Source organism: Salvelinus namaycush, chromosome 21, assembly GCF_016432855.1.
Source record: "Salvelinus namaycush isolate Seneca chromosome 21, SaNama_1.0, whole genome shotgun sequence".
Lineage (NCBI taxonomy): Eukaryota > Metazoa > Chordata > Actinopteri > Salmoniformes > Salmonidae > Salvelinus > Salvelinus namaycush.
Genome location: NC_052327.1, coordinates 5658759 through 5788999, shown reverse-complemented (window position 1 = coordinate 5788999; position 130241 = coordinate 5658759). Strand labels below are relative to the sequence as shown.

Here is a 130241-nt window from a genome sequence, read left to right as displayed (position 1 = left end):
TGCAGCAAAGCACCCCCACAACATGATGCTGCCACCCCGTGCTTCACGGTTAGGATGTTGTTCTTCGGCTTGCAAGCCTCTGCCTTTTCCCTCCAAACATAATGATGGTCATTATGGCCAAACAGTTCTATTTTTGTTTCATCAGACCAGAGGACATTAATCCAAAAAGTACGATCTTTGTCCCCATGTGCATTTGCAAACCGTCGTCTGGCTTTTTTATGGCGATTTTGGAGCAGTGGCTTCTTCCTTGCTGAGCGGCCTTTCAGGTTATGTCGATATAAGACTCGTTTTACTGTGGATATAGATACTTTTGTACCTGTTTCCTCCAGCATCTTCACAAGGTTCTTTTGCAGGTGTTCTGGGATTGATTTGCACTTTTCGCACCAAAGTACGTTCATCTCTAGGAGACAGAAGGCGTCTCCTTCCTGAGCGATATGATGGCTGCGTGGTCCCATGGTGTTTATACTTGCGTACTATTGTTTGTACAGATGAACGTGATACCTTCAGGCGTTTGGAAATTGCTCCCAAGGATGAACCTGACTTGTGGAGGTCTACAATTTTTTTTCTGAGGTCTTGGCTGATTGCTTTTGATTTTCCCATGATGTCAAGCAAAGAGGCACTGAGTTTGAAGGTAGGCCTTGAAATACATCCACAGGTACACCTCCAATTGACTCAAATGACGTCAATTAGCCTATCAGAAGCTTCTAAAGCCATGACATAATTTTCTGGAATTTTCCAAGCTGTTTAAAGGCACAGTCAACTTAGTGTATGTAAACTTCTGACCCACTGGAATTGTGATACCGTGAATTATAAGTGAAATAATCTGTCTGTAAACAATTGTTGGAAAAATGACTTGTGCCATGCACAAAGTAGATGTCCTACGTGACTTGCCAAAACTATAGTTTGGTAACAAGAAATGTGTGGAGTGGTTGAAAAACGAGTTTTAATGACTCCAACCTCAGTGTATGTAAACTTCCGACTTCAACTGTACATCTGAGTGAGTGAACTGTAAGGATGAGAGATCAATGTTGGCCATTCCATTTAAAAACAGTGTAATACTGTTCAAGAGTCAGATTGTCTCAGCACGGTAGTGTACAGGAGGGTTAGAGAGATATGCCAACTTACAGTCATGGGTACAGGCGTTTCATCAAGGTGTTGTAGGAGGAAGTAGTGTAGGACCTTGAGAGCTTCTGGATAGGGCTGAGTGGCTGGACTGTGTGAATGGTACTTTGAATGAGAGAGTGATTGGGGGAATCAGTAGTCAAGTCATATCAGACTGCCTCTGTATCAATGATCATCAGCCCCCCTGACAGGTGTTAGGTATACATTCAGAAAATTGTCATGGTATTTCATTTAGTAGCCGCACACATTTTTACATCTTGTCATTTAGCAGACGCTCTTATCCAGAACAACTTACACTAGTGAGTGCATACATATGTGCTGGTCCCCCGTGGGAATCGAACCCACACCTCTGGCATTGCAAGCGCCATGCTCTACCAACTGAGCCACATAGAAAAGGCATATGTGTGCGGTCCTAATCATCTGCCTTTCAATAAGCAGTAAAATAAGGTTTGTGAAATATACCCACATTAATAGAAGGCTGATGCGGGCACATTCCGACCCCCCGGATGTGAAGCAGCTTGGATAGTTAACCATTTATAGTAACTGCAGTTCATTACTACTCAGTTAATAAGCATCAGCATCAGCCAGGCAGAAGATCTAGCTAAGCTAGCTACAGAAAGTAATGGAGAAATTAAAAAATGTATGCAGCAGGTACTTCTGGCCGGGCAGCTTCATCTTGTAGCAGTTTGAGGGACTTACTTCCACTAGCAGCTAGCATGTGTATAGCCAGTAGCCAGTTAGGTCTAGCTAGCCAGCTAGGTCTAGCTAGTCAGTTAGCCAGCAGTAATGTTAGACAGCTAACCAGGAAGTGCAAGCCAACTTCGTTTAGTTGTTGTTGAGTTTGTTCTATTGGCATGCTAACGGCATGATAAGTTAAGCATCTCAGCTAACATGACAATTTTTATCTTCCTGTCACACAAATATCTAATCCTTTCTCTGTGCTGCAGACACTGCAGCTCAACCCAGACTGTAAACAAACACCCGCTATGCACAGTGAATATTATATTAGGGGGCGTGTACTTCCAGGTATGAAGAAAATGAAAAAAATGGGATATAAATGTTATCATTTATTTTCTATTACTCAATGCCATTAACGAGAAAAACTAGTTGACATCTGATTTTCGTTCATAAAATGATGAAACCAAATCCAATAAAATGAGTCATTTCAGGTTTTTCCACAATTTGATTTGAATGAAAATCAAACTGCCAAAACATACACGGACCGATGAGTTATCCTGTTAGAGCTTTTGTGCTGAACCCACTTCTGTGTTTCTGATGCCATGTGTAAAGTCATGTAACAGGAGGGAGATTCCAAGATGTGGGAAGTGTGCAGGAGGGCACGGGACAGAGGATTGTGTAGTTTTGGTGGAAAAACATAGGGATTCCCATGTGCCTGGGTTCGGAAGTGTCTGGTGCGAGAGAGACATGTTGAGGTGGCCAGAGTAATGCAGAAGATGTCGTATACTGAGGCAGTGAAGATAGTAGGAGGAGGATGGGTCAAGGGTGAGGGATCCTGAGAGGATCCCTGTCAGTAGTAGATCTGTGCCAGCAAAGAGGGATAGGCCAATGAGTGATATATGCTTCAGTCAGTGGCGTGCCGTGGGCCTGGGGCCTGGGCCTTCAGTGAGGTACTACACAGTCCCACCCGAATTAATCCACCTCATTATGATGCCATGGCTCTAGACACTATACATTTAGACAGAAACGCAGTATAACCAGGCGTTGCGTCACCTTGAAATTGACAAATTGACATTTTTGGGTAAACAGTGTTTACCCAAAAACATGACACAATCAATGAGTCTTTTCAATATTTCCCTTCACCTTTTCATTGTGCAGCTCCGTTGCCCTGCGCGCTTGTTCTTTGAGCTGTAGATCCACTCCGGTGTCCCCAAAAGTTTTCAAAAGCACCATTGCTTGTTAGTGCCCAGCCGTACTTTGGTGTCTCGTTGCTGCCTTGGTTAGACAACTCAAGTTTGCAAAGCCAGTGTGGCTCCAAACACCAAATCGATCACTTGCAAATAATAGGCATTCCCAGCAGTACAGTTTGCAGTGCTTCTCGGAGCCAAGGAGCCTGTGAGCCATTGACAGCGCTCGTAGTTGAAACTTTGAAAGTGGCGAGCGAACGAAGCCCTTTCCCGCCTGTGACAGGCTTTGTGGCGTCGGGCGACCTCTCCTTACAATGTCTAACTTTTCTTGAAAAGTTCGTCTTGAGAATGGCGTTATAATTATATCCTCGACCAAATCGATATCTTCTCCTCCTTCCGCCATTGTGGGTTGAAAAAACAGCTTAGTAGTACGCGAATTAATTCGTTTATCAAATTCAGTTTCCTAGATCTCCATAGGACCTGCCTCTCAATATTGGTAATCCAATCAAAAGACGTGCACGCACTACGCCTGCTAGCTGGCTCCTGTGTAACACTGGAGCCAGCCAGCAGGCGTACAATAGCCAACTCTAAAGCTGATTGGTTGACACTAAATTTTCATTTCCATTCACTATAAGCTACAAGCGCCCGCACTGTTGATTCTGAAGGCCTGAGGGCAGATTTTAGACCCCTGGCAACACATGATGGCTGAATATGATTGGATAAAAGATCTAACATAAAGACCAGCCCTCCAAATCTCAACCTGGGGCTGGAAGCAGTGCAACCAAGAGGAAAGCTATGAAATTAAGAGTATAACTCTTACTCTGGGGAATAATTTAATAAATATTTGTGGGAAAATATATTTTAAAAAAAATTATATTCTGATGATGTTTAGGCCAGCAGAGAAGGCCTTGCAGGCCCTGACGGCCCACCACTGGCTTCAGTAAGGTTGGCTTCTTAGCTATGGTTATGAACTGTACCGCAGAAATGGAACAAAAATCACAGAAAATCGATATTGTTGTGGCAGCTGCAGAGAAGTACTTGGGTGTACAAGATTTGACTTCAGAAGTGTTACATGGTGTGTTGAGTGGTGATCTTCTGTCCTCCCAGGTCGTTGGTATGGTGTAGGAGCAGGTAGAGTCAAAGAAGTGGAATGGGGTAGTGGGTTTTTAATGAGTGTAGGGTGAAAACACAGATGGAAGGGTGTTTTTTTATGTACTTTGTAAAAAATAAAAAGTGTAATGATTTACACTCCAGTCCAGTTGGTGGGTGTAAAGCACCTTGGGATTGCCAACTGCCATTTAAAAACCAAGAAGAAAAATAAGAACCTGTACTCCCTGGTCTTTGTTGAGCACATGACTCGATGTTTTCAGATATTTCCACAAAGATTTTTATAACTAACCCAAGACAGACCAGAGCCTGTCGTTTCCAATGGTAGCACATGAATCATAATGGGCAGAACAAGCAAGGAGGTGGGCAGTGCCAATGACGAGCTAGTGAGATCCTATTTACGCGTTCTAGCATTTATTTGTATATTTCCGTAAGGGAATGCCTACTTAGTAAAATTCGCAATAACATAAACGCAAAAAAAAAAAAAAAAATCGGCAAAGGTTAAAGTCTACAAAATGCAGTCCACTCTTACATATTTTATTTTTGAAAACATAAAACTATACGAGATCAAATGTTTAATCGATGAGAACATTTGCAAAATGTCGGCCAAAATCCATCTTCTCCCACTGCTGGCCACTTGGCTTCCTCTCCTCAACATATTTGGTAGTAAGTGGAATCGCCAACCGGGTAGTTCACATTTATACATCCGGTGAAATATCTGGTACATTTTTCTAGCTGCGATTGCCATTTGTGTTTTCATTGCATCACGTTTCAAGATGGCTGCCATTTCAGATGAACATTTTTCTTCCTTGCAAATTCTTTTAAAGGTAAGCTATCTACTGTTTGTCGGCTTTGCTGTATTTATTAGTGTGATACTCTTTGTGTTATCGGTTTGTTATATCAGTCGATGTATCGGTCGCTTTTGTTCATTTCGTAACGTTAGCTAGTTACGTTAACTAGTTTGATTATTATGGCTGGCTTGCTGTATGGAATAGGCTCTGATAAGTCTACAGTACTATAGCGGTGCGTAAAATCACTCGGGAAGAGTGGCGTGTATTCATGGGTGCCAAGGGAAGACAGGCTAACCCCAAAAACTGGACCAAGAAAAAAAGTATTTCCTTCAATTCCCAATAAGTTGAATGCATATCACCGGGAAAGCATCCGAGCGAGCGAGACGGTGCCCCTCTGAAAGATTAGTGGAATCTGGGTGGGTAGCTTGACAGGTAGGATGACTGACAGTGGAGGTGAATAGGTGGTCACGGGTCAGGTGACAGGAATGGATGAGACTGAGGCAGGAATTCCTTTAACCATAAAGTGGTATATTTACTGGGTAGTCTGTGCTGCATAAAAGGAAACAGAACAACATGTATCCAATCAAATTCATAATCACAAAGATCAAATCACAAATCATTCTTATTAACATAATTAGGTAATTCAGTTCAATAAGAAGTCAATAGGTATCCTCATTGAGTCATTTAGGCTCGGAACTATTCATCATAATCATGAAGAATAATACAAATAATTCAATCAGTGATTAATCAGTGGTTATTCAGTCTATAATCTCCATCAGTTTCATATCAGAATTGATCAGTTCAGCAAACAATGACGTTTCATATTTCATCCTTTTCAGGTTTGTCTTCATATGTACTTGTCATTTCATTACATATTAACCATATCAATGGCATAATTGGCCTGTGATGATCTGTAGGGCTGTGATCATTGCCCATTTACATTACACAATAGGTCTGAAGCATGCACTCCAAGGTAATAACTATAAACAATAACTGATGTCCCGATCGCAACAGATTGTTACCTTTCATCTGAACTGATTCGGTGGACTTACGTGGATTCATGGACGCACAGAACGTCTGGATTAGACGGAGTTAAGGAAGAGAAAGCAGCGAGCTTGGGCGATGGCGATTTCCTCCTTTTAATGAGTTGATCTGTCAGACATTTCCACCTTAAAAAGAGTTGTTGCCGCCCATAGACCTTTGTGTTTGCAAACATTGCAGCACGAGGGGCAATGCGCACCAGTTGGTTGCAGAACAAGGGAGTTCTTATAGAACGCCATCAAAAAGAGCCTCTAAACATGTTGCTTATGAGTGCATTTTTGTCTTATAATTGGATGTTAAGGCTCGTATGAGTGTCCTGTTTAATGTTTGTGTCATTATCGTAAATCAACTGCGTTGTACTGTAACGTAGGGCTGTAACGTAACAAAATGTGGAAAAAGGCAAGGGGTCTTTGTGTTTGCGTGTCCAAATTGGAAGAAAAAAAACATGACTCACCCTACTTGTAGAGAAATGCCAAACTGCTCTTTCGTCTATGACTCTGTCATACAGTAGGCTACATGCTTTTACTTTTTGTTGTCCTAACTAAAATGCTTGTTCACTAGCCTTACAACGAGGAGCCAGCTAGTTAATATTAATATCTAGCTATATATTGAACTTGCATCCTCTCAGGCCTATTGCATTATGTATGAATTTATGGTTGGATCAGAATTGCCATTATAATCATTGGCCAGTATGGAGAATTAAGTAAAACCACAAGTCAAAATCCCTATCTCCATCCATGGCCAATTTTAGTTACAGTGCATTCAGAAAGTATTGAGACCTAACTTTTTCCACATTGTTACATTACAGCCTAAGTCTGAAATTGATTCGTTTTCCCCCTCAATCTACGCACAATACCAAAGAAAAAGCAGGCTCAGAAATGTTTGCAAATGTATAAAAAAAGAACTTACAGAAGTATTCCGAACTTTGTTGAAGCACCTTTGGCAGCAATTACAGCCGAGTCTTTCTGGGTATGACGCTACAAACTTGCCACACCTGTATTTGGGGAGTTTCTTCCATCCTTCTCTGTAGATCCTCTCAAGCGCTGTCAGGTTGGATGGGGAGCGTCACTGCACAGCTATTTTCAGGTCTCTCCCGAGTTGTTCGATCGGGTTCAAGTCCGGGCTCTTCCTGGGCCATTCAAGGACATTCATAGACTTGTCCCGAAGCCACTCCTGTGTTGTCTTGGCTGTGTACTTAGGGTCATTGTCCTGTTGGAAGGTAAACCTTCACCCCAGTTGGAGTTCCTGAGCGCTCTGGAGTAGGTCTTTGTCAAGGATCTCTCTGTACTTTGCTCCGTTCATCTTTCCCTCGATCCTCACTAGTCTCCCAGTCCCTGCGGCTGAAAAACGTCCCCACAGCATGATGCTGCCACCACCATGCTTCACCATAGGGAAGGTGCCAGGTTTCCTCCAGACGTGACGCTTGGCATTCAGGCCAAAAATGGTTCAATCTTGGTTTCCTCAGACCAGAGAACCTTGTTTCTCATGGTCTGAGAGTCCTTTAGCTGCCTTTTGGCAAACTCCAAGCAGGCTGTCATGTGCCCTTTACTGAGGAGTGGTTTCCTTCTGGAAGGTTCTCCCATCTCCAGAGGAACTCTGAAGCTATGTCAGAGTGACCATCGGATTCTTGGTAACTTCACTGACCAAGGCCATTTTCGCCCCAATTGCTCAGTTTGACATGGGCGGCATGTTCTAGGAAGAGTCTTGGTGCTTCCGAACTGCTTCCATTTGAGAATGAGTGAGACCACTGTGTTCTTGGGGAATATTCATGCTGCATACATTTTTTGGTACCCTTCCCAGATCTGTGCCTCAACACAATCCTGTCTTGGAGCTCTATGGACAATTCCTTCGACCTCATGGCTTGGTTTTTGCTCTGACATGCACTGTCAACTGTGGGACCTTTATATAGACAGGTGTGTGCCTTTCCAAATCATGTTCAATCAATTGAATTTTGAATTTACCACAGGTGAACTCCAATCAAGTTGTAGAAACTTCAAGGATGATCAATGGAAACAGGATGCACCTGAACTCAATTTCAAGTCTCATAGCATAGGATCTGAATACTTATGTAAATAAGGCCTTTATTTGTAATACATTTGCAAAAATGTCTAAAAACATGTTTTCGCTTTGTCATTATGGGGTATTGTGTGTAGATTGAGGGAAACAATTTATTTAATACATTCTAGAATAAGGCTGTAACTAGTGATGTACTGATATGACATTTTTGGCCGATACCTAATATTTTCCTTGCCAAAAAAAGCGATACCGATAACCGATATTTAAAAAATTAGCGGCCTTTTACGCATTCTAGTACAGTTAAATAGTTAATGGACGCAGCGGTCTCAGTGCAAGAGGCGTCACTACAGTCCCTGGTTTGAATCCAGGCTGTATCATATCCGGCCGTGATTGGGAGTCCCACAGGGCGGCGCACAATTGGCCCAGCGCCGTCCTTTTTTTGGCCGTCATTGTAAATAAGAATTTGTTCTTAACTGACTTGCCTAGTTAAAAGGTTACACACACACACCAATAAGTTATTTTGTTGGCATTTACCCATGTCCCCATTACCAGTAAAACATAATCAAAACCTATTTCTTTCACTTACTTGCTGTGCTGTGTTGGTGTTCAGTTGTTTCATTCTCAACCAGGATTTCTATGGAACGCCGTTTGGGTGTCAAAAGATTCACATCAAATAACAGTTTGACGTGTCAAATAAGCTTGTTGACCAATCAGGACTTGAATATGACTGCACGTCACAATTTAATGTAATAGTCCGGTGGCCATTTGATTAGCTGTTCAGGAGTCTTATGGCTTGGGGGTAGAAGCTGTTAAGGAGCCTTTTGGTGCTCCGCTACCGCTTGCCGTGCGGTAGCAGAGAGAACAGTCTATGACTAGGGTGACTGGAGTCTAACAATTTTATGGGCTTTCCTGACACCGCATATTATATAGGTCCTGGATTGCGGGAAGCTTGGCCCCAGTGATGTACTGGGCCGTACGCACTACCCTCTGTAGTGCCTTACGGTCAGATACCAGGCGGTGATGCAAACGGGCAGGATGCTCTCGATGGTGCAGCTGTAGAACTTTGAGGATCTGGGGACCCATGCCAAATCTTGTGGCAATTGTAACCTTCTGCATCACTTTCAGAGGTACTTTTATTCCGTAGGCAAACTGCAAATTCCACTATTGTCCCTAATCCTTATTGTGGCTAGCTTCTCAAAACACGTAACCCGGTTCGGTCGAGTCTCACTAGCCAGATGAAGCTAGCTGGCTGCTTATAACCTTAGCTTTGGGCAACAGGGTTAAGTAGCTAGCTAGCTATTTATTTTCATGAACATGAAGTTCAATTTCAATAGGCGATCAAGTGGCTACCTAGCTAATACTTACAAGGATTCCTAACTCATTGCTAAGAATAATGGAAAGGACTGCAGTTTCTACTGGTCATTGTTTTCAGGCTGGTTGTATTGGTGCCATCTAGGTACCAAGCTAAAGCTAGCTAGCTACCCCTGAAGTTGCGGTTGAACAAATAAGGCTTAATTACCAACGCGGTATTGTAAACACATTGTTTGTGGCCGGTGTTTGCTTGCTTGTAGACTTTTGTAAAGCTTTGACAGTGCTACTTATAGTGGTGGCGCTTGGCTTGCACATGCAATTTCACAACACACAACATTCTATAATATAACTGTTATTTGATGTAAAAGTGAAAGCTTATTTAACACGCAAAGCCCCAAACGGCGTTCCATAGTATGTCATGAAGCTAATAGCAGTGACGCTATTACTGTAACTCCGGTAGGGCAACATCTGAAAAATAGCACACTTGGTGGTGTGTACCGGTGCTCGACCAGTTGGCGAAAGCCAACATCACCCACAACAGAGAACAATTTGATTGGGCAATGAATTCCATTATCTTGGCGTTAAATGGATTTTGCCTTTGAGTTGTCTCGCTGAAATTTTCTTACTCTTTCAAATGACTGCTTAACTTGACTGCTCGATCCACACAGCAGACATTGTGGGCTAGGTTAGGAATGTTGTGGCGTTGTGGCGTCAGCTTTGACATCGGTTTTGCACATCAGTGTGTAACTGGACAGACATCGGGCGGATACCGATGTTGGCATTTTTAGTTAATGTCGTCCGATTCCAATATGTTCACCGATATATCATGCATCCCTAGCTGTAACATAACAAAATGTGGAAAAGGTCAGGGTTCTGAATATTTTCTGAATGCACTGTAGCTAGCCACTGGAGAACAATACAACAATTCAAATGTTTTCTGTCAACGACATCTGGCTTTTGTTGTGATTGGTGTGAAGCCAAATCCAAACTGGCTTCCCTTGACTTTTTTTGGTGTGGGCCAGGGCCATTTATAGTTGAGCTCGTTCAGTTAGCTCAATGCTGATTGGCTTATTTGATAAAAAGCTCAATGCTGATTGGCTTATTTGATAAAGCTCGCTGGCTTCCCTTGCATTCAATGATAGATGGGCTACACATACAGAGGGGCACTTATTCGCTTGCTCGGATGCTTTCTCCGGTAAAATACATTCAGCCTCTTGTGAATTGAAGGAAAATGATGGCTTCCCTTGGCACCCATGAATACACGCCACTGTAAGGCTAGTCTTACCTATCCCATAATGTGCCTCTGTAGTCTATAGATGTTCACTGTGAGATCATTCAGGGCTCTTCTGTCTCTAATCCCTTTCATGTCGACTCACTACCATGAATGGGAGAAGGCTCCATCGAAGGACGCAGTGCGGCAGCTGTGTGCTGACAGCTTCCCTTCTGGAGCCCCTGAGTCATGGCGACTCGCGGAAAGTACAGCAGGGACCCTGTCTGTATCTGCCATCGAGGCAAAGGAGGTGAGTGTGAGAAAGTGAAGTAATTGCAATATCAGTCATCAACCAAGGAGAGAAACAGGGTGCACTGCACACAGACGGCAGCTTTCTAATTCTAACTGCCATTCACTAATTCAACAGATTCCAAGAAGCGTTTACATGTCAGGGACATAGTAAAGCATGGCGACCCGGGTTCAAAATCTGCGAAGGGCATTGTGCTGTCGCCATTTCCTACAATATTACTACAGAATGCAGGCCTACTGTATAGAACCACCAACATGACTCTGTACACATATGCTCTAAACCAGTGTCTCTCAAACCACCAGTGTTTGTCAAACTGATCATCTGGGAGAGGACACCAATTGATCCAGTGCTCTTCTCTTCCAGCTTATTGCAGCCCTGCACACCCTTTCTCACCACATCCTATTCCATAACCTGACAGCGCCCGAGCAGATCCTTGTGCTATTCCCCAAGTCATTCCACCCCAGCCTCAAGAACCTCATTACCAAGATTATGCTTGAGCACAGGTCTGTAGCCATTCCTCCCATGCTTACCACGGACCACTTTCTCATGGTTCTACAACGTACATGTCCAATTTTGGGAACTGAAATGGTGTCAAATGTTTGAAATATGGTTACTGATTTTTCTTTTCTTTTTGTAGCCCCCCATGGAGAAATGAGGCTCTGTCTAATCAAAGTAAGCATGTTCTTTCATATTCCAGCCCTATTCTATGAACTATCAGTTACGGAATGAGTGAGTAGTACCAACCCTGACACTGCCCCAACTGTTGGTTGAATGTTCTCCAGTTTCGCTGCCCCATCTAGTGGAGATGGACTGGAGAGTCGACATGAAGACGGCATCTGACTCGGTCAGTCGCATGGCTGTGCCCACCTGCCTGGTGCACATGAAGGTATGCCAATGTGCGCCATGCACGGGTCTCCACAAACATGTGTTCTCCTCACCATAATATTACAATTTTCTGCACTTTGTCACATACATCCAGTGCTTGACATGGGCAGGAGCTCACCGGAGCAGAGTACCGCCACCTCAAATGTTCTACTGCTCGAGTTCCTGCACCTCAGAATATTAGCTAAAAAGTATTGTACTGGTACCCATTTCAGTCAGTCAAGCACTGCTTTACATCCATGCACCGTAACACCTTTAAGAGCAATAACATTTATAAATGCTTAGATGATACACCAAGGGCTGGTTGAATTAGGTCTGGGTATAAGTGACTGTCACTAACATTGTGTTGCCATTGCAGGTGGAGGACTCCAGCTGTCTAAGGGGCAGTGGCGCTCTGTCATCGGTCACGGTGGAGTTGAGCAAGGAGACTCTGGACACCATGCTGGACGGCCTGGGCCGGATCCGTGACCAATTGTCAGTGGTGGCCGGAAAATGAGACCCCCTCACCGGAATGGCCACACCAGAGGCCTTGGGTGCATCATTCTCCATACTCTAAAGTGACTTTTACTCCTCATCTCCTCTCATTTATCTGCACAAATCTGAAAACAGAGAAATCAATTATGGGTGCCCATTTTCTACTAATCGACATGTCTCCGATGTAAACACTTGATAAAGTGGCTCACGCGATGTCAGTGACACAATGCCAGGGTATCAGCCACAAAGGTTTTGCGTCAGTGCCGTTTTAAGGAAAGTGGGAAAGAAGAGGTATCAATTTTAGACATGGGCTAAATGATGGAAAAGGAGAAGAGACTCTTTACTCTAGTCCCGGGGGGGGGAAGAAACAAACAATCCCATCATTAGCACTGATCTGGAGTGCCAGAGGGTCTTTTGAATTCAATCTTTGTCAATAAATTAAGAGATTAATGCTGAAGTCTGTCTTTTTACTGCTCTAGTACTAGGACCATCAAATCAGTCAATACACAGGACCAAGATATTGCAGAGCTGGATTACATGTATCAAATGTATTTTAGTCTCAGACCGTAAACAGTTAGTTACGGTTTATCTTCATTCAAATACAAAATTGCTTAAAGTAGTATGTTAATGCCTCATTTCCCTTACAATTATATTGTACACTGCAAATACAAGGCAGGCTACAGTCTCTTATTACAGCCTTTTTGTTACCAGGAGGCCCCTACATTTAACATGCAACTTAACAAGCCAAATCTTTGGTGTTGGGATCATCTTTCAAAGATTTCTATGAACAAATATTCCCATATCAAAACACCATATTAAACATTTTGATCAAGTGTGTTGATCTTGTTGCGTGGGAAAGTAGCAGTTAGTAGTGTGACGAAACCCATAACTAGCCTGCAGATATTGTTGCACACGCTTTGTCTAGGGGTCCTGTAACACGAATGTGTGCATTTGTGAGTAATCAACGTATGTGCTTAGATGTTGCAAAGGGATACCGCAAACTTACCTTGGTCCAGGGCCGACTCTTGACCTCTTGGTTGGCCGTCCAAGCGGATTTTTATTTGTTCAGATGGTGACGAAACCACCAACAGGCATGTCCAAACGAAAGGCCTCATGGCTACCAAACGTACCAGCAGCCTCACAGCTTGCAAGCTGAGACGCTGACTGACGATCACCCTAATTGGCAGCACTAATCAAATGTATTTATATAGCCCTTACATCAGCTGATATCTCAAAGTGCTGTACAGAAACCCAGCCTAAAACCCCAAACAGGTGTGCTTATCAACCAAGCTCAGCACCTGGACCCGGTCGCTGCCATCTGGGGGATTGAGTGTGAAAGGGTATCCTGGACTGTGTCCATTAGTGGTAGAATTTTTTTATTTACCTAGGCAAGTCAGTTAAGAATTTGTTCTTACTAACAATGACGGCCAAACCAAGACGACTCTAGGCCAATTATGCGCTGCCCTATGGGACTCCCAATCACGGCCGGTTGCGATTCAGCCTGAAAGTATAAATCATTTCAAATTCACTACATTAAGCAGAGACGGCACCATTTTCTTTTTTTACAGATAGCCAGGTGCACACTCCAACACTAACACGGTTTAGTGAGTCCGCCAGATCGGAGGTAGGGATGACCAGGGATGTTCTCTTGATAAGTGTGTGAATTTGACCATTTTCCTGTCCTGCTAAGCATTCAAAATGTAATGAGTACTTTTGAGTGTCAGGGAAAATATAAGGAGTAAAAAGTACATAATTTTCTTTAGGAATATAGTGTAGTAAAAGTTGTCAAAAATGTAAATAGTAAAAGTACAGATACCCAAAAAACTACACCACTGTTACTGCATTCACACAGTATTTTGCCTGGTAAATTGTTTTCTCCCAATGTTTATATGACCCCCAAACAGGCCCATTCTTGCCCGCATACGCCTTTTATACCTCCCGTGTACATGCCGTGGACGAGTGGTTGTAGTGGTGTCCAGATGTGGGTGGTTGTCTATTTTCATAATTCCATTGAATATACACCATAACAAAAATCCATTATTAATTTGTTTAGGCAGATCCTAAGAAACATAAGACTAATAAAAAAGATTTTCAAAGGGATAGAGTTTAATTGTGTTACTGGTCTGTGCAGCCTCTATGGTTGTAGCATGCACATGAAATCAATATTTATTTTGTTTATTTAACAGAAAAAGACAGTCACACATTTTACAGTAGGCTCAGAATAAAATACAAAGAATATCCCACACAACTTGCAACATTAAAACAAATATTTAACAGAGCCCAAATTAAACCCGATTATACATTTTTTTAATCTCCGTGTCACCTCTTTCCAACCCTCACTCTGCGAGGCATGTCACTTCACCCATCTCTTCGCATAGCCCACCACATGCACTATTTTCTTAACCACAACTGTGGAAACAAATATCACTGAATGATGAAAATATTGGAATAAAGTAGGCTAATTCAATTGAAGGCATCAAATTATTGTTTACTTAAACTCGCAAAGTCATCCAATTGTTATAATAGGCCTACATTTGAGGTGAGTGCTGCTCATGATCGTCTTGTCTAGTTGGCTCATGTATTAGCACTGATCACACGCAGTAGGAACACGAGACTCCAATGCTTTTGAAAATATAGGTTGCTATTGTTTTCTATCGGTGTCATGAAGAAGACACTCAATATAAAATCCTACGCCTGCTCCCTAACAAAGCAAAGTTTCTAACTGCCAGGATGATAGTAGTAATGGCAGCTGTCTAGCAACCATCAAGAGCTTAAGAGCGTAGTGCGTGCCAATTCCGCCTCAGGATTTTATGGCTACATTTCCTACTAAGCCGTAGGCAGAACTTTACCGTAGGTCGGTTGGCGGAAATAAACATATAGGCTTTGTCGCAGGCAATACCTTTCTTATATAGAGAGAAGTCGGCATAAAGTTGGTGGAAAAATGTCTCGGTTTGAAAGGTGTATATGTCCCAGTGGAGGCTGCTGAGGAGAGAACGGCTCATAATAATGGCTGGAAGGGAGCAAATGGAATGGCATCAAGCACCTGGAAACCATGTGTCTGATGTATTTAATACCATTCATTCTGCTCCAGCCATTAGCACGAGCCCGTCCTCCACAATTATGGTGCCACCAACCTCCTGTGATATGTCCTAACAGTAACCGTCCCCCAATAGATCATGAAAGTAGTTAGAAATGTGTATAAAAATGGCTTAGGGTCCAGACGTCCATCTGTCTGTCTCAGGAAGACTTCAGCAGTGTGATGCCGTCCATGTCCAGCTCAACTAGATGGACACTGAAATCTCGGAGGCCCTGGGACACAAAAACAGTCAATGTCAGCTGAAACGCTGAGCATAGCTGAATTCTGCTTTTAAATGGTTTATTTTTAAATTCAAGTTTTAAACACATAGGACTGATATACCTTTGCCCTGTTCATTCCCTGCCATCTTCATTTGAACTATTCCAGATCCTTTCAGTATATCGCCATCTGTCTATATACTCACTTGTGTGTTGTTGAGGACCTGACGCACTGCCTCCCCCTGCTGCGGCTGGCGGGTCAGCAGGTAGAGGAAGCCCCCTCCGCCCGCCCCAGCCAGAGTCTGTCCCAGGGCCAGCGGGCGCAGGGCATCCATCATGGTCCGCACAGCTGCCGGCTCACACCCCGGAGCCATCACCTTCTTCTGGCACCAGTAACGCTCCAGACAAGCCCCCAGCCTGGGGAGAGAGCCTAAGGGGAGATGGAGGGGAGAGGGGTTAACTTATATCATTCATTGAAAAGACTGACTTAAGAAAAACTTTGTATTTTCAAAAAATAATTGTAACTTATAAAATCAGGCCTTTTAGTCTGTATTGAGTTTAAATGTCCACTGTAATAAATCCAACACGTTCTGACTGTGTGCTAGAACACCTTGTTAGTGCATTAGTCAAGTTTAGTGTTCAAAAGATAGTTTTAGGATTTAATGAGGTTCTGTAAAGTTCCTTTAATATATTTACAACAAGCAGACTAGGGCTGTGGCGGTCATGACATTTTGTCAGCAGGTGATTGTCAAGCAAATAACTGCCGGTCTCACGGTAATTGACCGTTAATTAACATAAACACATTAAGCATCTCCTGGCTTCCACGCATAGCCTACAAGCCACTGAATAATAATCCCTAAACTATGCCTCCTACAATAAAAACTATGCCTGTTACTATCACAATACATCCATTATGTATTTTAGACAGGTCTAAAGAAACATGATGAAGAAAATGTGTATTTCAGAAGAACAGAATAGCATACTCGGAGTTGTCCTTATGTTAGGCCCTGATCTGGCTATGCCAAATGGCTGTGGGCTACACTAGTTCATTTAGCAAACAAGATTTGTTTACAATTCCGTGGCATTATTTAATAGTATGTAGAATACAATTGAACAAAGCTGATTAAATTGAAAGTATATTTTCTCCAAACAAATTTGAGGGAGTGCGCACATGCGAATATTCTGTATTGAGCAGTTAACAAAGAAACAGGTACTCCTATACGCTTAATTTAGAGTTATTTATGTAACTTTAGTTGTGATACAAATGTTGGGCTATATGTTTTGATTTTAATATAGTCTAAGGATGTAGGATGCGAACAATGATGATTGGAAAAAAGTTACATGAAAGGCTTGAGCTCTGCTTTCTTTTTTGTGCAGGCTGTACACACTTAATCAGTCTCTCACTCACAATTTGACAAGCACTTGATAATGCCTTGAATTTCCAGGCTTCATCCCCTTTGTGTGGATGTAATGCACCCTAAAAAAAATCCATGCCTTTTCCAGATAGTGACCAGCTTGCCGAAGCACCCCTCATTCACATGGCTCCCCGTCAGGTGATCGGGTCTTTCTCACAGGCTACAAGTGAAGACAGACATCTGGGACACAACTGTGCACGTTTTTAACCAATTCCGAGGCGCATATTGAAGATATTGGAAGAACTGTCCACATTTACTTTTCGTCAGCCAACAAGATGAGTAGGCCTAACAAACAGCAAAAGCACTAGCCTATGTCAATCTACTATCCCGCATAGTACAAAAGTTGACCTACTCTATTCTGTGCGAGAAATATATATTCCATACATAGTCTGGGACAGTTGTGGGATGTGATAGATCCCAAATGAATACAACCTCTAGCATAAAAAAAAACTGTTTTAAGCAATGAGCCTGACGCAACAAATTAGAATGTTTAGCTTAAAATGTTGATAAACTATTAGGCAATTTCTTCACATTATAAGCCTAGCAATGTGCACACGACATTAGGCTAAAAGAGTGAATGTTCCATTAGCAGGAAAACACCATTCACAAAAAAGTGACAACAAATGTGATTATGCATGTATTGCTTTTATTATCAAGGTGCATTTTTATGGTGAAAATGATCTTCCCCCAAACTTGAAACACACACACTGCGTATGTATGCCATTTAGATTCTACACCTGTTGTAAAGCGGATGAATGTGCTTTATTTGGCCACTTTAGTTGTAATACAAACCTTATCAAAACATATAGGCCTATGGGCTAGGCTACATGAGGTGTGCGACTGAGTTAAAAATGTCACCAAAAAAAAGAATGCACTGTTTACCTTAAGCAGGGCGTCATTCACAAGTGATAGGCTAATATTGTCACCCATCACACTATCCTTGATTTAATCTTGTCTTTACATATACTAAATAATATATATGTGTGTGTGTGTGTGTGTGTGTGTGAAATTTGTTTTCATTTAGAAGGGACCATTATCATGTCTTGAAACAGGTGCAGCAAGAAAAAAAAATCTGCCAATTAAAATGTAGCCCCACTTAGGTATGAGTTTGAAAGACCATTCCTCTCCCTCTCACCTTCTGTACAGGCGCGGGCACACTCTTCTGCGTTGTCCACTAGCTGCCCGGCGTTCTCCACGATGGAGGGCACACGGCTGTACCAGCGCCGCACCGTGTCCTGCACAACAACATGGCAGCCATTTTAGAGACGAGACACCCAACATCCTTCAAACTGTACCAGGGGTACATCTCAGTAGTCTGAAGTTGCTTCCTCTCCTTGGCTATTCCTCTAAGTAGCTGTAGCAGTTGACGTACTGTTTTGATCATGGACTTTTGAAAGGTTTGTGCTAGTAAATACATGGTACATGTGAAATGATAAAATGCCTGCAGCACTGAGAGGAAGTGTTCTACCACAACTGTACACTGTAAACAGGAAGTGATCAGAAATATTTTTGTGGAAACAGGAAGTGTGGATGCTTGGTGCAAATATATTAAGAGGAACTTTACAGAACCTCATTAAATCCTAAAACGATATTTTGCACCCTAAACTTGAACCCTAAAAGCACTAACAAGGTGTTCTAGCACACAGAGTCACAAAGTGTTGGATTTATTACAGTGGAGATTTAAACTCAATACAGACTAAAAGGCCTGATTTATAAGTTACAATTATTTTTTGAAAGTACAAAAAGTCAGTCTTTTCAATGAATGGTATAAAGTTAAGGGGTTAACATTGTGACTTTGAATAAGTGGATGGTGGAAGGCTGGATGGCTAAGTGGAAAGCTGGATGGCTAACCTGCAGCAAGTTTCGCGCAAGCCGAGTCTTGCCGGTGTAGACCAGCAGGAGATGCTGTTGCAGTGAGAGCAGAAAGTCGTCGGAGAGAGGGAGACGTTCCACTTCCACCCGGAGGGGGAGACAGGCTTTGGAGCGCGCCACCTTTACTCCCCCCACCAAGCCTCCGACCTGGTCCTGCCAACCACCACCTCAGGAGGGAGACCGGGAGAGAGAAGGAAACAGAATGAGTGCATCATAACAAATAACATATCATATAATATTCTATTAATATAATGCCATTTAGCAGACGCTTTTATCCAAAGCGATTTAAAACCCTTTGACACGGGTGGTCCCTGCTGTGTACGCTCAAACCGGTGTGAATTAGAACACTTCATTAGAATGTCTAGTTACGATTGACGTGTTTGAGCTGGCCACACTGTTTTATCACAAAAAAAGTGCAATTATTATTGTGTTATATAGGCTACATTGGTCCTAGCACTAACTGAGAAAAAAGTGAGCTAACACAAGCTGTCATATTTAGCCAACTCTCGGCTGATAGAAACCATAATATGAATTAACAATTACTATTCACACTATCACATCATGGGTGAGCTCACCAGTGATCAAAAAAATTGAGTAAAACCCTTTCTAAAAGTCTAAAGTAGTCCGATGGTGGGTAGTTGTGCACGCCGCCATGGTTGTTTTTCTCCATCAACCAAAGATAAGAGGTAACAAGATGAGTTGGGTCTGTTTGCAGTATGCATGTTAAAGACGAAGGGGGGTGTGTCGTCTACCGTCATTCACTTCCAGAAGTTCGAGTGAACCATCCCTTCACCTTGCTATAACATCTTTTGTCTGACAGATGTTTTCGTGACTCAGAATGCATTGAATGATGTCAACAAACATGGCTCCACACATAGCCGGCAAACAGCTTAGCAAAATATATTTATAACTGACCCAAGCTGGTTTATCTGTGTCGTTTACAGTGGGAGTAAATGAAGCATAGTGGGCAGAACAAGGAAGAAGGTGAGCAAAGCCAAGCATGAGCTAGTGAGATCCTATTGGCGCATTGTAGCGTATATTTGCATTTTCAGTCAGGGAACGCCTCCTCTGTGAAGAGTGCGTGTGCACAAACTCAATTCGAACTTGCATTCTTAAACAACGCCATTTTTTTTTATACTTTGGAAAAGTGTAAAATCTATAAAACGTAGTGCACTGTGTTTGTAGCGGATTCTAGTTTTGGGAACAGAAAAATGTGTTGAGATCAGATCTTTCATAGATGAGAAAATGACCAGAATCTCAGCCCAGTTTCACTACTAACGACTGGACTTCCTCTCACTTCTATATTTGGTGGTGAGAAAACGTTCTAAACTGATGCTTCAGCTTTTTAGCCCCTGTGATGTGCCTGTGGCTTAGCATTAGCTCATCATAATCAGTACAACCTTCAAAAAGGTATTTTACACACGTGTCCATTACAATCTATGCAAGAATCCAAAGTTATTATAAGTAAGGAAAACAACAATGAAGGCAACACGGGCGCCAGGGTTACGGCTAGAAGGGATCCCAGCTTTTGTCAGATTTGACTTTTCATACCAGGTTAGGAAAATTAACGTAGCACGTTAAGAGAATTAGGTTAAGGTTAGGAAAAGGGTTAGGATTAGCTAAAATGGATCCCTTCTAGCCATGTCCGGACGCCAGTCGGAAAATGCGCCAGGGGGAAAAAAGTTAGTGCAGGTTCTGTTCTCATTGGAGATGCACAAATGTCTGCATACTTGATCCTAAGAAACACTGGGGAAGTGCTTGGGCACTCATCTAAGAGAGAAGTTTGAGGCATTACAATGAGCTGGACAAACGTACATTTTTGGGAAATGGGCTGCTTCTATGTGAATTATTGAGGAGGGCGAAACACCCCTCAATTCAAACTGTTAAATAAACCTTGTTTGAAAATAATTAGAGATTGACAAGTTGAAACATAACCTATAGATAATTAGCACGCATCACGCCATGGTTTAAGGGCAGAGTGGGTTAACTGTCCTGATGCGTAACAATCACATTTTGCCACAGTGAGGGCATTCTTCACAAGCATAAAAACATCTCATGCTTTGGGGACAGTTACAGATATTTGGAACTCACATGTGGGTGAATAGATTTTCGTATCGGTGGCCCCAGCGGTAATTGATCCCTCTATCCTAACGTTGCAAAGACCATGCCTTACCTGAGCCACACAGCACAGGATGTGAATGGTATCCTGTGTCCAGTGCATTCGGAAGGTATTCAGACCCCTTGTCTTTTTCCACATTTTGTTACGCTACAGCCCCATTATAAAATGTGTTTTTTTGGTCATCAATCTACACACAACACCCCATAATGACAAAGCAAAAACTGTTAATTTTTACATTTTTGCGAATGTATTAAAAAGAAATATATATATATATATATATATATATATATATATATATATATATTACATTTACACAAATATTCACACCCTTTACTCAATACTTTGATGAAGCACCTTTGGCAGCAATTACAGCCTTGATTCTTCTCGGGTATGACGCTACAAGTTTGGTGCACCTGTATTATATTCTCACGCTCTCTCAGGTTGGATGGGGAGCGTCGCTGCACAGCTATTTTCAGGTCTCTCCAGAGATGTTTGATCGGGTTCAAGTCCGGGCTCTGGCTGGGCCACTCAAGGACAGTCATAGACTTGTCACGAAGCCACTCCTGCGTTGTCTTGGCTGTGTGCTTAGGGCTGTTGCCCTGTTGGAAGGTTAACTTTAGCCCCAGTCTGAGGTCCTGAGCACTCTGGAGCATGTTTTCATCAAGGATCTCTCTGTACTTTGCTCCGTTCATCTTTCCCTCAATCCTGACTAGTCTCCCAGTCCCTCCTGCTGAAAAACATCCCCACATCATGATGCTGCCACCACCATGCTTCACCGTAGGGATGGTGCCAGGTTTCATTAAGACGTGAAGCTTTTGCATTCAAGCCAAAGAGTTCAATCTTGGTTTCATCAGTCCAGAGAATCTTGTTTTTCATGGTCTGAGAGTCTTTAGGTGCCTTTTGGCTCCCAACAGGCTGTCATGTGTCTTTTACTGAGGAAGGGCTTCCTTCTGGTCACTCTACCATAAAGGCCTGATTGGTGGAGTGCTACAGAGATGGTTGTCCTTATGGAAGGTTCTCCCATCAACACAGAGGAACTCTAGAGCTCTGTCAGAGTGACCATGGGGTTCTTGGTCACCTCCCTGACCAAGGCCTTTCTCCCCCGATTACTCAGTTTGGCTGGGCGGCCAGCTCTAGAAAGTGTTGGTGGTTCCAAACTTCTTCCATTTAAGAATGATGGAGGCCACTGTGTTCTTGGAGACCTTCAATACTGCAGAAATATTTTGGTACCCTTCCCCAGATCTGTGAATCGACACAATCCTGTCTCGGAGCTCTACGGACAATTCGTTCAACCTCAAGGCTTGGTTTTTGCTCTGACATGCACTGTCAACTGTGGGATCTTTCATAGACAGGTGTGTGCCTTCCCAAATCATGCCCAATCAATTGAATTTACCACAGGTGGACTCCAATCAAGTTGTAGAAACATCTCAAGGATGATCATTGGAAACAGGATGCACCTGAGCTCAATTTTGAGTCTCATATCAAAAGTTCTGAATACTTAAGTAAATAAGGTATCCGTTTTTTTATTTTGAATACATTTGCAAAAAATTCAAAAAATCTGTTTTCACTTTGTCATTATGGAGTATTGTGTGTAGATTGACGAGGATATGTATTTATTTAATCCCTTTTAGAATAAGGCTGTAACAAACTAAATGTGGAAGAAGTCAAGGGGTCTGAATGCACTGTATGTGTTTTTGTGAGCGAGTGAATGAGTGCGTGTTATCTCACCAGTGGTCAGCATCTGCTCCAGGTGGAGAACAGCGTGAATGAGGGAGTCTGTGTCGTAGGTTCGCCCCGTGCATCTGTAGACGGCTGCCAGCACCGCTCCCGCCAAGATACTACTGGTACCTGCAGGTGCAACAACACGCAGTGAGAGAGATAAACGGGGAGAAAGATGGAGAAAGAGTGAGAGGGGGGATGTGAGGGAAAGGGGAGAGAAGGATGAAGGAGTGAGTGGTCAATGTGTGCAGGACTAGCCCAATTCTTGTCATTGATGACCAAGTAGTGTTTTTTGCTTTTTCTGCAGCACCACAAGAGACAATGTGGTGGTTTATGTGTTATGAGATGCTGACAGTGCCCCGTGGTTATGTGCATTAGGCACCAAATGGAAGAAAACAGACTGAAACAGGGAGGGACTACTTAGACTCGCTAATAAAAACGACAATACATTTTCCATTGCAAAAACATTCTCCGTTTTGCAAGACCAATGTCTTGCTAAATGTTTTCTGTTACATGCCCTATTGAGCACAACACATTGCTCTTCTTACCCAGTCCTGAACCGTGCGGCAGGAGGGACCAGGTGTGGATCTCCACCCCTCCGCCCCAGCGCTGCAGGAGCTGCTCATCCAGGGACTGCCGAGAGGGATAGGTAACCAGGCCGCTGCATACACACACTGCCTTCAACAGGGCAGCTGGGACACACACACACGAGAGCAGATGACCAGATATGACCAACAGGGATGTAGTACAGCGTAAAAACACATCAAATCTGTTTATGCACCCTTTTAATTGGTGAGCATTTAGTGTTCACGGTGACAGCTGCCAGTTTTACCACAACATTATTGATCAAAGCATGACCTGGACTATGATCAAAGACAAAGTGATCAAACATGACAACTAGAAATGTGCCTTTATGAAAAACTGGATCACGCAATAGCAGTCAGACAGCACAAGGATATAGAATTATTATTAAGATCATTTCCCCCAAAAATACATGGAAATGCCACACAAGACTCCACACACACACACACTTACTGATCAGCACGGCCCACATACACTACCGTTCAAAAGTTTGGGGTCACTTAGAAATGTCCTTGTTTTCCATGAAAACATGCATGAAATGAGTTGCAAAATGAATAGGAAATATCGTCAAGACGTTAACGAGGTTATAAATAATGATTTTTAATTGAAATAGTAAATTGTGTCCTTCAAACATTGCTTTCGTCAAAGAATCCTCCATTTGCAGCAATTACAGCCTTGCAGACCTTTGGCATTCTAGTTATCAATTTGTTGAGGTAATCTGAAGAGATTTCAACCCATGCTTCCTGAAGAACCTCCCACAAGTTGGATTGGCTTGATGGGCACTTCTTACGTACATTACGATTCGTCTGTCCATAGCACTTTTTTCCAATCTTCCTCTGTCCAGTGTGTGTTATTTTTCCCACCTTAATCTTTTCTTTTTATTGGCCAGTCTAAGATATGGCTTTTTCTTTGCAACTCTGCCTAGAAGGCCAGCATCCCGGAGTCGCCTCTTCACTGTTGACGTTGAGACTGGTGTTTTGCAGGTACTATTTAATGAAGCTGCCATTTGAGGACTTCTGAGGAGTCTGTTTCTCAAACTAGACACTAATGTACTTGTCTTCTTGCTCAGTTGTGCACCGGGGCCTCCCACTCCTCTTTCTATTCTGGTTAGAGCTAGTTCTGTTCTGTGAAGGGAGTAGTACACAGTGTTCTACGAGATCTTCAGTTTCTTGGCTGTTTCTTGCATGGAATGGCCTTAATTTCTCAGAATAAGAATAAACTGACGAGTTTCAGAAGAAAGTTACTTGTTTCTGGCCATTTTGAGCCTGGAATGGAACCCACAAATACTGATGCTCCAGAATCTCAACTAGTCTAAAGGCCAGTTTTATTGCTTCTTTAAAATCAGGACAACAGTTTTCAGCTGTGCTAACAATTGCAAAAGGGTTTTCTAATGATCAATTAGCCTTTTAAAAATGATAAACTTAGATTAGCTAACAACGTGCCATTGGAACACAGGAGCGATGGTTGCTGATAATGAGCCTCTGTACGCCTATGTAGATATTCCATAGAAAAAAAAAATCTGCCGTTTCCAGCTACAATAGTCATTTACAACATCAATAATGTCTACACTGTATTTCTGATCAATTTGATGTTTTTTTAAATGGACAAAAAAATGTACATAAAAATGCCCATTTAAGTCTTACCAGGTGCATATGGCACACAGTGGTCTTTCAGATCCTCCAGCCTCTCGCAAACTGTCTCCATGGCGATAGCATCATCCTGTACTCCGCTGGAACTGACCAATAGCAGACGGGGCTCTTTGATGCGACGAGCTCGGGCACCAATGGGCCGTCTCCCGTCAACCTTCACCGCCACGTTGACCACTGCGCCGCCATGTTCAAAGGCAATGGGCGGAGTGTCGCTCCAGCCACCTGTGGGATAGAGCCTATAGTGAGAAGTACTCCTACGGGCGAGAACACAAACTGATATAGGACCAGGCTAATGACTTTCCATTCAATTATATGTTAAACTAAGCATCCCATAGCATTGTTGGGTTCCAGTTTGAAATACTTGCTATACTAGACGTTAATGGGTACATGTATGAGGAATGTATATGGTTGGGTCAATGGAGGTTGGATAAGAGCCAGGGGTTTGGCATATTACTAAGTAAGGGAAAGGCAATCACATGGTTGCGGTCACTAATAAGGGTGGGTAGCTGTGGATTAATGAGGAATGGGGGCTGAGGTCAGGTCACATGAAGGGAGAAGGAACAGTTTATTGCCCACATCACGTAACTTCCTGCCTAGCAACAAAGATGTAGTGTTTATAGAAAAGGAGGAGACTCCACCTAAAGGGGGGTTTAAATACTTGTGCTGGTGAAAACACGTCTTTGCAGCTGTTTGACACAGTGGGTGAATAAACTTGGTTTGAGCTTTGACTAGATGTCCGTTAGGTTCTAAATAAACAGAGTAAAAACTAACGGCATGTTTTTAGGGGTTTTGTCCCGGTTTAAAAGAGTAGGGATAACTCCTCAAAAGAGCTTTGCTATTAGAGTTTGGCTAAGGGAACGGTCTAGGGCAGAGTTTCCCAAACTCGGTCCTCGGGACCCCAAGGGCTACACATGTGGGTTTTTGCCCTAGCGCTACACAGCTTATTTAAATAATCAACTAATCATCAAGCTTTGATCATTTGAATCAGCTATGTAACATTAGGGGAAAAAACTAAAAGCGTACCCCTTCAGGTCCCGAAGACAGTTTTAGAAACGCTGTCCTAGGGGTGAAATAGAACAGGGCCGTTGACTCACCTGAGAGGTCCAGTCTGGCAGGACACTCCACATCTTGCCATTCCCCAAGGGGCGGGACCTCACCTTGACCAATGGAGATAAATCTCTGTGATAACATCACAGCCTGTCGTAGCAGCACCTGCCCGGCCGCCTCATAGTGCCGTGCAGCACGCACCAGCAAGTCTGGCCTGCAGGGGGCAGTCATATACTGTCACTTCTGACTTAATTGAAAGGTATTATAATAATTAATGGTTTCCTTTCCTCCTTGACCACAGATTTAAGGAATTGATTTGCAGAGAGCAAGCATTATGGTGCAAACATGCAGATGTTAGCAGTCCCTACTAATGGAGGGTTGGTAGTTAATAGTATCAGTATGGGTCTGACCTGCTGAGCCATTTGGCTCTCTCGGTGGCCAGGGCCTGGACTCCACCCAGCAGGTCTCCCTGCTCCAGGATGGAGAAGGCATGGCTCCAGGCGGGGTTAGCAGCCGGCCCGCTCCTCAGCCCCCCTCGGCCCTCCCCGGCCAGGCAGGCCAACACGTCAGCTATACAGGCCAGGCAGCGGGCCGCCACTCCCAGGTTCTCCCTGCTGCCCGCTGCAACTGGAGCACACAAGATTACTATTGTCATTGAGGGCGTGTCAGCACGTAGATAACAGTAGGTCTACTTGGTCTCCACCAGCCTTTTTTCCATTCTTATGGCTGTCTGACAGCAAGAGTGCAAAATGAGCCTTTATAATGCATTCAGGCACCTGCACCCCCAGGAATTCACACAGACACACATTTAGAGAACATAAACGTCAATTGTTGAAAAGGTGATAGAAATAAGATGGGGCCTGAGACACTAACTCCTCCGCACTGCAACTCCTTGTGTAAATGCCCATGTGTTCTCACGGTCAAATAAAGGGACATCAATACTCACTGGAGTCTAGTGTGCAGAGGAGCTCCTCATGCTGGCCTCCAAGCACGGCAGCCCTGAAGCTGGGCAACAACCCACGATCGCTCTGGCTCTTCAAGTTGTCCATCACTCTCCTCCTCCCCACCTGGAAGAACAGCGCCTCCCTCCAGCGCAGCTCCCCCTCCTGGTCAGTAAGGGAAAGGACCTCTCGGAGAGAGAGCCTCCACGCGGCCCTCCACTGCTCCAGTGCCCCCGGCCCACCCAACAGCCAGCACACCCCCAACTCCAGCCCCACCGCACCCCCCCGCGGCTGGAAGACTGGGAACAGGCGGGCCTCCATGAGGGACTGGGACCTCCCGGACCCCCACAGATCCTCAGGCCTAGGGAGAGAAAGAGCAGAGGGACCCCGCAAATAGAACATTCATCATGCCAAGGGTCCAAATCATGAGCAGAGTAGGTTAGCAGTCAAGCTAACATGCTTACTGTATTCCAGTGCGGCTGTAGAGGTCACTCCATCTGTGATTCAGAAAGGTGGCACCATCGTCATCGCAGGAAACCTATGGGAGGGCAAAGTCTGTAAGAGACCAACAGACATTCTAAACAGCCTCTGTCCACAGTCCTATCATTCAGATGGTGAAATCTCTAAAGAAGGTGGAAAGGAGGAGAGAGAAGACAGCGCCTTGCTACCTTAAGATCATCATAAGCCCCCAGCACTGTATAAACAGTAATCTTCATCTCTCCCAGTTGTATGTGGTGCCCTTGGATGATGTGGTCATTGGTTAAGGCCAGCTGCTGGATGTGCGAAGATGAGGTCACTTCCAGGCCTGATAGTAAACAACCTGAAAGCACCTCCACTGGTCCCTGGGAGAAGAGGTCAAAGGTCATACAACATCCCAGCATATGGGGACACGGTGAAATTAATGTTAAGTACACATTTCATTCTACGTTTGAGTTCCTCCAGACCTGAAGGTGGCAGTGCTGGATTACTGCTCCTGACGCAACACTGACGTCCCCCTCCAGAACACTGTTGATCACCCTGCCTCCAGCACTCACACACTGAGTATTCTGAGGACAACACAGACAGAAATACATGGACAGATATTAAGAACACACACATTGCTTGGTCCAGGGTTGGGTCCAGGGTTGTGACCAAGGTTGGGATCAATTCAATTTATTTTTCCTGACACGTTTATGGCAGCTTTATGTAGACCTTACGAGTGAAGGGTTACCTAGTACGTAGTGGAAGATCCTAAGAGGAGGACCATCCTCAGTGAATTTCATAAAAATTAAATAGTGAAACAATAAAACAGTGGTCCTTTTTAGTTAAAACTATTCTAAATATATTCACAAGTCACCAAATAATTGATTTTTAAAAAACACTATTTTGCAATGAAGGTCTACAGTAGCTTTAGCAGCACTCTGTAGGGTAGCACGTGGTGGAGCCGGAGGACAGCTAGCTTCTGTCCTCCTCTGGGTACATCGACTTCAATACAAAACCTAGGAGGCTCTTGGTTTTCACCCCCTTCCATAGACTTACACAGTAATTACTTCCGGGGGACGTCTTCCAACCTATCAGAGCTCTTGCAGCATGAACTGACATGTTGTCCACCAAATCAAAGGATCGGAGAATGAATCTAGTACTGAAAGTATACTAGTACTGAAAGCATAAGCTTCAGCTAGCTAGCACTGCAGCGCATAAAATGTGGTGAGTAGTTGACTCAAAGAGAGAGAAAGACAACAGTTGAACAGATGAACAAATTAATTTCTTCCAGAATAAAGGAGAAGCAAGAGAGAAAGAGCTAGCTGAATGCAACTAGCTAGTTTCGCCTACTCAAACAGAGAAGGATGCTACAGTATGTTAGCTAGCTGGCTATGGCTATCCAACACTGGAACTCTTCCAAGTCAAGGTAAGCTTTTATTAATTTATTGCCAAAGGGGCCCGCCGATGTAACTGCTAAGCTGCTTTGACTGTACTGCATGATTGTAGTGGGTTTACAAATGCATTAGTATAGTAGCTACATTATATGACCAAAAGTATGTGGATACCTGCTCGTTGAACATCTCATTCCAAAATCATGGATATTAATATGGAGTTGGTCCCCCCTTTGCTGCTATAACAGTCTCCACTCTTCTGGGAAGGCTTTTCACTCGATGTTGGAACATTTTTGTGGGAACTTGCTTCCATTCAGCCACAAGCGCAATTGTGAGGTCGGGCACTGATGTTGGGTGATTAGGCCTGGCTTGCAGTCGGCGTTCCAATTTCTCCCCAAGGCTTTCGATGGGGTTGAGGTCAGGGCTTTGTGCAGGCCAGTCAGGTTCTTCCACATCGATCTTAGGCTTGTGTGCAGCTGCCCTGCCATGGAAGCCCAGTTCATGAAGCTTCCGACAAACAGTTATTGTGCTGACATTGCTTCCAGAGGCAGTTTGGAACTCGGTAGTGAGTGTTGCAACCGAGAACAGACGATTTTTACACGCTTTTACACGTCCCGTCCCATGAACTTGTTACCTACCACTTTGCGGTTGAGCTGTTGTTGCTCCTAGACGTTTCCACTTCACAATAACAGCACTTACAGTTGACCAGGGAAGCTGTAGCAGGGCAGAAATCTGATGAACTGACTTGTTGAAAAGGTGGCATACTATGACAGTGCCACATTGAAAGTTACTGAGCTCTTCAGTAAGGCCATTCTACTGCCAATGTTTGTCTATGGAGATTGCATGGCTGTGTGCTCGATTTTATACACCCGTCAGCAACGGGTGTGGCTGAAATAGTCGAAATCCACAAATTTGAAGGGGTGTCCACATACTTCTGTATATATAGTGCATGTTGACTATAAGGTGACAACGATGTAGGCTGTGTGTAGTGGTTGGTAGTCATATGGCTTCTATTGGCTTGGAAAGCTTTTTTCGCCTGGTCACAGAAAGCTGAAGCCCACAAGCGAACGGAAAAGGTGTGAGAAGGAATATATATATATATATATATATATATATATATATATATATATACACACACACACACAAGGAGCAAAGTGATCTATGTGTGTGTGAGATCAGGGGCGTCTTCGTTCCGCCGATTCTGTTGAAAAACCTTTCTTAAAAACGGCAGCAAACGGAACATACCTGAATTTGTCCAATAGAAACTCTCATTTGCAACGGATGGACTAATGATTACATCCTAGATCAGTGTCACTGTCTGTCACCTTGATAACTTAAAATTGTCTCAACCTGTGCACCTACGTTGTAAACTTTCATTCATAGGCTAGGTTGTAGCAACCTCATGATGGGCACAGGGAAAATGAGTATCATGTAGTAGCTTAAACCTATCGATGTTACATTGAGCTGGGTGAATGGAATATGAATGAGTCATCCAATATGCTGTAATAGACATAAGGCCATGCTCATTAACAAGGAAAATACTCCATCTTAAAAATGGCACCGACCGCCACTGCCAGTACGGTACCTGTATGTGTGACAGAGTGTTCCTTTCTGTCCCCTTCTTTGTCAGGCGGCCAATGTGCTCTCTACCGGACAGAGTCAGGTAGTCGTAGCAACCGGCAGGAACGTAAACTGCAAGGAGAAAACCAAACACACTTATGAACCACTTGTAATAGGATGGCACATTTGGCATGTACAGAGAGGCATAGAAAGAGACGTACCCATATGGAGAGTGGTGCCTCTCAGTATCCTCCATAGCAAGGCCCGTGCGCTCCTCACTACTGCTCCCTGTTGACTGATGGGGGAACTGCAGCCCATCCTCTCCCCATTCACAAACTCTGACTCGCTCAGGTCTGAGCAAAGACACATCAACAAATCCAGGAAGAGGGAGATCTGCAGATAATAAATAACCATGGAAAGAAAGACAATATAGGGATGTAACAGAGGAGGCTGTATCAGAATAAAACCAGCTTTGTGTAAACCTAGAAAAAAACTGAACCGTGTTTGAGGGGGGAGGGTGCAAAGATATGGAAGAGTGAAATTGACACAGAAGATGAAATGGAGCGTGACAGGCACAAAGAGAGGTAAAGAAAATGAGAATTAGAAATGAGAGGTAAAGATGAAGACTGCATACCTGAAGGGGTGGTGCCCCAGAGTCCATACCCATGTACGTGCAGCCGTCAAGGGGAGGGGTAACATGGGCCTTCAGCAATCGCTCTAGTACCCTCCTGCAGAAGAACACAGGCCCTGACACCTGAATGGAGTTACCTCATTACATGTGCTGCAGGCTCATAAAAATAAAACAAGGTTGTTTTATCACATACAGTACACGCAATAGGTGCAGTGAAATTGGTTGTTTCACAGGGTCAGCCAGCGCCCCTGGAGCAAATTAGGGTTACCGTAATTGCTGGACTATTAAGCGCACCTGAATATAAGCCGTACCCACTGAATTTAAAAAAAATATGTATTTTGTACATAAATAAACCGCACACGTCTATAAGCCGCAAGTGCCTACCGGTACATTGAAACAAATTAACTTTACACAGCCTTTAAACGAAACACGGCTTGTAACAAAAATAAATAGGCTTTTAAACGAAACACGGCTTGTAACAAAAATAAATAGGCTTTAACGAAACACGGTTTGTAACAAAAATTTAAAAAAAAAAATAGCAGTAAACAGTAGCCTACCAAGAAAGTCAAACTTCATTGCGGTGGCGATTGTTTTGGCTTTCAGTCGGATCTGCACAGTTGAAACACCTCGGCCGTCTGCTCTCTGTGTGTTGACCCAGTCTTCAAGCTCATTTTCTAGTTCGGGCCATCTGCTTTTCTTCTCTGAAAGCTTTTGTTGTCAGCGTCAGTTCCTCACGCTGCTGTTTCCAACGTCTTATCATCGACTCATTAAGGCCAAGCTCCCGTGCAGCAGCTCTATTTCCTTTTCCAACAGCCAGATCGATCGCCTTCAACTTGAAAGCTGCATCATATGCATTTCTCCGTGTCTTTGCCATGATGAGGGTGACAAAATGACTACCGTAATCAGAATGATGGGAAGTTTGAGCGCGCTCGATTTACGTGACATTATGTGACGGTGCTCACTTTTTTGGCAGCGTGAATCTTGTGGAAAAAAAAAAAAAATCATAAATTAGCCGCGTCATTGTATAAACCGCGAGGTTCATAGCGTGGGAAAAAAGTAGCGGCTTATAGTCCGGAAATTACGGTAATTGCCTTGCTCAAGGGCATATCATTTTTCACCTTGTCATCTCGGGTATTTGAACCAGTAACCTTCGACTTACTGGCCCAACGCTCTAACCGCTAGCCTACCTGCCGTCTAGGTATTCCCATGACTCTTTTAATACGTTTCTGGATATTTTCCTATATTCACTATCTTTGACTTACCAGTGGCACCATCCCATCAGGCTGTGCGGCTCGGCGAATCCGCTCCTCTGACCCCTTGTAGATGATGTCACGTACTCTACCCTATGAGCAGAGAGAAATCACCATTTGGCACTACTTATGAATGATCACCTTCATGCAGCCATTGTTCATAAACTGTCAAAAGAATGTGGACAGGGCCTTCAGAAAGTATTCATATCCCTTGGCTTATTCCACTTTGTTGTGTTACAGCCTGAATTCAACATAGATTTTTTTTCTCACCCATCTACAAACAAGACCCAATAACAACAAAGTAAAAACATGTTTTTAGTAATGTTTCCAAATGTATTGAAAATTAAATACAGAAATCTCACTCACATAAGTATTCACTCCTGAGTCAATACTTTTGTAGAAGCACCTTTGACGGTGATTACAGCTGTGAGTCTTTCTGGGTAAGTCTCTAAGAGCTTTCTACACCTGGACTGTGCAACATTTGCCCATTATTCTTTTTAAAATTCTTCAAGCTCTGTCAAATTGGTTGTTGATCATTGCTAGACAACCATTTTAAGGTCTTGCCATGGATTTTCAAGTAGATTCATGAACATGAACACTCATGAACATTCACTGTCTTGGTATTGGTAAGCAACTCCAGTGTAGATTTGGCCTTGTGTTTAAGGTTATTGTCCTGCTGAAAGGTGAATTTATCTCCCAGTGTCTGGTGGAAAGCAGACTGAACCAGGTTATCATCTAGGATTTTCCCTGTGCTTAGCTCCATTACATTTATTTTTTATCCTGAAAAACTCCCCCGTCCTTAAAGATTACAAGCATACCCATAACATGATGCAGCCACCACTATGCTTGAAAATATGGAGTGGTACTCAGTAATGTGTGTATTGGATTTGCCACAAACATCTGAACACTTCGTATTCAGTACAACAAGTGAATTCTCTTCGCCACATTTTTTGCAGTATTGCTGTAGTGCCTTGTTGCACAGGCTTACTTATTTTCACTGCCAGTTAGGTTAGTATTGTGGAGTAACTACAATGTTGTTGACCAATCCTCAGTTTTCTCCTATCACAGCCATGAAACTAACTGTTTTAGTCAACATTGGCCTCATACTAATCTACCAATAGGTGCCCTTCTTTGCGAGGCACTGGAAATTCTCCCTGGTCTTTGTGGTTGAATGTGTGTATGAAATTCACTGCTCGACTGAAGGACTTTACTAGGGATTAACACAGGTAACCGGGATCACTCTTCACATTTCCCCAAAAAATAAAAACTACAAAACAGGGAAATTACAAAAATATTCCCTCAATGTCGCAATAATGCAATACCACAAAATACACAACATGTACAGCAGCAGATTGGATAATATGCCACTACATTTTTTTGCCAAACAGGTTGTTGGATAGAAGCCTTTAGCCTAGCGTATTTACTTCACACAAAGTCGCCATTAATTCAAAGCACACGCATAATTGACACTGCAAACAAGACCAGAAAGCAGTTTAGAGTGTTAGGTTCTAATTCTCAGAGTAAAACACTCAACAGACTTTATGAAAGCTTAACCAAGTTTATTCTTCCCAGAGGGTCAATATAACTGCATTCAGACAAAAACATTTTTCACACAAGCACTGATATTTCCTCATAGGCGGAGTCCCCTCCTACTCATCTGTACAAACGTCATTGTTTACTGCAAGGCAGGACACTAGTGATACAGACAATAAACTTCTATTTCTCCCTTAAGGTGACCTGACCTCAACCCCCTCCATCACTAATCCATGGCTCTCTCCCCTTATGAATGCCTGCCACATGTAATCACTTCCCTGCACTCAACACATTCCAAGCTTAGTTGCACACACTATATACCTTCCTCCTATAACCATTACCTTCTGGTGTAGACCCTCCACTATATACCTTCCTCCTATAACCCTAAACCTCTGGTGTAGACCCTCTAAACCTAAGCACTCCATCAGTGACATGAGTAAGTCTATTTCATATTCTCAGAACCCAACAAGAGTTTATCAGAGTGGGAAATTTAATCCAGGTCCGATCCAAGCCCGGTGAGTTGAAGCCCGAGCCCAGGTCTGGGCCGACGTCACAGAAATTAAATGAGCCCAAACCCCCCCAAAATGCCAGATTTCTAGAAAATAGTTGGCTATATTGACTTAAACTGGTGTTGAGAACAACGCGGTATAGGTGGGCGGCAGCAGAGTAAGGAGATGAGTAAACAGCCATTGGGCCTTGAAAAAGCACAGAGAGAGAAACTCACCTTAGTTATGATCACCTGAATGATGAAAATATTGGAATGAAGTAGGCTAATGCAATTGAAATCATGTATTAAATTCTTTCTTAAACTGAAACTCCCAAAGTCATATACAAACTGTTGTACTAATTTAAAGCAACAGTTGTGTGTTGTCACCAAGATGATAATTTCAGCACCTTTTTGATTGGGACAGCGCCATCGGGCTGATTTGAGACAAGTTTGGGGTACCCGTGTAGATAAATCCATCAATGTCAGATCTTTGTCTTCACTGAATCTCAGTTTGGATATTTGGTAACAATTAGGCTGGGAAATGTTAGCTAAGTTGAGGTGAGTGCTAATTATCACCTTAATTCTAGTTTAGTCATACATTATATTACCTGTTCAGGACATTTTGCTAGCATATAATACAAGTGGATTTTGCATTTCACTCAGCCAGTTCTACTCCCGACCAAAAGCCTGTGACTTGTCTGATAATCAAACAACAACAAAAAATTCTTACATTATCCTGTAATCCATAGACTGCATTATCAAAGCATGTCTCGCCTACGCATGTCAAAATACCACTAGAACATTTCCCCTGCTTCTCTGTGCTGTCTCATATCGCTGCCCATATGAGAGCGTCGTTTGAGAATGTGTGATCAACAAACGGTATGAGAGTAGATATGGATATTTTTTTAAACAGAATTGGTCCCCGTTAAGATACCTTAACATTTAAAACAACTTCCTCTCTTCATCTCCCACGTTATTCATGAGCTGATCTGCTATCTGTATAATCGTCAACTCGATTTTAACAAATAGGAGATATTCTGCCATTCATGGGAGGTTATCTAGCAAACTTAGCAACTTTGGTGATGTGACTTTTATTTAACTGGCATTGCAAAGTTTGTATGATTCGACAACGCTATGGCCTACTCGGGGTGCGCTCTGTGCGTCCTGAGCGCGCTCTGTGTCAAGATAGCCTAGGCCTACTGCTGAAATGCGCTGAAATAATTAAGGAACATGATAATGCTCTGAATTTATGAAAGGCCTGTTCACAATTAACACCAATGTCAGTGACAATCAAAGCTACTCCATCATTACGAAATATCAGTTTCACTTGCTGTGAAATCTTTACATAGTGGTACAGCTAAGGCAAAGTGGCGCAGCAACAATCTTATTTTGGGAGAACTCTGACCATATCTTGGTTTTAAACACTTTAAATTGGCACTTACAGTTTTTGTGGTATTTCCCGGGACTCTCGGGATGAATTATTCCCGGTATTGAAACTTGGTAGATTTCCGGAAAAATATTACAGATCCCTTACAGATAATTGTACGTGTGGAGTATATAGATGAAGCAGTCATTCAAAGATCCTGTCTATTATTGCACTTAAGCAACTTAATATGTGACTTGTTAAGCAAATGTTTACTCCTGAACCTATTTAGGCTTGCCATAACAAAGGGGTTGAATACTTATTGACTCAAGACATTTGTAAAAAAAAAAAAAAAAAAATGTTTTTACAAATTCCAATCCACTTTGACATTATCGGGTATTGTATGTAGGCCAGTGACAAAAAAAATCTTAATTTTATACATTTTAAATTCAGGCTGTAACACAACAATATGTGGGAAAAAGTCAATGGGTGTGAATCGTTTCTGAAGGCACTGTATCTAGAGTTTGTCCTTCCAGTAAGAGACATATCCTTAAAAGTTATGTACCTGCTCATCAGCAAAGTAGACTCCATGATTGGCGGCGTAAGAGACATCACCAGGTAGTGCCAACACACGGACCCCAGAAAAACCCTCCCATGACATTTCTGAAAGACAGAAGAGAAAGAATATTAAGGGACAGTGGGGGAGACAGGTTTAAGAAAATATATATGGTTCAAATATCATCTGAATGGAATTGTAGAGAAGATCTAACTGAAGGTAGTCGGCATGGTCAGGATCATGTCAGTGCTGCACACCCAAACGCCCGGAGGAGAACCAGGGCACACCTACAGATGGATCAAACAAGGCAGAGACAAAAAAATACTGTGTGAAGCAGACACAACACAAGTGAGTGAGTTCAGCCATTGACCCCCCAAAAATGGAGGTAGGTAGTTTGTTCTTGACCTGGGCCCAGATTCACAAAACACTTCTTATGCAAAAACTTCAGAAGTTCATAAGTTAAATTCCTCAACAATATCTTAAGATTTAACAATGTTCTTATGAACTTCTCAAATATATTCTTGTTGCTAGGCAACCGTTTTAGCTAGCTATCTGGCAATCATGTTAGCATATTTCTTACTGAGATTACTGTTCTTAAACATGTTCTTGGGTTTAAAATAATCAATACTGAAACTTTCAGATGAAGTTTGTGAGTGAATTAAACATGTTCAATAGCTTTCATGAGTTTCCAAGAACTTTATTTTCAATCATTTTCTTCCTTTTTGCTTAAGAGAAACATAAGAAATAGCACGAGAACATTTCCAACAACATTTTTAGGAATAGCAACTTTGCTTAACGTTCTTCTTAAGTCTATGTCAGTTAAAAATACATTTCTTAAGAAGGTTTTGTGAATCTGGGCCCTGGTTACATTACATGTATTCAAAAAGCACTGACCCCAAACATAGAGCCTTGTGGCCCACCATATTCAAAGCAATTTATTAATCAGTTTATTATGTACATTATTTTAAAATCAGAAGTACTACCCAAATTGGGGCTAATAGAGAATGGTATAGTCAATGTTGTAACCAGTTTATCATACCCAAAATCGCAGCTAATACAGACAAAATTCCATGGACATGACACACAAATCAAACAACAAATGAACTATTTATCAATAAAAGACCATAGCCCTACTAAAAACACAAACAATTCACTATGGGCTAATGAATTGTTTTAAGAAAAAACAGAAAGCATTTGGTTTCAAGATTCAGAACCTGCTATTACTGTAATTACATTGGTAGCAATTATTTATTTCAGGAAGCACCGCCCCAACGCATTATATTTCACAGCGAAGGTTGCAGCAGAAGTTAACTCCTTGGTCGGAGACTCTTTCATCCGCACCCGCGTGTGCATGATTGGCTGGGGAACGATGTGGTAATCTCGTTTAAACCGGTCTGAAGGCTCTCATATTGGGTCCCTAATGCCCTAAAATACATTGTTCATATGGGAAGAATATTGTATACACATTTGTTGATATGGGCAGAATATTGTTTAAAATAAATAAATATGTGCTGCATTTGTTGTCTTCCTTTTCAGATGGAATAAATACAACAGGGTTGGGCAAATAACTTCAAATGTCATCCATAAGCCTACTAATTAATTAAAAACATGCACATAAAGGCCTCCCGATTGGCGCAGCGGTCTAAGACACTACATCGCAGTGCTTAAGGCGTCACTACAGACCCGGGTTCGATCCCGGGCTGTGCCGGAGACGGGCCTAGCGTCATCCGGGTTAGGGGAGGGTTTGGCCGGCATGTCCTTGTCCCATCGCGCTCTAGCAACTCAGTGTGGTGAGCCGGCTGTGAGCAGTGTGTCAAGAAGCAGTGCGGCTTGGTCATGTTTCGGGAAACTCATGACCTTCGCCTCTCCCGAGTCCGTCCGGGAGTTGCAGCGATGGGACAAGCCTGTAACTACCAATTGGAAATCACGAAATTGGGAAGTAAAAAGTACCCCAAAAAATTCATAAAATACATTTCAACCTTGTAATAATTAATTTTCTTTCAATTTGCTCTATAGAATCTAATTATCAATGTAACAAAACCAGGCCTATGATATTTCCTTCTGACCCCGTATGGGCCATCAGCGGGGCAAAAGTCTTGCTGCGTCTATGAGATAGTTCCCTATTAATGGCAGCACCGCTTTATCAAATGTTCATATTGATATTTTAGGCTACGCCGTGAAACCAGTTTTCATGGGCACACAAATCCAAAATGATGCATGCAACTGCTAAATCAAATGCTTCTAGACCGAAAGTCACCTAACCTGCGTGGTTCTTCTATAGGCTATGCGTAGGCTAATAAACCTACTTGTTGAATGCGCATTTGGTATCCAGCTGTTTAGTTCACATCACCGGCAACAACGTCCCCTATGGGCACAAACCCACCGTCGCTGGACCAGACAGGACTGGCAAAAAGTGCTCTTCACTGACAAGTCGCGGTTTTGTCTCGCCAGGGATGAAGGTCGGATTTGCGTTTATCGTCGAAGAAATGAGCGTTACACCGAGGCCTGTATTCTGGAGCGGGATTGATTTGGAGGTGGAGGGTCCGTCATGGTCTGGGGCGGTGTGTCACAGCATCATCGGACTGAGCTTGTTGTCCTTGCAGGCAATCTCAACGCTGTGTGCATTACAGGGAAGACATCCTCCTCCCTCATGTGGTACCCTTCCTGCAGGCTCATCCTGACATGACCCTCCAGCATGACAATGCCACCAGTCATACTGCTCGTTATGCCAACAAAGGGTATATAACAAAGTATTGAGATAAACTTTTGTTATTGACCAAATATTTATTTTCCACCATAATTTGCAAATAAATTCATTAAAAATCCTACAATGTGATTTTCTGGATTTTTTTTTTTTTCATTTTGTCTGTCATAGTTGAAGTGTACTTATGATGAAAATTACAGGCCTCTCTCATATTTTTAAGTGGGAGAACTTGCACAATTGGTGGCTGACTTGAAAACCTGAGAAAATATTACAGAGCAGCTTGTATTAATGGATGACACCAAGCCACTTGTACCAACCGCCCCATTAATGGAGAAGTAATCCCACTCCAGGACCAGAATAGGAGACCCTTAGTCTAGATGGTGTCTCCGACAAACAGGATTATGGCTAACCTGATTAGAAAGGCAGTCAAGCAGCATATCCAGGCAGCAAACAGGTCCCTGCACAGTCTGAGCTGGCTTTTCCACAGGCAGCCAGCAGAAGGCCCTGCCACAGCTATCCCAGGGAAAGTCACGTCCCTGCAGAAAGACAGGAGAGTTGGGGAGAGAGAAAAATACAGAAAAAAAAGAGAGATTACTCCCATGTCCGTGTGAATAGTAATAAATCAAATCTCACAATTTAAAAGCTCATCCATGATCCATTCGGTCTCTCTGCCCCACTCTCTCCTTCTCCCCGTCCTCTGCTACCCATCCAGTCTTACCGTGTGCAAGATCAGGATACGGGCATCATCAAGGACATCCGTGGTAACAACCTGATAACAACATCGGATTAAGTGCATTGTTCTGCTCCACAATTAATATACCCCCAAACAAGAGGTTTACACCACAATACAGTAACAGTCCAGACAGTAATATTTGTATATTTCAGTTACAGGAATATATTCCATCTGTAAAGTCTACAAAAATGTAATCAATACACAAAGACTTTATGGTCTGATAAACTAAAATGCACAAACTGACTCACAATACTTACAGTCATTTGTCTCTAACGTCTCTCTTTATGATATTTTATGGACATATTGTGTGGAGTCACTTACAGTGTATCCAGCTCTGGCACTCAGGTGCTCGGCTGCCACCAGCAGTGCATTGAGAGTGGCTCCCCCACTGCCCAGTCCAGGCTCCTGGGGGTCTGACACAGTGAGCAGTAACGTCCCCTGTAAGAGATCTCCACGCTGCTGCCGGACCTCCAGCTCTGAGACACAAACACACAAAAACACCCTTTCTTTAGACAGTGAAGCTAAAACTTTTAATTTGGCTCTATAGTTCAGCATTTTGGATTTGAGATCAAATGTTTCAAATGAGGAGACAGTACTGAATGTAACCTTTTATTTGAGGATCTTTTCATATAAACAGTGCCTTTGGAAAGTATTCAGACCCCTTTACTTTTTCCACAGTTACATTTCAGGTGCATCTTGTTTCCATTGATCATTTTTGAGAAATTTCTACAACTGTGGTAAACTATATTGATTGAACATGATTTGGAAAGGCACACACCTGTCTACATAAGGTCCCACAGTTGACAGTGCATGTCAGAGCAAAAACCAAGCCATGAGGTAGAAGTAATTCTCCAGGGTACAACAGGGTTGGGCAAATACAACAGGGTTGGGCAAATAACTTAAAATGTCATCCATAAGCCTACTAATTAATTAAAAACATGCACATAAAGAAAAGCAATTTCAGGCCTCCGAGACAGGATTGTGTCGAGCACAGATCTGGGGAAGGGTACCAAAACATTTCTGCAGCATTGAAGATCCCCAAGAACACAGTTGCCTCCATCATTCTTAAATGGAAGACGTTTGGAATCACCAATCAGGACTTTATGGTAGAGTGGCCAGACGGAAGTCACTCCTCAGTAAAAAGGCATATGACAGCCCGCTTGGAGTTTGCCAAAAGGCACCTAAAGGACTCTCAGACCATGAGAAACAAGGTTCTCTGGTCTGAGGAAACCAAGATTGAACTCTTTGGCCTGAATGCTAAGCGTCACGTCTGGAGGAAACCTGGCACCATCCCTACGGTGATACATGGTGATGGCAGCATCATGCTGTGGGGATGTTTTTCAGCGCCAGGGACTGGGAAACTAGTCAGGATGGAGGGAAAGATGAACGGAGCAAAGTAGAAAGAGATCCTTGATGAAAACCCTGCTCCATAGCACTCAGGACCTCAGACTGGCGCAAAGGTTCACCTTCCAAAAGGACAACGACACTAAGACAATGCAAGAGTGGCTTCAGGACAAGCCTCAATGTCCTTGAGTGGCCCAGCCAGAGCCCAGACTTGAACCCGATCGAACACCTCTGGAGAGACCTGAAAATAGTTGTGCAGGGACGCTCCCCATCCAACCTGATAGAGCTTGAGAGGATCTGCAGAGAAGAATGGGAGAAACTCCCCAAATACAGATGTGCCAAGCTTGTAGCATCATACCCAAGAAGACTCGATGCTGTAATCGCTGCCAAAGGTGCTTCAAAAAGTACTGAGTAAAGGGTCTGAATACTTATGTAAATGTAAGATCAGTTTATTTTTAATAAATGTGCAAAAAAAATCTAAAAAGCTGGTTTTGCTTTGTCATTATGGGGTATGGTGTGTAGATTGATGAGGGGGAAAAAACTATTTAATACATTTTAGAATAAGGCTGTAACGTAACAGGCTGATCACTGCTCGCGTCGCGTTTATAGAAGCAGGTATCCATGTGCTATCTCCTCATTGGTTATACCCACGTGGGTGACTGAAAGACGAATGAGGTCAGTGGCAGTAATGCACCTAATTTATGACAGTTGCCAATCGCAATATAAAGTCAAGAGAAAAAAAAGCCTAGAAGGAGGAGAGATGACTAGAAACGATTCGGTTGACCGTTTTATGTGTGGATTAATATAAGTAGAGGACCTTGTGCATTTCAGGTAAAATAACAACTCAATGTTTATATCCCAGGACAAGTTAGCTAGCAACAGCAAGCTAGCTAGCTAAATTGCCATAAATGTTTAAAGCTTTTCGACCTGTCCCCAAATTAATATAATTGGTTCAGAGTTTGTTTTGATATTTTAACCTGCGTGTCGTGATCGCATTTGGTGTGGGGGGACAAAATACATTTATACACAATGGTGCGCGGCCGGTTTGGGTTCCGTGTAACATTTCTTTTTGAAAAAGTCAAGGGACTGAATACTTTCCTAAGGCACTGTACACTACATTACCAAAGTATGTGGACACCTGCTCGAATGTCTCATTCCAAAACGGGCAATAATATGGAGTTGGTCCCCCTTTTGCTGCTATAACAGCCTCCACTCTTCTGGGTGGAGGCTGTTATAGCAGCAAAAGGGGGACCAACTGGAACATTGCTGCAGGGAATGGCTTCCATTCAGCCACAAGAGCATTAGTGAAGTTGGCACTGATGATGGGCGATTAGGCCTGGTTCGTAGTCGGCGTTCCAATTCATCAATGGTGTTCGATAGGGTTGAGGTTAGGGCTCTGTGCAATCAAGTTCTTACACACCAATCTCGACAAACCATTTCTGTATGGACCTCGCTTTGTGCACGGGGGCACTGTCATGCTGAAACAGGAAAGGGCCTTCCCCAAACTGTTGCCACAAAGTTGGAACCACAGAATCGTCTAGAATATAATTGTATGCTGTAGAGATAAGATTTCCCTTCACTGGAACTAAGGGGTCGGAACCATGAAAAACAGCCCCAGAGCAATACTCCTACTGCACCAAACTGTACAGTTGGCACTATGCATTGGGGCAGGTAGCATTCTCCTTGCATACACCAAACCCAGATTTGTCTGTCGGACTGTCAGATGCTGAAGTGTGATTCATCTAGGGTTGCAAAAGGGTCGGACATTTTCCATGAGAAGTTAAGCCCGGGAATTTAGGTAATTATGCTTAAATTCATCAAAAAAAATGTGCCTATATCAGTGAACCATTTTTGTGGGATACACATAAGGCAATTCTAGGTCTTGTGGCATATTTTGGTTAAACTATCCCCAATTCAATGGAATTGCAACCATCTGCATGCACAGTGCATTCTTCCATCACATGTACCGCTGATTCTCAAGATCTAGCACACTAATGAGATGCTATTGAGCCCACACTACTTCACTGTCTGAGCCAAGGACTACATGCTTTCTGGTAAGTTTTGATTACAATACTGGGTGGGGTGAATATATTTTATATGACATACATTATTTTTGTTAACTAGTAAACAGTAGCCTACAGAAAAGTGTGTTTAAATCATTTCTAACTTGTTAACAATTTCTGCTAGTTAGTTTTTGCTACCATGTGGGTTTTAGCTTGCTTGAGCCTAACTGAGGAGTCTTAATTCACCTGTTTCCATACAGGTTTCATTTTAAAACAGTTATCTTACAAAGGAGGTGTATAATCTAACTGCTTAATTATTTATCTGTACATGGAATTGTATTTAATTTTTTTTACACATATTTTCTCATCTTTACAGGAAAATGTCACGGGCACCATCTGATGTGTGGAGACATTTCACTGCAGCTAATGTTGAAGGAAAAGCTGTGTACATTTGCAAATACTGTGCCAAATCATATGTGAAGATTGCAACAATGATGCAGAATCATCTGACCAAGTGCATAAATGGTTAGGTATGTGAAGGGTCATAGCAGCAATCTACTTCACCAAGCAAAGTGAGAAGAACAAGACCACCACATTGAAGCTGCCCAGCAACACCCGTTGGAGTGGTGTTGTCATCATGTTTGACAGTCTCCTGGAGGGGAAGGAGTCTCTCCAAGAAATGGCCATATCACAGTCTGCCGATATGGACAGCCCCATCAAGAGGATCCTCCTGGATATTTTGGGAGAGTGGTAAGCAGCCTGAAACTCCTGAAACCTATAGCAGTAGCCATTGCACGGATTGAGGGAGACAATGCCATCCTGTCTGATGTTCAGACTCTGCTTGCAGATTTAAGAACATCTGTACTGCCCTGCCCACTTCACTGCTGCTCCAATCAGAGGAAACTGCAGTTCTGAAATACATCAAAAAGCATGAAGACTTCTGCCTGAAGCCCATACACGCTGCAGCGTACATGTTGGACCCCAAGTATGCTGGCAAGAGCATCCTGTCTGGTGCAGAGATCAACAAGGCCTATGGTGTCATCACTACCATGTCTCGCCACCTTGGCCTGGATGAGGGAAAGGTTCTTGGCAGTCTGGCGAAGTACACTTCCAAGCAAGGGCTTTGGGATGGAGTTGCAATATGGCAGTTATGCCAACACATCTCATCAACCACCTGGTGGAAGGGACTTTGTGGATCTGAAGCTCTTTCCCCTGTTGCCTCAATCATCCTACAAATCCCACCAACATCAGCCACCTCAGAGCGCAACTGGTCCTTGTTTAGGAACACACACACACCAAAGAACACAACAGGCTGACCAATACAAGGGTTGAAAAATTGGTGGCCATCCGGGCAAATTTGAGGCTTTTTGAGCCTGACAATGAGCCATCCTCAACAAGGTTGGAAAGTGACAGTGAAGCTGAGGCCTCAGAGTCTGATGTTCAAGAGGTGGACCAGGGAGAAGACATGGAAGCCTAAGAGGAAGACAACCAAAGCTTTCGTTTCTAGATTATCATTTTACAAATGAATGTTGAAAATGTTTTTGGGAGATGCGATGGATCATTGGGGATCATTCAATATTCCCTTTTTTTGTTGTTCAGTGAAATCATGTGAAGTCAACTCATTTAAAAGTTCAACTCGTAACTAAAATGTTTTTATTTCTATTTGAAGGATTTAAATAATTTGCAATGTCTACTTCTGATAAAGGTAAAAGGTTTATGTTTCTGTCTCCATATGATATGGTAAATATATCCAATGCAAAAAACATCAACATTTAAATGGTATTCATATTATTTGCATATTTCTGTTAATTCCCATATATTCCCACGTTAAGTTTCCACCTCTGAATATTCCCCAAAATGTGCAACCTTAGATTCATCACTCCAGAGAAAGCGTTTCCTCTGCTCCAGAGTCCAATAGCGACAAGCTTTACACCACTCCAGCCGACGCTTGGCATTGTGATTTTAGGCTTGTGTGCAACTGTTTGGCCATGGACAACCATTTCATGAAGCTCCCGACGAACAGTTATTGTGCCGACGTTGCTTCCAGAGGCAGTTTGGAACTCGGTAGTGAGTGTTGCAACTGAGAACAGACGATTTTTACGCTCAACGCTCTACAGCACTCTGCGGTCCCATTCTGTGAGCTTATGTGGCCTACCACTTTGCGGCTGAGCCGTTGTTGCTCCTAGACGCTTCCACTTCACAATAACAGCACTTATAGTTAACTGGGGCAGCTCTAGCAGGGCAGAAATTTGACTAACTGATTTGTTGGAAAGGTAGCAAAGACAAATAAAGACAAATACACAACGCAGAGAACTAAAGATCAACGGAACTAGTCGTTTTTCTGTAATGTGGAACTGAAGATTAATTGGTCAATGGAACGGGTTGTTTTTCAGTTCATCATCTGTGTAGGGGTTCCAGTCCGGGACTCATAGCTACATGTGGCAAGTTCTCATTGGTTCAAATTGTCTATACATTGAGCCTGAATCGGGATACTTGCTAGCTGGCCACCGGCCAAATTTCATTGCAAGGAATTCTAATTGGTCAACCATAGACTATGTTTTGGTATAAACTACATCCTGTCTCTTTCTTCAGTGGAGAAAACAACGAGAACAGGGAAGAATGAACATCTACCATCCACTTTACAGCATAACTATGATCTGTTCTCTTGGAAAAAATGTATTTTCTCTCCCTGATTTGCTTCGGAGTCTGTGTAATTGAAAAATAACATCAACTGCTAACATGTATGAAAATACCCTCAAATAAAAAGGTGACATTCTGTACTGTCACCTCATAAGACAAATTAAAACTTATCTTTATTGTCCAAGTAAATAGGTAGTGAAGTGTATATGTTTTCTAATGAAAAATAACTACATTTAAAGTAATTTGACAAAGTCACTAGTACAGGGTTAACATAAAGAATAATTCTGACAGCTCATTCAATGTGTCCATAGTAGACTGTGTGAAGTTAGCCACAATAAGAATTAGCCACAATACTGGAATTTGCGGTTCAAAATCTAAATGTATTAGTTGAGTACACATATTTTGCATTTGTTATTGCGGGTGTAGCAAAAATGCTATGTTCCTAGCTCAAACAGTGCAGTAATATCTAACAACAAAAAAACATTACACGCAAATCCCCAAAATTAAAAAAAAGTATTTAACAAATGTAGAAATATTAGAACGAGCAATGTCAGAGTCTGGAATATAAATATATGATTGTCCATAATGTCAGTACAAACAGTATATGAATAGAAAAGGTATACATAGGATGAGCCTTGACCAGAATATAAATATATGATTGTCCATAATGTCAGTACAAACAGTATATGAATAGAAAAGGTGTACATAGGATGAGCCTTGACCAGAATACGTTATCAGTCAAAAGTTTGGACACACCTACACATTCAAGGGTTTTTCTTTATTTTTACTATTTTCTACATCGTAGAATAATAATTAAGACATCAAAACTACGAAAAAAACAGATATGGAATCATGTAGTAACCAGCAAAAAAAAAAAGTGTTAAACAGATTCTTCATATTAACCACCCTTTGCCTTGATGACAGCTTTGCACACTCTTGGCATTCTCTCAACCAGCTTCATGTGGTAGTCACCTGGAATGCATTTCAGTTAACAGGTGTGCCTTGTTAAAAGTTAAGTTGTGGAATTTCTTTCCTTCTTAATGCGTTTGAGCCAATCAGTTGTGTTGTGACAAGGTAGGGGTGGTATACAGAAGATAGCCCTATTTGGTAAAAGTCCAAGTCCATATTATGGCAAGAACAACTCAAATAAGCAAAGAGAAACGACAGTCCATCATTACTTTAAGACATCAAGGTCAGTCAATACGGAACATTAAGAACTTTGAAAGTTTCTTCAAGTGCAGTCACAAAAACCATCAAGCGCTATGATGATACTGGCTCTCATGAGGACCGCCACAGGAAAGGAAGACCCAGTGTTACCTCTGCTCCAGAGGATAAGTTCATTAGAGTTAGCAGCCTGATAAATTGCAGCCCAAATAAATGCGTCAGAGTTCAAGTAACAGACATCTCAACATCAACTGTTCAGAGGAAACTGCGTGAATCATGCCCTCATGGTCAAATTGCTGTAAAGAAACCACTACTAAAAGGACAACAATAAGAAGAAATAACTTCCTTGGCCCAAGAAACACGAGCAATGAACATTAGACCGGTGGAAATCTGTCCTTTGGTCTGATGAGTCTAAATTTTAGATTTTTGGTTCCAACTGTTAAGTCTTTGTGAGATGCAGGGTAGGTGAACGGATGATCTCTCCATGTGTGGTTCCCACCGTGAAGCATGGAGGAGGTCTGATGGTGCTTTGCTGGTGACACTGATTTATTTAGAATTCAAGGCACCCTTAACCAGCAGGGCTACCACAGCATTCTGCAGCGATATTCCATCCCATCTGGTTTGTGCTTAGTGGGACTATCATTTGTTTTTCAACAGGACAATGACCCAACACACCTCCAGGCTGTGTAAGGGTTATTTGACCAAGAAGGAGAGTGATGGAGTGCTGCATCAGATGACCTGAGTTGGACCGCAGCGTGAAGGAAAAGCAGCCAACAAGTGCTCAGCATATGTGGGAACTCCTTCAAGACTGTTGGAAAAGCATTCCAGGTGAAGCTGGTTGAGAGAATGCCAAGAGTGTGCAAAGCTGTCAAGGCAAAAGGTGGCTACTTTGAAGAATATAAAATATTTGAATTTGTTTAACACTTTTTTGGTTACTACATGATTCCATGTGTGTTGTTTTGTAGTTGAGGCGGTCAGTCACATTTGGTGATGTTTTTTTCTCCCCTGTTCAGAGAAATTAGTAATTGAATTTGTTAGCTTTATGTCCCATCCTACATCCTGATATTACCAAGTTCTGACCACTAGGTGGTGTTGTTGCTACTATGAAGTGATTATTTGTTTTTAAAGAATCACCCCATATTAAAGGGATAGTTCACCCAAATGACATATTGGTTTCCTTACTATGTAAGCAGTATATGGAGAAGGTATGACAACAACCCATTTTGTTTACCTGGCCACTGTTTAAAAATGATAACTTTGCAAGACAATGGTACCTATATTAGCATGTCTGGGCTTCATACCCAAATCTATAAGTAACATCATTGAGTTACACAATCAATTGTAATATACTTCCAGGTGATTTGGACATGAAGCATGAAAATGCTAATATACTGTAGGTACCATTGATTTGAGCCACAAATACTAAATAGTTCGAATTTGAAACAGTGGACAACAAAACAAAATGGTTAACATGTAATTTGGGTGAATTATCCCTTAAACATGGGGGAGGGGTTTATCAGCTTCTTTTCAGAAATAATAAGGAATAACTAAACTGAAACTGGATCAGTCAAATGATTTGCGCACAGGAGCAAGCACCAACAAGCTTCACATGTGCATTGAACGTGGGAAATGCGCTTTACAAATTAATTATTATACCAATGCAATTATGCAGACTAATAGATCCACAGTGGGATTTTAAATGTTTTTTAACTATTCTGTTTTATCAAATGAATAAAGAATTTATTTTTAAGTTATATAACATGGCAAAATTGTTTAGCATTATCTAGTCCAAATATGGTATTATTCCACTATTTGTATTTGTTTGGATCTGTTTCAAATAGAGGACTTTTATTTTAATAGGGGACTTTTAGGGGACTTTTATTTTGACAGCTCATTCACAATCCTGCTTCAATAGTTTCAGATTGGTAAACACGAGAGTAAAATTAAGTTTAGTAATTTATTCTTCAGTAAACTTAGTAGACTTAGGCCTACAGAAGGCGAAACATGCATCTGGTCTATGCCTCATCTTTTGCATTATTAGACTACACTGGGCAACTGTACATTACTGTAAACAAGAAAAGGAATACGAGACTCACCTCTTTGAAAGGCGTAAACGCTATCTTTATGTTGACAGGTCAAGACTACTACAGTCCAGCTGAACACCTGCTCGCTTGACATGTTGACGTATTTATGAAAACAATATATCTTCCAATTGAGCCACGAAAGTTGTCTGCTGTCTTCATACACGGAACATTTAGCCTAATTTTACCAATATAAACTAAAAAGCCATTGGCGGATAGTAACAGGAAGCAAACATTACGTCCAAGCAAACAATGCTAAAACCGTTCAACCAAGGATATAGCTAAAGAGACTATACTGTGCTGTGCTATTCTTGCAACAATGTAGCTCCCGAATGAGTGGAGACTGCAAAATCAATAGTTTGCTCGACCAGTTATTCTTCTTTGATGGGGTTTAAAGGCGGTTGGCATCTAATAAATGTTGAATACCGCCATCTACTAGACTGGAGTATAACTCCCTTATACTTTGCATATTTTTTCCCCCGCTCCCCCAAAAATAAATAAATAATAATATTAATAAAACAAATACCCTACCATCTAACACTACACTCACAAATAATAATAATAAATACCATACTCCACTATTTAAATATATTTAGTCCAAATTAAGGCCAACAGCATGAGAGGATGGGACACCACCACTCAACACACACTGTAACTCTTCTGATGTCAAGTCTCGCACACCCAAACACCTCTCTGCAGTTTCCACCACAACCTCTATTTTCAGCAACTTACATTCCATCCCTGCAGTACAGTTGATGACCATTACCATAAATGCCAAAAATCAAATCTTACTGAAACATACACCACCAGTCAAAAGTTTGGACACATCTACTCATTCAAGGGTTTTTCTTTATTTTGACTATTTTATACATTGTAGAATAATAGTGAAGACATCAAAACTATGAAATTGCAAAGTTCCCAAATGTAAGAGGGCTCCTGTGGTATTTGGCTACATATTTGCAGAAATCCATTCAAGTGTATTTTGTTTTTATTAGGTTTTATTTAATTCAGTGCCTATTAATTGTCCAAACTCACGGCCGCTTTCCCACTCTATATTGTTCTAGAAATGTCACAAATGCTATAGTAAATGTAATTCCCAAACAGTCTAAGAATTGATGAAAACACGAGCAATGAGCAATGATGAGTCCAAATTTGAGATTTTTGGTTCCAACCGCCATGTCTTTGTGAGACGCAGAGTAGATGAACGGATGATCTCCGCAAAAAAAATTTTGCTATCATATAAAACAACAAATGATCTGGACGAGACTGCCGAATCGAAGCAAAGGTAAGACTCTGGATATATCGCAAAAAGTCACCTTGTCCAAGAGAGATTTACATGGTTATCGAAACGTCACACCAGGGTAAGCTTACACAAAACATGGCCCTTATTTTGTTTTTATTTTAAATCCCCTATGGGAAAAATGAATGGGTAAAAAATTATTGGAACCATTTCCCTGTTTGACAGCTAGGTTTTATGGGTATTATGACACCTCCACTGTGGGGCTCGATTAGGCTCTTAGAATTAAGAGTAGGAAAGTGATCTTATCAGGTGAAAATTATATCAAACGTTTTACCATTGCAACATTTGATGCAGTACATAATTGGCGATCACTATTGCTTATTCCCATCATCTGGTATTTCCTTTGCGGTACCTCAAACTTTCAAGATTACCAGCTGAGATGAACTTCTATGAGTTGATTTTACACCCAGAGTTGATTTTACTCCTAAAAGTACTCCTTTATGGGTTGATTTTACACCCAGTTGATTTTACGCCCAGGGCCCGTATCCCCAAAGCGTCTCAGAAAAGATCATAAACATTTTTTAAGACTAAAAACTTCCAGCTCAGAGTAGGCTTTAGGCTGATGTTTAGACACTGCTGAGACAAACTCTGAGCCAGGAGTAAAATCAACTCATAAAAATGTATCTCAGCTGGTAATCACGACAGTTTGAGGTACCGCAAGGGAAAAATAGTAATGACGACCATTGACATTGTTGCAAATTATGGGGAATAACCAATTGAGATGAGGCATCACCGGCTGTGGACGCTTCAGTCAATCAAGGTGAATGTGACTTTCAAATGTTGCAGTGGTAAAACATTTAATAGAATTTTCACCTGCCACAATCAATTTGCCAACTTTAACCAATACTGATGGATGTAAAAAAAAATATATATATATATTATAGTACCATTATATAAAAATACTCGTCTATGGAAGCATTTAGCTGCCAAAACTCAATTGGAAACGCAAATGGAAATATTATAAATCAATTTCATTTTTGCAATTTCTTTTCCTAAATGGGTTTGCACTTTTTGTGACAAAATTCAAATTGAAATGCAAAACAAAATATTACATTATAATTTTCATGATTGAGTATGCATAATGAAGGCCAATTGGAAAAAGAAATAGCAAAAAGGGTGTTTAATATTTCATTTCCATGGTACTAACCAGTACAACACTGACACATTTAAAAACTACATTTAAATGATTAAATGACAAATAATGTCTCACGTTTGCCATGTTATTTCCTAGTGACAGCATGAATTGTGACAAAAATAATTGCAACTGATAATTATTTTCCATACTGAGTGGTTTATTAATGGTTATGGGCTTAAAAAAAGAACACCTATACCAAAGATTTTTATAACTAACCCAAGACAGACCACTGGGAGCAAATTAATCATAGTGGGCAGAACAAGCAAGGAGGCGTGCAGAGCAAAGCATGAGCTAACGAGAGTCTATTGGTGCGTTCTAGGATGTATTTGCATATTTCCTTTAGGGAACGCCTACTTTGTGAAGTGCGCGTTTGCAATAACTCAATTCGTCCTTGCACACATTCTAAACAACACCATTTTTTTTACTTAGGCAAAAAGTAAAGTCGACAAAACTAAGATTTGAAAACAGAAAACTGTATTCATCTTTGAGAAAATTTGCAGAACGTCCATCTCGTTTCATCTTCTCATGCTGCCGGCCAATGGGCTTTTCTTACTACCATATTTGATAGTGGGAGGTAACGCCAACCGGATGCTTCACATTTATACATCCGGTGAAAGATCTTTCTTATTCTTCTATCTGTGCCGGTACCATGTCAGATATAGAGTTGAAATGTATTCAGTTTAGAGTTTGCATCCCAATATTACACTTTATACAGTGCAGTCGGCAAGTATTCAGACCCCTTAACTTTGTCCAAACAATTCCCTCATCATTTTACACACAATACCCCATAATGACAAAGTGAAAACATTCTTAAATTTTTTTTGCAAATGTATTAAAAATAAAAAACAGAAATACCTTATTTACATAAGTATTCAGACCCTTTGCTATGAGACTTGACATTGACCTCAGGTGCATCCTGTTTCCATCATCCTTGAGATGTTTCTGCAACTTGATTGGAGTCCACCTGTGGTAAATTCCATTGATTGGACATGATTTGGAAAGGCATACACCTGTCTATATAAGGTCCCACAGTTGACAGTGCATATCAGAGCAGAATATCAAGACATGCAGTCAAAGAAATTGTCCGTAGAGCTCAGAGACTGGCTTGTGTTGATGCACAGATCTGGGGAAGGGTACCAACAAATGTCTGCAGCTTTGAAGGTCCCCAAGAACACAGTGGCCTCCATTATTCTTAAATGGAAGAAGTTTGGAACCACCAAGACTCTTCCTAGAGCTGTCAGGATCAGGATCAAGGCAAAGATGAACTGTGCAAAGTACAGAGAGATCCTTGATGAAAACCTGCTCCAGAGCACTCAGGACCTTTCAACAGGACAACGGCCATAAACACAAAAGCCAAGATAATGAAGGAGTGGCTTCGGGACAAGTCTATGAATGTCCTTGAGCCCGGACTTGAACCCGATCGAACACCTCTGGAGAGACATGAAAATAGCTCTCCATCTAACCTGGCAGACTTTGAGAGGATTTGCAGAGAAGAATGGGAGAAACTCCCCAAATACAGGTGTTCCAAGCTTGTAGCGTCATACCCAAGAAGACTCAAGGCTGTAATCGCTGCCAAAGGTGCTTCAACAAAGTACTGAGTTAAGGGTCTGAATACTTACTGTACGTAACTGTTTTATTTTTTTTACATTTGCAAAAATTCCCAAAAACTGTTTTTGCTTTGTCATTATGGGATATTGTGTGTAGAGTGACGAGGGGAGAGTAAAAAAAAACAATTTAATCAATTTTAGAAAAAGGCTGTAACGTAACAAATGTGGAAAAAGCAAGGGGTCTGAATACTTTACGAATGTACTCTATGTGAACATGCTTGTCAACAACTTTGCAGTAGTTTTTTTAGTAGATACGGGTGCTGAAGTCACTGCATTGCCCACTTCTTATGCAAAACATATATTTACTGAGTACACTGGCAAGAAGATGAGAGCAACGGGGGTGGGGGGCTGGGGGAGACAGATTTGAAACAGACCAAACCATTATCAATTTCTATTGATCCAATTAAGATTGATGCAGGGGTGTGAATAGGCTCCTTTGAACAACCTATTTTAGGCCTTGATGTTATTATGCAACTTTACTCTACACATCTCTGAAGGAAAGGTGACGTGGCGAATTAGATAACTGCAGGGCTCTACAGTTCAGAACCATCCTATTTGGACTACAGAGAAAAAGGAGTGTGGAACTTTGGATACGGAACCAGGGCGCTTCACAGGTGTTGCCCCACCGTGCACAAAACAGTATCCCATCATCAAGGAAGCTATGGCCGCTACTAAAGAAGTGATTCGAGATCTATGGGACATGGGTATTGTTGAAAAGACACATTCTGCCTCTAATAGTCCGGTATGGCCAGTGAGGAAATCAAATGGTGACTGGCAGGTGACAGTGGACTACAGGAATGCAAATGAATCTCCACGTTCACTCCAATGGTGGCTAACCCCTCAACCATTTTTTTCCTCTTTGTCACCTGGTCACTCTGTGTTCTCGATCATTGATATGGCTTTCTTTTTCTGTGGATAGTCAACAGTACCAGTGGACTAGGACTCCTATGGGCCTTCATAATAGTCCTTCGGTTTACCATCAAGCATTGCATCGACATCTCCAAGATCTCCCTCCGATGTCATCTGTTTTCATACTATAGGCTGATGATATATTGTCGGCGTCACAAGATGAGGCAACACATGCCAAGGACCTAAAATCACTGTTTGACCACTTGCATGCCAAAGGCGATAAAGCTAGCCCTGAAAAAGCCCAACTCATGCAATCACAGGTTATCTACCTCGGTCAACTGGTCTCGCAGGGAAAAAGATAGCTGACACAAAGTCGTACTGCCGCCATACAAGCCGCCAAGGAACCCACTACTATTAAAGAACTCAGCTCCTTCATGGGCTTGTGCAACTACAACAAATGCTGCATGGACTCCTTTTCCGAAATTGCACAACCCCTTAACGACCTCCTCGAGGGAGACCCCGATTCAAAAGACCTTGTAGTCTTCACGGAAGAACAGGAAGAGGGTTTTGGCAAGCTTAAACTAGCTCTGTCATCAGTTCCGGCTTTAGGAATTCCGGACTCAGGCCAACCGTTCACCCTCTTTGTGGCTGAAAAAGATGGCACATGACCTCAGTGCTGACACAACACAATGGTGATTGTCAGAAACCTGTAGGCTACTATTAGAAGAAACTAGATGATGTGGCGATGGGATGGGCCCTAAGGCACTACATCTCAGTTCAAGAGGCGTCCCTGGTTAGAATCCAGGCTGTGTCACATCCGGCCGTGATTGGGAGTCCCATAGGGCGGCGCACAATTGGCACAGCCGGGTTTGGCCGGGGTAGGCTAAATGGGAAGGTCCTTATCAAATTTGACTCATACTGTAATGAGGTCAGCAGTGAAAGTCCTGGGCAAATCATGATGGATATATGTCATTCATTGCAAGGTTGTCAGGTTTTTTCCCCCCTTTTTCTCCCCAATTTCTTGGTATCCAATTGTTAGTAGTTACTGTCTTGTCTCATCGCTACAACTCCCGTACGGGCTCGGGAGAGACGAAGGTCGAGAGCAATGCGTCCTCCGAAACCCAATCAAACCGCACTGCTTCTTAACACAGCGCACATCCAACCCAGAAGCCAGCCACACCAATGTGTCGGAGGAAACACCGTACACCTAGCGACCTGGTCAGCACGCACTGCACCCGGCCCGCCACAGGAGTCGCTAGTGCACGATGAGACAAGGATATCCCTACCGGCCAAACCCTCACTAACCCGGACGACGCTAGGCCAATTGTGCGTCGCCCCATGGACCTCCCGGTCGCGGCCGGCTGCGACAGAGCCTGGACTCGAACCAGGAGTCTCTGGTGGCACAGCTAGCACTGCGATACAGTGCCTTAGACCCCTGCGCCACCCGGGAGGTGCAAGGTTTTCAATTTTGACGACAAAGCGGAGCCTGGAGAATAAAGAACTGATTAATTAGCAATCGGGGGCCGATCTCGGATGAAAAAGCATAGTAAGTCAATCAGAACCTGCTAAGCTTCTATGTTGTACACCGCAGTTATCAAATTAGGGATATCTAGGTGAAATGTCAACTTTTTCCTGAAAATCGGGAGAATTAGGGAGGTGTAAGTGAAATAACCATTTCTCCTGAAACCAGGACGTTTACTTATCAATTAGCTAATTCTAATATCAGAATTGGGCTGCCTGTGTTAACGCAGCCAGTGTGGCTCAGCATAAGCCCATGTAAAAGACACAGGAGGCTGCTGAGAGGAGGGCGGCACATAATAATGGCCGGAACGGAGCGAATGGAACGGCATCAAACACATGGAAACCATGTGTTTGATGTATTTAATACCGTTAGACTAATTCCGCTCCAGTCGTTACCACGAGCCCGTCCTCCCCAATTAGCTGCCACCAACTTTCTGTGGTAGAACAGGGGCCTCCAATCCTGTTCCTGGATATTTTTCCTCTAGGTTTTTGTTCCAACTCCAATTGTAACTAACCTGATTCAGCTTATCAACCAGATAATTAAAATTAGGTGTGCTAGATTAGGGTTAGAGCGAAAACCTACATGACTGTTGCTCTCCAGGATCAGGGTTGGAGAGCCATGACATAGAACCGCCATAAAATAAATATGCAACTTTTCTATCAATCTTTGAAATGTGTATTCCCTATTTATTTAAGCTGTACGGGGCTCGGTAGCATCAAACAGATGCTAGACATTCAGATATCCAAGGTTGGTCGAAAACTCTCAGTTCTACACCAAACAGTACTTATCCTATAACTCCCAGTAATGGATACCAGAAATCTTTGGCTAAATCCCATTATCTGGTGTAACAATCCGTAGCTAAGAGAACTGGTGATCAGCAGATGAGAGGTGGTCATGATGAAATTCCCATTCCAAAGAAACATATGGTAAGTTCAGGGAATACTTGTAAAGGTGTGGGAGGAGTGTTGTCATGATCAAACTGCCATTCAGCTCCTCATGAGAAATGTTTCCACACATATTTTTTGACACTGAGCAAATTTCAGGTCTGCTGAGTGCAAACTTCTAGTTTGTAAAAATTCTGTGCAACTTCCAACATCTGTTTACTATGAACACTGATGTTTACCCACTTTATGTTAGTTTCAGACAGTGGTTAAGTAGGCTACTTAATCAGAATTTAGGCATGCCAGAGCGGCCTACCATCACAAACAATGGAGAAAATACATCCCATAACATTTTAACATGGAAATAGCTGTTCTATAATTCAGCCTACTGTAGCAGCCAAAGTGTGGTGTTCAATGTTGGCCTACATTCCATGAGCCTTTGAAAAAAACAAACATACAGGGCTTGACATTAACCTGTTTATCCACTTCAGACAAGGATGTGACTGAAAATGTTGTTGTGTTTGATGCAAGAAACCATTTACAAAATAAAAGGCATTATTATTCCCATACCATTATTACAGAGAATCAGACAATGCCACCCTCTGCCTATTGGCTATTTAGCATATTCAAGCCTTTCTCAAAATACAACACTGCCCCTTTAAGACAAAAACAGTGGTTTACCTGACTGGCTTTTAAAAAATGTCTAGCAATGCTAACATTTTGTGCTGTTGTAGGAAGCAATCACTCCCCCATTGCTGACTACAAATTATTTTTAGATTGGCTAATAACTCATCAACTAGCAAATATGAACAAATGTGCACATGTGGCTATACGCAGCTCGTTTACTCGCGTAAACAGTCCAGTTCAAAGTGAATGGCACAGATCCATATATGGCAATGGTCTAATTGCTTATAGGCCTACTGAAGCGCTGATTGGATACGCCACACTGGTTGAATGGTGCTTGTCAATGCATTAGAATCATCATCCAATGCGTTATGCCTACTACAAAATCTCTTGCATAGTTAGTTTTGCATACTAAGTCTTGGATAGTTTGTTTAGGTATGTTACATTGAAAGTTGCTAATATTGTGTTGATTCATCACAATCCCCACAGTAAAGGTTAATGTTTTTTAACACGTTTTAGTGTTAATAACTAAGAGGGAAAACTCTAGAAAGTTGAGTGATGTTCTATCTTGTGGTTCTCTGCGTGGTTTCTTCTGTGTGGCAGTCGCGGGGAACTGCGCCTGCAGTTTAGAGTGAACATTGGTGAGGGAAGGGAAGTGGTGTCTATGGCTCTATTTCAACTTCTAAGAGGAACAGGAATAATGAAGCTAATTGAATGGCGGTGTATGCACTTTAAAAGTTGGATGCGATCCGCCATCCCAAAGAAGAAGAAGCAAGAGCAGCACGGACCCTGAGGTAAGATGGCAAGATAGATAGCGAAAGTGGATGTTGGGTTCGAATCAAACAGCACGTTGAGCAAAGTTGAAGACAAATGTTCTGAATGGACAACAGGAGTATCAAAAACTGGAACAAAAAGGGAATTGTATAAAAATGGAGTGCAGGATAATGAATCGCTTCTTGTTGGGATGCGTTTGCTGAGTAAGGACGCATATGTGGGAGACCCGTTTCAGGTGTTGAAAATGAAGTATGCACTGGGATAAGTCTTTCAGTGACCAGGAGCGGTCTTATTTAGATTAATTGTATTTCTGAAGAACAGAAGATTGCAGTGAGCCTCAAAAGAATACGAGCAACAGAAGTTTTGTGTTTTGAACTTCGGAGTAGAGCACCCATCAGAGTCATCTCAGGGGTGACGACGGATGTTCAGGTTGAATACCTGAAGAGAATTCCGGTGTAGTGGTGCCTGGCATCTGACCCTCTGGGTGAATGGAGGAAAAATAAGAAAGTCTGTCGGTCCTGTCGTTTTTTGATAAAGCGCAAATACCAACGCATGTGAAACTTGGTTATGTAAGATACGCTGTAAGAGCTTTCGTCCCAAAACCATTGCAGTGCAAGAACTGTAAAGAATTTGGCCTTGTTTCAAGTATGTGCAGACGGACAGAGTATACTGAAGAACTGTGTGTAGAATGATGACGGTGTTGCAATTGTGGTGGGGATCATGATCCTGAGTTCCTGGAGTGCCCGGTAAGGGTGAAGGAGATTGAGGTGGCAAAAGTTAGAGCGGTCAATCGAATCTCCTATGCGGAGGTGATTAAAATAATCGAGAAAACAAGTGATGCTAATGAAGATATGGTTGTGGACGCACCACAGGCTGTAGTAAAGGTTTGCTGCCAGTCAAAAGATACCCTTGTGTGTTAAAAATGTGGATTTTGTGGCGTTCATTGCCACAGTTATAAACTGTATAGCACGAGTCTCAGAGAAGTCTAAGAAACTGGACATTATTGTGGCTGTGGCAGAAAATCTTTTGGGACTTAATTAAGGATTTTACATTTGAAGACTTGCGAGGAGTACTGGCGCCAGAAGACCTGCCCTCCCAGGTTCCCCTTGAACCTATGTAGGGATCAGATCTGATTTAGTTCATTTATTTTTTTGTAGTTTGGTAGTTTTTTGTTAGTTTGTTTAGTTTTTTTGTGAATCTTGTTTCCATCCTGCACAGTAGGTGGCAGGATGCACATTAACTTGTGCGATCGCCAATTTACCGAAGAAGACCTTGCTGGGCTAAAGATCAACCATCTCTCTTTGCACGTTCAGCTGAAGGCAACATTGAAGTTCTCAGAATCCCAAATGCACGTCCAGAGTGATTGAGGAGAAAGGATTAGCCAGGGGAAAAGGACTGCCCTCGAGAGGTCAAGAACAAGATGTACAGTATGTCAGAAGTGCAGTATTATCATATTGAGACCTATACTTGAATATGGTGGAGGAATGGAGGGAAAACTAGAGGCAGAGGAGGTCGAAGAAAGATAGTGAGCTTGAATCGGTTAAATATGGAGGAAAAAAGGGATATGTTTTGTTAAAGAAGAATGGTAGAAAGTGTAAGCAGAGTGAGCTGGATTGAAGACAGCAGGAGAAATGGAAGTGAATGAGGGCGAAGTATCGGAGGTGGTAGATGTGAAGTTCTCGAAGCCCGAGGTTTGCACCGAGAGTCAGGATAAAGACGAGTCTGTGACAGTAGGAGTGCATTTTTTGGAAAAAGTGAGCCCTTGCCTTTTGGCTGATCCATTTGTAGTTTCAGGGTTGGTGAAAACAGAGTTGGGTGCTGTGGAATCGGTGAAGGTATCCAGAAGTGGTCTTATGATAATTGTTTGTGATTTTGCTGGTCAGAGGGAGCAGGCACTCTGCGTTAAATAAATGGGGACAAGAGGTGTAAAGGGCGCCATTGAAAGGAGTGATTACTGGGGTAACAGTAGGTGTGAAAGTTGACCAAGGGGAGGGAGGATTCAGTGTTTGTGATGCTTGTTGTTTGGTGCAACGCAGACAAGGTGACGTGATTGGTGAAACAGAAGAGTCGTTGTCTGTTCTTTTGAGTTTTGATGTTGAGTCTGTTCCTGACAGTTATGTTAGGGTATATAACGTATACTGTTCAAGCTTTTGTGCTGAATACATTACGTTCTTACAGGTGTCAAGCTTATGGGCATGTGGCAGCAGTGTGTAGGAGGGAGGTTCCTAGGTGTGAAAAATGTGCAGAAGGGCATGAGACGAAGGAATGTGTGGCATTGGGTTAAGTAGTGGTATGTGTTAATTGTAGGGGTGCCCATGGGGCTGAGGATCAGAAATGTCCGGTGAGAGAGAGACAGTTTGAGGTTTCCAGGGTTAGAGTAGTGCAGAAGTTGTCGTATGCAGAGGCAGTGAATAGAGTAGAGGAAGATGGGGGAGAGATACTGAGAGAAGTGATGTGAGTAGTCAGTTCAGAAGGATAGACCAACAACTGATATATGCTTCAGTAAGATTGGATTTTTTTGCGTTTATAGCAATGGTTATCAACTGTACTGCAGGGATAGAACATAAGTCGTAGAAAATGGAGGTTGTGGTGACCGCTGCAGAGAGGTATTTGAATGTGTGAGACTTGACATCAGAAGAGTTACAGGTTGAGTGGTGGTGTTGGCCTCCAGTAGAACTTGATATATTTTAATAGTGGAGTGAAGTGGTGGGTTTTTAGTGAGTGTTTAGATGGTAGGGTATTTGTTGATTTTATTTGCATAAAAAAAATACATAGCTTTTTTTAAAGCAATGTATAAGGGAGTTGTACTCCAGTCTAGTAGGTGGCAGAAATGCAACATTTATTGGATGCCAACTGCCGTTAAACCTCATCGAAGAAGAAGAGTTGGGGGGGTTTTGGGGAAAATGGAGGAAGCGAATATTCTGTTTGAATCGGATGCAGTGTCGAGTGGAGAGGAGAGTAATAAGAATTGGATTACAGTGGCGAATGCAAAAGGAAATAAGAGAAGTAAAGTGGTAGTGGAAACTAATAAATCCAATAGTCTTGTTTTGGTTGGAATAAGGGTGTGGGGTCAGTAGTGTTACCTGGGAGATTCGTTTGAAGTCTCTGTTAAAATGATGGATGCGTTGGATGAGGTGGTGTCGATGAGAATAACGAGAAGTGGGCTTATTTTGTTTTTTGTGTTTCTATGGAAAAGAAGGAGCGTGCTTTGCGCCTCGAAGTTGTCCGGTTGGAATGTGTGTGGATCTTCAAAGCAGGGCGCTTATCAAGGGTGTTATCTCTGGGGTGGTGCTAGAAGTAAATGCAAAGGATATACATGAAGATTTTGATCAAGTGGTTGGTGCAAAACGACTGACCCGCATAGTAGATGGCGTGCGGAAGCCCACTCCATCCATTCTATTGTTTCCTGAAGAAGAGTCTCTCCCTTCTCACATGTATTTTGGTTAAATGAGATTCCCTGTGATTGCCTTCATGCCCAAACCAATGCAGTGTGATAAATGTCAATTATTACGTAATGTGTCAAGTGTATGTAGATGAGAGGAGTATTATATGCCAGCTGAGCCTAAAAGCTTCAATTGTGGTGCACCTGAATTTCTGAAGTGTCCTGTTAGGGTGAAGGAGACTGATGTGGCAAGAATAAGTGCTGTCCAGAATGTCTCCTATCCGGAGGCAATGAGAAGAGTGGAATAAAGGTGTTACGTTGAATAAGTAATGGTAGTAGGAGTAGAGACACAAGTTGATGTTCCTTGTCAAGGCAGCGGCATTGCAAGGAATCTTGTTGAGGAATGCTCCACCCTCACAGGCACCTGAGCCTGTGTAGGGATGTGACCGAAGGAGTTGGTTGTTTTTGACTTATTTTTGTATTATCTCACCAGCAGCATATCCCACTGCTGGCTTGCTTCTGAAGCTAAGCAGTGTTGGTCCCTGGATGTGAGACCAGATGCTGCTGGAAGTGGTGTTGAAGGGCCAGTAGGAGGCACCCTTTCCTCTGGTCTAAAAAAATAAATATCCCAATACCCCAGGGCAGTGATTGGGGACATTGCCTTGTGTAGGGTGCCTCTCACTTGTCGTAAGAGTAGGGGTGTTAACCCCAGTGTCCTGGCTAAATTCCCAATCTGGCCCCCATACCATCATGGTCATCTATTCACCCCCCCTCCTCTCCCCTGTAACTATTCCCCAGGTCGTTGCTGTAAATGAGAATGCGTTCTCAGTCAACTTACCTGGTAAAATAAGGGTAAAAAAAAATCTCGGGTCCCCCTTCCCGCAATGGAATATATTATTTTTGTTTTGTTTCAATACCCTGTACAGTAGGTGGCGGCAATACGTCAATAGATGTAGTCTGCCATAAAACTTTCAAGAAGAAGAAGACCCTGAGGTAAGGGAGCAGAATTCGCCAGATAGCTACGTAGCTATTCTCATTGGATTTTGTTGTTTGTGTTTCAACAGGAGGTATTGAACAGTGAACTGGTAGAAACTGTCAGAGGCGTGTTGCTAGTGTTAGAAGTTACTGTTTGTGACATTTGATTGTTAGCAACAAATGCCTGGCTAGTTAGCGAGATTCCCACATGTCATGTTGGTCGTTGAGTGGGGGCATTTGACTAAAGGAGAAACACGCTTATATGAACAGGTTTTTTCCGTCGTGGATGACCATTAATATTCGTCGTTTGGTAGTGTTTTCTGTGTGTGACGTTAGCTGACTAACTACTTGCTGTCGTGTTACCTGGTTTTTGTTGGCCATAAAATCGGTTTCTGAGGGGCAGCATGCGAACATGCTATCAGCTAGCACGCTAACGTTACTGCTAGCTAACGTTTACTGTCAAATAATTGTGGCACCGCCCAGAGTTATTTGTGTGGATGATAGAATTGTCTAGCTACGCTAACAGGTAGGCAACTAATGCGTACAGACAGAAAATGTAAATTTCGTTGTTTTGAGGAACTGGTAATACGACATTTCTCTGCTTAAGTCGGACCGTGTCGCGAATAATCTTAGCTAACTATTGTAGGTACGCTAGCAACGTAGTATGTCAATCTCTCATTCTTGCCAAAGGCAAGCATAATGCGTGATCTAACTGCGCTCTTGAGGCTTGTTGTGTTCTGGTTACTGTAGCAAGCTAGTTCATTTTGATTTCACAATACCCATTAAGGCTGTCACTAACTTTACATATTCGATATCCAGCGAAACAGCAAATCTTAGATAAGTTAGCTAGTCAACTGACAGGCTTGTTTGTTTACTGACAATAGGCTTGCCAGGAACCCTTGGTAGTTACGTTAGCTACGTTAATTTAACATAATGCTAGCAAAGTTACCTAACCATTACTGTTGCACTGCCTATGAACTTAGTATTAACTACCTATCATTCCAGTTATGTTGCACACAAGCATGCCTCGTTTATTAAGAGCATAAGTCACTTAATTCCCAGATTGACCCCTGTATCTATTTTGCTACAGAGCAGAAGGAGCTGTTACGATGGAGGCCAACAAAGCTGAAGGCAGAGGTATGTTCTGTGTGATCTAATGTGGTGAAGGAATATGGCAAGTATCTGCTCTGCCCGTGTAAGACCAATTATATTACTCATAATCAGTTTCCATCAAGCGTCTCAAATCAGACGACACTTGCATTTTCAATTGTATGAAAGACAGCTATTTCTTAGTGAGGATTTGAGGATACAACATCTGATTTTAAAATATAAAATGATGAAATGAAGATGTAGGAATTAAACTTATTTCATAAGAATGCAGCCAGCCATCCGGCTGAGTTAGTTGAACCTCTCATCTTGACTTTGATGGCTGGTGATGGAACAATCATGTCTCAATTTGCCATCTGTTTTATCTGACAGCCTCTGATCTAGGCTGTCATAGGGTCTTTGATTTTCCTGCACTGTACCGTGCCAACCGTACCTCTGCACCGTGCCTATTGTCTGTCACCTCTGGAAGACAAATACATTTTAAAAGCATCATTCAATTTAATATCTGCATAACATGCCTCTTAGTTGGATGCTGTGGAAATACTTTGTATTTTTCTTCCTTTTGATAATAGCTTTTCAGATCCCCTAGGATGTGAACATTGCCACAAGTGTTACTTTGAGATTGCTTTGTACACTCAACCCTTTTTCAGGAACATAAGACTCGCTCTTTGTCAGAGTTAACAGGAACTTGGTGCCCTGTGTTTATTTGTATGCATGTGTGTGTGCTTTGCAAATAAGTTCACAACACAAACTGAGCTATTGGTTTAACCCAAGTGCCTCCTTGCCCCACCATTAGATCACTCCTTCTAAGCCTCAGCTCATTATTTCACAACAGACTATTTTGCTTGTAGCATCTCACTGTTTTATACAGAAGTCATGGGCCATGTAATATTTAGTCACGAGCAGGGCTATGATAAGATTGAAAGAGGTATGAACAATCATTCTCTGCATCTTTGCTATCATAAAGAGGGCATTTATTAATATAAATGGGAAGCAAAAGCATGTTGGATCAGCACAAACTGCCAGTCATTCGTCTTAGGCAGCGGACAGAAGAAAACGGAATGAAACAGGGAGGGACTGCCTAGACCTGTCGGATTTGAAACACACATTTTCTTTTTCCATCGCCAAAATATTTACAAATGTTTTTCCATTGTGGGACATGATGAACACGATCCTGGTCACAGAGCTGCTGACATGTTCTTATCTTGATAGCTAGCATCTAGAGATCTGACTAATGGAACATTTGTAAAGGTCCATTTTATCATAACATCAAATCATTTCTGGGTAACAATTAAGTACCGTATTGTGATTGTTTTCAATTCAAATGGCCAAAAAGAGATGTAGTATCTTAGAAAATAGCAATTTCTTGAGTAAGAATTTGGCTAGTACTGTCTGGGAGGGGAAAACTGAGAACTAGCTGTTATTGGCAGAGGTTTGGAACTCTTTCTTATTGGTCTATTAACCATCCCACCTAAACAGGCTGAAATTCCAGGCGGTCTTTTCAAACAGCTCTTACACTAAAAGCGTTACCTGCCGCCCTAAAAGGGGCTGCAGGTAGCCAAGAGGTTAGAGCAAATCCCCGAGCTGACAAGGTAAAAATCTGTTGTTCTACCCCTGAACAAGGCAGTTAACCCACTGTTCCTAGGCTGTCATTGTAAATAAGACCATGTTCTGAAATGACTTGCCTAGTTAAAAAAAGGTTAAATGACATTAAAAAAATTTAATAGTCACTTTCACAGTATTATTCCAACCTCAGTGTGAAAACGTACGCGATATATATATATATCTCAGAAAAATAAGAAACGTCCTCTCACTGTCAACTGTGTTTATTATCAGCATACTTAACTTAAAAATGTGTATGAACATAAGATTAAACAACTGAGACATAAACTGAACAAGTTCCACAGGCATGTGACTAACAGAAATGGAATAATGTGTCCCTGAACAAAAGGGGGGGGGTCAAAATCAAAAGTAACAGTCAGTGTCTGGTGTGGCCTCGTCATGGACGGTACCAGATTTGCCAGTTCTTGCTGTGAGATGTTACCCCACTCTTCCACCAAGGCACCTGCAGTTCCCGGACATTTTTTAGGGGAATGGCCCTAGCCCTCACCCTCCGATCCAACAGCTCCCAGACGTGCTCAATAGGATTGAGATCCGGGCTCTTCGCTAGCCTTGGCAGAACACTGACATTCCTGTCTTGTCATGCTGGAGGGTTATATCAGGATGAACCTGCAGGAAGGGTACCACATGAGGGAGGAGGATGTCTTCCCTGTAACGCACAGCGTTGAGATTGCCTGCAATGACAACAAGCTCAGTCCAATGATGCTGTGACACACCGCCCCAGACCATGACGGACCCTCCACCTCCAAATCGATCCCGCTCCAGAGTACAGGCCTCGGTGTAACGCTCATTCCTTCAACGATAAACGCGAATCCGACCATCACCCCTGGTGAGACAAAACTGCGACTTGTCAGTGAAGAGCACTTTCTGCCAGTCCTGTCTGGTCCAGCGACGGTGGGTTTGTGCCCATAGGCGATATTGTTGATGGTGATGTCTGGTGAGGACCTGCCTTTCAACAGGCCTACAAGCCCTCAGTCCAGCCTCTCTCAGCCTATTGCGGATAGTCTGAGCACTGATGGAGGGATTGTGCATTCCTGGTGTAACTCGGCAGTTGTTGCCATCCTGTACCTGTCCCGTAGGTGTGATGTTTGGATGTACCGATCCTGTGCAGGTGTTGTCCTCGCAGTGGCAGACCACGTGTAACAATCAGCTGTCCATCCTGTCTCCCTGTAGCGCTGTCTTAGGCGTCTCACAGTACGGACATGGCAATTTGAAAGTAGGCCTTGAAATACATCCACAGGTACACCTCCAATTGATGTCAATTAGCCTATCAGAAGCTTCTAAAGCCATGACATTATTTTCTGGAATTTTCCAAGCTGTTTAAAGGCACAGGCAACTTAGTGTATGTAAACTTCTGACCCACTGGAATTGTGATACAGTGAAATAATCTTTAAACAATTGTTGGAAAAATTACATGTCATGCACAAAGTAGATGTCCTACCTGACTTGCCATAACTATAGTTTGTTAACAAGACATTTGTGGAGTGGTTGAAAAACTAGTTTTAATGACTCCAACCTACATGTATGTAAACTTCCGACTTCAACTTTGTATGTATGTGGACATCCCTTGAAATTAGTGGATTTGGCTATTTCAGCCACACCTGTTGCTGACAAGTGTATAAAATCGAGCACAAAGCCATGCAATATCTATAGACAAACATTGGCAGTAGACTGGCCTTGTTGGAGAGCTCTGTGATTTTCAACGTGGCACCGTCATAGGATGCTACCTTTCCATCAAGTCAGTTAGTCAACTTTCTGCCCTGCTAGAGTTGCCCTGGTCAACTGTAAGTGCTGTTATTATGAAGTGGAAACATCTAGGAGCAACAACGTCTCAGCTGCGAAGTGGTAGGCCACACAACCTCACAGAACTGGACCGCCGAGTGCTGAAGAGTGTTTCAATTATCTGTCCTCAGTTGCAACACTCACTACCGAGTTCCAAACTGCCTCTGGAAGCAACGTCGGCACTAACTGTTCGATGGGAGCTTCATGAAATGGGTTTCCATTGCAGAGCAGCTGCAGCTGCAGACTAGCATAAGATTGCCATGTGCAATGCCAAGCATTGACTGGACTTGTGTAAAGCTCGCCCCATTGAACTCTGGAGCAGTGGAAACACTTTCTATGGACTAATCTGTGTTTGGTGGATGCCAGGCCCTTTAATTCCAGTGAAGGCAAATCTAAAAGCTGCAACATACAATTACATTCTAGATGATTCTGTGCTTCCAACTTTGACAACAGTTTGGGGAAGGCCTTTTCCTGTTTCAGCATGACAAAGCCCCTGTGCACAAAGCAAGGTCCATAAAGAAATAGTTTGTTGAGATTTGGAAGAAATTGACTAGCTTGCACAGAGCCCTGACCTCAACCCCATCAAACACCTTTGGGATGAAATGGAACGCTGACTGCGAGCCAAGCCTAATTGCCCAACATCTGTGCTTGACCTCACGAATGGTCTTGTGGCTGATTGGAAACAAGTCCCCGTTCCAACATCTAGTGGAAAGCCTTCCCAGAAGAGTGGAGGCAGTTAAAGCTGCAAAGTGTGGACCAACTCCATATTAATTCCCATGATTTTGGAAATAAATGTTAATGAGCAGGTGTCCACATACGTTTGATCATGTAGTGTATGTGTATATATAAAACATAAGTAAATCACGTTTTAGACTGCGCTAGGGCCTTTTAGTACCTTAGTTTAAGAGGTTGGGGGAGGGTGTGCTAAGCTGACATATGGAATTGTTTTAAGATGGTCATACTGTAGATTTTAGCTCTTTGATTTGGAATTTTAGTATGCCTTTAGGTATCCCCCAAAAATATTAAATTATTTGATAAAATATTGATTTTGGCCTTTACTACTAAAGCCCATAAACACATTGAATAACATCTTTGTTAATGGCAAAATGGACAATCAAGGAATACATGTTTTGAAGTCTGTCCTAGATCTAGGAGATATAAAAAAAAACACCTCAGTGGATATACATTTCTTTTACACACATTTAAGCCCTTTTTTGGGGTAGTCCCAAAACTTTCTTCATTCTTACATTTTGTTTTTTAAAAACCGGTTACCTTCAGACCAGTCACATGACACTTGTGGGGGTTGTAGTGCATAATGAAGACCACCTTCGTGGGGTCCCATTAATTTGTAGCCCGAACGGTTTGGACGCTACCAAAAAAGTTGGCATCTCAGTGGTACCGACTTCAGACGAGTCTCCTGACACTTGTGGGTGTCGTAGAACAAAAGGGAGAACACCATAGTGTTCTTGAGTGTCATCTTTCAATAGAGGGATCATAGTCAAACAATTTGGGCGATACAAACGTCTTTGAGAAGACAGATTTTCATGGTCGGACAAACACGGCTTTAGCTTTGCCATCTTTCACTGCAGATGCGGAAGTGAAACATTGGCGGATGCAGTGGATTGAGACTCATCCAATGCTAAAAAATCCATGATTGGGAGTCCCATAGGGTGGCGCACAATTGGCCCAGCATCGTCTGGGTTTGGCTAGGGTAGGCTGTCATTGTAAATTAGAAGTTGTTCTTAACTGACTTGCCTAGTTAAATATTTCTCTAGTTTAAGCTGACAGATTTTTTGTTATGTAATTTAGATTCCCAGTGTGTCAATCGACTCTAGGGGGTTAAACGGTTGCAAAATAAATGTACACAATCAAGTGTTATTCAATCGTTTCATCCAAACAGCTCGTGCACGTCAACAGGGTTCTCCGTTTAACACGCTGCAAGTCCCGGCTCTCCCATCTACTCATTGGTTTTAACAAGAATACTAATTGAATGAGGTCCCCAGTTGGTGGTGGTAATGCACCTTAAAGTTGGTTGCCAACTGCCAAATAAAATCCACAGAAGATGAATGAAGAGAGAAAACAAAACTAAAATCGTACTAGGTTTCCCCTTTTATCTCTGGATTAATTGTTATATTAGAGAAAATACGATTTTGTATGACTCAAAATTCTACAAAGATCCAGCAAAAAAATGAACCGTATGCATTTCAGGTAAATTTACCCAATGTTTCTCAAATTATGAATTAGCTAGCAACAGCAAGCTAGCTAAATGTCCATGAATGCTTTTTTTTGTCTCAATATAGTTGGTTTTTTGCATTTTAACCTGCGTGTCATGAATGCGTCTGGTGGGTATAGACAAAATACGCACGTGCGGCTCCGGTTTGGTCGAGGTCTAAGAAAAACATCTTTAAAAAACGTGAAAAAATTAGTGTTTATAGAAATGCCTATCTGTTTGCAGTAAAACCGTGCTACCTTCACTGTTACCTGGTGAAATAAACTACAGCATCTGATGTGCTCTCCGTGGCATATCTAGGTACTCATTGGCTGAGTGCAGAATTGTTCAGTGGTGTCTTCCGTGCATTCTACACATGGTATACAGTGCATTCAGACCCCATTACTTTTCCCACATTTTGTTACGTTACAGCCTTATTCTAAAATTGATTTTTTATTTATTTAAATAATACTCAGCAAACTACACACACTACCTCAATGACAAAGCGAAAATAGTTTTTTAGAACATTTTTGTGAATAAATAACAAACATAAAAAATATCTTAATTATTTAGACCCTTTGCAATGAGACTCAAAATTAAGCTCAGGTGCATCCTGTTTCCATTGATCATCCTTGATGTTTCTGCAACTTGATTGGAGTCCACCTGTGGTAAGTTCAATTGATTGGACATGATTTGGAAAGGCGCACACCTGTTTATATAAGGTCCCACAATTGACCGTGCATGTCAGAGCAAAAACCAAGGCATGAGGTCGAAGGAATTGTCCTTAGAGCTCTGAGACAGGGTTGTGTCAATGCACAGATCTGGGGAAGGGTACCAAAAAAATGTCTGCAGCATTGAAGGTCCCCAAGGACACAGTGGCCTCCATCATTCTCAAATGGAAGAAGTTTGGAACCACCAAGACTCTTCCTAGAGCTGGCCGCCCGGCCAAACTGAGTAATCGGGGGAGAAGGGCTTTGGTCAGGGAAGTGACCAAGAATCCAATGGTCACTCTGACAGAGCTCTGGAGTTCCTCTGTGGAGATGGGAGAACCTTCCAGAAGGACAACCATCTCTGCAGCACTCTAACAAACAGGCCTTTATGGTAGAGTGGCCAAACCTTACCTATTCCTCAGTAAAATCTACATGACAGCCCACTTGAAGTTTGCCAAAAGAACCTGATAAAACCGAGATTGAACATGTATCACGTCTGGAGGAAACCTGCTTTGGGGATGTTTTTCAGAGGCAGGGACTGGGAGACGTGTCAGGATTGAGGCAAAGATGGAGTAAAGTACAGGGAGGGCCTTGATGAAAACCTGCTCCAGAGCTCTCAGGACCTCAGACTGGGGCGAAGGTTCACCTTCCAACAGGACAAAGACCCTAAGCACACAGCCAAGACAATGCAGGACTGGCTTAAGTCTCTGAATGTCCTTGAGTGGCCCAGCCAGAGCCCAGACTTGAACCCGATCGAACACCTCTGGAGAGACCTGAAAATAGCTGTGCAACAATGCTCCCCATCCAACCTCACATAGCTTGAGAGGATCTGCAGAGAAGAATGTATGGTAAAATCTGGAAACTATCATTTCGAAAACAAAATGATTTCAGTGAAATACGGAACCGTTCCGTATTTTATCTAACGGGTGGCATCCTTAAGTCTAAATATTGCTGTTACATTGCACAACTTTCAATTATGTCATAATTATGTAAAATTCTGGCAATTTAGTTCGCAACGAGCCAGGTGGCCCAAATTGTTGCATATACCCTGACTCTGCGTGCAATGAACGCAAGAGAAGTGACGCAATTTGCCTAGTAAATATGCAGGCTAAAAAAATATATACTTCTGTGTGTTGATTTTAAGGCATTGATGTTTATGGTTAGGTACATTCGTGCAATGATAGTGCTTTTTTCGCAAATGTGCTTTTGTTAAATCATCCTCCATTTGGCGAAGGTGGCTGTCTTTGTTACGAAGAAATGGTCTTCACACAGTTCGCAACGAGCCAGGCGGCCCAAACTGCTGCATATACCCTGACTCCTCTGTTGCACAGAACGCAAGAGAAGTGACACAATTTCCCTAGTTAAAATAAATTCATGTTAGCAGGCAATATTAACTAAATATGCAGGTTTAAAAATATATATTTGTGTATTGATTTTAAGAAAGGCGTTGATGGTTAGGTACACATTGGTGTACCGACAGGGCTTTTTTTTGCGCGAATGCGCTTGTTAAATCACCCTTTTGGCGAAATAGGCTGTGATTCAATGATACATTAACAGGCACTGCATCGATTATATGCAATGCAGGACAATCTAGATGAACTAGTAATATCATCAACCATGTGTAGTTAACTAGTGATTGTTAAGATTGATTGTTTTTATGAGAAGTTTAATGCTAGCTAGAACCTTAGCTTGGCTCCTTGCTGCACTCGCATAACAGGTAGTCAGTCTCCTCGTGGAGTGCAATGTAATCGGCCATAATCGGTGTCCAAAAATGCAGATTATCGATTGTTATAAAAACTTAAAATCGGCACTAATTAATCGGGCAACCTCTAATTGTGACTATCCATCGCACGTCTGTGAAACATTGCTGTCAATGTGTTGGGCTTTCTCTCTAATGTTCTCCCATGTACTGTCCCACATTGCTTATCTCTGTCTTGGGACCGTCTCCTACTTTTGTCTGTCAGATTAGCCGTTCTCTCAGCCTCTTTCTGCAGGAACCTCATGATCTTTCTTCACTGAGAACATTGTCATAATCTTGTGAATGAGTGAACTCTAACCTGATCTCTTCTGTGATCATTGTTCTTCGTATTTGGCATTGTAAGTTACTTTAAGTGGTCTCGTCAACTCCCATTGAGTCTAGACTATGGACTTTGATTTCAAATTAAATCAAATTTTATTTGACACATGCGCCGAATACAACCGGTTTAGATTTTACCGTGAAATTCTTACTTACAAGCCCTTAAAGAACGATGCAGTTAAGAATATAGAGTTAGGAAAATATTTACTGAAGTCAAAAATAAACAAAGTAACACAATAAAATAACAATGATGAGGCTATATAAAGGGGGTACCGGTGCTTAGTCAATGTGTGGGGATACAGGTTAGTCTAGGTAATTTGTACATGTAGGTAGGGGTAAAGTGACCTTGCATAGATGAACAGTGAGTAGCAGCAGTGTAAAAACAAGGGTGGGGGCGTGTCAATGCAGATAGTCCGGGTGGCCATTTAATTAACTGTTCAGCAGTCTTGTGGCTTTGGTGTAGAAGCTGTTAAGGAGCCTTTTGGACCTAGACTTGGCGTGCCGGTAGCGCATGCCGTGCTGTAGCAGAGAGTACAGTCTATGACTTGGGTGGCCGTCCTTGTCGTTCCCCGAATCCGTATTTCATCGTGCAAGTTGCTCGGCCATGGTTTCTGAACTCCACGTTTTCAATATAATCTTCAATATCCCGTGTCATTTTTCCATTGAGGAATCCCTCCCTCCTGGGTTTCGGCAGTAATTTGTGGCGTATAATCAGGAGGCCCAACACAGTACTTGCGGTTGAAATTAAATCGGGTTTTATTTCCTATTGTTTTACAAATCTAAACTTTGGGGGAAGGGGATTAATAATAATACAGATCAAATCAAATTTATAAAGCCCTTCTTACATCAGCTGATCTCAAAGTGCTGTACAGAAACCCAGCCTAAAACCCCAAACGGCAAGCAATGCAGGTGTAGAAGCACGGTGGCTAGGAAAAACTCCCTAGAAAGGCCAAAACCTAGGAAGAAACCTAGAGAGGAACCAGGCTATGAGGGGTGGCCAGTCCTCTTCTGGCTGTGCCGGGTGGTGATTATAACAGAACATGGCCAAGATGTTCATAGGTGACCAGCAGGGTCAAATAATAATAATCACAGTAGTTGTCGAGGGTGCAACAACTATGCACCTCAGGAGTAAATGTCAGTTGGCTTTTCATAGCTGATCATTAAGAGTATCTCTACCGCTCCTGCTGTCTCTAGAGAGTTGAAAACGGCAGGTCTTGGACAGGTAGCACGTCCGGTGAACAGGTCAGGGTTCCATAGCCGCAGGCAGAACAGTTGAAACTGGAGCAGCAGCACGGCCAGGTGGACTGGGGACAGCAAGGAGTTTTCATGCCAGGTAGTCCTGAGGCATGGTCCTAGGGCTCAGGTCCTCCGAGAGAAAGAAAGAGAATTAGAGAGAGCATACTTATATTCACACAGGACAAGACAGGAGAAGTACTCCAGATATGACTGACCCTAGCCCCCCGACACATAAACTACTGCGGCATAAATACTGGAGGCTGAGACAGGAGGTGTTAGGAGACACTGTGGCCCCATCCGATGATACCCCCGGACAGGGCCAAACGGGCAGGATATAACCCCACCCACTTTGCCAAAGCACAGCCCCCACACCACTAGAGGGATATCTTCAACCACCAAGTATAGCCCACAAAGATCTCTGCCACAGCACACCCCAAGGGGGGGGCGCCAACCCAGACAGGAAGATCACGTCAGTGACTCAACCCACTCAAGTGACGCACCCCTCCTAGGGACGGCATGGAAGAGCGCCAGTGACTCAGCCCCTGTAATAGGGTTAGAGGCAGAGAATCCCAGTGGAGAGAGGGGAACCGGCCAGGCAGAGACAGCAAGGGTGGTTCGTTCCTCCAGAGCCTTTCCGTTCACCTTCTCACCCCTGGGCCAGACTACACTCAATCATATGACCTACTGAAGAGATGAGTCTTCAGTAAAGACTTAAAGGTTGAGACCGAGTCTGCGTCTCTCACATGGGTAGGTAGACCATTCCATAAAAATGGAGCTCTATAGGAGAAAGCCCTGCCTCCAGCTGTTTGCTTAGAAATTCTAGGGACAATTAGGAGGCCTGCGTCTTGTGACAGATCAATGTAGTGTTTGCCAAGGTAGGAGAATAAACAATTATCTGTAGAATCTGCTCATTAAGAACTCTGGTGGGGGGGTTGGGCGCAGCCCAGTGGCGCTCTCCACAGCCATGTTGCTAAAGACAGTGGTTTCTCTTGCGCTTGGTTGCGATCACTCGCTGTGGTCCTGAAAATATTCTCTGGCTCACAGGTTATGATTACATTTCTTCATATAGTTGCAGCACCCCTGACCTCCTTGCCTCCTTCTCAAAGCACATTGGAGGAGGAGATGGGACATGAGGAATCATGGAAATACAATTTAGATTCAGTGTAAATTTGCAGATTGGAACGTGGCCAGCATGATTCACACAATGAATTGGTGAGTAGTAGTGCTCAAGTGTGAGTCGGTGTGTGTGCTCTGGTTTGATTGACAGGTAAGGGAGACCATGGCATGCAGATCCCAGGAGGACCGTTGGACAGACAGGACAGCCTCCACAACATGGAGAGGTGAGCACTGGTCACAGATCTTTTATGGGCGATTCCAGCACTATGGATGTTACGTTTTCACGCAAAATAAATGTTTTCATGTCTTGCGTAATGGACTAACCAAATATATAAACTAACCTTTTGATGTGTGTGTCTATAGTAGGGGTGTGACTAGGGCTGTGGAGGTCATGAAATCTTGTCAGCCAGTGTCACTAATTGACCGTTAATTAACATAAAGGTGTTTATCACTGCGCTTTTACGCGTACAAGCTGCTGCTGCGCGGCTTTGGAACTTCTACATTTTAGGAAATTGAATAAATCCATTTAATATAGCCTACACCATCACAATAAAATCCATGATTTATTTTGATGTGATAGGCCTATAAACCTGAGAATGTCTTAGAAATCAAAACATAAGGGCACTATATTGATGATCTGGAAAAGTTTGCCAAAAAAAAGGCATGCTTTCTGATCCTTTCAATGTGCTCGCTGTGGAGAGGCAGTTGCAATTGGTGCTCCGCTGGACGGAAAGCAAGTTAAGAGATCTAATCGATGGAAGATGGAATTAAAATGACATAATTAAAGGTGAAGTTAGAGGCTACAACTAGGGTTGCAAAAATTCTGGAAACTTTCAACAAATTCCCTGGTTTTCCATAAATCCTGTTTGGCGAATTATGGATTTTCTGATTCTGGGGAAAACCTCCAACCGGGATTTTGGGAAACCCGGGAAGTTTATTGAAAGTTTCCAGAATTGTGCAACCCTAGGACATTTGCTCGTTGAACATCCCATTCCAAAACCATGGGCATTAATATGGCGTTGGTCCCACCTTTGCTTCTTTAACAGCCTACACGCTTCTGGGAAGACTTTCCACTAGATGTTGGAACATTGCCGGGGACTTGCTTCCATTCAGCCACGAGCATTAGTGCGGTCGGGCACTGATATTGGCCTTGCTCGTAGTCGGCGTTCCAATTCGTCAATGGTGTTCGATGGGGTTGAGTTCAGGGCTTTGCAGGCCAGTCAAGTTCTTCCACACCGATCTTGTCTGCTCCGCCCATAACCGTAAACCATTTCTGTTTGTACCTCGCTTTGTGCACGGGAGCATTGCTGAAACGGGACCTTCCTCACACTGTTGTCACGAAGTTGGAAGCACAGAATCGTTTAGAATGTATGCTGTAGTGTTAAGATTTCCCTTCACTGGAACTTTACACTCCTCCACCAAACTTTACAGTTGGCACTATGCATTGGGGCAGGTTGCGCTCTCCTGGCCTCCAAATCCAGATTTGTCCGTTGGACTGCTAGATGGTGAAGCATGATTCATCACTCCAGAGAACGTGTTTCCACTGCTCCGTAGTCCAATGGCGGCGAACTTTACACCACACCAGCCAACGCTTTGAATTGTGCATGGTAATCTTGGGCTTGTGTGTGGCTGCTCGGCTATCGGAACCCATTTCATGAAGCTCCCGACGAAAACTTCTTGTGCTGACGTTGCTTCCAGAGGCAGTTTGGAACTCTAGTGATTGTTGCGGTCCCGTTCTGTGAACTTGTGTGGCTTACCACTTTGCAGCTGAGCCGTTGTTGCTGCTAGACGTTTCCACTTCGTAGCAGGGCAGAATTTTGACGAACTGAATTGTTGGAAAGGTGGCATCCTATGATGGTTCCATGTTGAAAGTCACTGAGCTCTTCAGTGAGGACATTCTACTGCCAATGTTTGTCTATGGAGATTACATGGCTGTGTGCTCGATTGTTTACGCTGGTCAGCAACCGGTGTGGCTGAAATGGCCAAATCCACTAATTTCAAAGGGTGTCAACATACTATTTTGTATAGTGTATGGTCATTATTTGAACTGACTAGCCAGCTAATGTAACGTTTAATTGACCAGACATTATAGAAATTTACTGGTGCCGTATGCATTGGGTATGTAACCTGTTTAGGGCGTCCACCCACAGTGCTCAGAATGACAGAAATCACATTTTGAATATGGTCATTCATATTAACAGAACATGCAAGTCGAGATTACAATGATGTGCAGTCCTTACCGAATTCTGATGTGCACTTTGAACATTGTAGAATAATTGTCCACATTTACTTTTCCTCAGCCAACAAGACGAATAGTAGAAAAGTTTACAAGTTCTATTTGTCAGCTTGTCGAGAAAGAAATGACCTATTCCAAACACTCTGGGACAGTTGCGGGACGATAGATCCCAGATTTATACAACCAGTAGGCCTAGGCTACAAACTAAAAAAGTACATTTAAAAAGCAATGAGTTTGATGCAGCAGATGAGAACGTTTAGCTTAACGTTGACAAACCATTATTTCTATACATTATACGCGCAGCAATGTGCACAAGGCAGTAGGCTACTTGCGAATCTTCGCTCCATAATGCTATTAGCGGGAAACCACCATTGTCAAAATATCACTGCACATGTGAGCAGTTTCATGTGATAGATGAAAATGTCCATTAGAAGTTTAGAAGAGTGATCTAATAGGCTGCTTGGAAGCAAGGTAAGACATGCCTCGTATTAAAACGTTCAGGTTTCAAACAATGCGGTATATGTTTTGGTAAATGCATACTGCCTCCATCTCATTGTAAAGTGTTGTGTGACGCGCTGATGACGCCTGCCTTCCGTTGCCGTTTGACGCCGTGTTGAAAACAACTGAACTGGCAACTCTGAAATCTCAGACTTGTGAGTTCAAGACAACTGGGTACTCGGGGGGGAAAGAAGAGCTCCGACTGGTGAAAAATAGTTTTGAATGGCAGTCCAACTCGGAATTCCAACTCGGGACCTCGGGCCTCTTTCTAGAGCTCCGACTTATCAACCTGGAATACGTAATGATTTTACCTCCGTATTTTTCAGAGTCCCCAGTTGTCTTGCTCCAGCAGCAGCTCTTGTGCTGTGTGACAGATTTTCCACTCAAAGGCTCTATCTGTATGCTGTACGGATGTGAGAAGATGTATAACAAATATCCTGTACACTCCAAATTTAACTGCACTTAATTATGCAAATATCAGACAAAAGGCGGCTATTACCGGCTAATGGGCTTCTGAGTGGTGCAGCGGGCCAAGGCACCATCTCAATGCAAGAGGCGTTACTACAGTCCCTGGTTCGAATCGAGGCTGTATCACAACAGGCCGCGATTGGGAGTCCCATAGGGTGGCGCACAATTGGCCCAGCGTCGTCCGGGTTTGGCCGGGGAGGCCGTCATTGTAAATAAGAATTTGTTCTTAACTGACTTGCCTACTTAAATAAATGTAACGTTTAACTGGTTAGGACAGCTCATGAGGTCTTCTAAATATCTGACTAGGTAGGAATCTTATGACTAAAGAGGCTTCATGCATAGCTTTTGATTTGTACCGCCAGGTCAAATGTATATTCTGAGCACTTACAACCAATTTTCTTCTCTGAGAGACTTTGTTGCCACAGCCCCATTTGCAAATGACAAACTTTATTTTCCATGCTCCGATTGACTTTCCCACAGAATTGCCCTCATAGATATATGCTACTATACTTTATTTTAGACATGCATGGCTCTGGGTTCTGGGATGTTGTATATTCACTCAATCTGTCCTTTCTCCTTATGTGTGCACTTTGCTACATGGATTTACCATTTTGTGAGGAGTGTGCATGATTATGCCTCTCCCGCTCTTCCCCAGCCTGCTCCCCAAGGCTGTGAAGAGGCGAGTCTACGCCCTGAAGAAGCTACAGGTGCAATGTGCCAACATAGAAGCAAAGTTCTATGAGGAAGTCCATGAGCTGGAGAGGAAGTACGCTGGCCTCTACCAACCCCTCTTCGACAAGGTACAGTCACACCCCACTACTACAGGTGCTACCTTTGTGGCTTCCTCTTGTGTCCTTTCCTCTCCTGGGCACTGAGCTAATAACAGGATTACTGAAAGCAAATGACGGACATATACTAGAAATTTCTTAACAATTTGTACAGACTAAGGACAGGAAACCACTTTTAGATAATGACGCCCCACAGGAAGGGAAAGAGGTGGAATACTTCCAACAGTGACTCACTACTCGATGCAAAAAAGAGGGAGCGCTACTTTGGCATCAAGTATGAAGACAGGTGCTCATCGGACAACAGGTTATAATTTATAGCGACCAAATGAAGTTGAAGCTACCATTTACGTATAATGCCTTCTGAAAGTATTCAGAGCCCTTGACTCTGTCCACATTTTGTTACGTTACATCCTTATATTAAAATTGGAAAAATATATATATAGAAATAAACTCAGTAATCTACACAATACCCCATAATGACAAAGCAATTATTTTTTTTTTACACTTTTGCAAATTTATTACTAATAAAAAAACAGACCTTTTTAATCTGACCCTTTGCAATGAGACTTGAAATTGAGCTCAAGTGCATCATGTTTCCATTGATCATCCTTGAGATGTTTCTAAAACTTGATTGGAGGCCACCTGTGGTAAATTCAATTCATTGGACTTGATTTGGAAAGGCACACACCTGTCTATATAAGGTCCCACAGTTGACAGTGCATGTCAGAGCAAAAACCAAGCCATGAGGTAGAAGGAATTGTCTGTAGAGCTCCAAGACAGGATTGGGTCGAGGCACAGATCTGGGGAAGGGTACCAACATATTTCTGCAGCATTGAAGGTCCTCAAGAACACAGTGGCCTCCATCATTTTCAAATGGAAGACGTTTGGAACCACCAAGACTCTTCCTAGAGCTGGCTGCTCCGCCAAACTGAGCAATCGGGGGAGAAGGGCCTTGGTCAGGGAGGTGACCAAGAACCCGATGGTTACTCTGTCAGAGTTCCTCTGTGTTGATGGGAGAACCTTCCATAAGGACATTCATCTCTGCAGCACTCCACCAATCAAGCCTTTATGGTGGTGGCCAGATGGAAGCCACTCCTCAGTAAAAGGCACATGACATCCCGCTTGGAGTTTACAAAAGGCACCAAAGTACTCTGACCATGACCACTTTAAACAATGCCACTTAATAAAATGTTTACATACCCTACATTAGTCATCTCATATGTACAGTGGGGAGAACAAGTATTTGATACACTGCCGATTTTGCAGGTTTTCCTATTTACAAAGCATGTAGAGGTCTAATTTCTATCATAGGTACACTTCAACTGTGAGAGACTGAATCTAAAACAAAAATACAGAAAATCACATTGTATGATTTTTAAGTAATTCATTTGTGTATTAAAAGTTCAGGTTTGAAAATGCCAACAGCTAATTGCAAAGTGTTGTGTGACGCGCTGATGAATTCTGCTTTCTGTTTGAGCTGCTGCTGCATCTGAATCTGTATGCTGGTACGGGTGTGATAAATAAGATGAATATACTGTAGCTTACTCACGTGCCAATTTAATTTCACAAAATTAGGCAAAATAACCTGTAGACTAAGCATGACCAGTCAAATGTATTTATATTGACTGGTATTTCCATCAATGAATAGGCTAATATTCATTATTTCTCAATTACTTTTTTTTCTTCTCCCGGACAATTGACCACCACCATTTTTTATTTATCGGCTTTTCAATTTAGTGGCTTGTGGAAACACTGCCTGGGGGCGTATTCATTATGCTGATTCTGTTACAAAATGTTTGTTAAACGGAAGCAAACAATGAAATGGGGAGGGTCCTACCGGATTTTGTCCAATAGAAACTCGTTTTTAGTTTCTGTTTTGCAAATGTTTGGCCTAATGATTACACACCCCTGCTCTTTCTCAGTCTTTGATCTATTGCGTGTAGACTGTCCTAGCCTATTTATTGATTGGCCCTGCTTTGCTGAAGTTGCGAGACATTGCAAGATACAGCTTTCCATTGCGAGATACGGCTTTTGATTGCCGATAGATAGGCAGAGTGCACGGTTCTGACTGTATGCCTGGTGGCCGACCTGCCTATACTGTGCCCCTCCCCTCTCTCTGTCCCTCACTAGCTCGCTATGAAAGATGCAAGTGTTTGTTCTAGGTAGTACGGCAACTAATCATTCTCCTCGGTTCCAAAAATACTTAAACTTAAGAGTTGGTTCCTAGCGCAATCTAATCTTGACACACAGAAATGGGAGTCAACACCGGGAGTCGGCGAGCAAGGAGTCGAGGAATAAATTATTTTGTAGTCGACTCCGCCACGAAGTCATTGTCTTTACCAATTGGGAAAATGGCAGAGAAATATCTGTAAGGCAATACTTTTGAGAAGTTAAATGAGAAGGAAATGCCAACTTTGCGAGGTGGAATGGAGTTACAGTAATGGTAGAACAGGTGCAATGTTTAACCATCTGAAAGGGATGCACCATGAGACCTAAACAATTACTGGCACCAGTGCCGCTACGTTGTGAATTCACCTTGATTTTATTACATTTCTTATTTTAATGGAAAACCGATCAATTGTCACTGTCACATCCCTAGTAGTTAGTGGTTGGCTCTTTTTTTTTTTTTTAAGTTGGTGCATGCTGTGTCTTGCCAGTCACTGATTTTTTTATATGCGCGTGTTCTACCCACAGAGACGAGACGTGGTGACAGCCACAGTGGAACCCACAGACGAAGACTGTGAGTGGCACAACGACAGAGAGGAGGAGGAAGAGCTAGCGGTTAGTGAACTGATTGGCTCATGTATCATGCCCCTCAAACACCTTGTAGCCAGTCACAGCTCTGTTTAGATGGAACCTTCAAACTAGGAACCAGAGTATACATTTTTGTTGCAAATGAGAACGCTAACTCTACTTCCTCGTTAGTCCCATTTCAAATTATACATGGTGCTTGGAGATGGAACCTTCAAACTAGGAACCAGAGTATACATTTTTGTTGTTGCAAATGAGAACGCTAACTCTACTTCCTCGTTAGTCCCATTTCAAATTATACATGGTGCTTGGTCACCTCACCAAATGTTGGTGTATTGTGTTACCTGTGTTAGATCTAGTTTAAATCATTAAACATTGAATATAAATTACAGAAGACATGAGAAGTAAATCGGATAAAGTTTGTTCTAGTCCAGCTCTTTCAAAGTAATCTATATTTCTGTATCGTACAGGTTATAGTAACTAAACTGTAGAGGTTTTTATTGGCTTAGTTTGACAAAGTGCATTCAATTACAAGTGTTTCCTGTCACCTGGTGCCTTATGGGAGAGTAAGATGGCTGCCTGTCTCTGCAGGGGTTAGTTGGTGTTTGGAGTCCTGGGGCTAGTCAGACTGATCTTCAATCTTTATATTTATTATTTACTTTGAGCCTGGTCCAGCATCTTGTTGGATGATTTGTATATACCTGCTCCAAGAGCCTTAAAATTAAAAATCTTGCACTGGATCTTCTGCTTCCTGCCTCTGCTTGCTCACCGGCACCAGCCAGACAGCTCGAACCATCCAGGACAAGTAACGGGCCTACCATCCACCCTTAAAATGTGCTGCACTTGAACAAAAGGATAGCTCTCCAGGACAACTGTTGGTAACTGACAACTGCATAGTACATGCACAGATGGGGAATACATGAGAAATCAAAGTGTAGTAACAATTGTCTGCCTGTAGGAGGAGCTGAAGAAGAAGGCTGCTGTTGAGGAGAAGGAAGAGGATGCCGCCCCAGAGGAAGACCCCAAAGGCATACCCGAGTTCTGGCTCACCATCTTCAAGAGCGTGGACATGCTTAGTGACATGCTGCAGGTAAGACTGTCTTACTTTCATGTGGAGCCTAGTCAGTGTGTGATTTCTCCTAACTAGCGCGCACACAGTGGAGTGGTGAGTGATATGCTACATCTGAGTGATATGCTACAATGTAAACACATTGGAGTGGAGTACTGCATTGAAGCGGTTTCTGTCCCATCAGGAACACGATGAGCCTATCCTGAAGCACCTTCAGGACATCCAAGTCAAGTTCTCTGAGCCTGGAGAACCTATGGTAGGTATTACAATCCAACTGAGTCTGGGATCCATCTTTTTTTCCCAGGATCATTGAATCCTTCATCTGTGTCTGAATGTCGAAAGTTGAAATTGATAATTGAGATCCTCTTCTGACTTGTTTTTTTCAGATCGCATCCCTTTATTCATAGAATGAATACATTTTGTACAATAAACTGATCACATAGCTGATCGAATAATCTCTGTATGTGCGAGACAGTGGTTTTTGTGAAGGTATTTTCTGTGTAATTTGTCTCTCTATTGTTTCCCCTTGGCAGAGTTTCACACTGGAGTTCCACTTTGAGCCAAATGGTTTCTTCAACAACGCTGTGCTCTCTAAAGTTTACAAGATGAAGTCGGAGCCTGATGACGATGATCCCTTCTCATTTGAGGGCCCGGAAATTTTCGCCTGTGAAGGGTGAGGTTCAACGACATTAGGGAGATTATCACGATTCTCGATCTCAATACTCATAGCAAGGAAACAAAAAACATTTCCTTAGTAAAGTGGTCCTAATGTTGTAAACAAATAATGTTTCCACCAAGAGTCAAATGTCTTTATTTTCTAAGCTATTGCACATGTTTTACATATTCACGAAGTGAATGGCAATATCGGGTCAATTTCTGCAAAAACTAATTGAAATGCTAGGCTTCACTTCCCAGCTGTTTCCAGACCCGCAGCTATCAAGTTGTAGCTGTTTAACTTCTCTAGGGTATGTGGGACGGTAGCGTCCCACCTCGTCAACAGCCAGTGAAACTGCAGGGCGCCAAATTCAAAACAGAAATCCCATAATTTAAATTCCTCAAACATACAAGTATTTTACACCATTTTAAAGCTACACTTGTTGTAAATCCAGCCGCTGTGTCCGATTTCAAAAAGGTTTTACGACGAAAGCACACCAAACGATTGTTAGGTATGAGCCAAGTCACAGAAAAAGAAAGCCATTTTTCCAGCCAAAGAGAGCAGTAACAAAAAGCAGAAATAAAGATAAAATGAATCACTAACCTTTGATGATCTTCATCAGATGACACTCATAGGACTTCATGTTACACAATACATGTATGTTTTGTTCGGTAAAGTTCATATTTATATCCAAGTTTAGGCGGGACGCTACTATCTCACTTGGCAAAAAGCCTGAGAAAATTCAGAGCGCCATATTCAAATTAATTACTAAGAAAATTACTATTAAATAAAACTTTAATTAAATCACACATGAAAGATACCAAATTAAAGCTACACTGGTTGTGACTCCAGCCAACATGTCAAAATTCAAATAGGCTTTTCGGCGAAAGCATACGATGCTATTTTCTGAGGATAGCGCCATTGTAAACAGAGAGATAAGCATATTCCAACCTTGCAGGCACGACACAAAACGCAGAAATAAAAAATATAATTCATGCCTTTGACGAGCTTCTGTTGTTGGCACGCCAATATGTCCCATAAACATCACAAATGGTCCTTTTGTTCGATTTAATTCTGTCGATTATATATCCAAAATGTCAATTTATTTGGCGCGTTTGATCCAGAAAAACACAGGTTCCAACTTGCTCAAACGTGACGACAAAATATTTCAAAGGTTACCTGTAAACTTTGTCAAAAAATTTCAAACTACTTTTGTAATACAACTTTTGGTATTTTTTTAACGCTAATAATCGTTAAAATTGAAGACGGGATGATCTGTGTTCAATACAGGATTAAAACCAACCGTTGCATGCTTTCTGGTCATGCGCTTCTAATCTAACAGGACACCTAGAGTGACTCGACTTCAAGATGGCCGTATTTCTTCATTACACAAAGGAATAACCTCAACCAATTTCTCTAGACTGTTGACATTCAGTGGAAGCTGTAGGAACTGCAAGCAGGTCAATTAGAAATCTTGATTCCCAATGAAAACCCATTGAAAAGAGTGACCTAAAAAAAAAAAATCTTGTTTGTCCTCGGGGTTTCGCCTGCTAAATAAGTTCTGTTATACTCAGACATGATTCAAACAGTTTTATAAACTTCAGAGTGTTTTCTATCCAAATCTACTAATAAATATGCATATCTTATCTTCTGTGGATGAGTAGCTGGCAGTTTAATTTGGGTATGCTTTTCATCCAAACATGAAAATGCTGCCCCCTACCCTAGAGAAGTTAATGCGCATCTACTCTGAGTGCATTGTAACGCATTGCTCATCTGTTACATGTCATATCGCTGAGTATCTGTTTAATAGACCATAGAGTTCAGTGTTTTTCTTTTTTGCCATGGAAAATTGTGTATCATGGTGTTGTGACAATAATAAACCAAAACCTCAAGGGATGTTTTCCAGCACGTAGATTAACCCATAAGTCTAAGCCTGTGGAGGTGGGGTTCTACTAAACTATATGTAATTGTTTTAGGGTCATACCAAGGATCATTTAGCTATTTGATTTTGAATTTTAAGACCCCTTGAAGTGTCAAAAGATATAAAAAAATATATATTTGATAAAATAATTTTCGGGCCTTGTTTTAGCCCATACAAACGCATAAAAAAAAGATTCACTACGGGAAACCTCTTTTTGTTGGGGACTATCTCTAGCTTAAACTGACAGGTTTTTATGGGGTGCGGACATCGACTAGGGGTTTAAGGTCAGTCCTGGACTGAAACGCTATTTCAATGGAGATTCTCCATTGACAATGCTTTTTAGTCCAGGACTTTGCAGAAACCGGCCCTCACAGTTTTACTCGTCATGTCAGTCAGCACATAAAACAAAGTCCATTCAATTGTAATTTCTCCTTTCTCTCCCTGCCCTCCACGCTAGTTGTCAGATAGACTGGCATAAGGGGAAGGATGTGACGGTGAAGACCATTAAGAAGAAGCAGAAGCACAAAGGCCGTGGCACTGTCCGCACAGTCTCCAAGCAGGTGCCCAACGACTCCTTCTTCAACTTCTTCAACCCCATTAAAGGTGAGAACACACCACAAACTAGTCTATACACCCTTTGCACATTTTGCTCCCTTCTATTTAAATCTAAATGTGGATTAAATTGGGATCCCCCCCCCCCCCCCCCACTGATCTACATGACCTACTCCACACGTTCAAAGTGGAAGAAAAAATGTATAGACGTTTTTGAAAATGAAGATGCATAGGTCTTCACACCCCTTTGAAGAAGCACCTTTGACAGCAATTACAAATCATTTTGAATACATTTCCTCCAACTTTGCAAAACTCATGGGGCCCCATCTATCTAATTGTTCTTGGCAAAATTGCTCAAGCTCATTCAAGTTGGTTGAAGATCATTGATGGCAGACATGGGAACAAGTCACAATTTTGCTCTCGCATTAAATCCGAAGTAATAATAGGCAAGTCTCAAGTTCGAGAGCTCAGGTCAAGTCTCAAGTCCCTAATTTGGGGTTTTTGAGTCAATGGGTAAGTGTTTTATACCAATTTCAATGCCATTTTTAAGAAAGGTAAGTAATATTTTCTCTTTTCCTTATTCTAGCCTACTAGTACAATACATAGACTTATGTAAAACTTCACAGATCATGAAATAATAAATGTTTCCTTGAATCATCATTACTAATAGAAAGCCCATCCAAATGATTTACAGCTAGTGTTGATGGTACAGTGGCTTGCAAAGGTATTCACCCCCCTTGGCATTTTCCTATTTTGTTGCCTTACAACCTGGAATTAAAATAGATTTTTTGGGGGGGGGGGGTGTTTGTATCATTTGATTTACACATGCCTACCACTTTGAAGATGCAAAATATTTTTTATTGTGGAACAAACAAACAAGAAATAAGACAAAAAAACGGAACTTGAGCGTGCATAACTATTCACCCCCCAAAGCCAATACTCCAGCTCTTTCAAGTTGGATGGGTTCTGCTGGTTTACAGCAATCTTAAAGTCACAACACAGATTCTCAATTGGAATGAGGTCTGGGCTTTGATTAGGCCATTCCAAGACATTTAAATGTTTCCCCTTAATGACCTCCTTGCCTGGTCTGTGAGTTTTGGTGGGTGGCCCTCTCACGGCAGGTTTGTTGTGGTGCTATATTCTTAGATTTTTTTTGAATGCCTTTAATGGTGCTCCGTGGGATGTTCAAAGTTTGTGATATTTTTTTATAATCTAACTCTGATCTGTGCTTCTCCACAACTTTGTGCCTGACCTGTTTGAGCTCCTTGGTCTTCATGGTCCCGCTTGCTTGGTGGTGCACCTTGCTTTGTGGTGTTGCAGACTCTGGGGCCTTTCAGAACAGGTGTGTGTATATATGCTGAGATTGTGACACTTAGATTGCACACAGGTGGACTTTATTTAACAAATTATGTGACTTCTGAAGGTAATTGGTTGCACCAGATCTTATTTAGAGGCTTTTTTGAAACAAGTAATTTTTCGCTTCACCAATTTGGACTATTTTGTGTATGTCCATTACATGAAATCCAAATAAAAATCAATTTAAATTACAGGTTGTAATGCAACAAAACAGGAAAACTGCCAAGGGGGATGAATACTTTTGCGGGCACTGTATAGCTACATTTTGGCTGACATTATGAAATCTCCAATTGGAACGAAGTGTTCTTATTTACCCCCTGGCCACTACATGCGCGTTGAGGTCTGTGGTTGGCTGAGATTAAACATTCACGGAGACTCTTGCTCAGAGAGCATATTTTCAAGCGACAAGTGTTGAAAATATAGGATAGTGTTCTATTTTTCCCCTTGCCTTTCTGCACCTTCTGGCGCAGTGGCACTAGGCAGAGCCAAATGTAATGGTCATTTCCCATGTGATTCTCCGTTTTGAACAACGGAATTGCATGTTCACTGTAATGACAGAATTTAACAGGAGAGGAAGGTGGTGCTGCTCTTTTGGGAAATCCAAGTCTCTCGACTTACAGCTCAAGTTAAGTCCAGAGTTATTGACGCTGAATTCGAGTGTCAAGTGTTTATTCTTTTTGCCAAGTCGAGTAGTACTCAAGTCCAAGTCACGTGACTCGAGTCCACAGCTCAGATTGATGAACCGCAATGTTTGAGTATTGTCTCTGGTTTTCACGTAGATTTAAGTCAGGGCTGAGACCAGGGCAGTGGCGTTAACTGTCATGCAAATAACTGTAGTTAACCGTTAATTAACATATACACTTTTAGCATCTCCTGGCTTCCACGCATAGGTTACATGCTACTGATGCAGACCTTTGGAACATCCGTTTTAAAACGTCTAATAAATCCATGTAATATAGCCTACACCATCACAATATCCGTGATTTTAGGCAAGTCTAAATAAACATTATGATATGAAGTAAATGTAGCCTATTTCGGAAGAACAGAATAGCATATTCTGAGTCTTAGGCCCCGATTTGGCTATGCGATATGGCTGTGGGTTACAGTAGTTCATTTAGCAGATAAGATTTGCTTATAATTCCCGTGGCATTATTTTATAGTCAAAAATACAATTGGTCAGAGCTGAATAAAATGGCAAGGACATTTTCCACAAACGATTTCAGAGGGAGTGCACACATGCAGATATTCTATGTTGATCGGTTAACAAAGTGATCATTTGAAAAAGGTCCTCCTAAATGCTTAATTTTGTTACTTATACAACTTTAGTTGTGATACAAACTGTAGTCTATACCTTTTGATTTCTAATACATTCTAAGGCTGCATGATGCAACTAATGATTTGAAAAATGTCACAATTTGACCAGCACTTGATAACATTCTCACATCTGACTGTTCTCAATTTAATCGGGTCTATACATATAGCCTACTAATGTCATTTTTTAATTCAGAATGTCCCACAAAAAAAACACCTGTAGCCTGCAAATCCACAGGTACACCTCCAATTGACTCAAATGATGTCAATTAGCCTATCAGAAGCTTCTAAAGCCATGACATAGCTTGGAAAATTCCAGAAAATTGTGTCATGCACAAAGTAGATGTCCTAACCGACTTGCCAAAACTATAGTTTGTTACCAAGAAATTTGAGGAGTGGTTGAAAAAATAGTTTTAATGACTCCAACCTAAGTGTATGTAAACTTCCGACTTCAACTGTAGATCCTCTAGATACACTTTACAGGAACATTATATATATATATATATATATCACTGTACAGGAACATGATCACTATATACAGGAATCAAGTAATATTTCAACCAAGAACACATGAACTGCTACATGATCCCATCTGCACACACACACACTTCACATGGAGACACGGCCCTACTGATTGCACTGAGGACGTTTTTTTTGTGACCAACTTTTTATTTCATTTTGTCTTTTTTTGAGGTTCAAAAAAACATTCAAAGAAATGCATACAAAGATAACCCAAGCCATTCCACCCCTCAGTCCCCATCTACTTGCCCACATCTTCCCTCCCCAACCAGAAACATCCCACCCCGCCTAGCATCAGGTATATTTCCGACTTCAACTGTATCAAGGAGTATCAGAAATTGCTGTCTGTCTAGACAGAAACTTTGAAGTCAGATTTTGCAGTAAAAATTATTCCGTAGTTGGTGTTTAGCCTTTGTAGAGCAGAATAGAAAGCTGGTGGGCTATCAAAACTCTGTTTTCTCACACAATTCCATAGCCTATAATACATGTTGCGCAACATGGGCTTTTAGGAACACTTATTTCATTCCATGCATAAACCAGCTGCACATCAAACTCAATGTTAGGGCTATCATGAAGTGTTTGATGTGATTATCCATTGCATTTGCATTGATGTCAGAGTGATTAGAGGGACATTAGGACCTGATGGAGGGGCAATAGAGCCCTGAGTACCAGGCCATTAGGACCTGATGGAGGGACAATAGAGCCCTAAGTACCAGGCCATTAGGACCTGATGGAGGGACAATAGAGCCCTGAGTACCAGGCCATTAGTACCTGATGGAGGGACAATAGAGCCCTGAGTACCAGGCCATTAGCGACTGGCCGTTAGCAAGTTTGGAAGGCTACTAATGACCATCAGCGGCATCAGAGCGCAGATTTGGAGAAGCATAGTTACCGTGACTCAAAGATCACGTGGAACTTGACGGTCGTGACTCGTGACTGCCGACAACGTAACAGCCCTAGCTGAGATTGGACCAATAAACACTCATCACTTTGGAAACTCTTTCTGGTGTGTCTTTGGCCTTATAATTTGGGTAAATGTTACCCTGAAAAATAAAACTCAAACCAATTGTAAAGTCTTTAAAAGACAGAGGTAGGTTTTCTTTTAAGGCAGGGATTGGCAACTATGATTGGGGTGGGGGGCAACAAACAAATCTCAACTAGTCGAGGGACTGCAGTTGCACCGCCGCCACCAATAATACATATTTTGCCATGCGGTGTAGAGAATGTTTGTTTTAAAGCAAGTTTGCTGCCACTCTACACATTTTGCCATGGAGTGGAGAGATTTTGGAATTGTATGTCGTGTCTTTGGCTATGCATGATTAAGTGATATGACATGCTATTCTATAAAATCATTTCTCTGTAATTAATATTGCTTGATGTAATTAATATTACCTGATTTAAGCTAATCAGTTAAATGTAATTAACCAGAAAGTCGGGCCACCACGAAATAATGTTTATAGAGCTGTTATCTTCCGAATAAACTCTTAAAGACCTAGTAATATTTAACCTCAATAGCAGTCAATATTTAATCGTCACCTTAGTCTCATCTGAAAGTTGTAAATTCTTGGTTATCTTCTCGAACCCTGGCTAACAAGTTGAATCAGCAATACAAAATTTGGTTTAATTATTTATTTACTAAATACCTAAATAATCACACTGGATCATACATTGATTACAAATTATGTCAAAGGAAAACGGCCCTAGCGGATGGAACAGATATGACGGCTGGTTACACAAAGAAAGGGGGTTGGGTTTTGAATGAAAGAGCGGGAAGACTGAGACGGGCCGTAGGCAGCCATGCTTTCGTAAATACAGTATCTTATGCATTCTAAATAACCGCCCGTTTGGAAAAGGAGAATGCAATAAATATTTACCCTGAGCTGCGCTTCGATTGGTTGGTCGGAGGCCGGGTTGTCCTTTGAAGTATGTCTGTTGGTAGAATGGATACTTGGTAGTACATTCGTCGTGTGGTAGAACAAATACTCTGTCCATCCTCTCCTAGCCCAAGTCTTCAGTTGCTGCGCTAACGCAACGGCTAGGCGGTATCACTTCTTTAGTGAATAAGAGTTCAAAGTTCATACCAAGTTGCCATACTTTAAGCTCATGCTATATTCTGTCTGGTATAGTCGAAATTCATCCTTCCGGCGTGTAGGTCGTCACCTTCACGTTGAAATTCGATGCTAATTTTGTTAGGTTCTTGCTGAGGTTGGCTTAGTTCTGTAGGTGGTCTTTGTCCTTTCTACGTGGGGATGGTAAGTCCTCACGTCCTTGGAACAGGAAGTTCAATTTTCGTAAAGTGGCTTATATTGGGTTGGGAGAGGGCCGTGTTTCATAGTTTACAACCAGTGTCTGTTCACATGGGCGGGGCCACTGAGTTGAGCATATTTCACTCATGAAAAACAATTCTCTCATTTAGAAGCTAAAATTACATTTAATCTTTTCACAAATAGTTTCATATTTAAATTGCACAATTCCATGTGAATCTGATAACTAGAATGTGTAGACTTTCCCAATATACAGTTTGTCGTCCTAGTAATAATGTCTCAGACGCCAACTGATCTGACATCATATTCATTAAGTACCATATTTTCAACTGGTTGGATTACCGAAATATGGTTCAGTTTCCCACCTTTTGATGTTACCAGACTCTCCATGTTAACAAAAAGATGTTCAATAGTCACATTGGTAGAGTAGAGAGAGGAAAAAGGGGAAAGGTATTTATGGGGGTCATAAACCTCCCCCAACAGGCCAACGTCATGACATGTATAAGTAATTTAATGCAATTCTACAAATTTCTCCATGGTGCGGAGACGGATGTTTGCGGTTTTAAATATGACATCGGAGTGAGAATGACTAGCGAAATCAGTGGGTGCCCCCCGGGCGGTAATTTCTGGCCGCTAGATAAACTTCTATTCTAACTCGCAAAAGTGAGTTGAGACCCCGACTGAGTAAAAAATATGCTTAACAAAAATCTAAACGCAACAATTTCTAGTATTTTATTGAGTTACAGTTCATATACCATTACACATTCCTTACGCCCTAATCTATGTGGGAATACAGATGCCTTAAAAAAAAAAGTAGGGGTGTGGATCAGAAAACCAGTCAGTATCTGGTGTGGCCACCATCATGCAGCGCAACATCTCCTTCGCATAGAGTTGATCAGGCTGTTGATTGTGGCCTGTAGAATGTTGTCCCACTCTTCAATGGCTGGATATTGGTGGGAACTGGAACACGCTGTTGTACACGTCGGTCCAGACCATCCCAAACATGTTCATCGGGTGACATGTCTGAGTTTTCAGGCCGCGGAAGAATTGGGACATTTTCAGCTTCCACGAATTGTGTACAGATCCTTGCGACATGGGGCCGTGCATTATCATGCTGAAACATGAGGTGATGGCGGCAGATGTATAGCACAACAATTGGCCACAGGATCTCCTTTACGGTAGCTCTGCATTCAAATTGCCATCGATAAGAAGCAATTGTGTTCGTTGTCTGTAGCTTATTCCCGCCCATACCAAAATCCCCCCCGCCACCGTGGGGCACTTGATTCACATTGTTGACGTCAGCAAACCGCTCGCCCTCAGGACGCTATACATGTGATCTGAAACACCCCAAATACAGGTGTGCCAAACTTGTAGCGTCATGCCCAAGAAGACTTGAGGCTTTAAACGCTGACAAAGTTGCTTCAACAAAGTGCTGAGTAAAGAGTCTGTATGTAAATGTTTCATTTTTTTATACAGTTGCTACAATTTCTAAAAAACAGTTTTTGTTTGTTATTGTGTGTAGATTGAGGGGGGGAAACTATTTAATCCATTTTAGAATAAGGCATTAATGTAACAAAATGTGGAAAAAGTCAAGGTCTGAATACTTTCCAAATGCACTATGTACAGTACCAGTCAAGTTTGGACACGTACTCATTCAAGGGTTTTTATTTTTTGCTTTTTTCTACATTGTAGAATAGTGAAGACATCAAAACTATGAAATTACACATGGAATCATGTAATGTCCAAAAAAGTGTTTAACAAATCAAAATATATTTGAGATTCTTCAAAGTAGCCACCCTTTTCCTTGATGATAGCTTTGCACACTCTTGGCATTCTCTCAACCAGCTTCACCTGGAATGCTTTTCCAACAGTCTTGAAGTCGATCCCACATGCTGAGCACTTGTTGGCTGATTTTCCTTCACTCTGTGGTCCAACTCACCCGAAACCATCTCAATTGGGTTGAGGTCGGGTGATTGTGGAGGCCAGGTCATCTGATGCAGCACTCCATCACTCTCCTTCTTGGTCAAATAACCCTTACACAGCCTGGAGGTGTGTTGGGTCATTGTCCTGTTGAAAAACAAATGATAGTCCCACTAAGCGCAAACCAGATGGGATGGCGTATCGCTGCAGAATGCTGTGGTAGCCATGCTGGTTAAATGTGCCTTGAATTCTAAATAAATAAGTGTCACCAGCAAAGTACAATCACACCACGTCCTCCATGATTCACTGTGCAAACCACACATGCAGATCATCCATTCACAAAGACATGGCCGTTGGATTTTAATTTTTTTTATTTGGATTCTTCAGACCAAAGGACAGATTTCCACCAGTCCGATGTCCGCTGCTTGTGTTTCTTGGCCCAAGCAAGTCTCTTCTTATTATTGGTGTCCTTTAGTAGTGGTTTCTTTGTAGCAATTCGGCCATGAAGGCCTGATTTCATGCAGTCTCTGAATTGTTGATTTTTAGATGTCTGTTACTTGAGCTTTGAAGCGTTCATTTGGGCTGCAATTTCTAGCTCTAATGAACTTATCCTCTGCAGCAGAGAACTCGATCTTCCTTTCCTGTGGCGGTCCTCATGAGAGCCAGTTTCATCATGGCGCTTGATGGTTTTAGCGACTGCATTTGAGGAAACTTTCAAAGTTCTTAATGTTCACTTGACTGACCTTAATGTCTTAAAGTAATGATGGACTGTTGTTGCTCTTTGCTCAAGCTGTTCTTGCCATAATATGGACTTGGTCTTTTACCAAATAGCCCTATCTTCTGTATACCACCACTAGCTTGTTACAACACAACTGATTGGCTCAAATGCATTAACATCTTGACCACATGTCTGTGTACATGCAAATTAAATGTACACACATGTTATTCAATCATTGCACCCACACTGCTCTCGTGCCTCAACGAGCATCTGCGTGGCCAGGCGCTCAAATTGAAAAGGTTATATTTGTGACGCTCAGTTGTGCTGCAAGTCCGGCCTCTCCCATCTCCTCACTGGTGTTTAGGAGCATGTACACTCGTGTGTGTGATTGAAAGATGAACTGACCCAGTCGGTTGTAGTAATGCACCGTAAAGTTTTTTGCCAACCGCCATATAAAGTTCAAATAAGTAAATTAGAAGCCTGAGGAAGGAGGAGAGGTGACAAAAAGGTAAACCAAATTCCTTTCTCTTCTGTGGATTGGATCAGTATTTCAGGTAAAATAACAACCCAATGTTTATCGCAGGACATATTAGCTAACAGCAAGCTAGCTAAATTGCCATAAAACATTAAACATTTTCGACCAGTCCCCAAATTAATATAATTGGTTCAGAGTTTTGATATTTCAACCTGCGAACACGTGTGTCTAGTTTGGTCAGCATGTTAGACGGAAAGAAATTCCACTTTTATTAAAGCACACCTGTTAATTGAAATGCATTCCAGGTGACTATCTCATGAAGCTTGTTGAGCGAATGCCAAGAGTGTGCAAAGCTGTCAAGGCAGTATAACATTTACTTTTATTAAACTTTTTTTCTATAGGTGTTAATTCATAGTTTTGATGTCTTCACTATTATTCTACAATGTAGAAAATAGTAAAAAATACAGACCCTGGAATGAGTAGGTGCCCAAACTTTTGACTGGTACAGTCATACATAGTCGTGGCCAAAAGTTTTGAGAATGACAAATATTCATTTTCACCAAGTCTGCTGCCTCAGTTTGTATGATGGCAATTTGCATATACTCCAGAATGTTATGAAGAGTGATCAGATGAATTGCAATTAATTGCAAAGTCCCTCTTTGCCATGCAAATTAACTGAATCCCCCAAAAACATTTCCACTGCATTTCAGCCCTGCCACAAAAGGACCAGCTGACATCATGTCAGTGATTCTCTCGTTAACACAGGTGTGAGTGTTGACGAGGACAGTGCTGGAGATCACTCTGTCATGCTGATTGAGTTTGAATAACAGACTGGAAGCTTCAAAAGGAGGGTGGTGCTTGGAATCATTGTTCTTCCTCTGTCAATCATGGTTACCTGCAAGGAAACACGTGCTGTCATCATTGCTTTGCACAAAAAGGGCTTCACAGGCAAGGATATTGCTGCCAGTAAGATTGCTCCTAAATCAACCATTTATCGGATCATCAAGAACTTCAAGGAGAGCGGTTCAATTGTTGTGTAGAAGGCTTCAGGGCGGCCAAGAAAGTCCAGCAAGCGCCTGGACCGACTCCTAAAGTTGATTCAGCTGCGGGATCGGAGCACCACCAGTACAGAGCTTGCTCAGGAATGGCAGCAGGCAGGTGAGAGTCCATCTGCACGCACAGTGAGGCGAAGACTTTTGGAGGATGGCCTGGTGTCAAGAAGGGCAGCAAAGAAGCCACTTCTCTCCAGGAAAAACATCAGGGACAGACTGATATTCTGCAAAAGGTACAGGGATTGGACTGCTGAGGACTGGGGTAAAGTCATTTTCTCTGAATCCCCTTTCCGATTGTTTGGGGCAACCGGAAAAAAGCTTTTCCGGAGAAGACAAGGTGAGCGCTACCATCAGTCCTGTGTCATGCCAACAGTAAAGCATCCTGAGACCATTTCATGTGTGGCGTTGCTTCTCAGCCAAGGGAGTGGGCTCACTCACAATTTTGCCTAAGAACACAGCCATGAATAAAGAATGGTACCAACACATCCTCCGAGAGCAACTTCTCCCAACCATCCAGGAACAGTTTGGTGACGAACAATGCCTTTTCCAGCATGATGGAGCACCTTGCCATAAGGCTAAGTGGCTCTGGAAACAAATCATTGATATTTTGGGTCCTTGGCAAGGAGACTCCCCAGACCTTAATCCCATTGAGAACTTGTGGTCAATCCTCAAGAGGCGGGTGGACAAACAAACTCACAAATTCTGACAAACTCCAAGCATTGATTATGCAAGAATGGGCTGCCATCAGTCAGGATGTGGCCCAGAAGTTAATTGACAGCATGCCAGGGCGGATTGCAGAGGTCTTGAAAAAGAAGGGTCAACACTGCAAATTATGACTCTTTGCATCAACTTTATGTAATTGTCAATAAAAGCCTTTGACACTTATGAAATGCTTGTAATTATACTTCAGTATTCCATAGTAACATCTGACAAAAATATCTAAAGACACTGAAGAAGCAAACTTTGTGTAAATTAATATTTGTGTCATTCTCAACTTTTGGCCACGACTGTACATACAAACACACAAGTATGTTGACATCCCTTCAAATTAGTGGATTCCGCTGTTTCAGCCACACCCGTTTCTGACAGGTGTGTAAAATCAAGCACACAGCCATGCAATCTCCTCAGACAAACATTGTCAGTAGAATGGTCTTACTGAAGAGCTCAGTGACTTTCAACGTTGCGCCGTCATAGGATGCCACCTTTTCAACAAGTCAGTTCGACAAATTTCTTCCCTGCTAGAGCTTCCCTGGTCACCTTTTTAAGTGCTGTTATTGTGAAGTAGAAATGTCTATATTAGCAACAACGGCTATGTGGCGAAGTGCTAGGTTACACAACTCACAGAACAGGACCCCCGATTGCTGTAACGTGTAAAAATGGTCTGTCCTCGGTTGCAACACACTACCGAGTTCCAAACTGCCTCTGGAAGCATCCTCAGCACAATAATTGTTCGTCGAGAGCTTCATGAATTGGGTTTCCATGGCCAAGCACCTGCACACAAGCCTAAGATCACCATGCCAAATGTTGGCTGGAGTGGTGTAAAGCTCGCTGCCATTGGGCTCTGGAGCAGTGGAAACTACTCTCTGTAGTGAGGAATCACGCTTCACCATCTGGCAGTCTGACAGACGAATCTGAGTTTGGCAGCCAGGAGAATGCTACCATAGTGCAGACTAAAGTTTGGTGGAGGAGGAATAATGGTCTGGGGCTATTTTTCATGGTTCAGGCTAGGCCCCTTAGTTCCAGTGAAGGGAAATCTTAATGCTACAGCATACAACTACATTCTAGATGATTCTGAGCTTGCAACTTTGTGGCAACAGTTTGTGGAAGGCCCTTTGACAACAAGCGTACCCATAACATGCCACCACATTACTTGAAAATATGTAGGGTCAACTCTGTGATGTTGGATTTGCCCCAAACCTAAAATATTTCATTTATGCCAAAATGTTTATTTCTGTGCGGTCTTCACTTACAGCGTTGTTTCGTCTGTGGGTACACGTGGTTATGGAAGGGGGGAACATTGCCAAATGTTCCGTTCTTCACAAATTGAACTGTCAGGCCTCTGTCAAAGAATGGTCCCCATTTCAAGCTAATCTAGCGGCCTTTCTGTGTTTCTGCTATATTAATTTGGAAGTGGGGCTGTGTTGCTGCTAAGTTGTTGCCACCACGCCAACTAAATATTTCTACCGCCGCTCTTTAAAGATACTAGAGCTTTCCTCAGCCAACAAGACGGCTGACAGCAAAATCAGTTTACTATTCAATTGATCAGCTTGTCGCATTCGATGCCAAGAACATAATATTCCTCTCGAGGCACTTTCAAGTTGACTGCCATATTGAGAGAAACATGCATTCGGATAAACCCAGTCATTGCACAACATTCTTAATGCAATCATGGGAAAAACACAGTTTTGAAAGAAGATTTGATAGCCACTCCTAAAAATGAGACCCGCACAAATAACACAAAGGTATCCATGCTTCAAAGGTAAGATGCATGGGTACCCATTTAAAGGTTAACTAAGCATGCAGAAAGCAAGATTTTCTCTTCAGGCCATGTGTAGCATACAGTAGTTTCTCTGCGGTTGTTCAACACAACCAGCAGGTGGCGGTAGACTCTCACTCCTGCCTGCTGCACCCTGATCCTGGCAGTGGAACGGCTTTCCCCCAAATACTCATTCTGCACAGACTTCAATGTATCATATTGATCTGGTTACTAAGACGGCAAGCACTTCTTTAGGCATTTTAAATATCTCTGGATGTGAATTTTGATTAGTGAGTTTAAGATGCTTTTCGTAATAATGGAAAGTGCTTTATAAAGTAGGCCTAAACGTGGTATTATATTTATACATCTGGAATGCGTCCGTACTTAGAGATATGCAGGACAGGGGCTGCTCACATTGCCTCTTACACAATGACTGTCTATTCATGGTTAGATGTGTTATTCACAGCCTGGTCTGTGTAGGCACAGTCTCTGTTGTGGACTAGAATCAGACTTCTGTCCGACCATACGTTGGACTTCAAAGCTTAGCGTGCGTCAAAGACGTGAGCTTTCCATTCTTCGCCAAGGCCGGAACTAAACAGTGTGCTTGTGCGACCCGAGATTTTGTTTTGTTTACTTAGCTACAGCTCATTTACACATCACACACACCTCCAGTTTGGAGTTCTTATTGTCTTGGTGAAGAATGGAACACACACAAATACACACACAAAAGTGTGTGTAAAACCAAAGGTGGTAGGACCATGTAAGGGTGCCCCAACTAGTGCGTCTATATCACTGTCACAAGGTGATTTGCATACCTTAGGTAATCTGAATGAGTAAAAAAAGCACCTTTTTATTTGAGCTCTTGACTCCCATTTTCTATCTATTAGTCAGCCCTTCCTTTCAAACATGCATGCACCAATCCTGAATCCTCACCTTCAAACTCTGAATACCTCTTTGGTGTATCCTAGGTGTGTGATTGGTAGATATTAATATTGTAGCTCAGGTGTGTGCCCTCAGGGTGGGGCCTGTGTAGTCAAGTCTCTGAATCCGCTATCTCTCAAACAATAGATCTAATTTGTGAAGAAAAATACATAAATTGTACACCTCGCCCTCTCAGACTCACTTCCCGCCCTTCAATGTAAGCCAGCATTTAGTTCAATTCAGTGTAGCCAAAATGTCTTGACATGAATTCAACTCTTTCCTCTGTTCCATCCTCTTGTTTTTTTTTTACTTCATAAGTCTCTACCTAATCTTCTTTCCTATTTTTATCTTCCCTTGAAGAAAGTTAAGTCCATTCCATCCCCATCTCCTATCTCCTCCCTGCAATCAGTGTTGTCTCTCAGGCTATGTGAGTGGGAAATGGGGAGAATGCTGGCTAAGGGCTAACCTTGACTCATCTGACTTTCCCTCCATAGCAAACTCCCTGGAATGCAGCCCTGCCTGCCTGGTACCACTGTGGGAATGTGTGTGCGTGTGTGCGCACACACACCCATGTGTTACTGTCAAAGAAGGTTTATACTTATGCGTGCGTGTTGTCTGTTTGAATGATTGTGTGTTACACAAGCGCGTGAGAGGTGAATCGTATGTATGTACACTACCGGTCAGAAGTTTTAGAACACCTACTCATTCAAGGGTTTATTTTTGACAATTTTCTACATTGTAGAATAATAGTGAAGACATCAAAACTATGAAATAACACATATGGAATCATGTAACCAAAAAAGTGTTGAACAAATCAAAATATATTTGAGATTCTTCAAAGTAGTCACCCTTTCGGCATCAGGTAGCCTAGTGGTTAGAACGTTGGGCAAGTAACCGGAAGGTTGCTGGATCGAATCTCCGAGCTGACGAGGTAAAAATCTGTCTGCCCCTGAGCAAGGCAGTTAACCCACTGTTCCCCGGGCGCAGATGACGTGGTTGTCGATTTAAGGCACCCCCCCACCTCTCTGATTCAAAGGGGTTGGGTTAAATGCGGAAGACACATTTTAGTTGAATGCATTGTTGTACAACTGACTAGGTATCCCCCTTTCCCTTGCCTTGATGACAGCTTTGTACACTCTTGGCATTCTCTCATCCAACTTCATATGAAATGCTTTTCCAACAGTCTTGAAGAGTTTCCACATGCTGAGCACTTGTTGGCTGCTTTTCCTTCACTCTGTGGTCCAACTCATCCCAAACCATCTCAATTTGGTTGAGGTTGGGGGATTGTGCAGGCCAGGTCATCTGATGCAGCACTCCATCCCCCTCAGTCTTGGTAAAATTGAATCATAGCGCTTGATGTTTCTTTTTTTTTGACGAAACTTTCAAAGTTCTTGAAATGTTCACTATTGACCGACTTCATGTCCTAAAGTAATGATGGACTGTCGTTTTCTATTTACTTATTTGAGCTGTTCTTGCCATAATATGGACTTGGTCTTTTACCAAATAGGGCTATCTTCTTTATACCACCCCTACCTTATCACAACACAACTGATTGAATTCCACAAATTAACTATTAAGAAGGCACACATGTTAATTGAAATGCATTCCAGGTGACTACCTCATGAAGCTGGTTAAGAGAAGGGTGACTACTTTGAAGAATCTCAAATATAAAATATATTTTGATTTAACACTTTTTTTTGTTACAAAAATATAAAGGCAAAACATGTTTGTCACATGTTTCATGAGCTGAAATCAAAGATCCCAGAAATCTTACATACACACAAAAAGCTTTTCTCTCAAATGTTGTGTACAAATTTATTTACATCCCTGTTAGTGAGCTTTTCTCCTTCACTAAAATAATCCATCTGTTACGTTCCCCAGTTTCTGTGTTCTGTTTTGTATTTGAGTGTGTGTGTTTCAGGAGATGGCTTCCTGAAATACTCCCCAACCAGCTGATTGGTCGACCCCAGGCTAATTGGTGATTGGAGCTGACCCCGCCCCCTCGTCAAGAAGCAGCTGACTAATTAACATTGCCACCTGAAGATATAAAAACCAGTGTTCTGTTCAGTAGAGAGGAGATTGGAGAGAGAGGAGAGAGATGAGATAAGGAGTAGAGATTTGGAGATTGAGAGAGAGAAAATTTAGATTGTGATATAGTGTGGGTTGTGTATCAGAAAGTGTGGCATGTACTGTTGTTGTTGGTAGCAGTTTTTCTATGTCCTGTGTTTGTGTGTTTGTGAAATCATTAATATTTACTCTGTTTCATTTGTTCCCAGGGGGGAAGGAGAAGGCACCTAGGGAGTGCTTAGGCAAGAGGCCCGAGGGCATACATATACCCGTAGTATATTTACTGTCTAGGCACACTAGGTAAGACCTGGGCGGACCACCCCCTGTATTTTGGTTAGGGCACCAGGCGGTGTTAAGTTAGGTAAGTTAAGTGGGTAGGCAGGTTAGATAGGAGAGGGGGAACTTTGATATTTACTTTCTTTGCTTTGGTTCCGTCCAGCCCCTTTTCCCCATATTACCGTGTAAGAAAATAAATTCTAGTAAACGGTAAATTCTGCTTTTGTGTCATCCTTACTCGCACCTACAGTCCATACCTCTTGCACTTCAGAGAGTTGAGTTGTAGCAGGGAGTTGCGTTCCCTCTTCTCAGAGGCGTGCGTAACATAATGGGGGCTCATCCGGGATTCCATTAAACCCACCGGACCCTGCTGCACTGAGCTCTCTGTGGTTAGTGATTGAGGTGTGATGGTAGGTTGTGAGTTTGGATGACTTGTTTAGTTTGTATTTTCAGTAGATTGTTGTGTACAAGATGGCTGCCTCAGCCATCTCCAAGTTCATTGAAGCGCCCTCTATTGATTGTTTGGTGAGGTTTCGAAAAGTAGACCTTTTAGCTATAGCTGACCATTATGGATTTGTTATCCCTGAGAAAGCCCTAAAGGCTGAGCTTTTGGTGCTAGTCAGGGAGGGTTTAGTGAGAGAGAGAATTCTCTCATTGCAAGGAGAGGAGACGGGTAGACCTTCCGATGTCAAGTCGGAGGACAGGGCGAAGGAAGGGGTTGCTCGTACCCCCTTTACATTGCCTCGATTCGATCCTTTATCTTCTGCTTCAGGTCGTTCAGAAGGGACCACTAGGCTGAAGGTGAGGCTGGCCCGGTTAGAAATGGAGCAAAAAGATAAGGAGAGACAGATGCATTTTGATCTTGAAATAAGGAAAATAGAAGCCGACAAGGAGGTGAGGATCCGACAACTGGAGCTGGATGCTGGCTCCGGTACGACTCCAAAAGCTGCTCAGCATCAAGCCCACTTTGATGTAAGTAAAAATATAGCTTTAGTCCCTCCATTCCGAGAGTCGGAAGTTGATTCCTATTTCTCTGCGTTTGAGCGTGTGGCCGCTGCGCTACATTGGCCACTCGAGGTTTGGCCTCTCCTGTTACAATGTAAATTGTCTGGGAAAGCCCAGGAAGTAGTAGCTGCTCTCTCCCTGGAAGACAGTTTACACTATGATACAGTTAAAACTACTGTGTTGCGGGCTTATGAGTTGGTGCCTGAAGCTTATAGACAGCGCTTCAGGAACCACAAGAAACCCTCTCAGCGTACTTTTGTTGAGTTTGCTAGGGACAAAGAGTCTCTGTTTAATCGATGGTGTTCAGCCAGCAAAGCTAACACCTTTTCTGATATTCGGGAGTTGATGCTGTTGGAGGATTTTAAAAGCAACCTCCCTGATAGAATTGTAGTTCATTTAAATGAACAGAAAGTGGTGACTTTGGCCCAGGCAGCAGTGTTGGCAGATGAGTATGCTTTGACACACAAGACTGTCTTTGGTGCACCTCGTTTTGAAGGTAGACTGATTACGTCATCAGTGCCTCGTTCAGGTCGCTTTTCCTCTGACAAGCCTTTTCATGAGATCCGTGAATGTTTTTACTGTCACCAAAAGGGTCACGTGATTGCGGACTGCCCAGTTTTGAAAAATAAACCGAAACAGTCCCAGTCACCGTCCCCAAAAAGGGAAAGTTTGGGTTTAGTCAAGTCTTTGGCTCGTCCGTTGGCCCGAGTTCTTGATTCAGCATTTGAGAAACCGGATCCTGTTTATGCTCCGTTTATCTCTACCGGTTGTGTTTCCTTAACTGGAGAACAAGCTGATCAAAAGCCAATTAAAATCTTACGAGACACCGGGGCGGCGCAGTCAGTTATCATTACTGATGCTTTACCCTGGTCTCCTGAAACGTATTGTGGCTCACATGTTATATTACAGGGGATAGAGACAAATACAGTACCTGTACCACTACACTGGGTCCACTTAGTGTCAGACTTGGTATCAGGACGTTTCCGTGTTGGTGTAGTGTCTACACTGCCAGTAAAAGGAGTCACATTGCTATTAGGGAATGATATTGCTGGTGGTAACGTTACTCCTGTGTTAGAGGTAGTAGACAACCCAGAAATCAAAATTGCAGATGAGAAATTGGTTCAAGCATTTCCACATGTTTTTCCTGCTTGTGTGTTAACGAGGGCACAATCTCGCAAGCTAGGAGATGTGGTGGATTTGGCTAGTTCCATTTTTGAGAATGTTGAAGTAGAAGACAATGCACCGAGTATTCCTTCTGCAAGTCCGACAGTTTTTACTCCTGAAAAAACTTAGGCAGGGGACTGCGAAATCGCGCCCCAATTACATGACATTCTTTTGTCTGTCACCCCAGAGAAGGTGATTGAATGTCAAAAAGGAGACGCCAGTCTTCGCAAGTGTTTTGCTTCAGTAATTTCCATTGAGGAAGCTAAAACTAAAGAGACTGCCTACTTTATGGAAGCAGGAGTTTTGATGCGTAAATGGGCAGCTCATGACACCGTTAATGAATGGAGTGAAGTGTGTCAAGTGGTTGTTCCTACACCGTTCCGACAGCAGGTGCTGTCACTCGCCCATGACCAGGCGTGGTCTGGACATTTGGGGATCACAAAGACTTATAACCGGGTCTTTCGTCATTTTTTCTGGCCAGGTTTGAAGTCTGATGTGGTCCAATTTTGTAAAACATGTCACGTATGTCAACTCACTGGGAAGCGAATCAAACCGTTCCTAGAGCACCGCTCTGCCCGATTCCTGTGGTGGGGGAACTGTTTGAAAAAGTGATAATTGATGGTGTAGGTCCATTGCCGAAAACCAGGTCAGGTAACAAGTTCTTACCAGATATACTGTACAGATAGCCTATGTGAAGGGCTCAGCGAATGTGGTTGCTGACGCTCTATCACGGGTTTACTAACTGGGGAAGCGTTGGGTTTTGTTATTACAAACTGTATGTTTGCAATTTTTGTGGTGGGCGTGTTACGTTCCCCAGTTTCTGTGTTCTGTTTTGTATTTGAGTGTGTGTGTTTCAGGAGATGGCTTCCTGAAATACTCCCCAACCAGCTGATTGGTCGACCCCAGGCTAATTGGTGATTGGAGCTGACCCCGCCCCCTCGTCAAGAAGCAGCTGACTAATTAACATTGCCACCTGAAGATATAAAAACCAGTGTTCTGTTCAGTAGAGAGGAGATTGGAGAGAGAGGAGAGAGATGAGATAAGGAGTAGAGATTTGGAGATTGAGAGAGAGAAAATTTAGATTGTGATATAGTGTGGGTTGTGTATCAGAAAGTGTGGCATGTACTGTTGTTGTTGGTAGCAGTTTTTCTATGTCCTGTGTTTGTGTGTTTGTGAAATCATTAATATTTACTCTGTTTCATTTGTTCCCAGGGGGGAAGGAGAAGGCACCTAGGGAGTGCTTAGGCAAGAGGCCCGAGGGCATACATATACCCGTAGTATATTTACTGTCTAGGCACACTAGGTAAGACCTGGGCGGACCACCCCCTGTATTTTGGTTAGGGCACCAGGCGGTGTTAAGTTAGGTAAGTTAAGTGGGTAGGCAGGTTAGATAGGAGAGGGGGAACTTTGATATTTACTTTCTTTGCTTTGGTTCCGTCCAGCCCCTTTTCCCCATATTACCGTGTAAGAAAATAAATTCTAGTAAACGGTAAATTCTGCTTTTGTGTCATCCTTACTCGCACCTACAGTCCATACCTCTTGCACTTCAGAGAGTTGAGTTGTAGCAGGGAGTTGCGTTCCCTCTTCTCAGAGGCGTGCGTAACACCATCCACCTGACCGGTGTGGCACATCCAAGAAGCTGATTTAAACATTATGATCATTACACAGTCTCACCTTGTGCTGTGGACAATAAAAGGCCATTCTAAGATGTCCGGTTTTGTCACAACACAATGCCACAGATGTCTCAAGTTGAGGGAGCGTGCAATTAGCATGCTGACTGCAGGAATGCCCACCAGAGCTGTTGCCAGAGAATTGAATGTTAATTTCTCTACCATAAGCTGCCTCCAACATCGTTTTAGAGAATTTGGCACTGTGTCCATTCTGCCTCACAAACACAGACCACGTGTAACCACGCCAGCCCAGGATCTCCAGATCCGGATTCTTCACCTGGGGGTGAACAGCCGATGAAACTGTGGGTTTGCACAAGCAAAGAATTTTTGCATATCCTGTCAGAATCCAGACTTCAGTGTTCAAATGCTCACCTTTGATTGCCACTGGAGAAGTGTACTCTAAACAGGTGAATCCCGGTTTCAACTGTTCTGAGCAGATGGCGTTGTGTGGGCGAGTGTGTTGCTGATGTCAACGTTGTGAACAGAGTGCCCCATGGTGGCGGTTTTGGTATGGGAAGGTTTAAGCTACGAACACAACTGCATTTTATCGATAGCAATTCAAATCAAATTTTATTTGTCACATGCCGATGTTAATGCAAGTGTAGCGAAATGCTTGTGCTTCTAGTTCCGACAATGCAGTAATATCTAACCTAACAATTTCACAACAATTACCTTATACACACAAGTGTAAAGGAATGAATAAGAATATGTACATCAAAAAAAATATATGAATGAGTGATGGTATAGAATGGCATAGGCAAGATGCAGTAGAGTACAGTATATACATATTAGATGAGTAATGTAGGGTATGTAAACCATATGAAGTGGCATTGTTTAAAGTGGCTAGTGTTACATTTATTACATACATTTTTCCATTATTAAAGTGGCTGGAGTTGAGTCAGTATGTTGGCAGCAGCCACTCCATGTTAGAGATGGCTGTTTAACAGTCTGATGGCCTTGCGATAGAAGCTGTTTTTCAGTCTCTTGGTCCCTGCTTTGATGCACCTGTACTGACCTCGCCTTCTGGATGATAGCGGGGTGAACAGGCAGTGGCTCGGGTGGTTGTTGTCCTTGATGATTTTTATGGCCTTCCTGTGACATCGGGTGGTGTAGGTGTGCTGGAGGGCAGGTAGTTTGCCCCCAGTGACGCGTTGTGCAGATCTCATTACCCTCTGGGGAGCCTTACGGTTATGGGCGGAGCAGTTGCTGTACCAGGCGGTGATACAGTTCGACAGGATGCTCTCGATTTGTGCATCTATAAAAGTTTGAGTGTTTTTGGTGACAAGTGGAATTTCTTCAGCCTCTAGAGGTTGAGGAGGCGCTGCTGCGCCTTTTTCACCACGCTGTCTGTGTGGTTGGACCATTTCAGTTTGTCCGTGATGTGTACGCCGAGGAACTTAACTTTCCACCTTCTCCACTGCTGTCCCGTCGATGTGGATAGGGGGGTGCTCCCTCTGCTGTTTCCTGAAGTCCACGATCATCTGTGTTTTGTTGACGTTGAGTGAGGACACCACACTCCGAGGGCCCTCACCTCCCTGTAGGCCGTCTCGTTGTTGTTGGTAATCAAGCCTACCACTGTAGTGTCGTCTGCAAACTTGATGATTGAGTTGGAGGCATGCATGGCCACGCAGTCGTGGGTGAACAGGGAGTACAGGAGAGGGCTGAGAACGCACCCTTGTGGGGCCCCAGTGTTGAGGATCAGCGGGGTGGAGATGTTACCTACCCTCACCACCTGGGGGCGGCCCGTCAGGAAGTCCAGGACCCAGTTTCCGGGGTCGAGGCCCAAGGTCTCGAGCTTGATGACGAGTTTGGAGGGTACTATGGTGTTAAATGCTGAGCTGTAGTCGATGAACAGCATTCTCACATAGGTATTCCTCTTGTCCAGATGGGTTAGGGCAGTGTGATTGCATCGTCTGTGGACCTATTGGGTCGGTAAGCAAATTGGAGTGGGTCTAGGGTGTCAGGTAGGGTGGAGGTGATATGGTCCTTGACTAGTCTCTCAAAGGACTTCATGATGACGGAAGTGAGTGCTACGGGGTGGTAGTCATTTAGCTCAGTTACCTTAGCTTTCTTGGGAACAGGAACAATGGTGGCCCTCTTGGAGCATGTGGGGACAGCAGACTGGGATAAGGATTGATTGATTATGTCCGTAAACACCAGCCAGCCAGCTGGTCTGCGCATGCTCTGAGGACGTGGCTGGAGATGCCGTCTGGGCCTGCAGCCTTGCGAGGGTTGACACTTAAATGTTTTGCTCACGTCGGCTGCAGTGAAGGAGAGCCCGCGGGTTTTGGTAGCGGGCCGTGTCAGTTTGAATGCACAGAGCTACCGTAAGGAGATCATGAGGCCCATTGTTGTGCTATTCATCCGCCGCCATCACCTCATGTTTCAGCGTGATAATGCAAGAATCGCAAGAATTTGTACACAATTCGTGGAGGCTGAAAATGTCCCAGTTCTTCCATGGCCTGCATACTCAGCAGACATGTCACCCATTGAGCATGTTTGGGATGCTCTGGATCGACTCGTACGACGGCGTGTTCCAGTTCCCTCCAATATCCATCAACTTCTCACAGCCATTGAAGAGGAGTGGGGCCACAATCAACAGCCTGATCAACTCTATGCGAAGGATGTTGCGCTGCATGAGGTGCATGGTCACACCAGATACTGACTGGTTTTCTGATCCACGCTCCTACTTTATTTTTTAAAGATATCTCTGTAGATCTGTATTGCCAGTCATGTGAAATCCATAGATTAGGGCCTAATGAATTTATTTCAATTGACAGATTTTCCTTATTAGCTGTAACTTAGTAAAATTGTTGCATTATTCATTTGATATTTTTTCAGTCTATGAATACTCTGCTTGTACAGTAGTGGTTGTGACATTCTTGGGCTGTTTTCCATGGGTGTGGCATTGCCCACATGAACGTTGGTGACCAATCGTGATTTTGCAACATACAGTATCCTTAGAATTAATTATACTAAACTAAAATATAAAAGCAACATGTAACAATTTCAAAGAATTTACTTAGTTTGACCGATATCCTGATATGGATTGTAATGTGAAGAAAAAAATGCAGTAGGAAAAAAATGCAATCTATGGATTTCACATGACTGGGAATACAGATATGCATCTGTTAGTCACAGATGCATTAAAAGAAATAGGCCTCAGGATAACGTCAGTATTTCTGTGCATTCAAATTGCCGTCTAAATGTTGTAATTGTGTTCATTGTCCATAGCTTATGCCTGCCATACCATAACCCCATCGCCACCATGTGGCACTCTGTTCTCAACATTGACATCAGCAAACCGCTCGCCCACATGACGCCATACCGGTGGTCTGCAGTTGTTAGGCAAAATTCTCTAAAATTGTTGGAGGCGGCTTTGGTGGACAATCTTACAGTGAACATTCAATTGCAAGCTCCCTCAACTTGAGACATCTCTGGCATTGTGTGTTGACAAAACTGTACATTTTAGACTGGGCTTTTTGTACCCAGCACAAGGTGCACCTGTGTAATGATCATGCTGTTTAATCAGCTTCTTGATATGCCACACCTGTCTGGTGGATGGGTTATTTTGGCAAAGGAGAAATACTCACTAACAGGGATGTAAACAAATTTGTGCACAACATTTTAGAGAAATAAGCTTTCTGTGCCTACGGAATATTTCTGGGATCTTTTATTTCATGAAACGTGGGACCAACATGTTGCATTTTATATTTTCTTCAGTGTAGATTGAGATCAAGATTATTGGATGAAGGGTGGGTCGCACCAACATGGTTTAAATTCATCTAGGATTAGAGCTAATCTAGATTTTGTAAATCTAGGTTTAATTAATCAGATATGCTGCACCACTTAATTTTAAATCTGGACCAGGTAATCTCTGATTTAACGGTTTTAAACTATGATTAGTGACATGTTACACCAATATATGAGGTATGTCATGAGTTGAAACGAAGTAGCTAGCCTACTTGACAAATCAGGCCACAAAGTTGCTGTTCCTTGATTTAAAATAATAACAATGTAACGTTAGAAAAACTATCTCCATCATGAAAGGTTCTCATGGGTTGGCTGATTTTGAAATTAAATCCGGTATTTGCCAGTACTAGACAGAAAACAAATTTGTTAGCTACTGTAGCTAGATGGTTTATAAACCAAGATAGCTAGCATACAATATTATTTATTATTATCATTACTTAACATTATTTAGCCATTCTTTATTTGTGCGCTTGCCACCTGATCATGGCACGTCAAAGATCACATTTCTCCGCTTATGAAAAAAAATCTGGTCGGAGCTGATGGAGGAATTTAGTAACGTACTGGAGGATAAAAAGACAGACAACACAACTGTCAAAAATGAAGACACCTGGGCCATGTTATGCAACAAATGTAATGGATCAACACGGCTTAAAGAGAAGAGGGACCCAAATTGGATGAAAGCGTGCTGGAAAAACTTAAAAGCCAAAAAGGATGCGGCAGAGGAGAGGCATGGGCTATTTCAGTCCGGAGCCGGAGAGGGGCCTCCGTCCAAGGGAATTGATCCTATCACCCAGAAGATGTCAGATGATTCCCCAGCAGTTTGCCCCTCTCCATAATCCCTATGATGACAATGGAAAACTTGACCCACCAATATTTAGTAAGCATAAATAACTGGTAAATATCAATGCCTATAATGTACTTTAAAACTAACGTTAATGCTACTTCACTACAATGTTACTGTTATCAGGCCCGTTACAGCAAGTTGCGTAACATCCTCATTCAAACCAAGGCTGGGCATATCATAAGCCCCAATTCAATTGTTGTACAAAATGGGCATGTAAATAGCCTACTAATAATGAGTTAATTATCATAGAACTCAACAGGATTCAACCTGTCTCTAATTCTTTGAGGAACTCGTTTTGGTCTCCACAGTAGAATTTATCAGTTAAACCATCTCAAGTGGCAGTTTAGAATGAATCACCATTTATTTTAATTCATATGAGCAACAGGCTCAAAGTGAAAACTGTTATTAGATTACAGGAAGGATTTAATTGAACTAGGATTAGTTAAACATTTAGAGAAACCTTGATTTAACCTAGTTTAAGCGTTAATCCATGTTGGTGCAACCACCCGAAGACTCCTAGGTATGTCTTTTAAAACCTATGACATTGATGTTGAGTCACTCATTGCCATGGTTGGCGATGGAGTGATTTCCCAACACTAGATAAAGAAAGCAGTGACATTTCCGCCTTCCTTTTGAAAACTCATCAATGTTTTGTCAGTGAGGGTGGTGCTCTGTCGCTTACCAGGGAGTGACTGCTGTGGAATTCGAGATCAAAGAGCACCTGGGTGATGTCACTAATTTCACGGAGGTGTAGTATAGAAGTTATCAGCGGTGTGAATGTAATTTGATTGTTGAGTGATTGATCTATGTCGGGCTGCCCTTTCAGGTTTGACTTTTGTAAAACGATTGTTTGCAAAATGTACACTTTCTAAATCAAAGTGAAATAATCAGAGGTTATCATTTCCTTTCTCTTCCAGTGTCACCTGATGAAGAGCCGGTGAGTAATATATGATCTGCATTTCAGACCCAAATGCACAATTTATATTACTTTTATCAGTTTCTAAATTTAATGGAAATATTGATAGAGGGCCAGTTACATGGACAGAAGCCTAATCCTGGACTAAAAAAGGGATTTGAATGGTTTCCCATTCATAAGGCTTTTTTCTCCAGGGCCTGTATTTACAAAACATCTCGGAGTAGGATTGCTGATCTAGGATCAGGTTCCCCTTTTCATTAATTAATATAAAAGCGGAAATGGATCCTAGATCAGCACTCCTACTCTGAGAGGTTTTCTGAGTACTGGCCCTGGTCTGGTCTGGATCTGTGTCTAGGAAAGTGGCCTATGATGTCCAGTCCTAAAAAACAACTGTCTCCCCAGGACGAGGACGCCGAGTTCACCTTAGCCACAGACTTTGAGATTGGCCATTTCTTCCGTGAGAGGATAGTCCCCCGAGCTGTGCTCTACTTCACTGGAGAGGCACTGGAGGATGACGAAAGTGTACGTGTCACACACACTCACACATTTAGGCATACAGCAAGTGCATGTTATAACATGAGTGAAACTATTGAGTCTGTCATAAAGTACATTGATTAAGAGTTTTCCATTTCCACAACTTTGTATGTGGTGTGTATTTCCAATCAGGAGCTGTAACAGAATGTGTAACACTGTCCTCTTGTCTGTGCAGTTTGAGGAGGAAGAGCTGGAGGAGGGAATTGAAGAGGTAAGGAGAGGATTGGATATGAATATCTTGTTAAATGTTTGTGAAATGGAACATACTAAGGAGAATTGTCATTATTTACTCTGTCTCTTGTGATTTAGGAGCAGGATGGTGATGATGATGACGAGGGAGACTTTGACCCTAAGGTCAGTATTTATGCAGTGCTGCTAGTGGACATGCTTCTTTTGAGTGTGTTCCCAACTGATGGTTCTCCTCACCCAAGTACATGTGTCAAAGGAAGTAGCCTCCTAGCCCCAACTGCTTATCATATTATTTCCCTTCACAAAACATTGTTATAACGAGGACTGTCAAACTTAATGTGTTAATTACAGGTCATTTACATTTTTATAGCACCATTCATTGTTTTTATTGCATTTAATCATGTCTCAATTTATTTTATTTTTTAAATGTTGTAGTTCTCAGGTCAATATATTGTAAGAAAATTATCCCAATTGTAGTTCATAGGCAGCTTATGAATATTTTGTTGAACATTTACAAGTAGGCTAGATCTAATAACAGTTTGATATTTTACATTTACTTTTATAATTTTACTATGCTATAATAATAGTATATTATTGTCACATCTATTATAGGCATTAGTTGAAGCTCAGTGTTAAATTCAATTCTCCCTACCATCATATGTAAGCCAATATGACACCAATCTCAAATATTCGCTAATCGATTGATTGGAGGTGCACCACACACTCTGCGCCTCGTCATGAGCCGTCCATCTGTTACTGAGAACCACATATCAGAATATTATTATTATTATTAAAACATTTTTTTTTTTTAATGTACCCCCTTTTTTCTCCCCAATTTCGTGGTATCCAATTGGTAGTAGTTAGTCTTGTCTCATCGCTGCAACTCCCATACAGACTCGGGAGAGGCGAAGGTCGAGAGCCATGCGTCTTCCGAAACACAACCCAACCTAGCCGCACTGCTTCTTGACACAATGCACATCCAACCCGGAAGCCAGCCGCACCAATGTGTCGGAGGAAACACCGTACACCTGGCAACCTGGTCAGTGTGCACTGCGCCCGGCCCGCCACAGGAGTCGCTAGTGCGCGATGAGACAAGGATATCCCGGCCGGCCAAACCCTCCCTAACCCGGACGACGCTGGGCCAATTGTGCGTCGCTCCATGGACCTCCCGGTCGCGGCCGGCTGCGACAGAACATATCAGAATTTTTAATTAGCAATTAAGTTTGGGATCGCTTGTTCAGCAACCACACAGCTACTTGCACCATGCTGCCAGTCATAAATGTATGCAAACAAACCTAGCTACTGTATATAGCTAGCTATATGGTGGTACTCAAGCTGAGGTTAATCTATAAATGCAAACATATGTTGATTGGCGATGTAGCAAACTAGCTAATGTTAGCTTGCTTATACAAAATTGCTGGATCGAATCCCCGAGCTGACATGGTAAAAATCTGGCGTTCTGCCCTTGAGCAAGGCAGTTAACACACTGTTCCCCAGGCGCTGAAGACGTGGATGTCGATTATGTCCGCCCCCCCACACCTTTCTGATTCAGAGGGGTTGGGTTAAATGCGGAAGACACATTTCAGTTGAAGGCATTGTTGTACAACTGACTAGGTATCCCCCTTGCCCCTTTATTATTTAGTATATGTAAAGACAAGATTACATCAAGAATAGTGTGATGGGTGACAATATTAACCTATCACTTGTGAATTATATATTGTCACTTGTGAGTGATGCCCAGCATAAGAAACAATGCCGAATCATAGCCTCACACCTCATGTAGCCTAGCCCATAGGCCTATATGTTTCAATAAGGTTTGTATCACAACTAAAGTGGCCAAAGAACGTATTTAAAATGAATCACATTAATCTTAACTCACCTCAAGCTGTGCGTGAGTTTCAAGTTTAGGGAAGGTAATTTTCACATTTTATAGTAAATCATTACATGCATAATTGGAAATGGACATTAGCGCTTATCCTACTGCCGTTTGCGCATTGCTGTGCTTATGTGAAGAAATAGCCTAATAGTTTATCAACATTTTAAGCTAAATGTTCTCATTTGTTGCGTCAGGCTCATTGCTTAAAACAGGTTTTTTTTTATGCTAGTGGTTGTATTCATTTGGGATCTATCGCATCCCACAACTGTCCTAGACTATGTTTGGAATATTTATTTCTCGCAAAGAATAGAGTAGGTCGACCTTTCCACTATGGGGGATAAGTAGATTGACATAGTCTAGTGCTTTTGCTGTTCGTTAGGCCTACTCATCTTGTTGGCTGACGAAAAGTAAATGTGGACAGTTCTTCCAATATCTCCAATATGCGCCTCGGAATTGGATAAGGACGCGCGCAGTTGTGTCCCTGATGTGTCTTTCTTCACTTGTAGCCTGTGAGAGAGCCAATCACGTAATGGATCGCGCAGCCCTCGAAGGGTGTACTGGCCGCAAAATGCATGGATTTTTTAGGATGTATTACAGCCACACAAAGGGGATGCCACCGTGAAATTCTAGGCATTATTAAGTGCTTGTCAAATTGTGAATGAGTGACAGACTGTGCAAAAAAACAAAGCAGAACTCATACCTTTTCAAGCAACTTTTTTCAAATCATTAGTCGCATCATGCAGCCTTACAATGTATTACAAATCAAAACATATAGACCAATGTTTGAAGAACAACTAAAGTTACGTTAATCACTCTAAGCATATAGGAATAACTATTTCTTTGTTAACCGCTCAACACAGACTAGCTGCATGTGCACACTCCCTCAAATATCCTTTCTATTTTATTCAGCTTTGTTCAATTGTATTCTTCATACTATAAAATAATGCCACGGAATTCTAAGGAAATCCTGTCTTCTAAATGAACTAGTGTAGCCCATAGCCAGATCAGGACATAACATAAGGACAACTCTGAGTATGCTATTCTGTTTTTCTGAAATATACATTTTCTTCATATCATGTTTCTTTAGACCTATCTAAAATACATAATGGATTTATTGTGAAGGTGTAGGCTATATTACGTGGATTTATTAAACTTTTTAAAATGTAGATGTTCCAAACGTCAGCATCAGTGGCTTGTAGGCTATGTGTGGAAGCCAGGAGATGCTAAATGTGTTTGTTAATTGACGATCAATTACCTTGAGACCGCCAGTTATTACTTGACAATCACCAGCTGACACAATTTTGTGACTGCCACAGCCCTAGCAGTGGAGGATTGTGGGCATGCGCCTGTCACTGAGAAATGCCAACACCAGCTCGTTGACCGGGCCCCGGGCCGTCTTTATGCACTTGTTAATGTCCTCCTCCCACTGGAACATCCAACATTCAGATGAATACCTCCAAATCAGCTCGCATCTGACCCACGACGGCTGTCCCCTTTGTGTCCCCCAAGTAATTTCCACCGAGGTGGATGACTATGATAGTCACGGTCACACCTCGGCTTGCCAATTTTCTTTTGATCAGTAGGATTATGAGCTGGGATCTTACCAATCAATAAAACACATACCATTGTGAGGGTTCACAAGGAGAGCATGTGTTATGCTGTATAAACTGTGGTTCAAACCCTGCATGCTGATTGGCTGGATGCCGTGGTATGGGTTTGACAGCATTTTACTTTTTACTGTTCTAATTACGTTGGTAATCAGTTCATAATAGCAATAAGGCACCTCGGGTTTGTGGTATATGGCCAATATACAACGGCTAAGGGCTGTATCCAGGCACTCTGCGTTGCATTGAACAGCCCTTAGCTGTGGTATATTGGTCATATACCACACCCACTCGGGCCTTGTTGATTAATTATGTTGTTCATCACCTTCCAGTGTAAAAAACATGGATTAAAAACCAAAAACGACGTTTGAAGTGAGTCTGAAGCCGAAAAAGGAACAACAATGCCTATTCCACCCATGCTCTACCAAGGTTTTCCAGCACACAGCTTTGACCTACTACAGTAGCTATGTAGGTATTGTACTTCAAACTATGTGTAGGCAGGTTGCTTAGGATTCAAACCTTCTCAAACAGCCTAATTCATACTCTTAGAAGAGGTGCTTCCACAATAATGTGATTTGTACCACATACAGGGTAAAGTATTGGATTCTTCACACCACAGTGACATTCCATTGCGCTACCTTTACATGTTTTTCTTTATTTAATGAATTGCAAGCTTTGGTTTTATACTTACAAGACCATCAGGCTTGATTGAGCTGTTTTGTATTGTAGTAATGTGGTGCATGCCTGTATTTACTTAACCTCTTTTGGCGCATGAAACGCTACCGGGACACCTACGACAACATCCGGTGAAATTGCAGAGCGTGAAATTCAAAATACAAAAATCATATTATTAAACATTCATGAAAATACAAGTGTCTTACATCGTTTAAAAGCTTAACTTCTTGTTAATCCAACTGCCTTGTCAGATTTCAAAAGGCTTTACGGCGAAAGCATACCATGCGATTATCTGAGGACCGCCCCACACAAATACTTTTTCAACCAGCACAGGAGTCACAAAATCACAAATGCCGACTAAATAAATCACTTATCTTTTGAAGATCTTCCTCTGTTTGCAATCCCAAGGGTCCCAGCTACACAATGAATGGTTCAGTAATCCACTCGTTCAACATGCATACAAACGAATCCAAAAAGTTACCAGTAAAGTTCATCCAAATAAGTCAAACGATGTATCTAATTAATCCTCAGGTATTCTAATATCTAAATAAACGATACTATTTAAGACGGAGAATAGTACGTTCAATAGGGAAGATAAATAACGAAGAGCGTGCACCTCATTCACGCGCCAACAAGACTACATTTCTAATGATACACTTTGGCGTTTTTCCCACTACTTGCTTATTTTTAAAACCCTTTCTAAGACTGTTGACATCTAGTGGAAGCCATAGGAACTGCAATCTGGGTCCTACCTATTTGTATATCCCATAGGCAAGCATTGAAATGGCCTGTGACCTCAAATAATTATTTCCGGATGGATTTTCCTCGGTTTTCACCTGCCATATCAGTTCTGTTATACTCACAGACATTATTTGAACCGTTTTAGAAACTTCAGTGTTTTCTATCCAATGCTTCCAAGTATATGCATATCCTAGCTTCTGGGCCTGAGTAACAGGCAGTTCACGTTGGGCATGTCAGTCATCTGAAATTCCGGACATAACCAGTATGCTAATGAAGTTAAACCTTTATTTTAGCAAAACATGTCATTGAAAAAAATTATCATAATAACATCCTTTTTTTGGTCTGTAGGTGCCTAATATAACAGGTGTGTTGGACACAATAGCTCAGATGGAGCCTGTTGCATTCCTGATTTCTGTAACTGCCTACCTGGTGTAATATGGACAAGCTCAGAATAATAAACGTGCTACATTTGCTTTATGAGTAGTGCGTGACCCTAGGGTGGCAACGCATACATTTTAAGTGATTTTCAATGGGTCTTTCTCCATTCAGATTGTTTCATATTCATCCAATATCTTCAATATTCAACCCAAAATTTTCAGCGCTTTCATACATTTCCTGCACTCATTTGAGATAATTTCTATACTTCTAGGCCTTATTTTTAACCAAGTGTTGCAATTGCTATTTGACTTTTGGGTGAACATTTGGATGAACTGTTGGCGTCATGGAAATATGATTATTCTATAGTTAGAGTATAATAGTGGGCACTTTGAATACAGTTGGTAGAAACCAAAATTGTTAAGTGTTTCCTAGGGGACCCAATAATCTTTGGCTACATTGCATGTTTTCTCTTAGCTACTTCTTGTAGCTTACATATTCATGCTTTGCGTATTCCTCTTTTGATTTAGAAGATACTGTTGCACAAACATGCTGATTTAGGTCTACACCATCACTGGTATTATCGGGCTGTATAGCTAATTACGTTAGCTCTGACTCAGTACATTTATTTGCTAGCTAGCGATTAGCATTAGCGGCTAACAAGATTTAGGCCCAACTTGCTAAGAAAATACAAACTAGCTGTTTGCAGATGTAAGAAACACAAACGAATGGTGTAACTATAGAACGCTAGTGGATTTATATTAAGAAGCAAAGTGATAACAGCATCGTTGTCATTAACACTGTTGCATGTGCTGCATTGACCATGCTGACTGAACGCCAGTGTCTCGTGGTTGAGGACTTTCCTTGAGTGACGGGGCGTGGCTAGGTCTGTGGAAAGCGGCGCGGAGAGAGTAGCGAAGTAAACTATAAAAGTCTACATTACACACGTCGTATCACATTAAACAAACCAAACATTCAAATAGCGTTATAGAAGGTAAAGTTAAAAACCCAAACCGGTCCGTGCATCAATACCGGTATATCATAAAATGCCGTATACCACCCAGCCCTAGCTTAGAACCACTTGTGTTTTAAACATGGCCCTGTTTTATCAATTGCTGTGCTGTTCATTAACTCTGTCAAAAATAACGACTTTAAGCGAATGTTTTTTTACTTGTATTTTTTTTATTTTTTATGTTTGGGTACAAGTTGAAGAAATGAATGGACGTATACTGAACAAAAATATAAATGCGACATGCAACAATTTCAAAGATTTACTGATTAGTTCCTATAAGGAAGTCAGTCGATTTAAATATATTAATTAGGCCCTAATCTATGGATTTTGCGTGACTCGGCGGCTTTATTACAGACCGTAATGATCATGCTGTTTAATCATTTCTTTATGCCACACCTGTCAAGTGGATGGATTATCTTGGCAAAGGAGAAATGCTAACTAATAGGGATGTGTGCATTTCTGTGTTGAGAAATATTCTTTGTGCATATGCAACATTTCTGGCATTTTATTTCAGCTCATGAAACATGGGACCAACACTTTACATGTTGTGTTTTTGTTCAGTGTAAATTCAGGATGAGTCAGGCAAATTAATAATAGAGTTTCACATTTCGTTCAATTTAACCGACCACCATTAACCGGTTAACAAGTTAAATCCGTTCCAAATTGTAAAATGTTGGACCAACAAAATGCATCTGTAGCCAACAAGGAACGGATATTTTTCATGAAGCGCTTAATTGAAACATGCAAAAATGGCAAGCCTATCGTCTCACAGCAAAGAGGCTATATATGACTTTTTTATTTTGAAACCGTTCTTTTGATGTGCAATGTTGTGCCTTAAGCCCAGGATGAGTTGTGCCGCTTTCACACATTTTTTTGTAGGGAGTCCTCGACCAGGGGTTCATCATATTTGGGAAAAAGTTTGAACCCCTGGCCTAGGCTATCCATTTGGCAAATTGTACACATTTAGCTTGTCCAATTAGGAACATGTTGGCACATAAAATCAAATGTAACAAAAACGAAGTGTTGTCTATTTTCAGAGCGACGACGTTACACACACCTTCGTCTATCTGTCTGATAGCTTACCGTATTGCCTATGCACAAATTCAATTGATTGGACATGATTTGGAAAGGCAAACACCTGTCTATAAAATGTCCCACAGTTGACAGTGTATGTCACAGCAAAAATCGAGACAGGAGGTCGAAGGAATTGTCTGTAGCGCTCGAAGACAGGTGTGTGTCGAGGCACAGATCTGGGGAAGGGTACCAAAAAATGTCTGCAGCATTGAAAGTCCCCAAGAACACAGTGGTCTCCATCATGCTTAAATGGAAGAAGTTTGGAACCACCAAGACTCTTCGTAGAGCTGGCCACCCAGCCAAACTGAGCAATCGTGGGAGAAGGACCTTGGTCAGGGAGGTGACCAAGAACATGGTCTCTCAGACAGAGCTCCAGAGTTCCTCTGTGGAAATGGGAGAACCTTCCAGAAGGACAACCATCTTTGCAGCACTCCACCAACCAGGCCTTTATGGTAAAGTGGCCTGACATAACCCACTCCTCAGTAAAAGGCAAATGACAGCCCGCTTGGAGTTTGCCAAAAGACACTTAAATGACTCAGACCATGAGAAACAACATAATTGCAAAAGGGTTTTCTAATGATCAATTAGCCTTTTAAAATGATCAACTGGGATTAGCGAACACAACGTGCCATTGGAACACAGGAGTGATGGTTGCTGATATTGCATAAAAAATCTACTGTTTCCAGCAACAATAGTCATTTACAACATTAACAAGTTAACACTGTATTTCTGATCAATTTCATGTGATCTTAATGGACAAAAAATGTTTTTCTTTCAAAAACAAGGACATTTCTAAGTGACTCAACCTTTGAACGGTAGTATAGATCTATGGAAGTGTTTATTTCAGGCTGACTATTAGCATCTATTGAGTTGCAATGTACAATAAATTGAATGGTTAAAGCATTCTACAAAATACGTTTTTGCAGCAACACAATCAAAAAGGTTACAGCAAAACAAAATGTTTTACTGTTCATGATTCACAAAAAAAAAAATATTACCATGATTCGATTCACTGCGATTAAACCGAACCCCAACTACTACATTGACGAAGTGAATCATTTGATTTGGCTTTTTTAACTTTTATTTTATGTGAAGCGGGGTCTCTGTTATACAGTAAATTGAACGTGTATGGCCTTACAGAATATAATACAGCATAATGTAGATCCGACATCACTCCCCGTCAGTATATTGCGTTTCTATCTGAATAACCCTTTGGTTTTGTTCCTGACCATTGTTATTGTCTCTCCCCTCCCCCTGTACCTCCCATTACAGGCATAAGCAATCAATCATTCTCACCCCATGCATTTCTAGGTAAGGGAGAAATTAAAATGACACTGCATTCTGTACTTTGTATTTCTGTCTTGGCTCACTTCTCTCATTCTCTCCATCCAAACCTTTCTCCTTTTCTCTATCCAGACAATTCTTTATCCATCACTCTATCCTTCATTCTGTTGTCAAGCTTAACCCCCTAGAGTCGATGTCCGCTGCCCTGTGGAAATCGAATTAGCATAATAAAACAATCAATCTGTCCGTTTTAAGTTGGAGATGTTTTTTGTTATTGCATGGGCTGCATCTCAATCCACGTCACCCTTCTGCATCTGTTTATCAGACCATGAGACATCCCGAAAATCGTTCTTCCCATGAAAACGTCTGTAGCGTCCAAAAGGTTTACCCACAAACTATTATGACCGCTCTATGGAAAGATGGCTAACACGACGGTGTTCTCCGTTTTTGCTCTACAATCCCCACAAGCGTTGCGGGTCTTGCAGTACATCCGATCTGCCAACTTCTGTCTGTAGCATCTGAATCGTTTGGGCTACACACTGTGACCCCTCTGCGAAGATGTGAGTCTCTAGGATGCCTCAAGACAGCCTGGCACCAGTTTTTAAAAAATGTATGGAAGTATACTGAACAAAAATATAAATGCAACATGTAAAGTGTTGGTCCCATGTTTCATAAGCTGAAATTAAAGATCCCAGACATTTTCCATACGCACAAAAGGTTATTTCTCAAATATTTTGTGCACAAGTGTGTTTACATCTACCTGACGTGTGGCATATCAAGAAGCTGATTATTACAGCATGATCATTACACAGGTGCACCTTGTGCCTGGGATAGTAACAGGCCACTCTAAAATGTGCAGTTTTGTCACACGACACAATGCCACAGATGTCTCAAGTTGAGGTAGAGTGCAACTGGCATGCTGACTGCAGGAATGTCCACCAGCGCTGTTGCCAGAGAAATGAATGTTCATTACTCTACCATAAGCTGCTTCCAACGTCGTTTTAGAAAATTTGGCACTACAGCCAACTGGCCTCACAACTGCAGACCACATGTAACCACGCCAGCCCAGGACCTCCACATCTGGGCTTCTTCACCTGCGGTATCGTCTGAGACCAGCCACTCGGACAGCTGACGAAACTGAGTGTTTGTCTGTAATAAATACTTTTTTGGGGGATAAACTCATTCTGATTGGCTGGGCCTGGCTCCCAGTGGGTGGCCCTACGTCCTCCCAGGCCCACCGGTGGCTCTGCCCCTGCCCAGTCATGTGAAATCCATAGATTAGAGCTTAATTTATTTAAGTTGCCTGATTTCCGTAACTCTAAAATTGTTGCATCTATATTTTTGTTCAATGTGTACGTGTGTTATATATATATATAAGTTTACTGCCTAAAATAAGGGGGTATACTCTAGAGGGTTAACTCCCGTCTCTTCAGAACCCAGTCTGTTGCTTTCACTCAATCGTTACAATATGTTTATTTTTCTTAGTTGTACCGCTCTATCCTTCATTCTCAAGTTGTACCCGGTGTCTCACTAAAGGCTTACTTTCTCTTCTCATTACTTGGTCAAAAACTTATTCCAGCCCAATTGAGATTCTCCCCTAGTCACCCTTCTCACTCGTCTCCTAGCTCTCTTTCGTAACTTTTTCTCCTCTTGGCTTGATCTGTTCTTTTGACACTAGTTCAATTAGCTGACTATCTCTGCCTGTTTCCTTCAATCTCATCCACCCCTCTGCCGTCTTCCTCCCTTAACCCTTCCCCTCAGCTCTCATCTCTCTCTCCTGCCTCCCCTCAGAAAGAAGAGCCCCAGCCTGCCGAGTGCAAACAGCAGTAACCGTGGTGACCAGGGGAGCTTGGCCGAGATCCTGCTGTCCATCAAATCAGTCCTCATCCAATCAGCAGGTCTTCCCGCCCCTGTTGGCTCCGCCCCTTATGAACTCTCATACAAATGCAATAGAACACAACCAAACAGTGTTTTTAATACATGCATGCCCATTTTTCTGCTGTCCTGTCCCCCGCCCTCTTTGTTTTAGCTTCATTCATAACCAATTAAGAAGTGACCTGGACTTTAAACAATTCACCACGGCAACGTAGAGTTAGTCTACTTCACAAGTAGGTGACTAATGCCGAGAACCTCAGAATATTCAAATAAAAAAAATATTGAATGGATGGATCCCGAACTTTAGTTTTGACAGAAAATCAGTTACTCAGGGTTTTGTAAGGCCAATAAGATAAGTGTTAATTTACCAGGAAATTGCTGAACAGGTTTGACTTAATACATCACTGGGGTTGCTGACAAGTTCTTTTTTCTTTCTTTATGGTGTTTTTAATAGACAAGGTGTATTACTCTCAATTTTATTTTATTTTCTAATGTTCATGTCCTTGGACTATTTATTCTGGTTTCATGCAGCTGTATGAAGTGGTGCATTATGGGAAAGTATTTTAGGCCCCACTCACAATAGATAAGGCCCATTCTCATTCACCATGCAAATGCCCAACAAACATTTGTCCCTTCTTTCCCAAGCTTTGCAAGACTAACAACATGTTTATACTGCCAAATTGTATTTTTTAATATGTGAAATGGTTTTAAGCGTTTTGAGAATTTTTTGCCACACTACTGCTTTGACTGTGCCCGGACTCGTAGGGCTTAACAAAATATGGCTACACTTCTCATGGTCAGCCATTCTAATACATTTGGAAACGATGGCATGATCCTAAACCTATCGTTCCTAAATCCCTATTCGTCCCTTTTAGCTGATCTGAAAGGACCTTGTAGGTTTAAGCAATATAACAGGTATTATATAGTTGATGTTATAACAATCCTGCCTTTTTAGAGGTTTAGGTGGAGTTATTACCGTATTGCGGATACGTGTACAGGGTTATTTGGTTTGAAAGTGCAATTTACACATCGTCACGACCCACTTAACCAAGAAAAAGGATAGCAGTACAAGATGGTAAAGCTTAACGTTAGTAGAACATAAAACATACCTATCCAGTCCTCGGATATATGTTAGGGGAAGGAAATAAGGGTGTTTGTGTATAAGTTTGGAATTGGGCCAGAAGGTTGAGGTGTTGTGGCAGTTCATGCAGCCATCATAAACAGTGCCCATCGTTACAGAAGGCTACCAATCCAACCCCTCCACCACCAAACATGTTCTGTCCATATTCCTGCTAACATGACATTTAAACATGTATTACTCCCCTAAGAATGCATATTTGTCTATAGAATGTCTCCCCAAACGTGAGACAACCGGTTGCCCATGTACTTGATCCTATCAGCACGTTGATGCTGGTTGGTATGGTGGTCAGCGTGGTAGCAATGGTCATCGTTACAGTGCTTTACCACACATATCCCCCCCTTTTTTAAATAAAGATTGTAGAGCCCTCGTTTTTGAAAGGACCGATCTCTTGAAGCCACGGTGACGTCTTCATCCTCCCCACCTAATTGGACCTTGTGCTAGAAATGGCCTTATCTGGTTCCTCACAATTTGTTACTTGCGCAATATTATTTTCAATTTGTACAGAATTAGTTAATATTCTATTAAAGTTGTGTGACAGACTGTTTCCGGTAATTGTTTTTGTGTCTCCAGCCATGTTTATTGCAGTGGGTGGGTAATATCTGATATACATTCATTCAAAGTAATTGTACCACTGAATACTGTTACATTAAGCTCTGCGTTACACATGCAGGTGTTATGAAATGTCCCTTCTGTGTTTAATAAAGTAGCGATCTACTGGTAGTACTTGTCTCGAGACCACATATAAAGTGTCTCGGTGTCGGATACATTTGTACTAGAAAATTAAATAAAACAGCTCTGCCAGGCTGTGTATATGTGTGTGTGTGTGTATATGTGTGTATATATATATATATATATATATACATACTCCTTTCTTTAAACAGATATAAAGGTTGTTAAGAAACTATTATAGACCTGCTTATGCAGTGGCGAACCTGTAGGCCTTCAGTGTGTGACAGGTTTGTGACAGCAACCGTAATACCAGTGCACTCGTACACTTTTTGTAAAACAAAGGGCCAGTGGTGTAGTGGATAGCCACTTTTTTTCCAGTGGGCATTGCGTATATTCAATCCCTACTGATGCTTACCAAAGTAGTGTGGTTGAGGTATACGACTTATCAATTATGCAGTACAATAGAGTAATCATGCACAAAGTAGCCTACACAATCGCAAAATGTGAACCATATTCACATGCGCGCTGCACACACCGCCTAGTTTCAACTGAATATCATCTGCAGGCAGCAAGAGTGTTCAGCTCTCAACTGATTTTGGCATGGAGCAGCTCATAGAAGAATGACATGGGTAGCCGGTAGGGTAGGAAAGAAGTAAATGTAAATGCTAACTGGTCGTCATGCGCTGATTGCATCAGGTGCGTATGGGTGGAGAGACAGGCCCGCCCAATCAGATTGATGAGGTTTAAGCGTTGTAGACTTAGACCATCACAAGTTTTTTTTTTTTTACTACCGTGTCTATTAATTGTTCCCACTCTATATTGCTATAGATTTTTCGTAAATGCCTTAGTATACATAATTCACAAACATAAGAATTTATGAAAATGACCATATCTAAGTGGTTGCTTGTCATATATATATATTTTTTAAGTGTCATTCTTTCTGGTGGTGTATATGAACAGATTGTATTAAGATTTCATATTGCTAAAATGTTTTTAGTTCCGCTTTAAATGCAGCAGTGTTTCACACGCGTTCTTTTCAAAGAAATGGCTAACAGCAAGCACGCTGCAAAAAAATTAAAATAGTTCCACTCACCAGATGATTATTTGAAACTTAACTTGTTGAAAGTTATTCTTGAAAAGGGACAAGAAAAGCTAGCTATCTTTTGTGCGGTAGGTAGCCTAGTGGTTAGAGCGTTGGGCCAGTAACCGAAAGGTTGCTGGATCTAATCCCCTAGATTGACAAGGTAAGAATCTGCTCTTCTGCCCCTGAACAAGGCAGGTAACCCACTGTGCTCCGCCCGGTAGGCCGTCATTGTAAATAAGAATTTGTTCTTAACTAACTTGCCTAGTTAAATAAACAAAATAGACAGTGGGAAAACTATTGCTTGGTATTGCGCAGTGACCATGCCTTTGTCTAGCTTCTGATGGCCCAGCCAATGGCTGACTTAGCTGGTCTCTGGGGAGATACATCTAGCTAGCTAAGAAAATTCCTGATTTTGATCTCCCCCCCCCAATTTGGTGTTAACCCTTTCCTTTACAACAAAAACTGAAGAGATTAATCTGAACATAATTGAAAATAATACTTTTTCACTATTCTGAATGTCTAAAGAATCCACATGTTCTGAAATATGAACACAGAAATACTGGACATTTTGAAGTCAAACTGACAAAATTACAATCATGGTCTTGAATTGCACTCACATCTGGTCTCGGTCTTGACTCTGTCAAGGTAGTGGAAGTATTGGAACCCCCCCCAAACTATGGTTGCATCTCAATAGTATGAAATGGTTTCCTCTCCTCGTCGCCTGTCCATCTTTACTGATCGGAGAAAGCAGAAGATCTAGTCTATATGGTGGATGGTTGCCAGTACAGACATTTGTTGACACTTGAATTAATATGAAGGAACATGCTTGTTAATCTCCATATTGATTTCAGCTAACCCCAAGAAGATTAGCAGAGGAAGCCACTTTAGACTATCAAGATGTGGCCTAAGAGCCGAGGACAAAGGAGTTGACTAAAGCAGAAAGAGACTGGTATCCAGTGTAGATGAATTAGACATGCGTCTGGCAAACAGCTAGGCATCTAGAATGCCAGGAATCTCTTAATTCTGATTGGCTGATATAATATGCTTGAAAGGTCCTCTGTGAGACTTCACCAATGCATTCTGGGAGATAATGGCTTGAGGGCTCAGAAATATCTGAAGATGGATGGGTGAAGTGCCAAACCTGTGTTTTCTGCAGCGTGAGGACTGGTTCTTGAAGTGATAATTGCCTTGCCAATAAACACCTGAAAGTTGGTGGGGGTTGTGTATTTTGCATAAGTGTGTGTGTTTGGTGCTACACACTATCTTTACAAAAGCTGAGGTAGGATATGGAATAGTAACATTTTACAGTAAATGTTTGGAGAAAAAATATCATTCGGGCAAGCATTTGTTGTTGTAAAGTTCCGATACTGCCCAGTTTCACGCTATTTTGGACCGTTGTCTGATTTCTTAGTCAAACGTTCCATGAGCAATAGACTTCTGCATTGTTGTACAGTATTAATATTGGATAAGCTAACCAGAAGAGGCAGTTGGGAGGAGGGGAGTAAGAGGGTTGTTGTCCTGGACAGAATGAGTGGGGATTTCTGGCCTCCAAGGCCAACCAACCACAAGCTGAAACCCCCATTCTCTTACTGCTACTCTCTGGGTTGACATCTGAGGTTGTAAACAAGGCCCTATTCATGGTGTGGGGGACTGGTGGTAGATCAGCCAGGAACAAGAAGCCTGATTGTGTCTGAGCTACGGGACTAATAACGTCCAGTCACTAACCAGGCAAGGAGATGGAAATGAAGAATCTGCCTGAGGATTTTGATTGGAGACAAAACAGACATCTTTGCCTTCTCTTATTGCAGTGTGAGCGATTGCTTTTGTTATAGACGCGAGCCTGCACTAGTCTAATCGGTAGACATTTGCCAGTTTAGGACTTTTTCAGGTAAAAAAAACATGTCATTACTACGCTTCCGGAACTGTGGTATGAACTCACATCGCATGAATTAGACCGTTGTGTTTATTAGGGCACGCAAGGAAAACATTCCACATTTTTGGTCCAGGTAGTCCCTGCCTGTTTCAGTTAGTTTTTCTCTGTTTGGTGCCTAAGGTACACGAGCCAGGTGTGATTTGGGAGTGAGACGGGTCAGGGCTCCGTTGGTCTCGCTGGCCTCCAATCAGACCAGAGCTCATTCAGTCCCAGTAAAAGAGAAAAGAGGACAGAGGGTTCTTGTCTTCCTGGAGATCAGTCATCTCACGCTTCTTACATGCACTAGTTTGATGTGGTTTCACATCAGGTGTTTGTGTGTGTGTGTTTTGGGTTACAATGGAAATGTGTTTGAGTTAGTCTGTGTGAGACCACACCGGACAGGCGTGGTAACGTGTTCCTTGTGTTGGGGAGTGTTTATATACGTGTGCATTTTTTGTGTCTGTGTTTGCCACTGTGTGGTCACCGTGTGTGTGTGTGTGCGTGCGCGCAGCCAAGCCTTAAGGAGTGGCCCAGTCAGAAATTGCAGGGTTATTAGGTCACCCAGGCCATTGTGTTGGGATTGGTCTGGGCAGTCAGTCAGTCTGCCTATCCTGGGGTTAACTCAACACTTTATCCTCTAGAGACACTGAAGGGATCTTGTCTATTTTCTCAATCCAGGTTAACTGTCACAATGTGGAAATATGATGAAGGCCAATACCAGGTATTTCATTCCTTCCACCATTCCAGTTTTTTCTCATCCAATTCAGTGCAGATGGAGGGGAAGCCCTCTTAGAGTATTGAGATACACCCAAGCTCTTTTACTCTCCTGTATTTCCCCTCCTCTCATCATCAGCCAGGAGTGTAAGGGCGTATTCTTCCTGTGTTCCTCCCAGCTGCAGCTGCAACCATCATCACAGTACAGCCTCAGCTTTTGGCAGCAAGGTTTATCTGGCAATGCTTCACTTGAGCTTTGGTGGTGTGTGTGCTCGTGATTGTATTTGGGGTCGGAAACTGGTAAGACCCAAAGAGGGGAGCAAAGAGAGAGACCGGGAATAGAGTATAAAGGTGCTTTATGCTACTGAAGCCAGCTCTGTTCACATCTGAATGACCTCAACGGACAGCATATTAAAGAGCCCATTACCTCTGAGAGCAGATATCGCCACTAGCACTGACACACACACAGGGATGAATATACACTCACAGAGGGATGAGTACACACACAAACACACAGGAAGGCATACACACATACAGTGCCTAGTGAAAGTCTGCACACCCCTTGCAGAGTTTTCACATTTTGCTGCCTTAAAATGACATCAAAAAATTACATTTGATTACTTTCTCCTACTGATCTACACAACCTACCTTCAAAGTGAAAGAAAACTGACATACCATTTCTTAAATGAATTACAAATAAACAAAGATGTCTTGATTGTGTTTGTCTTCGCACCTCAGAGTAAATACTTGGTGGAAGCACCTTTGGCAGCAATAACATCTGTAAATCATTTTGAATACGATTCTACCAACTTTGCATGGCTCTTTAGGACAACATACTGTATATCCATTGTTTTTGTCAAAATTACTTCTGTGTTTTGGGTCGTTGTCTTGTTGCATCACCCAACTTCTGTTGAGCTTCAATTGGCGGACAGATAGCCTTACATTCTCCTGCAAAATGTCTTGATAAATTTGGGAATACATTTTTTCCGTCAATGATAGCAAGGTGTCCAGGCCCTGAGGCAGCAAAGCAGCTCCAAACCATGATGCTCCCTCCACCATACTTTACAGTTGGGATGAGGTTTTGATGTTGGTGTGCTGTGCTGTGCCTTTTTTTCTCTACACATATTGTTGTGTGTTCCTTCCAAACAACTTAACTTTAGTTTAATCTGTCCACAGAATATTTTGCCAGTAGCGCTGTGGAACATCCAGATGCTCTTTTGCAAACTTCAAACGTGCAGCAATGTTTTTATTTGGACAGTCGTTGGCTTCTTCCGTGGTGTCCTCCAATGAGCACCATTCTTGTTCAGTGTTTTACGTATCGTAGACTTGTCAACAGAGATGTTAGCATGTTCCAGAGATTTCTGTAAGTCTTTAGCTGACACTCGAGGATTCTTCTTAACCTCATTGAGTATTCTGACTGTGCTCTTGCAGTCATCTTTTCAGGACGGCCACTCCTAGGGAGAGTAGCAACAGTGCTGAACTTTCTCCATTTATAGACAATTTGTCTTACCATGGACTGATGAACGTCAAGGCTTTTAGAGATACTTTTGTAACCCTTTCCAGCTTTATGCAAGTCAACATTTCTTAATCTTAGGTCTTCTAAGATCTCTTTTGTTCGAGGCATGGTTCACATCAGGCAATGCTTCTTGTGCAATGTTATTGATCCATCCTCAGTTTTCTCATATCACAACCATTAAACCCTGTAACTGTTTTAAAATCCCCATTGGCCTCATGGTGAAATCCCTGAGCAGTTTTCTTCCTCTCCAGCAACTGAGTTAGGAAGGACGCCTGCATCTTTGTAGTGACTGAGTGTATTGATACACCATCCAAAGCCTAATTTATAACTTCACTATGCTCAAAGGGATATTCAGCTTCTGCCTTTTTTATATCAATCGGTGCCCTTTTTTGCGATGCATTGAACAACTTCTTAGGTCTTTGTGGTTGAATCTGTGCTTGAAATATGCTACTCGATTGAGGGACCTTACATATAATTTTATGTGTGGGGTACAGAGATGGGGTAGTTATTCCAAAATCATGTTAATCACTATTATTGAACACGGAATTAGTCCATGCAATTTATGCGATTTGTTAAGCACATTTTTACTCCTGTACTTATTTAGGGTTGAATACTTACTGACTCAAGACATTTCAATGTTAATTTTTTACAAACAAAATTCCACTTTGACATTATGGGGTATTGAGTGTAGATCAGTGACACAAAATCTCAATTTAATCTCTTTTAAATGCAAGCTGCAAAACAACAAAATGTGGGAAAAGTAAAGGGGTGTGAATACTTTCTCTGACGGCACTGTATGTAGTAATTTAGTAGTAATGAGTGATAAATTGGGACGTTTCAGTACTGGTGAACACTAAATATTTCCTACTCAAATCATGAAATAATGACTACTGTGTAACTACTGAGCTTGTTGGTATCTACTACTTAAAACATCCACATTGCTCCTCAATTCCTCTATGTTCATCAAACAAGAAATAAGCTTATGCAAACTTAAGTGCAATTTATTTGTATTAAATTCATTACATTTATTAAATTCATTAATTACAACACTTTTAATCCATTTGAGGCCTTGTCTTCATCCAGCTTTGACCTAACTATCTTCAGATCCTATTTTTTGTTGCAGCCACATTTCTCCACCACGTAACTTCTTTTTTTTAGAAAAGCACAAGAGACAACCAATGATAACTTAAGCCATTAAAAATCATACACAATGTTGATAAACAATGTCCATCTTACCAACAATGGCCTCCAGTCCTCTGTTGAGGGCCTCCTGCCTCCTTGGCAACAGGTCAAAAGAGGTAAGTAGAATGGGTAAGTATACTAATATGAAAATACTGTACCTTTGCATACAAACACGTACTTACATTTCAATGGGGCTAGCAAGTAAACTACTAGGCTAAACACATTACATCTCGATGACAACGGCTAACGGCTGAGACCGTTTTGGCTAACAATCTTTTTGACATGGTAAAAAGTTATATAAAACGGCTAAACAATGACATGAAAGTATAAATAAAACATTAAGGAAAGTGAAACTTACAGATGGTGCTAGCATAAGGTCTATGAAAGACAGGATGACAAAGGATGAAAGATGATTACATTCGGGAACGTCAAACAGTAGCTAGCTAACCACAACCAACTACGTCCTGTTTCGTCTTCTTCTGCGGTCATGAACACAGGAAGTGCAGCCACGAGCTGCATAACTCTACTGATCACTACTGAAAAGCCAGTGTAGTCTGCCTGTAGTGTTTTGACTACTTATTCACTATACAAACAATTAAAAACAAATACTACTGATAAGCCTGTGTAGTAAAGCTGTAATGTTTTGACTACTTATTTTCATCAAGTAATAAAAACTATATTACTACTGGAAACACTACTGTTTTCCTACGGAACACTACAAAACTCCACTTTTTCTACTTACCCAGAGTCAGGTGAACTCATGGATACCATTTTTATGTCTCTGCATGCAGTTTGAAGGAAGTTGAATATAGTTTCTGGAGATATTGCTAACTAGCGTAAGCACAATGTCTATGGGATCAGCCAATGTTAGTGCAATTAGCTAGCTGGTGCCATAGACTTCCAGTCATAGCTCCAGAAACTACCTTCAACTTCCTTCAAATTGCACGCAGAGACATAAATATGGTATCCATGAGTTAATTGCCAAAATTGCCAAAATCTCCAACTATCCCTTTAGCCTCATAGCGATGTCCCTTAGCAGTTTCCATTCTCTCTTGCAGCTCAGTTAGGAAGGTTAGCCAGATCTTTGTAGAATCTGGGTGGTATGATACGCCATCCACAGATTAGTTACCATTGTCTAAAAATGTATCCCAGACATGCGTTTAATGCTCATTGGTGTCTCTGAGTTTGCATCTTTGTTTAACATTTCCTATCCAATTGAGTGACCTTACAATGACAGGGGAAGTAGTTATTAAATCATGACAAACACTATTTTTGCAAACAGATGTGCCTCAACAAATTGTGTGATTTTCATGAAAATATTTGCTAATCAACTTATTTAGATGTGACACAGCAAGGGGTGTGAAGACCTTTGCAATCAAGGCTTGTTTTGATACATTTCAGTTGTTTTTTATTCTCTCACTTATACATTTTGTAGTAGGTTGTGTAGATCAATGGTGGAAAAAAAAATCCCAATTTATTTCCATTTTAGATTTACATTTAACCCCAACAGGACGGTTGAGCTAACATAGGCTAATGTGATTAGCATGAGGTTGTAAGTAAACAG

At 42.1% G+C, this 130241-nt stretch overlaps 3 protein-coding genes across 12 annotated transcripts; 2 read left to right on the top strand and 1 right to left on the bottom strand.

The window, feature by feature from the left end:
- Positions 1–4816: 4816 nt before the first annotated feature.
- On the top strand, positions 4817–12586 carry commd9 (COMM domain containing 9). Of its 2 annotated transcripts, XM_039017086.1 has the most exons (6): positions 4817–4921; positions 10648–10773; positions 11137–11276; positions 11411–11445; positions 11556–11659; positions 12014–12151. In XM_039017086.1, exons 1-6 carry the CDS (start codon positions 4871–4873, stop codon positions 12149–12151), a joined length of 594 nt encoding a protein of 197 aa, XP_038873014.1. In that variant the 5' UTR covers positions 4817–4870. The 2 variants fall into 2 exon arrangements, with proteins under 2 accessions (XP_038873014.1, XP_038873013.1); XM_039017085.1 differs by lacking the exon at positions 4817–4921 and having other exon boundaries at positions 10603–10773; positions 12014–12586.
- A 1627-nt stretch (positions 12587–14213) lies between these two features.
- On the bottom strand, positions 14214–49026 carry LOC120066026 (L-fucose kinase). The gene is made up of 23 exons (XM_039017084.1): positions 48685–49026; positions 39759–39913; positions 39423–39473; positions 39115–39240; positions 36215–36287; positions 36010–36107; positions 32074–32154; positions 30815–30934; positions 30402–30573; positions 30206–30312; positions 27712–27813; positions 27436–27609; positions 27232–27305; positions 26773–27128; positions 26237–26453; positions 25874–26040; positions 24774–25001; positions 23097–23240; positions 22558–22677; positions 18690–18877; positions 17974–18073; positions 15630–15853; positions 14214–15438 (listed from the first exon to the last, which is right to left on the bottom strand). Exons 1-23 carry the CDS (start codon positions 48764–48766, stop codon positions 15367–15369), a joined length of 3231 nt encoding a protein of 1076 aa, XP_038873012.1. The 5' UTR covers positions 48767–49026; the 3' UTR covers positions 14214–15366.
- Positions 49027–61700: 12674 nt separating this feature from the next.
- nap1l4a (nucleosome assembly protein 1-like 4a) lies at positions 61701–122144 on the top strand. Of its 9 annotated transcripts, XM_039017075.1 has the most exons (15): positions 61964–62244; positions 62809–62855; positions 73727–73799; positions 77433–77577; positions 80260–80346; positions 81275–81406; positions 81570–81641; positions 81919–82058; positions 84419–84564; positions 109222–109241; positions 109623–109742; positions 109930–109965; positions 110064–110108; positions 118573–118611; positions 120376–122144. In XM_039017075.1, the coding sequence occupies exons 1-14, from the start codon at positions 62216–62218 to the stop codon at positions 118576–118578; spliced, it is 1098 nt and encodes a 365-aa protein (XP_038873003.1). In that variant the 5' UTR covers positions 61964–62215; the 3' UTR covers positions 118579–118611; positions 120376–122144. The 9 variants fall into 9 exon arrangements, with proteins under 9 accessions (XP_038873009.1, XP_038873006.1, XP_038873004.1 ...); XM_039017081.1 differs by lacking the exons at positions 61964–62244; positions 118573–118611 and adding an exon at positions 61701–61736 and having other exon boundaries at positions 77399–77577; XM_039017078.1 differs by lacking the exons at positions 61964–62244; positions 118573–118611 and adding an exon at positions 61701–61736 and having other exon boundaries at positions 77396–77577.
- Positions 122145–130241: the final 8097 nt, after the last annotated feature.

Bases quoted from the DNA above. Each gene is read 5' to 3' on its own strand.
- nap1l4a (XM_039017074.1), top strand. From the start codon at position 62,216: ATGATAGAATTGTCTAGCTACGCTAACAG. The intron at 62,856-73,726 runs GTATGTTCTGTG...TTTGATTGACAG, and splicing joins CAACAAAGCTGAAGGCAGAG to GTAAGGGAGACCATGGCATG. The intron at 110,109-120,375 runs GTCAGTATTTAT...GCCTCCCCTCAG, and splicing joins AGGGAGACTTTGACCCTAAG to AAAGAAGAGCCCCAGCCTGC.
- LOC120066026 (XM_039017084.1), bottom strand. From the start codon at position 48,766: ATGTCAAGCGAGCAGGTGTTCAGCTGGACTGTAGTAGTCTTGACCTGT. The intron at 39,241-39,422 runs GTAAGACTGGAT...GTCTTTCTGCAG, and splicing joins GTATCCTGATCTTGCACACG to GGACGTGACTTTCCCTGGGA. The intron at 27,306-27,435 runs GTAGCAAGGCGC...GCCCTCCCATAG, and splicing joins GGGCTTATGATGATCTTAAG to GTTTCCTGCGATGACGATGG.
- commd9 (XM_039017086.1), top strand. From the start codon at position 4,871: ATGGCTGCCATTTCAGATGAACATTTTTCTTCCTTGCAAATTCTTTTA. The intron at 10,774-11,136 runs GTGAGTGTGAGA...CTTCTCTTCCAG, and splicing joins CTGCCATCGAGGCAAAGGAG to CTTATTGCAGCCCTGCACAC. The intron at 11,446-11,555 runs GTAAGCATGTTC...AATGTTCTCCAG, and splicing joins TGAGGCTCTGTCTAATCAAA to TTTCGCTGCCCCATCTAGTG.